Source organism: Thermobia domestica, chromosome 11 (assembly GCF_964235325.1).
Source record: "Thermobia domestica chromosome 11, izTheDome1.hap1.1, whole genome shotgun sequence".
Classification (NCBI taxonomy): Eukaryota; Metazoa; Arthropoda; class Insecta; order Zygentoma; family Lepismatidae; genus Thermobia; species Thermobia domestica.
In genome coordinates this window covers 144,816,527-144,960,705 of record NC_137464.1, presented here as the reverse complement: position 1 = coordinate 144,960,705, position 144,179 = coordinate 144,816,527, and the positions used below count along the sequence as shown (strand labels likewise).

General features: G+C 35.9%; 1 protein-coding gene across 1 annotated transcript; it reads right to left on the bottom strand.

The window, feature by feature from the left end:
* Positions 1-61,128: 61,128 nt before the first annotated feature.
* LOC145664471 (nudC domain-containing protein 3) lies at positions 61,129-120,957 on the bottom strand. The gene is made up of 6 exons (XM_081731171.1): positions 120,801-120,957; positions 104,492-104,632; positions 88,302-88,517; positions 87,403-87,691; positions 73,711-73,899; positions 61,129-61,811 (listed from the first exon to the last, which is right to left on the bottom strand). Exons 1-6 carry the CDS (start codon positions 120,893-120,895, stop codon positions 61,692-61,694), a joined length of 1,050 nt encoding a protein of 349 aa, XP_081587297.1. The 5' UTR covers positions 120,896-120,957; the 3' UTR covers positions 61,129-61,691.
* Between the last annotated feature and the right edge of the window lie 23,222 nt (positions 120,958-144,179).

Genomic DNA, 144,179 nt, shown 5'->3' with positions numbered 1-144,179 from the left:
AACCAGTTTCTCTTCCTCTTCTTAACACTGTCTAAAAGTGTTCTTTTCTTCCCCACCATTTCTAACACCCACTCATTTGTTTTCCGCCCGACCAAACTAATTCTTTCCATTCTTCTCCACACCTTCATTTCGAAGGCTTCTAGTCGTTTTTCATCACTTTTACGTAATGTCCACGTTTCCGCCTCATACAGTACAACTCCACACGAAGCATTTTATGAGTCTTTTTCTCAACTCTCTATTCAAGGTCCCACAAAACAGACTTTTCTTCCTCCTAAAGGCTTCTTTCGCCGTTTCTATCCTTGCTTTTATTTCAAGTTCGCACTTCATGTCATTACCAAGAATACTACCCAGATATCGAAAACTATTCACTTGTTCTATTTGCTCCCCTCCCACTTTTATATTTGACACAGACCTCTTCGTTCCAACTACCATGGTCCATGGCTTTTGTCTTTCTAACATTTATTTTCATCCCATATTCTTCAAAGCCCATCCTCAGGTTTTCTAACATTTTATTGATTTCCTTTTCAGATTCTGCAACAAGCACCATATCGTCTGCAAATCTTATGCATCTAATCATTCTACCTCCTACCGAAATGCCGTCATCAGCATGTAAACTCTTTTTCACTATCTCGTCTAGATAGACATTAAATAATGTTGACGGGAGGCAGCATCCTTGTCGAACTCCCCTTCCAATTGCACTCTTTTCCGTCAGTTCTTTCCCTATCCTAACACCTACTTGTTGGTTCATGTGTAAGTTTCTTATGAGTCTTCGATCTTTCCATTCCAACCCTATCTTCTTTAGAACTCCCAGCAACAATTGCCAATTCACGCGGTCAAAAGCCTTTTTTAGATCAATAAATAACACATACACCCCTTTTCCTTTTTCTATAAATCTTCCACCGATCGCTCTTAATAATCCAATAGCATATCTTGTGCCCTTACCTCTTCTGAACCCGAACTGCTCCTCCTCAACTTCTTCATTTGTTCTTCCATATAACCTTCTGTTCAGTATTCGGAGCAAAATTTTAGCTGTATGAAATATGAGACTAATAGTTCTATAATCCTCACATTTCTTTGGGTTCGATTTCTTAGCCATCGATATCATGATCGTCTTCAGGAAGTCTTTTGGCCACACCCTTGTTTCATGTATTTCATTGCATAGTCGGAACATTACTTTCTTTTCCGTGTCTCTTATATTTTTAATGAATTCGATTGAAATATTATCTGTCCCGGTTGCCTTTCCATTCCTTATCTCGGATATAGCCTTTTCAAACTCATCCCGAAAAATACTAAATCCTTTATCACCCTCGCTTACTTTATTTTCTACTTCAATATTTGGGCTACATGGTCTATCCCTATTCTCATATAAGTCTTCAACGTATTCTTTCCATCTTCCTATGATCTCATTTCTCTCGCTGACTACCTTCCTATTCTTACCAATATCATTGCCATCGCAATACCCCCTTGTTTCATCAATATCATCGCCATCGCAATACCCTCTTGTTTCCTCCTAAATGCCATAGATTTCACCTCCTTATTCATTTCCTCATATTTCCCAATTCTTTCTAATTCTTCTATGTCCTCGCATTTTCTTTTGTAAAACTCTTTCCTCGCTCTGTCTGTTTCTCTCCGCCGTAACTCATTATTTAACTTTCTGTACATCTTTCTGCCCTCTTCTGTATCAACTTGTTCCCACGTCTTCCTTTTCCTCATTTTGTGCAACATCTGTTCTGTAACCCATGGTTTCTTAGCCGTTTTGTGTTCGCGATAACCTACTGCTTCATTTGCAGCCTGCTGTAAGCAAAGTTCAATGTGTTCCCACCGTGCGTTATTATCTGCGCCTGTTCTTTCCTCGTTTGAATATTTTTCTTCAAGTTTTTCAACGAAAAGATTTCTTATTTCCTCGTTTTTCAACTTTTCAATATTTAACACTTTGTTACCTACTTTTCTTCTGTCTACATTTTTCACTTCAATATCTACTTCGGACAGCACAAGATTATGATCAGAGTAAATATCAGCAGCGGGAAGGGTCTTCGCGTTCTTTAAGCTATGTCCTGAATCATAACATAGTATATTTGATATTTTCCACCGTCTATTGGTGATTCCCATGTATATCTTCTTCTCTTGTGCTGATTGAACCAAGTGTTCCTAATTACTAGTGAATTGTGTCTACAGAAATTCACTAGTCCCTCTCCCCTTTCATTTCTTTCGCCTAAACCATATTTGCCTACGATACTACCTTCCTATTTTTCTCCCACAACTGCATTGAAATCTTCCATTACAATTACGCATGCACCCTTTTCTCCCTATCTATAATTTCGTCTATTTTCTCGTAATTTTCCTCTACTTCTTCCGTTGCATTCGAAGTCGTCGGTGCATATATCTGTATCGCCACTAGATATTAAGAAAGGAAAATGAAATTAAATAATATCATAAAGTAAACAACAGTTATAAAACTGCACACAGTACTAGTTAAGTAACGATTATTCAAAAAATGATACTTTCCTGTTATTCTTGAAACTGTAAATAAATAAATACAATTTTTATACTTGGTGTCAGTTTCCTACACTTAAGAACACAAATTATACGTTATTCTTCCACAAAAAGTACGCCACAATAAATGTTTCCTGTTTTTTTAATGCATGAGTTTGTAATGTATAAGAATTAGATTTTAGACAAGTTAACGTAAAGTTATCTAAGTAAAAATTATATTCATTTATTTTTCTAAATTTTAAAATGTGTTTTAACTGCACCAACAATCACACCAGCACTTCAAATTTTGGAATGTCAAATGTTATGTTATTACATAAAATGTGTTTAAGTTACCTTTCGAAAATATTATTTCATCTTTGCTGACTGAGAATAAAATAATTTATGTATTTTCTTTACCAAAGACAGTAATGAATAAAAAAAATAAATAAAAAAAGATGAAGATAGTTATATGGATTGTATAGAATATAGTGTAACAGCACCTTATATTACAGTTGGCTTGGTAGCCGGGCGTGCTAAGTCATGTTTCTTTAACACTTATTTTCTAAAGTTAAAATATCATTTTTTTCTGGTTCAAATCCCACTGCGTTCTACGTTGTATTTTTTTTTTCTCACACGACCTAATTGTATAAGTTAGTATTCATTTTCAATATCTATATCATGTAATTATGCTTTTATTTAGGAGGAATATTAAAAATTTGCCTATATTTTGAGATCTCACTGAGTCTGCTGTGAGACATCAAACATCTAAGCAATGAAGCAGAATTTATTATTTGAATCTTTCAAGTCTTTTGATCTGAGTCATTATCTTCTTTAAAACAATTCTTTTGTTATATAATGAGAGATATGGTCCCGGAAGCCGTCGTTCGATTCTTGTGAATGTCACAATATATATATATATATATATATATATATATATATATATATATATATATATATATATATATATATATACATTCAAGATTTGAACTCTCGTAACCTCAAGCTTCTTTGAAGCATTTCGTAAAACTTGTTTGGTTCATTAAAGTAGGTGCAATAGCAGAAGTCCTTTACCCTGCACATTTCTACATCTTATTCCTTGTCCGGATATTTTTCCCTTACTTGCTACTTTTACACAATACACATCTTGTCTTATGTCAGCTATACTTTGTTATGTTGCTTTGTTGAGTCAATATTTTGATATCGACTAACATGCCAGACAATGCTTTCTACAGAGTGAAGTTATTTATATCCGCAAACATAAACTTTATTTTATTTTGGAAATCCTTATTTTCTACTTTATCAGCCGTATTGGTAAGTTCACGTTGGACGATGTCACCTCATGTGAGGTCGATTAAGGGTAACGCTTGTGATACTGAACTTTGGAGGTTTATGTGCTAAACCTTCTAGAAGTTTCGATTTACGTCATGACAACGTGATTATGGGTGTTCCGTAACATTTGAAGTTTGCTACTTTTCATGGAGAAGAGAAGAAAGGGGGTTGGTTTTTGTAAAACCAGCCTTTGAATAAAACCACGAACACCGAGTTTGTCGAGGAAGTGTGCATAAGATTTTGACGAAGAAACTTCGTTGGACGACAGGTCATGGAACTACCTCAATACTTGAAGGTATTGTAATCAGCTGACATATTGAAGGGACTTTACATTACAAACCATTACATTTTACAGACCAAAGATGTTATTTTACCTACCCAAATTCTGCTGCATCTTTTAAAATATGTATTTTGTGTATTTCATTTATAATTACAATATTAGCTCTGTTAAAGCTACATCCCGAATTTAGTATTCATGTATTTTCATGAAAGAACTATACAATTTAATTATTCATGTTTCCAGCTTTTCATAAAGCTGCTGGTTGAGACAACATCCCCAATCTGTTGGGCAACAATTTTCTTACATTTTCTAAGTTGCCTTCAGTGCTTTGCCGACACTATTCACAGTGACTTGAACATGGCGGAATTGATGCTGTGTGTCTTTTTCTTTCTCTGTAGTACCTTGCAGCTCTACGTAATTGAATTTTAGCAGAAATTGGTCTTGTGGTTTGGTGTAAAATAATTTTAATATACTGTATTTAATTTGTGCATATAATTAGTATATTTTGTATGTTGCGTCATTTTGCGGAAGGCTATAACATTAGTGATAAATTAGATATAACTGAATGTTTTGAGCTAATTGCCTCCTCTTTATTATTTGCTTTATTTGGGACTCATTACAAAGTAAAATTACACTGATTTTGCTAGAATACGTATTTTTGTAGAAACTATTTGGCCTAACTTGGTAAATATTTGCTCTTCTATTAGCAAGTCAATTGTTTTATTTTCTACCGACGCTAATAGATGGTGCTAGTATCAACGTCTATAGACTTAACTGCCATGCGGAAAGAATCGATGTAACTTTTTGATGGTAGATTAACTGTATGCTCCGTTATCTGCAATGCAATGCGATATTTGCTTTATTTTGACCTGGAGAAGACTATGTATGTATGTATGTATGTAAACTTTCACCTCAATAAACGTTTACATAGAAATTTAAACGTTTAATAGTTAAGTCTGTTCTGAAACTCGTAGATAGAGGGGAAAGCTCTATAATGCATTTAATTAAGTACTGATACCACGAGACGAGGCAATCGTATAATTTTCGGAACGATAAGTAATGTGAAAATTGATTATAAAATTTCCTAAATTACTGCTTTTGAGAAATAGAATTTACTGGAAAGCTTTCTTTATGTACCAATGAGCATACAGAAAATAATTACGAAACCTTTGCAAACAAAAATGAAAAATAGAGATGAGTTTTAAGCATATGTAGTAGTTTTTCCTCATACAAAAAACAATTATGATAGTAAAAGAAAAAAGAAGTTTTGTGGACGGGGCTCAAAAGGCCTTCACTCACATATGTTAATTGATTTCACGTTCTCGTGATAACTAACTGTGCTACCGACTTTTTACAGGTTATACCGACTGTCTGTTTACTACAGGACATGATTTTTATTATGATCGTGTTTCAATTCAGTTGTTTTGGTAGATAATTTTCAGTCTTCTTCATTTATATGGAATCTGCATGTTATATCTGAATTTCTTATATTTGCATGGATATAAAAAATGTTAGAAATGTTTTGATTAAATGTTTTGTTTTTGTATAAAACCCACATTGTTCTCACTGTCAGCGACGTAGAGATTTCAGTTCTCAGTTCTACATTGAACTACAGAATTCCCTCCCAGTCTAGAAAAATACCCTTTTCAACAGAATTGGTAATTTTCGTGTTTTCGGCCTAATTAAGGTTTTTTGTTCCTAATTTCTTTATTTTAAAATGATATTGAATACAAACATTGAAAACATGTTTGTCATTAATTTTTCCTGCTGAGGAAATCTTCCAAAATTTCGAACATATAGAGAAAACGGAAATATTTTCATGAATCGTCAGATTAAAGAAATATGTCATTTATTTTTTCAGACTTGTACAACACGTGCAGCTGCACAGGTGGCACAGTTTTTGGGGCCGTAAAATATAGGTATAGTTAGTATAAAAAAGATGTTAATATTATTTATTACTTCGAACATTATGAAAAGCGCATTAGATTACTTTCTAGTATTAAAATAATATGATATTACTAGTGCGCCACTTCACCTTGCGATAGTAAGACCTCTAGACTGAACCGTATAGACTGCAAAAGAGCGCTTATTTCGAAATCGAATACAGTTGGGTGTGCTGTCTCGTTCATTTTAGATTGTGTTGACGTTTCATCATTACACGTTTTTTCTTGCCATAAACGTTAAGACATACGTGTTTGTAACTGTTCACAGTGAAGTTACTTATGTTTGATATAACCTAAAGTATTCAGCTCCAGTATATACTTTCATAGCAATTTATTTTCTTTCTTTTCTCTTTCGTTAAGAAAAAAAAAATATAGTTCACGGCATGGACGGACGATCTAGGTTAAATGGTACTGCATTTCATAAGAGAAGTGAAGAAAAAAGACAGAGGGAGAATAAAGCTTTACAGAAAATGTCTCGACTGCTTTCTATTTTAGTGCTGAAAGCAAGAGTAAATACTGTAAGCATGAAAATGTGATCGAGGATACACTTCCAACAGTAACTGCAACGCAGATGTTCAAAATTTCGGAGTGCTTAAAAAATGTAGGATCTACGCCTCCAGGCACAATCTGCCCCTAATAATAGTCCATTTCAATGGGACAACATTCAGCATGCTCGGAATTATTTGATTAAAGCTAAAGAAAGGAAATGGTAGAAATCAAAATAATGATGATGACTTTATCAGTCTTCGCGGCGTTATACCGATGAAACTCAACGATTTTGCAGAGAGAGAAATTATTCCAGAATATTGTACTGAGTAGTATGGGCCCCACCTGAGCGCGTTTTGGACTTTGACCCCGACCTTTGTGACGTCATAGGTCAAAGGTCAATGACCTTGGCCTGGGGTCAATGACCTAGGGGTACATAGGACCATCCCCTCTAAATTTTGGCAGGGGTACCATGGCCCACCACCTAAATTTTGGCAGGGGTACATAGGACCACCCCCCTTAAATTTTGGAAATTGCCAAATCTAAAAATTTGGTATGGTAGCCTAGGACCATAGTATGTACCTCTATTAGTATTGGGGGTCTATGTCGTTCCCTTTCGTGGGTAAAAAATTGCCAAAAATTCAAATTTCGGGGTTTTTTGACCTAATTTATCCCCTTTTTTGAGGTGTTATTACCTTATATAGTTATATGGGCGTATACAGGGGTTCATTCCCTTTCATAAGACATGGGTATATTAATGCACCCCTTGAAAAATTTGGGAGGGGTACCTTGGCCCACCCCTTAAATTTTGGAAATTGCCCAATTTAAACATTTGGTATAATAGTACTGGACCCTAACATGTATTATGATAAATTTGGGTGGTCCACCTCGTCCCCTTTTAGGGGTACAAAATTGCCAAAATATAAACGTAAGCAATACGTTGTACCACGTGTTTGGTCTTTTGGCCCAATTTATCCTCTTGGATGATGTCCTATTACCTTATATGGTTATATGGTTATGTATAGGGGTCCATTACCTATCATAAGACATAGGTACATTTGTGCACCCCTTTAAAAATTTGGGAGGGGTACCTTGGCCCACCCCTTAAATTTTAGAAATTGTCCAATTTAAACATTTGGTATTATAGTATAGGACACCAATATAGATCACTATAAAATTAGATGGTTCACCTCGTTCCCTTTTAGGGGTACAAAATTGCCAAATTTTAGTACAACCACGTGTTTGATTTTTGGCCCAATTTATCCCCCTTTGATGAGGTCCTATTATCTTATTTAGTTATATGGTCATGTATAGGGGTCCATTATCTATCATAAGACATAGGTACATTGGTGCACTCCTTTAAAATTTTGGGAGGGGTACCTTGGCCTACCCCTTAAATTTTGGAAATTGCCCAATTTAAACATTTGGTATTATAGTATAGGACCTCAATATGTATCATGATAAATTTGGATGGTCCACCTCGTTCCCTTTTAGGGGTACAAAATTGCCAAAATATAAACGTAAGCAATACGTTGTACCACGTGTTTGGTTTTTGGTCCATTTTATCCCCTGGGATGAGATCCTATTACCTTATATGATTACAGGGGTCCATTTCCTATCATAAGACATGGGTATATTGTTGCACCCTTCTTAAAATTTGGCAAGGGGGTCCACTGAAATTGTCCAATTTAAGCATAGTACAGGACCTCAATATGTTTCGGTGGTCCTATTGCCAAATTTTTAGTACAACCACGTGTTCGGTTATTGACTCAATTTATCCTATTTGATAAGGTTATAAGGTATGGACGGGTATCCCCTTTCAATTTGGTAGGACCCTTCGGGTGTAGTACGGTCACGTGATCGATGATTTGTTTTTGATGCGCGACGAGGCCCCTAGTCAATGTTCTCTAGGAATTAGGTGGAAACTTTGCCCAGAGTTCTCGTCTTATATCGCACAGTTCTTTAGGAGAATCTGATAACGTTGTATGTATCATATTGATGGAATGAACAATAAAAACATAGATAAGCATAAATTGTATTTTATTCATTTTTCTGTTTTCTTCTTTTTCTTTCTTGTTACACTAAGGTATTGACAATGTTTGTATATTGAGCTGGGTTTCTTCATTAGACCGCCCCCTCTTCTTGATTGTGATGATTTGTTTCCATGTTTTGCAGCATAGCACCCGTTTGCAAAGCTTCGTATTGTGAATTCTGTAAAAAGAACGAGGAAAAAGATGATTAGTATAGAAATAAATTATGATTAAACAAATACACTTTCAGTGATAAATATGATAAAATTACCTGGAAGGTATATTGCAGCAGTCTACGATCATTAACCGTGGGTACTGTTGTGAACAAGTATTGAATTTCACGCAGAGATTTTCCTTGGGCTTTACAGCACAAATAAAAATAAGCATAATAGCCACATACGGATGAACCAAGACTTTGCATTTGGCTATTATTATATTTATAGTACATACAATGAAGTTTTAAGAATGCAACATGTTGTGGTACATAAGGAGGAAGGCCATAGCTGTGAAAATATTCTCCAACACCGCGATTATCAATATAAATTGCTATCCAATGGCTTTCTAATTTTGTGGATGGATCTGTATTTACAATGATTGCCAGAGGTAGAGAAATCCGTGAGTGCAACTCATCGTTTGCAAATACCCCGGTAAAATGATTTCTGAATAATGGACTAACGTTTAAAGCACTAGCTAATTGTAATGTATTCAACATCGTGAATAGAAATGATACATAACGTATACGTACCTTGTAATTTAAAAGTCCAGGATAATGTTGCGCTGGTGGTCGATCTCTAGGAGTGAGGAAAACTCTCCATACACAATACAGTTTGCAGGTGCTGCTAATTTCTCTTGGAAATGAACTTCCAATCGGATGGCTCCATGCCGTTGTAAAATCCAATAGTGACAATCTCCAGCAGAAGAATCGGGAGTTAGGCCAAATACAAACAGTGTATATCCATTCTTGTAGTCAGCTCTTGAAATTGTATTTCCAGTATTGGTAAAATGTGTGCCAGAGCCTGCAGACTTTTTTCACCTGCAACGATGCATCTAGAATATTGATTTTTGCATTGACACCACTTTCACTGGCCACGAGACAAAAGTTTGGTTTTGCAGGAATAAGTTTCACACGTAATTCCACTCCATGAATTAAAAATTTATCTTGATTAAAAATGTCACAATGAAGGTGTCCAATCATATCGAATTTCATACTTTGTTTTGTCAGTTCATAGCGTTATTGAAATCTTTTGTTCTCCCTGGTGGTTGCGTTCATATGACCAGCCATATCTTGAAACCACATTGCTGTTTGTAAATGTGTATTTTTAGCTCCATCACTATAATTGAGCAGTTTTTCCAGGTGCGAACGATATGGATGATTATGTGACGGAAATGAAATCAGTTTATTGTTCAAGTAGATTTGTACTTCACTAAACATAGCATTTAGAAAATCATTGACAGGCGCAATTGCTTTATCCGTTTCGGTGAAGGAGGAACCATCTGGTTTCACAATTTGTGCTTGGATGTACAATAAGGTTTGTGGCAAATCAATATATTCATCACTGCTACCACTCACTACAAATTCTATTGGTGAATTTTCAGCTATTGAACTAATTGGTTTGTAGCCAATAATACGATTGTCCAGAACACTGGTTTGCGTGGGTAACGTTGAAAATATGTCCAATTCACTTTTTACACATTCACAGGATTGATGATGTAAGAAAGCCATCGTTGAATTAATCAAAAATATCTGGTGACGATGCCAATGATCTCTTCTTCTTCTTATGTGATAATTTACGTCTCTTCGTAGAATTGATGGTGTTGTTGATCGTTCGAAGGTCAACCTCAAACTGAGAGCAGTCATCCCATTTTCGTTTATGATATCCACTTCCCAGCATAGTTTTCAACTTATTTTTAGCTTTTTCTTGTAAATTTGTTTTTATCTCTTGCATACGTTGATGAAAAGATTCTTCCAGCGGTTGATTCGAGATCACATCATTACTCATATTGGCACCTGATTTTAATAATTCTTTTCCCACAGTTTTAGCTCCTTGCTTTACAAGTATGGCTCGCCGACTCAGCAAAAATTTTTATGACGTCATAGGTCAAAGATCATTGACCTTGGCCCGGGGTCAATGACCGAGGGGTACCTAGGACCACCCCCTCTAAACTTTGGCAGGGGTACCATGGCCCACCACCTAAATTTTGGCAGGGGTACATAGGACCACCCCCTTAAATTTTTGAAATTGCCAAATCTACAAATTTGGTATGGTAGCCTAGGACCACAGTATGTACCTTTATCAGTATTGGGGGTCTATGTCGTCCCCTTTCATGGGTAAAAAATTGCCCAAAATTCAAATTTCGGGGGGGGGTTTTGACCTAATTTATCCCCTTTGATGAGGTGTTATTACCTTATATAGTTATATGGGCGTATACAGAGGTTCATTCCCTTTCATAAGACATGGGTGTATTAATGCACTCCTTGAAAAATTTGGGAGGGGTACCTTGGCCCACTCCTTAAATTTTGGAAATTGCCCAATTTAAACATTTGGTATAATAGTATAGAACCCTAGTATGTATCACTATAAATTTGGGTGGTCCACCTCGTTCCCTTTCATGGGTACAAAATAACCAAAGTTTAGTACAACCACGTGTTTGGTCTTTTGACCTAATTTATCGCCTTTGATGAGGTGTTATTATCGTATATAGTTATATGGGCGTATACAGGGGTCCATTAGCTTTCATAAAACATGGGTATATTAATGCACCCCTTGAAAAATTTGGGAGGGGTACCTTGGCCCACCCCTTAAATTTTGGAAATTGCCCAATTTAAACATTTGGTATAATAGTATAGGACCCTAATATATATTACTATAACCTCGTTCCCTTTTAGGGGTACAAAATCGCAAAAATATAAACGTAAGCAATACGTTGTACCACGTGTTTCGTTTTTTACCTAATTTATTCCATTGGATGAGGTCCTATTACCTTATATCGTTATATGGTCATGTATGGGGATTCATTTCCTATCATAAGACATAGGTACATTTGTGCACCCGTTTAAATTTTTTGGGAGGGGTACTTTGGCCCACCCCTTTAATTTTGGAAATTGCCCCTTTTACATGTTTGGTATTATAGTATAGGACCCTAATATAGATTAGTATAAATTTGGGTGGTTCACCTCGTTTCCTTTCCTGGGTACGAAATTGCCAAATTTTAGTACAACCACGTGTTTGGTTTTGGCTCAATTTATCCCCTTGGATGAGGTCCTATTACCTTATATGGTTATATGGTCATGTATATATTGGTCCATTTCCTATTATAAGACATGGGTACATTGATGCAGCCCGGGAGGGGATTCGGTATCATAGTACATGCCTCAACATGTATCATGATAAATTTGGGTGGTCCATCTTGTTCCCTTTCATGGGTAAAAATTGCTAAAATATAAACATAAGCAATATGTTGTACCATGTGTTTGGTTTTGGGCCCAATTTCTCCCTTTTGATGAGGTTCTATTACCTTATATGGTTATATAGTAATGTATATGGGTTCGTTTCCTATCATAAGACATGGGTACATTGACGCAGCCTTTAAAAATTTGGGAGGGGTATCTTGGCTCATCCACTCGGTTTTAGAAATTGTTTAATATAAGCATTTGGTATCATAGTACAGGACTTCAATATGTACCACTATAAATTTGGATGGTCCACATCGTTCCCTTTCATAGGTAAAGAACTACCAAAAATCAAATTTCGGAGGTTATTGACCCCTTTGATAAGTATTTAGCACGTTATATGGGTATGTACAGAGGTTTATTACCTTTATATGTTTATGTTCCCTTTTAAATTTGGGAATTATCAGATAACAAAATTCGGTAAACGTTTTCTAGGACCCATTGTAGATGTTGGTGTTCCTCTTATGACCAAATATTCAAACTTTAAAGGTTATTGACCTATTTTTTGATACGGCTTTATTATTAAATGAGTACAGGATTTATTACTTTTTCATAAGACACAGGTGTATTTGTGTACCAATCTTAAATTTTGGGAGGGGGTACATTTCTTATTGTCATATCAATAATTGGTAATTGTTCTTAAAATTGGATAGTATCTCATTCATTGGGTAAATCATTGTCAAATATGAGTATGATCACGTGATCAGTTATTGACCTATGATGGGATTAGGAGTCCAGGACATTGGTACATTGTAACTTTGTAGGATAATTTGAGAATTGTCAAATGAAATTACGTCATTGGTTTTGCTTATTCCCGTAATATAAACGTAAGCAAGACGTTGTACCACGTGATTGTCCTTGATGAGGTAGTGTACAGGGATTCATTTCTTTTGTTGTGGTACTTCTTAAGTTTGAGTACACACTTCTAGAAAACAGTTGGTTCTACTCAGGTAAACAATTGACGGACATTATTGACCTTATTGAACGTATAATGATATGATTAACTCTAAGACTTAGGTATATCAAGAGAAGTATTCTTTAAATTTGGGAATGGTGATAAACAGAATTTTAACATAAGGCGCGAAACTTGAAACAATACATTGAACTTTAGTCACAGCTCATAGTCTAAGATCATTGGTGGTGATTGATTTGACCTTGAGCTTTAGAAATCTGATAGCTAACCTTATTGAATCTTATGACTCATAGACGAAAGGCAATACATGCTACAACAGTTTGAAATTTAATCATAAGGTGATGTAATCTGACACTAGCAAAGTTATTGTTAATGCAATTTGATTGGCTGATCACTATCTTTCCTGCAATCTGATTGGTTGATCACTATCTTTCGTGCAATCTGATTGGTTGATGATTTTCAAATCTTTGCTGCATTCAGTTTTTAAGTTTTGTTTAACATTTAAAAATCTTGGTTTCGTTCAACATTTTGCACTCACTGATAAATATGATCAAAACCGTTTATTTGTTAATCGAATAGTTAAAAAACCGGATAAAGTTTGACGGTTAACCGTGAAACGTAAAATTTTTAGTTTGAAAATTCTTGCTTTCAAATTTTTGTTTGAATTTATTTTGTTTCAGAATTTTGTTTGAAATTTTTTTGACAACTTTTGTTTCAAAATTTTTTGTTTAAAAATTTTTCATTTGAAATTTTTAAAAATTTTTTCGTTTCAAAATTTTTAGTTTGAAATTTTTGTTTGAAATTTTTCGTTTCCAAATTTTTTGTTTGAAATTTTTTGTTTCAAAATTTTGTTTGAATTTTTTTTCGTTTCAAAATTTTGTTTCAATTTTTTTCGTTTGAAATTTTTTGTTTGAAATTTTTTCCTTTCCAAGTTTTTTCGTTTCAAAATTTTTTTTCAAAATTTGGTTTCAAAGATATTTGTTCGAAATTTTTGTTTGTAAACTTTTTTCGTTTGAAATTATTGTTTGGAAAATTTTGGTTTGACATTTTTTAAGTTTGTGCACTCATTAGTAAAGAACCGGAACTGTTTAGAACAAAAACATTTGACAACATTGTTTTTTCATGATGCAATAGTACACGTCAGAACATGATAATGCAACGTCATCAGTTTTGCATCATATAGAAGTATCGTTCGAGTTAGTATTCATGGCTACTTGTCTGCAGTTTCTAAACACACGTGATGTGATGAAATCATTTACCAAGATTACTGATTTACAACAGAATGTACCTTGTAGAATCTTAGCTAGCCAAAAAATCCCTACAAAGTTTGGATTAAGAATCGTAGTAAAGGTTGAAAATAATATAATTCTACCAGCAAGATATTTACCCATGGAAGCATCAAAACAAAAAGAACTGCTGCGTTTCTTAAATACTGGATCTGTATTTTTATGTTACAAAGGATTCTTGGGTCAAAGTTATCAATTTGAATTTAGTACACAGCCGGTTTCATCAGCAATTGTGATGAAATCATGAATTCAAACGTCAGCACATTCGTTTGACGTCAGACGTAGCTGTATGAATTTGGTTAGTCAGGATGACGTTAGCAACTGTGATGAAACCATGAATTCAAACGTCAGCACATTCCTTTCCAATGACGTCAGCAATAACTATAAACCAGCAAATACAGTGTCATCCCACGAAATCATTTGAGCAAGTGCGTTTCAGCAGGAAAGATGTGTACTTCTAACGATAAAGAAGTCATCTTCGCAAGCTATTATCCAATAAATATATTTCAAACAAAACATGTGATGATTGGTATCAGTGCTAGAACATTTGAACCAGTGATTCGATTGGGCAAAGCAGAACAATTTGGTGTACAACTGACCTGTGAAGAATGGCAAATATTATGTTCACGAATCGACCAAATGAATGATTATTTTCATGATGAGCTAAATGTGACCATAGTCAAATCATTAGGCTCAAATCATGAAGTGGTGTTGCGTACAGTCCTTGAAGAGAAGATGGTGCTGTTACGTAAAAAGAGTACATTGCATGTCCCTCGCAATATGGTGTATCTAACGCAAATGGAATGGAACAAATTCATCAACGTATTCCAGTGTGTTAAACATGCAGTGGAAGTGTGCAACAAAACAAGTATATTCATGAAAAAGTACTATTTTGAAAAATGTATCATGCATATTGTACAACATGTATCTAGATGTTGTGATGGTTGTCAACAACGTTCGTGGTTGCACACCTGTATTGATAAACAGTTTATTTGTGATCAAATAGACATTGAGTTTCCACCAATTGATATTGCAATAGACCTTAAAAGACTTCAACTGGAATTAAAATTATACGCTAAAGACAAATCAGTGCTTAAAGTGAAACGGTATGAGCCGGTTATGCATCCGAAAGTTAGAAAATCGGCCGGTGTGGCATACCAGTAAAAATAACATATTTAAATTGTAATTTGCATGTAGAAAAAAGAAAGATTTTACACAGTAATAAGTACGATGTTAACAATGAGTCAACAAATATGTTTGTACTATCAAAGATTTCGTTGTTGCTGCTTTGAAAAGTTAATAATAGTTCCCTATCACCCTATTCAATGACAGAATTTGTGCTCTTGATTTTTTTTTTCAACATTTGTGAGAGCGATTCCATTCCCCCTCAAACAATTCTAACTACTGTACTGCCCGCCTAAAATGTTTAACCTGAATCCGTCTCTGGTATTGACAGGACTCTTTTTAAAATTCAAAATTATTCTTTAATTTTGTCTGGAGTTCTGTGTTTACAACTATATAAGAAAATTAGTGTTGAACACGAGACGAGACGAGACCAGACCCGAAGAAGTTTTTGGAAAATGGAAATGAAATTGGAAAGAATCATTAAATATTTGATACTAGAGACAAGACGAGATTGCCTACAAAGCCTGGAAAACGAGACCAAAAAACATATGAACATATATGTGTTTTCTTGTTTTAATCCACGTAACGGTCGCGTTGGATCACTATGTTATTGTAAATACGATGTTTAAGTAAAGTACCGTCCGTGCTCTTCCACATTTAGATCGCCGATATGGTCAAGCAATTACGAAAGCATACCGCTTCTGCTTCTTTCCTCACTTCATAATCACTATTGCTCAACAATAAGTTTGAATGCAGAAGTCTAAAGGCTAGTTTAACAATAGAAAGCCTAAGCCTTGCAAGCCATTTACCTTTTACACTTTTATATTTTGATATTCAAAAGTTTTCAAGTTCATTCAGTTTAGAGAAGGGAAATTCAGTTTCTTGCCGGGACTAGAGCCTTTTTATTTCGAGTGTGAACCTTCTGGCGCTGCTGTCAATAGTATGTGCTTTCCCGTACCTCCCTCGAAAGAGGAAAGACAAGTTGATGTAGCCGAGACCATTCATTTGTTGGATGCGGACAGAATTGCTACATTTAATTATTTCACGGGCTTCGCTGTGCACCGACTGGTTAACCATTCTAGGTAATCTACGATCTTCACTCGCCAAAGATCGACTGAATGACAAATTGACGACGCAGCCGAAGAAATTCGCTTCTTTCCCCAAACCAAAGGGAAAGTTTCCTCCATAAGTGGGATGGCGGGGGTGAGATCGAAGTATGTTTCACAAATTTTCCTCTCTGCAGCAAGAATCGTGTAGCTATGAGCGCATTCCCCTTCGCTCCATCTACATCCGCAGAGTACGAACGGCTTGCCAGGTAGGACCAGCTGCCTCTAGAGAAATCGGTTTCTTGGGCGTGAGCGAAGAGTAAAGGAAAGTTATACGAGTAATGACAGCGCATTTCCGGATCCCTGGAGCCTCGTTCCGTAATGGTTTGCGTCAACGCAACTCAATTTTTGTGTTTGACAGTATTTTGCGGGAATTAGCAAACCTTTATAATTACTTGTTTCATTATTTGCATTACGTTGCGAAGACTCTTACAGACTGAGTCTCCTTCATTGGCTAATCGCCTCTTTCAACGTTCTTCATTGCTAGCACAACTCTCATTTACTCTGGTGAGTAGTGTTACAACTTATCCAAAGCATAGGTTTAACTGGAAGGAAACTAGGCTCCCTAGCAGGAACTCATTATTCCAAAGAGGAAAAGTTATTATTATGAATGTACAGGTGTTATGAAGGGTCAGTGGTAGCCAACCAGTATATACGCCCCTGATGAAAGTGGAGCGTAAAACATTTACATATTAGTTCTATATTAGTTCTCTCTCTCTCTCTGTCTCTACATATATATCTATATCTATATCTATCTATCTATCTATATATATATATATATATATATATATATATATATATATATATATATATATATATATATATATATATGGTCTTATTTATTCCATACCGTCACCTCATCTGATATCACTTTAAGCACTGAGACAAACTAGTGCAAGAAGTTCAAAATACATTGTATCGACAATATCCAGATCCTATATTTGGTATGGATGAATGTAATTAACCGGTCCAATGTAATAAAATGATCCATTTCAATAATTTGTGTTTTTTCATTTCAAGTACGGCCCCATGTTCTGACGTGTACTATTGCATCATGAAAAAACAATGTTGTCAAATGTTTTTGTTCTAAACAGTTCCGGTTCTTTACTAATGAGTGCACAAACTTAAAAAATGTCAAACCAAAATTTTCCAAACAATAATTTCAAACAAAAAAGTTTACAAACAAAAATTTCGAACAAATATCTTTGAAACAAAATTTTGAAAAAAATTTCTGAAACGAAAAAAACTTGGAAAGAAAAAAATTTCAAACGAAAAAAAAATCAAAAAATTTTGAAACAAAAAAAATTTCAAATAAAATTTTGAAACAAAAAAATTTCAAACAAAAAATTTTAAACAAAATTTTGAAACGAAAAAATTTTAAATTTCAAACGAAAAATTTTTAAACAAAAAATTTTGAAACAAAAGTCAAAAAAATTTCAAACAAAATTCTGAAACAAAATAAATTCAAACAAAAATTTGAAAGCAAGAATTTTCAAACTAAAAATTTTACGTTTCACGGTTAACCGTCAAACTTTATCCGGTTTTTTAACTATTCGATTAACAAATAAACGGTTTTGATCATATTTATCAGTGAGTGCAAAATGTTGAACGAAACCAAGATTTTTAAATGTTAAACAAAACTTAAAAACTGAATGCAGCAAAGATTTGAAAATCATCAACCAATCAGATTGCACGAAAGATAGTGATCAACCAATCAGATTGCAGGAAAGATAGTGATCAGCCAATCAAATTGCATTAACAATAACTTTGCTAGTGTCAGATTACATCACCTTATGATTAAATTTCAAACTGTTGTAGCATGTATTGCCTTTCGTCTATGAGTCATAAGATTCAATAAGGTTAGCTATCAGATTTCTAAAGCTCAAGGTCAAATCAATCACCACCAATGATCTTAGACTATGAGCTGTGACTAAAGTTCAATGTATTGTTTCAAATTTCGCGCCTTATGTTAAAATTCTGTTTATCACCATTCCCAAATTTAAAGAATACTTCTCTTGATATACCTAAGTCTTAGAGTTAATCATATCATTATATGTTCAATAAGGTCAATAATGTCCGTCAATTGTTTACCTGAGTAGAACCAACTGTTTTCTAGAAGTGTGTACTCAAACTTAAGAAGTACCACAACAAAGGAAATGAATCCCTGTACACTACTTCATCAAGGACAATCACGTGGTACAACGTCTTGCTTACGTTTATATTTGGCGGGAATAATCAAAACCAATGACGTAATTTCATTTGACAATTCTCAAATTATCCTACAAAGTTTCAATGTACCAATGTCCTGGACTCCTAATCCCATCATAGGTCAATAACTGATCACGTGATCATACTCATATTTGACAATGATTTACCCAATGAATGAGATACTATCCAATTTTAAGAACAATTACCAATTATTGATATGACAATAAGAAATGTACCCCCTCCCAAAATTTAAGATTGGTACACAAATACACCTGTGTCTTATGAAAAAGTAATAAATCCTGTACTCATTTAATAATAAAGCCGTATCAAAAAATAGGTCAATAACCTTTAAAGTTTGAATATTTGGTCATAAGAGGAACACCAACATCTACAATGGGTCCTAGAAAACGTTTACCGAATTTTGTTATTTGATAATTCCCAAATTTAAAAGGGAACATAAACATATAAAGGTAATAAACCTCTGTACATACCCATATAACGTGCTAAATACTTATCAAAGGGGTCAATAACCTCCGAAATTTGATTTTTGGTAGTTCTTTACCTATGAAAGGGAACGATGTGGACCATCCAAATTTATAGTGGTACATATTGAAGTCCTGTACTATGATACCAAATGCTTATATTAAACAATTTCTAAAACCGAGTGGATGAGCCAAGATACCCCTCCCAAATTTTTAAAGGCTGCGTCAATGTACCCATGTCTTATGATAGGAAATGAACCCATATACATTACTATATAAACATATAAGGTAATAGAACCTCATCAAAAGGGAGAAATTGGGCCCAAAACCAAACACATGGTACAACATATTGCTTATGTTTATATTTTAGCAATTTTTACCCATGAAAGGGAACAAGATGGACCACCCAAATTTATCATGATACATGTTGAGGCATGTACTATGATACCGAATCCCCTCCCGGGCTGCATCAATGTACCCATGTCTTATAATAGGAAATGGACCAATATATACATGACCATATAACCATATAAGGTAATAGGACCTCATCCAAGGGGATAAATTGAGCCAAAACCAAACACGTGGTTGTACTAAAATTTGGCTATTTCGTACCCAGGAAAGGAAACGAGGTGAACCACCCAAATTTATACTAATCTATATTAGGGTCCTATACTATAATACCAAACATGTAAAAGGGGCAATTTCCAAAATTAAAGGGGTGGGCCAAAGTACCCCTCCCAAAAAATTTAAACGGGTGCACAAATGTACCTATGTCTTATGATAGGAAATGAATCCCCATACATGACCATATAACGATATAAGGTAATAGGACCTCATCCAATGGAATAAATTAGGTAAAAAACGAAACACGTGGTACAACGTATTGCTTACGCTTATATTTTTGCGATTTTGTACCCCTAAAAGGGAACGAGGTTATAGTAATATATATTAGGGTCCTATACTATTATACCAAATGTTTAAATTGGGCAATTTCCAAAATTTAAGGGGTGGGCCAAGGTACCCCTCTCAAATTTTTCAAGGGGTGCATTAATATACCCATGTTTTATGAAAGCTAATGGACCCCTGTATACGCCCATATAACTATATACGATAATAACACCTCATCAAAGGCGATAAATTAGGTCAAAAGACCAAACACGTGGTTGTACTAAACTTTGGTTATTTTGTACCCATGAAAGGGAACGAGGTGGACCACCCAAATTTATAGTGATACATACTAGGGTTCTATACTATTATACCAAATGTTTAAATTGGGCAATTTCCAAAATTTAAGGAGTGGGCCAAGGTACCCCTCCCAAATTTTTCAAGGGGTGCATTAATACACCCATGTCTTATGAAAGGGAATGAACCTCTGTATACGCCCATATAACTATATATGGTAATAACACCTCATCAAAGAGGATAAATTAGGTCAAAACCCCCCCGAAATTTGAATTTTTGGCAATTTTTTACCCATGAAAGGGAACGACATAGACCCCCAATACTGATAGAGGTACTACCATGAGCAAAATAAATGACGCGTCTCTTATTCTGAAGTTTTTGAAAATATCTTCATTTTCTTTATATGTTCGAAATTTCGGAAGGTTTCCCCAGCAGGACAGGTTAATAACAAACCCGTTTTTAATATTTGTGTTAGATATTAGCTTAAAATAAATAAATTAGAAGCAAAAAACATTAAATCGACAGAAATCTCGAGAATTACCAACTCTGCTAAAGTGGGAAATTTTCAAGAACGCGAGAGAATTCTGCAGTTCAACACGAAGCAGCGACATCTATGTCATTGAGAGAGACGTGGATTAGATCTACAAACGAAACTTTTAACGAAACATTTCTAATGTGTCTTATTACATGCATTATCAGCGAACTCCAAATATATGAATCTATGCTAAGTATTAACGTATAGATAGAGCAAATAGTGGAAATTACCTATGGAAAAAGACGAATTCTTAGCACAATCGTAATGAAAAATCGTCTTTACCGTAGAACAGGTTCAGTTCACGTAAGAAAACAAGTAGCTCAGTTAGTTAAAGCAACTAGTCTGTATGCCGTAGGTATTGGGTTCGAACCCCATGCAAGTGCCGTTGTAATTTTTATTACTGTGGTTATTTTATTTATTTTTTATGTGGAAAAAAATCAAATTGTAACATATGTGTAAAACTCATGACGATACCAAAAAAAAATGCCGTTCTCGCACTTCCATTAGTGTCGCTAATTTTTGTTTGCAAACAGTTTCGTAATAATTTCCCCTGTGCTCACTACTCACTACATGCTCACTGGTGCATAACGAATGTTTTCCAGTAAATGCTAATTCTAATTTGGAGAAATTTATAAAGTTTCACAATGTTTTTCGCTTGATAGTCTTCTATCTACTTTTTTGGACACTTTGATAACAGATTTCCCTATTAAATGTTTAATTTCCCCTATATATATTTAATTACAGAAAAGTTTTACATGTATTTGTCTTAAATTGAAATTGTTTTGAGTTTACCACATGAGGTAAGTAGCCCGAAGGAGAACTGAAGTAACTGATATTCTACGTAAAAGCAACCTATTGTAGAATGATTATGCTTCTTAACCTCAGCACATAATCTTTACGTTGGTCAGACAGACAAAAACCCTGTTTTTTCCTATCCTATGACCACTCATCTTAAAGCTCTAGATGTAATGATTCGTGTCACATAATTTCGGCTCTCCAAAGACATTTATTATTATTATTATTATTATTATTCCTGAATATGCCACCCTTACATAATGTAACTTTAGATATCTTGGTTTAAAGTGCTTTCTTTAGTAATAATTTGAGCAACCATGCAACAAAATTTAAAATGTATGAGGGGGCACGAAGTTTTATTTCCCCCCCCCCCCTCTCTCTTTTCAGCACCGTCCCAACAGAAAGTATATAATTTCTGACGAGCAGAGTAGACAAAATGAGTAAGAAATATATATTTAAAGTAACCTTTCCTCCTTCGTGAATGGAATATCACGTAACATTTTTTATTCTACTGAAGACGACCCTAGGCCGTTATGGTTAGGTAACAAAAGAAATACCTAATATATTTATTGCGCCCCTTGACTGTAATATTACCTCTTCTTTATTTGTTCGAGGCCACCCTACATAACCAAGGGTGACAAAAAGAATAGGAAAAGTGTCAAAAGATTACAAAACACTTTATATTTTGTCAGAAACAAGGCAGTGTATACACAGCATTGCTTTCGTTAACAAGTGTTTCACCGTTGAGTCGCTTATAAAATTAGGCAGAATAAAGTTTTCTAGAGGGATTTGTCCAGGATGGTTTTGTGTCGGGCTAATAACGATGAGTATAATTATTTACATCACCGTTAAAGAAATAACAAACTTTCTGAAAGGAACGTACTTAGGAAACATCAGATCCTCCTTCTACTTAATTGCATCTGGCGTTCTGAATGAAAGTTCTTTGGGACTATTAGAAAAATATATATCCCCGTTTCCACGCTGATGGTAGAATTTCTTAACAGCCAAGGACTTTCACGAGTTTTATTTCTCCGTCCAGAGATGGAGTTAGCATCGCAGTCGGTCTTGCCTCCGCTCGCAAAAACGTGTGTGAAAATGTTTGTTGTTTAATTGGATGTTGCCATCTCAATAATGAAAAAGTGTTAAATACAGTCAAATCAGTTGACAAATAATGAACATAAAGAACATAATTATTTTATATATACACAATTCTTTTGTATATTTATACGTGTATGTTTGTGTGTATTGGTAAAATAAGTCATAGTTTTCGTCTAATAATAAGAAAACAGTCTATAACATGTCATGAAATCTCAAACACCCTCCAATCGCCCCTTTTTGTTCCAAGCCTCGTTTAGAAAGGAAAACGCCTGTGGGGGGCGTTAAGCCATTGTTAAGAACCAGTGACCGAAATAATGAAAATATTTTCAAGATTCTCATCATTATTCGGACCCCCTTGAAGTCTCAGAAAAAGGAAAAAAAGTATTGAAAGTTTGTGATAAATGGGAATTTCTTGTTTTATCTTCATTCTTGTATATTTTCAGAATACGAAATACAAGTAAATTAAATAAATACCCGCAGAGAAAAGGAAGAAATGAAATGATTGCTTGTTCTGTATTGCTTGGTATGGAGTATCTGATACGTTTTATTATTATTATTATTATTTCTCTGTGCACGAAAACGCGTACCAATGAGCGCAATATCGCGCTAATACACTTACGTTATTTTTATTTTTGTACGTAACCCTTTAACTTCTTCCTTCTGTTCCCAATATTTATATATTTTCAACCCATCAAGTCTTTTCTTCTGTTACGAAATAAAATACTAAAGTATTTAAAGACAGATTTTGTTCGATTTAGAGATGGAAATTGTACAGTAATTTGGCTGTCCGCAGATGTACATCCAAACCCGATTACCGTACGGAAAGTGCGATAATTTTAAATCTTGAGCTCTTATTCCTCAATATAGTTTTAAAAACTATTACTGTTTGTAATAAAACAGTAATACTACTTTTTAAAGAAGGAAAACGTTCCGTTTAGCTGATTTTGAGAAAACAAGAAAACATTACTCAGCCGAGTAACGAAGTTTAAAATGTCGGGGGAAACCTATTTTATTACGCTTCGCTAACAGATAGATAAAGGGAGTAAGGCATATGTTTACATCTCCCGTGACTGCAATATTACGAGATACATAGCATTATTTATTCTTTTATTCATGTTTATTTATACATTATGTTTGGAGGGTTCATTTCACATATACGGTACAAAGAAAATTTATATAGTAACTACTTTATGTGCAAAAAGATTCTACCGAAGGCGGACCGTAGTCAGTCAGCGCCGACAAAAGAAATAACTAATATACTTATTTTCTTTGTTTGTAATATTGCCTCCTTTTTGTTTTATTGAGGGCTGCAAAATGAATCTTATGTACCTTTGACGCCCCTCAAACTCTATCAGAATTGAGGGAGAGGCACCCCTCTTGGTCTTTCATCTTGTTACACCACTTATCCTGCTGGACAAAATATTTTCTATTTATGTCACTGAATTCTTGTCAGAATCATTTTATTGAATAGTTTATTTCCCAAAAGTATATGCCACACATAGGCGTAAATTGCGCCCCCACAAGCCTTGCGGCCCAGGGGGCACATAACCAAGGGCTATGGGGACTCTGAGGCTTCAAGTTACGCTACTGTTGCCACATATGTTATAACGTTTAAAATATTGTGGAATGTATTTTGCTGAATCTAATATAATATCTTATAAATCAGAAAACAATCTTAACAAATCATGAAACTGTTATTCAAAAGAGTACAGTAATGTTAAATATCCCTATATAAAATTTGTTTATATTATTTATTACGAAAAACCAAATTCAGATATAGTCTTCACCAGAGACGTACGCCGGAATTTATTTCGGGAGGGGTCGAAAGCTTTTGGGCGGGTTCAAATACAATTTGAGGCTAAATTATATTAAGCTTTGTAAATTTGCCCCTAAAATTAGACTAAATTTACAAAAATGTCGGGATATTGGGGGGTCCGGACCCACTCCCTGCGTACGTCCCTTGTCTTCACAATCCTGATGTGATGTGTTGTGAAATTGGTCATCTCAAAATTTTATCTTGTAGAACACATTATGCTCTCCTGGTCTGTAGTTTGAATACATGTATCCATGTATCAAGTTCGGATACATGAGAACTTATTTGATTTGATGGGAATTTAATCACTATACATTAAGCACTTATCCAGGTTTTCTTTTCGCGGGGGGGGGGGGGTGACAAGGGGAAGTCTCGTAAGCACGTAATTCTATTGTTTTAAAATATCAATTTGTTTTCAAAATAATAATAATAATAATATAATGTAACAGTTCTATTCTTGCTTAAACTTTTCCTTACTTTTCATTATAAGAACCAGTTTAGTTTGAATGAACTGTATTGTGGCACAAAGAAAGTCAAACAAATTTTTCCGAGAGATATGTAACTAAGGAAACTGTCTGCGATAGCATATAACAAGAATAACAAGAAAACACTGAGAGTCCTTTGACTCCAACCTCCGTCCAAGTATACCGTAATCCAAGGCATCCCATCTGCATCAACATTACCCTTTTCAATCGCTATTCTTTTCTCTTCTTCGCCTGCTACTTTCATTTGTGACCAGAGAGTTTCATACCAAACCTAAATAAAATACATGGCAATGTAGTGTGCATCTGCGATTATCAAGTGTGATAACAAAGCACACATTTGATGTTGACCCACACGTAAATATGTTTCGGCTCGCGTTCATGAGTATCAGCAAACAAGTAACCGCAACAATCGTCTCCCGCTAATCCTCTAAAATTTTTTGTATGGAAGTGTAAAGCAGGGGTGCTCTCTCTCTCCTATACGTTAGAATACACCGCAAAAAAAAAAAAAAAAAAATGTTTGAATAAGAGAAAGGAGTCAGTTACAGAACAACGATAAAATGTATAAGGTTCGCAGATGAATGTAAAAAGTAATTCTTAGTGTTTTTGTGGACGTACGAAGGAGGAGGTTGGTAAAGGGAAATGAGACCTCATGATTAGATTCTCCGAAATAAAAATCACGAAAGAAAAAACAAATGACACATGTAAAACACATCAAATTTACTTTATAAAACGAAAAATAAAATAATCACGTCTGATTTCGAAAAAAAATAGTAAATCCAAACATTTACGATAAGGTGATCTGGTACCCCTAACAACCTTGAAAGTTGGCCCATTTAAAAAGCATAGCGAAGTTTTTCACTATTTTCTTCTTTATTATTAACGTTACAAACGTCAAAATTTGAACAAACCTAGAGGAGACACATATCTATGCCCTGCCTGTTTTAGATTTTGAAAAAAAAAACAACAACATTAAAACAGCTTCTATGTTTGACTTTAAAAACTTTGCAACGCAGCTGCAACCCTCCCACTCAAATTTTGAGCTGGTACCTGCTTTTGTTGAAATGTCTATTGACTCCTGCGTGAGCCTCTCTGTCTAGTGTATAGCGGTCATCTTTCTGCCTGTCCTTCGAGTCGTGGTTGCTTGAAATGTGAATACCGACGGATAATCACTCTTTGAGTGACAGCAGGAGGGATAGCAGTACAAATATCTGTGCCGTGAAAAGACAACGGAAAGCAAGATATTCCTGCCGACCGAGGAAAAATATCGCACCAACTTTCGGCTTCAGAAACATAAGAAAAGAGAAGAAAGAAGTGCTATTGTCTTTCATATTTCCGTGGTTATTTCTTGCGTTTCTATGTAGCTTTATTTCTATACAGTATTTGAATGTTGAATGAAAGATGATAAATCGAACGGTTGATAGATAGGTAGACAGATAGACGTAAAATTATATATATATATATATATATATATATATATATATATATATATATATATATATATATATATATATATATAGAGAGAGAGAGAGAGAGAGAGAGAGAGAGGCATATAAATGCAGAAAAATATTTTCCAAAAATGATTACAAATTTAAAAAAAATAAATAGCTAGAAAAGATATATAGGACCTAACACATCAAACTGAAGTTCTTGAAAAGTATGTACATTAGTAAAGAAATACCTTCAAACAATGGCGTACTTCAAGAGGTGTTGGTGCAGGTTGTAATCCCTCCTTTCATATTGAAATGAGAAGATTTTAGCTTTCATCTTGAATCAACAACAATCTTCCTGTGTGGAGAAGGGACTTACATATACGTACGACGATACATCACAATGTTTAGAAAAGTAAATGGGTAGAGAATATACACACCCAGGCAGAGGTTCCTATTTTCCCCTCAAGGTTACCATTCTTCCTATTTGCTGTTCTCCCCCCAAATTTACCATTCTTTATTATGACAATTACTTATTTAAAAATGTTATTCATACTAAGTTCTCCTTCATACTTAGTATTCATCAGTGGCGTATTTAGGGGGAGGCTATCGGGCTCAATCCCCCGAAATAAACTTGTTATATTCACAACTTCATTAAAATTTGTCGGCACCCAAAAGGAAAAATATAAGTGCTTATACTCGTATTGTGCATAGCTCTCCCCGAAACAAATTCCTAAATACGCCACTGGTGTTCATAAAATCATCATTGTGGTATAATAAAATTCGATTGTTCCATTTTCAATTGCAAATTATGACCCCTCCTTTAAATAAATCATAGACGCAACCTGTGCCCCAAAGCCTGACTGTGGGCACCCCTGTAATCCAGAGAAGGCTAGGAAATGAAGTTTCTTTGTTTAAAATCTTCCCCAACCCCTAGACACCCCCTAATATCAACCAGAATTTCTTTACACACATCCCTGGGTGTAATTGCTTCCTTTGCGTTTGTGTAAAAATATGTGTCACTATTCTAAATGCTCCTCCTCTTGTGTTTTGAAAACCTCACAAAATAAAATTCCCAGCGTACTTACTGATTAAACGGGAGACTCAGGTAAGACCCCCAATTGCAATAAGTACATTTCCAGGTTTCCCAGAGGCATGGGCGGATCCAGGACCGACTTCTGGGGGGGGGGCGGTGGGTTGTCATACTGCTACTTTTAAGGGCTCCAAACTTTGGGATGGGTTTTATTTATATATAAAAAATAAGAAAGTTTCCTCTTTTGGGGGGCGATCGCCCCGATCGCTTCCCCTGGATCCGCCCCTGCCCAGAGGGAAGTATTGCGTCACACACTACACCACAGATCTTTTAGGTGAGGATTGTTAATTTTATGCAAAGATGGAAGACTATAAAGAATGCATTCCAGTGAAATTAACAATAAACAGAGAGACGGATCACCGAGACTGATTTGGAATCTAAAGATGTGGGGGTTACATCCTTATACGGAGACGGACAGTGTCAGAGGAAGAAGTCTACATCTGTTCTACAAAACACAATACGAAGGGGATATTATTATTATTATTATTATTATTATTATTAGGGGTCTATATTTAAATCCGACCAACGAATATTTCTGGCTGCTCTTAAGCTTTCAAGCATAAGTGGAAAACATTCTTGCGTATTTAATTTTATTCGGTAGGCAGTGGCGGCGGTTGGACGTTAAAAGTGGGGAGGGGCAAGACATGATCTCAATATTTGTATATCAGTGTTAGTTTTACTGATTGTTTCTAACACTTTGTTTGGCGAAAGGTTGTATAACTAATAGGATACTATCTTTTTCAGTTAAAATACCGTACATCGTATTTTATATTTTATTAAGTAAATTGAGAAGAGCAACACAAGTAGGTACTATAACCCTTGGTACTCTTAAACAACGAAGGTGTAAGAAGAGATTTGATTCCTTGCTTATCAACATCTTTAAAAAAATATGTCTGCAAAATTGTGTGATCAGATTACCGGTAGCTATTTAACAACAAATTTGCAAAACAAATAAATAGAAAGGATAATATTAATCATAGTAATAAATAATTAGGCTCGTTTTGAAAAAAGTTATATTGAAACTGGGGTTTAATGAACAACTTTTATTTTTAATTCCACACATGCTCCTAAAAGTACGTTATTACTCTTAGAAAGACAGTAAATACTACAAGTATATGTACAAAATTTAAAGAAGTACTTTTGCAGCTTCCCGAAACATGTTAAAATAAAATTAAAATCTTTCAGTTTTACGTTCCACTGTTATGCCGGCTAGGCTAATGAAGACGGTGATGATGAGAAGTGAATGAAATGGTGGAGGGAAGAAAGTGGGAGGAAACGGGAGAACCCCGAGAAAACCCACGCACACGGTGATTGTCCACCACAAAGTTCACTTGGCTTGAGCAGGGATCGAACCAAGGACCTCACGCACCAGAGATGAACGCTCTACCAACCCACCAAGGCCCTTCCGAAATATGTTCGTTGCATTAGGTGCAGTTTTCACTTTCTTGGAATACAAAACTCAACAATACTTAGAATCACTCCACACTCCAGTTATACAAAATAATCCTAAAACCTAGACTTATGTTGAGTTCACTAAATTTAATTGTATATACACTCGTACACCCCTAAACGCATCACTTCACTCGTATATTACACTGCAAAATAGTGGAAAAGGTACAAGTTGTTTCTTATTACTCTCTTTTTAATCAATATTCCTGAATATTAGAAAGAAGGAAAGACAATTTAGAAACTGTCAATTTTTGTGCAATTAAAGAATAACTTTATGAAAGACTTTTTTCTTTCGTGAAATGTTCTCTCAATTAGTTTCAAAGCGGCTGACTAATATATCGAGCCGAATAACATTGTAAGAAGAAATGAAAGTACGCTGGAATTGCGCTCCAATAGATTAATTTTTGGGCCATTTTCCGTGGCAATCACAACGCAATTCTTGTAGCTTTCTTAACTCTACGGGAAGACAACAAATACATACTCACGCAACAGCAAATATTATATGGCATACTTTTTCTATGAACCAGTAATACATACAATAATTTTACATTTCCAAATGAAACTAGATATATACATTAATGGGTCACTTCAAAAAAGTGGGAGGGGCAACTGCCCCCCTTTGCCCCCCTAATCGCCGCCCATGCCTGTAGGGATGGTATAGAGACTTGTAGGCGGATCCTGAGGGGCGGCTCGCCACCCCCAATGGCACAAGCACCAGTGTTGCAAAAGTTCAAGTCTGTACATAATAACACTAAAGTAACACTAAGTAGCAGTGTTACAACTCACCGCTGCCCCATCCCTCAGGAATCTGTCCTGGATCCGTCCCTGATCGAGACTTACACTGTCATCTCGAGTCGAAAATATGTCATATGGAAAGAAAAGGCATGAAAATTGTCATCTTACAGCCTTTTGCGTCGATTTCCTTATAACTTGGGGGAGGCCCGTCCTAGTGTGCTAATTCACGAGGGGATGCCAGGGATTTCTCCTCTGAGAAATCTTTATCCCCCTGCAAGAGAAAATTTTCATCCCAGACAGGGATAACTTTTCCCCTCTCTTACGTGTGTGATGGCTGGGTGCGTATATAAGTGAAATTCATCTGCCCTGGGAAAAATATTCAATTCGCACACTAACCCGTCCAGTTATCCAAATTTTATATAACGTAGTGAAGAATATTTTTTTGCGAAATAAAGTAATGTTTATTTTGGGAAATAAAGTATTGAGGAATCTACTTACATAGTCGTCAACAGGCCCGCAACTACGGCGAGGGTTAGGGGGCCTGGTTCCTTCCTACATTTTTTTAGCCCCTCAAACCACAATGCATCCGTATGATATTGATACAGAGACCTAGAATTGTTACGATTGCCCCCCTAGCATATTTATGCCCCCCAAACTTCAGTGGCTGGTTGCGGGCCTGGTCAACAAGGTTTTCACAGGTATTACGTAATTTAAACAAATTTGTATAATGCAAAATAAATTTACTACTAAATCATGCTCAATTTTAAAATAAGCCAACATCATTTAGTTACAAGAACATAAAATGTTGCATTAGCCGTTACCCAGCTTTATCAAACTTGGTTCTCTTCTGTTCGAACTCACAATGAAAGTTTGCACAAGATATTTCACACGAATTTGATCTTATACGGGTGTACTTATGCACATGATACCTAGGTATAATCCCACAGCATTCAGGCGCCTTGCGAAATTCATTTATTAGAAAAAAACTAAAATTAGGAAATGCTAGTGTGAACATTACATGGATCTATATTTTCTTCCTTCTGCACTTCCAGGAAAAGGGAGATGCATATATTACACATGAGTATACGGTAATTTATAAAATATTGTATTGTCACCAGACATATGTGAGTGAAAAGTTTAAAAAAAAGTTATAGATCTAGATAGTATAGAAGTGGCCATGTGGACAGGCAACAAAGAACGAAAGTGATTTTTTTAAAAAAAACAGGGCCTAGGAATTTTATCCACATACCATTTCACTTGATCATATTTCCCTCAAAAATTATTCATGTAATTATCTTTCAATTATTTCTGAAAGGGTTTTGACCTCGCTTTCAAAGGGTAAATTTGTCCTAGATTGATTCCAATATTTTTTCTATAATCTTTCCCAAAGATCACAAACTGACATCTGTACTATGTTATTTTGCGGAAATGGTAAGCTGACAAGTGACAACTATCCTTTCCAGGAATTCGCAGAATGAAAAGAAAGAAAAAAAGGAAGAGGGAGATGAGAAAAGGTTTGGGTTGTACCGCTGTTTATTAGTCACCTGATTGGAACAACTTCAGCGAGGCAGAGAACTAAACTTGCCACTCGACTCGAGCGGAAAGGAAAAACTAAGATTTATTCATCACTTTCAGTAAGGTTGAGTCATAGTAGCGAATGAACGTTAGGCTACAATTCGGTTTTCCCCAAATCATTAATCCCTTCATAAACATTGAAGATCTTTTTCCTGTTTTCGTCAAAATACTACAAATTTTCTCACACTAGTGACACTTGTAGTACATTCTTTAACCACATGAACTCATTTTATTTACAGATACTTGATCAAAATGAGATAGTAGATTTTGTCACTCGCTATAGGTTAACATATACAATACATATAATTTTAAACGCACACGCACAATATGATTCTGTCTGATTGGTTTGTGTGCATGTGTCTGGATAAATATAGAACAAAAAAAAAAAAAAAAAGACTATACTTATGGATTCAAGTTTCCCTTCAACGTTAGTGAACATAGTCTTGCTCATGCATGGAATATCTAAAATGCTGAGGAATTCTTCTAGGTGAGAGTAACCACTTCCAATAGATACCGTGGCCCAAACTGCTGACGTATTAACAGTTGACACTTTCGTTTTTGAGTCCAATTTCTCAGTAGAATGGCTAACTTCCCGGTTACATGCTCGACATTTGAAGTACAAATAACTAACAAGTCCTAGTCGCCGTTCTTTTATAAAGTACAATTTACCGCCAGTGCATATTCTTCTATGGTTATCTTGAAGTGTTAATGCCCATTGAAGAAAATGTTCCAAGTTAACAATTCGATAGCCGCTTGGGACGCCATTTCGTATCACATTTCCACGCTCAGTCTCAAATATGAAAGTTTCAGAATCAAAGCTGCAGAGAAGAAACAAGTGAGTATCGTTCCACACTGTGAAACTACGGTAGACTTCCAAACTATACAAATTACATAGTAAAACTGGAAATAGTAGATACCGGAAGTAGTTGATTTCTACCACTTCCGGTTTAAATAGAAGATTGTTGAAGGAGATTGTACCTATTCTTGGAACGATGAATCGATTCTCAGAAACCTCTTGTCAATACCTCTTACCGTTTTTGAGTTATGACAAATACTGTTGAAACCGGAAGTGGCCGATTTTTATAGCTTCCGGTTTAACTTAAGATTGGTGAAGGAGATAGGACATATTCTTAGGATGCTGAATCAATTTCTGAAAACTGCTTGTCGATAACTCTTACAGTTTTGTCAATGAAAATCAATATTGAAACCGGAAGTAGTAATAGTGAATTTCTACCACTTCCGGTTTTAGTGGAAATACAGAAGTCGAAGTGTTTTGTTTCCTTCACACCTTGAATCTATTTCTGAGAACCGTTTGACGCTAGCTATTATCGTTTCTGGGTTATGACTATTACTGGGTTGAAACAGGAAGTGGTAAAAATCGACCACTTCCGGTTTAAGTAGGAGGTTGTTGAAGGAGATGGAATCTGTTTATGGAATGCTGAATCGATTCCCGAAAACCACTTGTCGATAGATTTTTACCGCTTTAATTGTATGACAATAAACTGAAACCGGAAGTAATAGTGAATATGTACCACTTTCGGTTCTAGTAGAAATGCAGAAGTGGAAGTGGTTTGCTTCCTTGAGACCCTGAATCAATTTCCGAAAACCGTTTGTCGATAGCTGTTACGGTACCGTTTTATTAGTTATGAGTTAAAACCGCAAATTGCCGATTTCTACCACTTCTGGTAAGTAGGAGGTTTCTGAAGGAGATGGAATCTATTCTTAGGATGCTGGAACGACCCTTGTCGATAGCTCTTACCGTTTTTGCTGTGATACCTGTTGACAGACAGACAGATAGACAGACGGACGGACACAGCCGTTCTAAAGAACTTCAATTTCTTATGCATAGCATAGAGGCATCATTGTGATACAATGATAGCTACGTGATATATATAGAGACGTGCAGATGAACGGGGGTCTATGGGTTCATACACACCCCTCCCAGAAAATTCTGAGCAAATGAAAAAAATACTCCTATAGAAAAATAAATAGCAAATTCCACATTTTTGAAGTTGGAAAAGTCGGATCTCACTGAGAAATGAATTTTTTCTTCCATCATATCACTTTTGTGATGCAATTATCATCAGAGCTGGTAATTGCGCGTCAAAAGTTTTTTTTTTTTTTTTTTTTTTTTTTTTTTTTTTTTTGCGAATCACGTTTTCGGACGTTCAAAATGCTCGGCAATTACATTTTTTTAGTTTCTACCAGGAACGTAGCCAGAGTTCTGATTTGGGTGGGGGGCATATATACTAAACTAGTAGTATAAATAGCAAACTAGTATTTATATACTAGTTTAAATATTTGGAAGGCAAGTCAAGATTTGGATCCCGTGCTCCCCCTAGCTACATCCTTGGTTTCTACACAACTTTTTTCCGCTAGAAAGTACCCAAGTGAATTAAATAGCTGCATAAATTGCTTGCTATAGTACATGTAAATAAATTTTAGAAAAAAAAAAATCATTCAAGTCATAGCCTACGATGCGGGGGCTTGCGAATATGATTCCCGATGTGAACACTTGGTGGACGTTGAAAAAAAATGGTGGAACAAGACGACTAAAACTATAAACCAGATAAGAGGGTAGAGACGCATGCTAACATGGAGAATACACTCATTTGTAGCTACAATATATGAAATGCACTACTTTTCGTAGTGACTCTGGCGTTTTTACCATGCCTTGAAAGAAAGAAAGCGACCCGCGGCTGAGTCAATACTTAGGAACAATTTTGGCGGAACAAGAATGAGGAAAACCAGTCCGGCAGGAGGGGGAGTAGAAATGACATGCCAATTCCAATGTGAAAACCCTCTGTGCAGCACAAATGAAAAAAAAAAGGTCTTATCAGATCCCATCGTTTGCTTGCTTCTTCTCAATTCTTGGAATTCTAACCCGAAGCTAGTCAGTCACGTGATGTGTAAAGCAGAGATTTCTTGGTTCATCTGCTTGTCCCACCGTAACGTTTGCAAGATAGGATGTACTCATAACTGATAGATGAGACTTATTATTATTATTATTATTATTCAAACTAATGAAATAAGGGGCGGGACAACTTCACACTTACCCGTCCGATTTTGAGATTTTTCTCCTCAAATCGTTAGTTTAGGTTAGTTGCTAAAATTATTATTTTCGAAAGAGTTCTTTTATACTAGAAATAAATTAGGGAGAGGAGGGATAGTGTGAAGTTGTCCACCCATGAACAATATCCATATAGTTATACTGCATTATATAACTAGTTGCTCGTCAGTTTACGCAATTCTGAAGCTGCCTATCTCAGTTTTGCAAAAGTAAACATTTTATTTGACAAATATGTTTGAGGACCAAGTGGCATATAATTATAATCGTACTTCTTCTCTTTAACCAACATCATATTCGTATACATCGCTCTTTGTCATGATATGTATCATCATCATAATTAATTCCACATAATCTCTAGTTCATTAACATTAAATTATTATTATATTGTGCTAAAGATCGAACAAAATGACACGCACAAATTTTATACGTACCATGGAATATTTCAGAACAAAAATGATTCTCACATGTGAATATTATTATATTATTTAATCGTCAACATTATTTATATCTTGCTTACTGTCCGATCCTAATTGACAAATATTATACCTACGTAAACCAAGATTTCGAAGATAGACCCCCCTGGTATGGCTTACGGTTCACGGGTATCCTTGCGAGCCACTGTTCTTAGCACTCTAATTTATTGAAGTAACTTATAGTACACTGGTACCCTTATTTGGTTCGCAGTGAGAGAGTATTAAATGTAGTACAATATTCCGTCCCAGTCTAAATAGTGAGTCAATATATTACAGATTGTATATAGAAACTGGTAGGTACTGAGAACAGATGCTAAACAACGAAAACAAAACATAATTAAAAACCAGAGACAAAAATAATGTAAATATACATTAAATAATAAGTAAAACGAATATAAAGAGTTATCTACTAACATACTCCAGTAACACGAAGCTTACATATATCATATATATATATATATATATATATATATATATATATATATATATATATATATATATAATCATGCTGTCTTGAATCTTCAGCGGTTCCTTGTTCTTGATAACATGGAGAAGAATCATCAACAGAAACAACAATTTCAGTTTTGCGACGTTTAGCGGCGACTCGAGCAGATTTTGAGCGCGTATTTCGTTTTCTGGTTTTTGATAAAGGTCGTTTACGAACCATTATGTATTTGCAGTATATCAGCTCACGCCTGATTGGTAACACCTTCAACTCGTTAGCCACACTGCGAAATAGGTGATAGTAGGACCTTGTAGTTGTAGAACATCCCGTCGAAAATGCGAGTGGCGCTAGCGTACAGATGTTCCTTTTAAAATGTTAACACTTTGCGCATTTATTCTCGAAATACATAAAGTACGTTGGTAATACATGATGAATTATAATATCGAGAGGAAGAAGACATTTCAGTGCTTAGAACGATATATAAATGTTGACGATCGCTGGCCTCTTTCGACAAATATAAGTAATCAAAAAACGGATTTGCGCTGTGGTGTGCAGTTTAGTTGCATTTTTTCATTCCAATATCTAGTTCTTAAGATAATAAAAAACAAATCAAGCTTCAAGAAAAATTTAATACCATTTCATTCTAATCAATAATAATCAGGGAATAACATATTCAAGTTTCGGAACGAAATGTTTATTAATTATTGCACTAAATTGGAACAAATTTTAATTAATTATTAATTAATTATATAAGCGCATATTGATTATATCAACATAAAATTAATCATTACTACTATTAAATATATTGCTATAATGTTATATACTCAGATCATTTCGATAAATTGCGTTCTTTAGTAATTCTGAGTAGAGTGCCAACGCCCTTAAGGGCTTGCATTGAGGGTGCCAGGTAAACATGATTGGGAGCCACTGATATACGATATTGCATTGAGGACGACCCCTTCTGTACACGTCGTTCTTTGTCTAGGCCTTACTGACATGGAATCAAATAAAAAATAATGAAACAAGAAGTATATTATAAACAAAAAACTATTATATATATTTTCTCCACTAAATCTCATCAAATTATATATATAGATATATATAATATTAACAACTTGACTTCGGTGAACATTACATTATTCTTATTATATATTAACGGTGCTAACCTAACACGAAGCCTTATAATAAGGATTTAAAAACAGCTGAAAGACAAATGACAAACATTACAAACAAATAGCATTTGTTTGTATTTTCTGTTGCATCTGATCAGATTTTATACGTATATAATTATTTTACATTACAGTATATTTTTTGAACAACTTGACTTTGATTAACATTACACTATGATCATTATATTTTAGAAGTACCAATCTTGCATAAAGCCTTACAGTAAGATAAAAAGAGTGAAAAAAGACATTACTAACAAAAAGTATTTTTGAGATAAACATATTACATTTATTATATTTGAAAAGTACTTACTTAACATGAATCCTTAGAAAAAAATCTTCATATCTTGTCGATTAAATTGGGTCTAAAAGGGCCAGTGTCACTTGTTGGCAAAAAAAAATGAGATGTTCGTCAAATTTTAACGCCTATAAATGTATATTTTCTTTTGCAAGAAAAGCAAATGTTAATATGAATAGTATATATACTCCAAACTACTTCGTGTTGACATTAGCCCTTTTAGTCCCAAGTCGCAGATATATAAAGTATGTGAACTTACATTGAAAAATTCTGGCTACTTTAATGTTTTGAAATTCTTCCAACTTATATTGGACATAAGTTTATTATCATTTTTGCTTAACATTCCAAATGCCAAATACGATTGACATTTGTCTCAAACTGCTTGAGTGGATTGCAAATTAAAATTGTGAACCAAGCCACGAAGATATTTCTCTAAAGGTCTTTGAGTATACTCCTGTACAATAGTACGTACTCGACTTGCAGTTACTCTGTATTTTTTTCTGCCGGTGATCAATACTTGTCTAGCAACTTCTATTAATTTGATCAACAGAGTGCTCCTTTAACCGTGTATATTCGACGATAACCGTTTACGATAAGATAAAATTCGTTGCGCCATATAATTTTATGATAAAATTACGCGCATCTCTTTACTTTATTTCATAGTTCTATCATATTCACTTTTTAATATTCGGCGACAGTTGCCATCGAAATTCATACAGTTATACGCAAAATAATAATAATAATAATAATAATAATAATAATAATAATAATAATAATAAATAATAATAATAATAATAATAATAATAATAATAATAATAACAGAATTACAATATCAATTACATAAACAATACCTTCGAATAAAGAAAAAAATAACTGTCACGCTGGGATTCGAACCCGAGTCACTGAAATGGCAGTTCTCTGCTTTCACACTTGATACAAAGATAAGAAAATAAACTAGTAGCTATGTTACATAAACATAGCACACACTATTTCTACACGTGTTGATGCAATTCAAAGAATGCGAAAATAATGTCTGCCGGCTTTTCTTCTTTAGAAATTAGAAGTCACGGTGAGGAAGAATTGCAGTAATATAAATCGGGACCAGTTAAAAACAATGAGGTAGCCTCATCTTGAAGAACGCTTCGCGATATTTTCCTCATTGACGAAGGTCTATATCACTTGTTTTTGAGTTAAAGAAGAAAACCTCGAGTAAGTCATTGTGACATTCATAAGGAACACCTCCTTATACGAGTATTAGTACGGGTATTTTGTGTATAGTCTTACATGCAATGCTTTTAACTAGCTAATAGTTTAGGCGGAAGATGAAGTGACGAGGTGGGTAAGTTTTTAACGCATTGAACTTATATTCGGCGGACCCGCGTTCAAATCCCGGTCATTTTCTAACTTTTTCAAATGTTTCAATTTCAATTTCAATACATACTCAGTGTGACAACCAAGATTTTCTCTCCTCCAGAAAGAAAAAAAATATTGGAATGAGGAGAATTGGAGAAGGTCTCTCAATGAAGGCAATCATTTACTAACTTATTTCCAGCAGTTGTTCTAGATTTGATATTTTCGTCTACTTTCAAGCATTTTCTGATTTATGTGTGATCAGTGTTTTTATTTCTTTGAATATACAGTATATAGTGAAATAATACATTACATACACAACAATATTGAGATTAACATATGATGTTCATTGGACAACACACTCTAAACCAGAGAGGTTCATCTCAGAATGGAGAAATGTTTCGTGCGTCATCTACTCACAATTTTACTTGCATAAAGACTGGATTCAGTGCTACCAACTGTTGTCAGTGCCGAGAAAAGTTACGTATAAATTGGGTTGCATCTGTCCAGGCGTTCTATCAACTGCAAATTACCTGGACCCCAAGTTATGGAATTAGAGCACTTGGGGTGGAGAGACTTTTGTTGTTGGGTGTACATAGATTTTCCTAACACGAGTAACACAATCTGCTATTGATCTAAAATATTCCAAGTATTTTTTCCTCTTTCTCTTTCTTTCCTTCTTTCCTTTTATTTCTTACTCCCGAATTTTGCGCCACCTTACTTCGGCAGCCAGGGTCGTTGCCCCGCTCACCCGCACCATGACACGGCACTGATCAATACCTACCTGCAACACTTTTCTCTGTTCACATGAATCGTAACTGGGCTGTTGTAATAACTTTGACTAACACTGTATACAGATATACATGTACGTTCTTTCAACACAAAGCAGGTGGTGTCCACTGAATACTTTTAATCTAATAAAACGCTATATCTCAGGCTTTTTTGATGTGAGGCTCTTTGATCGCGGGGTCCTTTTGACTCGGGGCCCCTTTTGGCTCAGGGCCTTTTTGACTCGCGCCCTTTTGCCGGGGACCCTTTTGACCCGGCATCTTTGGACGCAGGGCCCTTTTGACTCGGGCCCCTATGACCGGGGCCCTTTTGACGCGGGGCCCTTTTGACTCGGGCCCTTATGACCGGGGCCCATTTGACGCGGTGCCGTTTTGACTCGGGCCCTTCTGACGCGGGGCCCTTTTGACTCGGGCCCTTATGACCGGGGCCCTTTTGACGCGGGGCCCTTTTGACCCGGGCCCTTTTGACGCGGGGCCCTTTTGACTTGGGCCATTATGACTGGGGCCCTTTTGACGCGGGGCCCTTTTGACTCGGGCCCTTTTGTCGCGGGGCCCTTTTGACCCGGGCCCTTTTGACGCGGGGCCCTTTTGACGTGGGGCCCTTATGACCGGGGTTCTTTTGACCCGGGCCCTTTTGACGCGGGGCCCTTTTGACGTGGGGCCCTTTTGACTCGGGCCCTTATGACCGGGGCCCTTTTGACGCGGGGCCGTTTTGACTCGGGCCTTTTTGTCCTCGCCCTTTTGTCCGGGCCCTTCTGACGTGACACCAGAAGGAGTACGTAATTGACCACACATACGTAAGGTATTGAAACGAAGAAAAAAATCATACTGCGTTTCTTCTGTCGAATAAGGAAGAATCTTGCATGAAGGCAATTTCAAAACAATATTACGAATGTCCCATACCTTCTGTTCTTCCACATGAGCTCCCGCCGGGAATCGAATATATATATATATATATATATATATATATATATATATATATATATATATATATATATATATATATATATGAATCAAATTGCAGAGGCTTGTTATTTAATTCGATCGCTTACTATTCTCAAGGGTGTAGAAACGGGGGAAAAGAGGGCCTTGACTTTCCAAACTATTTCCAGCCCCGAAATGAGGTTCATCTAGTATATGTTTAGTAAACTTATTTAATAGTTAATGCAAATTAGGAACGTTTATAATAAAATAAGATTTAAAAAAAAGAAAACATCATCAATACAGTTTCTGTACCTAATTACAAGGACACTGATTTCTCTGTAAATTGGGGGGGGGGTGCATTCAGATGCAGAAAGCATATATGATGATTTTAAGACAAATTGCGTTCAAATTATGCCTAATATTGCACATTTACAAATAAAATGAGGGGCCCTGGCTCCCTCAGTCCCCCCAGGATCTCTCACTACTATATTATTGCATAATAATATCTGAGTTGATATTTTTTCGAGTTTTTTCCTTTTAGTATTTTAACCTACATAAACACAAAGTCGGATAAACAGACTGCTAGAAACAGCATTTGTTTTCTTATGAATAGCTTATTGATTTATCTCTTACAATCCGCTTTTCAACTTCAGTACTGTCAAGATCCGTCTTTTGTTAAGGTAGCATCGAGAAAACATAATATGTGTATAGTATACATGGTGAGTTAAAATGCTTTCATATTCTGAAAGAGGTCATTTGTTCTGTTTTTAATGTGTGAAAAGCTTTCCTCCCCCTGAAAGTAATGTTCTCCTAGAACAACCTGTTGGTTACACCCCTGATTATCCTTTAATAAAAGTTGAATTCCATTTCCAAATCGAAGAAAAATCCACTGGAAATTAGACGGGACTCAACGCTCGTTTTACTAATTGTTTTATATGGAAACCTTTCAAAGCGTGTATCATGACAACCAGTTGTCATAAAAAGATGTAGTTTTCACGTATGTGTTCGTAATTCTTTTCTCTACTTCGTAAAGTGAGCAGTTAATGTGCTAATACAATATTTCTAATAAGCGCCTCTGCTATTGTCAAGATTCGCAGTAGCGCGAGAAGTCAGCGTGCAGAACTGCTTGTCGCGAATTGTCAACACCGCTCAAAGCCAATTGGACGCCGCTTAAAGCCAACTCAAGGCCATGCCGCTTCCCATCTGAAATCTGCTGTAATAAATATTCCAAACTATAGGAGGGCTAGAGGAGACAATTGCCCTCCATTGGATTTTCGAAAGATATTCGCTTCTTTGAAATACTCGTACATGTCAAAACATTAAATTTGAGCTCGTTTGTGGCGAAGCGGTTATCTTACGCGCCTTTCGCATGGGAGATCAGGGTTCAGTTCCCGGCGGGAGCTCATGTGGTTCGGATTCCACGTTAATCAATAGGTCCCGTATCATATAGCCTAGCTGCTGAAAGGGACGTGACTTTGTCAAACTTAGTGTAGTTAATAAAGTTATCAATATGCGTCAGTAATAGGTCTTTTCTTTATGTGTGTCAAGGTGTGTATATTTGCAACTTCACATGTATGTCGGCATTTTGCCCTCTCTGGAAAATCCTATGCGTTTCTGTCCACGATTATGTATTTTATGGAAAGTCTATAGACAGATTAGGCCTATTATTAAAATGAGAGGTTATGAAACAATAATGGAACGAGAATATGGGAGGAAGCGGTAGAAAACCCGCATCACACATTCATTTAGCCACTTATGTGTATTACGTCCTTATGCAACACCGAGGTTATGAAGTACAGGGCCTAATATTAATGTGGCCTCCGAACCCCAAGACTCCAACTCGGGCTTGCATTCGGTGCAGTTGCCGGGTACATCACACACAACCCTTATCACAATGCAAGTCTTTCACAATCATATTACCACACCTTCAAGGAAGCTGCATTACAAAACCAAGTACCCGGTCCCAGTATCTTGGAACAGTATTATCACAATAACGCAGTGTTGTCAACAATATTTTGGGTAAGTCTCTATAACTAACAATGAACACTTCCCAAGTGTAACACTTCGATTTTGATCAAATTCGGCAGGTAGATACTACACATGAAATAAACTAATACGTTTTTTTTTTCAATTTTCTGCGGTTTTAAGGGCAAAAGCCACCACCCAACATTTTCAAAGTTGATGCCCGAAAGGCAAGAAGTAGTGGGCAGAAGTGAATGAAATTGTGCATAGATACACTGTAAAAAATAAGGTGTTGAAACAACACAAAATGACTACCACTTTAGCGTGTTATTTGTGTGTTAATTCAGCGCCAAGCACATTGCCTTCCGAGCATATCAGAAATAACTCGTTACTGCCTGAGATAATTTACATTGGTATTTATCATTTAATATGAGCAAAGCTTTGCAAAATATATTTGGCACTTATATCAAGTAACGAATAATATTCTATGTTTTGTGTAATCGGTTACAATAATGTTGTTGTAAACGTGTGAATAGTCTGAGAACAGTTACATAGGAAACAGTTCTGCCATCTTCTGTTCATACGTGCTAAGACACAAGAATAACAGATAAAGAAAATAGATGGAAGCACTGCTATCTGAGTAACTGTTGTCAGATGATTCACAGGTTTACAACAATATTATAGTGACCGAGTACAGAAAACATAGAATGTTATTAGTTACTTGCCATAAATGCGAAATATAGTATGTTTCGCAAAGCTTTGCTCATACCAACCAATAAAAAGCAATGCAAATACTCTCAGTCAGTAAGCAGCTATTTCTGATATGCTCTGAAGGCGATGTGCTTGGTCATAATTTAGCTGTTTCCAGCTTTCTCATTGGAGGCATTGTTTACAGTGTCAAGTCCAGACTGAGGATATTACGAGCTTGTGGACGCAAGTTCGGCAGTTCTCAGTGGCGGGCGAGAGGGTGAGAGAGACAGAGGGTTTCACTCGAGTGGAGACTGCCTTACCGTTAGCTCATAAAGTAGAGAAACGGAAGAGCTACAAGGAAGCATTTGAGTCACCAGTAACTGCTCCAAGATCAGACGAGAATACCAGGACTAACGATGACGGCAACGTAGCATCTATTTCTACATCTCCACCTCACAAAAAACACCACGACGATAACATCAGTATTGCTAGTTCCGAAGACAGCTCCCGACTCATGATAGTAGACGGTATCCTGCAACTATCCCACAAACCTCAACCGGACGTACATAATTTTCTATTACAAAATTTTGATCCAAAACTCCGCAACGCCAAACTGTTACTTCAGCAAATTCTTAAATACCAACCACGCTCAGAAATCTTACAAATTGTCCAATCACAAAACGGTTATATCATAAAGTCACCTCTACCGCATTTTGCCACAACAATCAGAGACAAGCATAGTTTCGAAATCTTCGGCAAGACCGCAAAACTTACGAAACTGCAGGACCAACGTACCAAACTACTACCACCACCAAGACGATCTCCTACGCTATCTGTGGTCATTCGCGGAGTGGGTCCATCATACAGCGACGAAGAAATTGAGGAGGAATTACGTCTAGAAGGGTACGCGTTCAAGAAATGTCTTCGCATCCGTAACAACCAAGGAGCTACTTACATGGTCCGGGTCTTGACCGAATCGCAAGATACTATTGATGATCTCTTGGAACACGGGGCATACATCTACAAGAAACGACACATATTCATATTCATATTCATATTTATTCATATTCATATTTATTTGCCTGTTCATAGCTTACAAATGAGGACAATCCTCAATTAAGCATTACAGTTGTCAGATATGATTTACATTCTCTATATATTATCAGTAAGATAAGTTTCCACAGAGTAATAGCTTTTTTCTAACAATAATTCTAACAGAGTATTTCTGAATATCCGTTTTTCGTTAATGTCCTTATACTTTGTTGGTAATTTGTTATATAATTTTATACAATTCATATACACAGGTTTGCTAAAATTTGCATAATTCTGTTGGATAATGTACATATTACAATTCTGTCTAGTATTGTATGAATGAATCGTATTAGCTAAAGTAAATAAATCCTTGTGCTCGATTACATACATAATTGTGCGATATATATATATATATAAACTAGGCAATGTCAATAATTTATATTTTTTTTAAAAATATTTTTACATGAGGATCGTTCAGGCATACTAAACATTATTCTAATAATTTTTTTCTGTATTCGGAATGTACTAGCACTTAATCTCGAATTCCCCCAAAATATAACACCATAGTTTATTATTGAAAAAACTTTGCTATAATATAAGGACATGACAGCTTCCTTGCACAAACTACCTTGCAACCTACGGAATGCAAAGCAGAGTGAACTGAGTTTAGTATTAATGTATTCAACATGAGTATTCCATGTTAAATCTTCATTAACATATACTCCTAGAAATTTAATAGATGGTGTTTGACATAATTCTACAGTGTCTACAGTTATTGGTGCAAGTTCATTTTTTTTGGCCCGGGAATCGAAATTTGACAATGTTAGTTTTTCCTAAATTCATAGTTAATTTATTTATGTTTAACCAACTAATAATTTTTGTTAGCGTCTTTGTAGTGAGCCTTTCTGCTTCATTTACTGAGTCTCCACTGACAAGAACATTTATGTCATCAGCATACAATGTTGACTTCACACAGCCTAGACTGTTAACCAAATCATTAATATATACAACAAACAAAAGAGGTCCCAATATTGATCCTTGTGGTACTCCTTTTGTTACTTTCATTAAAGATGATTTAAACATTTTTCTTCTGCCATTTACCTCTTTACAGATGCCAACAGTTTGACTACGTTCAGATAAATACGACTTTATCCAATTGTTTGCCACACCTCTGATGCCATAAGAATACAATCCTACCGTCATTCCTTATTTTTTTTCTTTACCCCTCCTAACTATGTATGATACTATCCCATAGACCAGCTACAACTACTTCTATATCTCCCTATTATGCCACCACAATCCTTCCCATAGAGAGCGTAACCTCGAGCGGGTAGCAAAAAAAAAAAAAAAAAAAAAAAAAAAAAAAAAAGTGCTTGGTGTTGAATTGACACACAAGTAACACGCTAAAGTGGTAGTCATTTTGTGTTGTTTCAACGCCTTATTTTTTGCTGTGTGTTATAGACGTAAAATGGAAGAAATGCGTATTTCGTATTTTCCTGAAAAAAAAAAAAAAAACAGTTGTGACACAGGGTCTCTATTGAAATTAACGCCATTCAGGGAATTCTGCAGAGGCCGAAAGAAATTATAGAATGACAATGCCAGGTTCGGGCTATAGGGTGGATGTATTGAAACCTCCTAGTCAAAATCTACCAATTTCTAAACGGGTCGTTAAAGATATATGCGTTCTGACGTTGTCAGCGTGGTATAAGACACCCTTTCCATTGATCAATTTGGCTGTTTGACTTGTTTCATGCAATTTCTCTAATTGTCGACAATACAGATCCCAGTCTATCGTTTTGACCGGCGGCAGCAGCGCATGATGCACTATGGCCTTCTAATCTTATCAAACGCTCAACATAACCTTTAGGACATCACTGTGGACTTTGCCACAGACTGTAGAGCTTCGCTTCGACCACGATCTTTTTCATACATTGTTGTTGTAGCTTACCCAATTTTCATTACTTGTGATCAACTGCTTCAGAAATTGCTCGAATTCACGTATAGAAATTCGATCCAGTTTGCACACCTACTAGTTTCAACTGTCAGCTGTCAAATGCTGTTAGGTCTGATCCGCTGCGATTCATATCCGGAGATTTGGGACACTAACGCCGTCTCATGCGCAAAAGGCTCAATACTTTCTTTAGACTACCTAATATTTGAAAATGTTAACATAAAATTTATTTCGACAAATAACGGCTACGTGTAGAAATTCAAATATTTCGTTACTTGTTTCCAATACTAATACGTATTCAAGAGCAATGTATCTTTCGTGTAAAGAAAGAACATTTCAGCTAGTTTATACCTAAAAATCATTCGACATAGTTGTTTCTTTACACTGTAGGTGTCGAAGTCATTTGGCCCCGCCCTCTCTCAGCAGCACAGGCAGTAGTGCTGCAAAAGCCCAGTGATAGAAGGAAAAAAACTGAGAATCATTCACCACCCCACCACAATCGTCCCCCAGGAATCTGCCTTGTGTTCACCCCTGCTTGAATTGCATTATTATTATTACTTTTAAATAAAATGTTAGAACCAAGAATTGTGTTAATGAACTACTTAGGGAAATGGACTCCTAAAAACATACTAATCCTACTATACATTAACAATAAAATTTATTTATTTTAAATTTATTTCGTCTGGGGTTACTACACCCATCTAACAAGAATTTTCGAGTAGCCACCGCTCTACGTTTAGGAGTAGACACCTCCGAGTCACACCGTTTCTCCGCATGTAACGCCCATGTAGAAAGAAGAGGATTGCATGGCTTATCATGTAAAAACAATACTGGCAGGATTTCACGACATACCAGTGTAAATGACATTATTCTAAGAGCTCTCATTTCAGCAGGCGTTCCATCAGTGAGAGAACCAAATGGATGCAGTCACAATGACGGAAAACGGCCTGACGGAATGACGTTAGTGCCATGGAAAAAAAAAAAGGGAGGGCACTTGTTTGGGATTTCACCTGTGCAGATACTTACGCTTCCCCAAATGTTTCAGATACATCGACTCGAGCAGGACTCGTAGCAGCTCGAAGAGCGGTCGAAAAAAGAAATAAATATATTAGTCTATTGAACAAATATTGGTTTGTTACAATAGCAGTTAAATCCGTGGTGTCCACCTTCTTCATGTTCATGACGCACTTCCCCCCCCTCAATTGTCTATCCGTAGGTGTTCTTCCATGAATAAAAAATCTTTTCGATTAATTTTTACACTCCCTCAAACATATTTATATAGATGTTTAACCCCCCCAAATATTTCAATGACGTAGTTTGCGTCATAGCCCCCCTTTGTGGGCACCCCTGGTTAAATCAAGTAGAAGGGTTTAATTTTATCAATGGAGTTGGCCAACGCATATCGCTAAGATCGGAAGATACCCGAGCAAGAGCATTTCTAATATAACGAATTCTATATAGCCATTCAACGAGGGAACGTGTCAGCTATTTTGGGAACTTTGCCAACCGGAAAAGAATTAGGAGAGATCTTCCTTCTATAGGCAGTTTATGAACTCAAATAATATTATGTGAATTTATAACAAAATACTTTGTTCCTGTGCAGGAAATAACATTTTCTAAATGTTTAGAAAAATAATTTTTGCACTTTATAATTTTAAATTTTCAATATGAAAAAAATCAGGTATTGTTATAAATTACTGTTACATTTTAAATTTATAATATAACTGTTTACCACCAACATTAAGAAATTGTGAAATCATACATTTCAGAAAATAGATGCTTAGACGCAAAAAATATTTTAATTGAATATTAGATATGGATATTAGAAACCAAATGTTCATTGTTCAAAAAATATACTGTTAAAAAGATAATCATTGTTATTCATAGTTTACTTCTTAAAAGTTCAACAAACAGTTATTTTTTTTCTTTAATTTATGTGACCAAAATCAGTGAATTAGTGTACTTTTATATTTCCTCACATTTTTCTAGTGATGTTGAGGCTAAAAACGCTTGTGAAAATGAAAGAATCTCTTGTCTACTGGAACTAGCATTCAATTATATAAATGTGCTAGTTCAGTCTTTCCCACTTGCTGCTCCGTGGACACCTAGGGGTCAGTGGAGCAAATAAAGGGGGTCCGAGGCATTATTTAGATCTCATAATTTATAAAAGATGTAAATAATACTATGGATTCCTGAGTGTATATAATATATTTGTATGCGTAAATAAAGGTTTTGTAATTTAATTATTTTTAACATTGCTACCTACCTTTCAGAGGGAATAACTCTCTGCAAAGGAAGATTTGATGGTTATTTATCTTAATCGTATCTTGCTTAGATCCATGGGCGGCGATTAGGGAGAGGCAGTTTCCCCCCACTTTTTTGAAATTACCCATTAATGTATATAATTTCATTTGGAAATATCAAGTTTTGTATATATTATTGGTTCATAGAATAAAAATGGTACCATAAAATATTTGTCGTTTCATGAGTACGTATTGGTTGTCTTCCCGTGGAATTAAGAAAGCTACAGGAATTGCATTTCAACTGCCACTAAAAATGGCCCAAAAATTAACCTATTGGAGCGCCACAATTCGAGCGTACTTTAATTTCTTCTTGCAAGGGCTCGATATGTTAGTCAGCCGCTCTGGAACTAATTGAGATAACATTTCGCAAGAAAAGAAGTCCTTCACAAGTTATTCTTTAATTGCACAAAAATCAACAGTTCCTAAAATGTATTTTCTTCTTTCTAATAATAAGGAATATTTTGATTTGATTTTTTTCAGTTTAACATCCTGTTCAGCTGCGACGTTATATGAGACGTGGACTTAATGATCAACGTGGAGTCAGAACCACGTGAGCGCCCCCCGGGGAATCGAGCCCGAGTCTCCTACGTCAAAGGCATGTACGCTAACCCCTTAGCCACGAAGGAGCTCAGTAAGGAATATTAATTTTGCAGTGTAATATAGGAGTTTAGGGGTGTACATATACAGTTTTGTATATACAATTAAATTTAGTAAATTCAGCATAATTCTAGGTTTTAGGATTATTTTGTATAACTGAAATGTGAAGTGACTCTACGTATTGCTGAGTTTTGATATATTCCAAGAAAGTGAAAACTGTACTTAATGGCAGCGAACATGTTTCGGGAAGCTGCAAAAGTATTTCTTTAAATGTCGTAGCATATGCTTGTAGTATTCACTGTCATCCTAAGAGTAATAACACATATAGTAGCATGCATGGAATTAAAAATATAAGTTGTTCATTAATTTCCAGTTTCAATATATTTTTTGCAAAACAAGCCTCATTATTCATTACTATAATTATTTGATTAATGTTATCCTTTCTGTTTATTTGTTTTGCAAATTTGTTATTAAATAGACTCCTAATCTGATCACACAATTTTCCAGACAGATATTCATGAGCAAGGAATCAAATCTCTTCTTACACCTTTGTTGTTTAAGAGTACAAAGGGCTAGTATCTACTTGAGTTGCTCTTGTCAATTTACTTAATAAAATATGAAACAAGATATACGGTATTTCAACTGAAAAAGACAGTATCCTAATATTTATACAACCTTTCGTCAAACAAAGTGTTACAAGCAACCAGGAAAACTAACATTGATATCAAATATTTAGATCATGTCTTGCCCCCCCCCACTTTTAACGTCCAACCGCCGCCACTGCTTAGATCCATTTCCCTTTTGACATTTCCAAGCAATCTGTGCTAAGGACATATGAATAACACTAGTTGGCAAGGTTTTTGTAACATAAGGGAAAACATCTGATCTTGAAGGAACTCTGTGCGCTGAATTCGAATATACATTCAGTTTTTCTCCGTCCCATACAGTTTTCCCGCTATAGAGGGATTTTTGGGAAATTCTCTCAAAAATTTCCCTTTTTCGCTTATTTCATAACCCTAGCTCTTGTTCCCTTATGAATAATAACACAAGATTTACAGCAAAGAAACCCTGATTGATACTCAATAAACCCTCCAAGTTTCAGAACAATCGTGTTATTATTTCTAGAGAAATAAAGATATTTGTATTTTTATGCTTTCAGATCTCTTGATTTGGTGGAAAAACAATTTACTTTGTTACCACAAGCACTGACATAAAATAGAATAAAACATATGTATCACAATTTACAATACACAATAATACAAAAAAAATGTCATGAAAAAGCCATTAAAACTACCAGAATGTATGAAACTTTGAGTTACACAAATGTACGCTACTTCCTTCTTTTGTAAGAAGTATTGCATTCTCTAACAAGACCCCAACAATAATCTCCCATCATTGAAGAATCTCATAGTCCGTGGTACCTTTTCTCCATTGACATTATGTCTTGGTGGAATCCTTACCCCTGTTCGTCGCTGACAGCACCTACATTAGCAGGAAAGAAGCTAAGGTGAGAGTGTAAAAAGTGGATTTTTAAAGACATCCTACAACCCAATACTTTGTATTTCTGCAACATATCCTGTACGATTTCACTGCAATTCTCTGCTTTGTTATTGCTCAGAAAGTTGCGCACAACACACTTAAATGCTGTCCAGGTTGCTACCTCAGGACTGTATAACTTCCTGTCAAAGCTATCATCAAGCTTGGGTTTCCTGATCTGGGGACCATCAAACACTCCCGTTGAAATCTTAATATCACTAAGTTTAGGATCCTTATGTCATAAATGCTTGAAAAATTCCCCGGTTGTGTCCATGGCTTTGACAAAGTTCTTCATAAGTCCTAACTTTATATGAAGTGGTGGCAGTAGTATCTTATTAGGATCTAGCTCATGTGGTTCGGATTCCACGTTAATCAGTAGGTCCGCGTCTCATATAGCCTCGCTGCTGAAAGGGACGCTAAACTAAAATCAACTCAACTCTTATTAGGATCTACCAAAGGAGCATATTTGACGTTGCATTCTCCAGGAACGAAATTCCCTCGAGGTACCCAGTCCTTCACTTCATAATGTTTGTCCTCAGCTCGGCTATCCCGCACACATAAAAAGCATTGGTACTTCGCGCAATCGCACTGCAGTCCTAATAAAATACCAACTACCTTGAGATCACAACATATTTGCCAACAATAGTCCTTGTAATGTATGAGATTTAGCAAAGTTGACTTGGTGTCATAGGATTCCTTAATCTTCAGAGTGCGGTAGTGGTATAGAAGGTTTTTGATTTCCATTATGTAAAAAGACAGTTTGTGGTAATGAAGCAAATCGTCTTTCCCCAAATCAAGAGATCTGAAGTATGGTGCAATGAACAATATTCACAGTATACATATAAATATATTTATTTCTCTACAAATAATAACGCGATTATTCTGAAACTTGGAGGGTTTATTGAGTATCCATTAAGGTTTTCTTTGGTTTAATTCTTGTGTAATTATTCGAATAGGGACGAGAGTTAGGATTATGAAGTACGTGAGAAAGGGAACTTACCACAAATCCCTCTGTCACGGGAAAACTGTACGTGATTGAGAAGAACGGAATGCATATTCAAATTCAGCACAAAAAGTTCCTTAAGATGAGGTGTTTTCTCTATTACAAAATAAATAAATAAAAAATAAAATAAAATAAAATTTGTTGACTAGTGTAATCAATTGGCATTTTTTCAGTTGTGATGAATTTCCGAAAGATGCCTACATACTCGTAGTTAATAAATATAAGAATTTCAACTCTGAACCCTGTCCTTTGAACTAAACAGTTATCTTCACATTTTAAAATAATGGAGAAAAAATAACTTATTCTTTACTTGCACAAAATACTACATATAGAGGTAAAGGTAGTATTATGAGCAACCTAGTCATTCATGAATTATGGACAAAAATTTTTCAGGTAGAAAAGAATCACTTAAAAAAAAAAAAAAACATAAAAATAGAATCTTCTTGGTGGAATAACAGAAATTATATATAATTAAAGAAAATGACAATCTTATTGACAGCATTCGGGAAATACAAACATTTAAAGGAATGAAAAGTATAAAGTGTAAATGAAAGTAGAACTCACAACACTTCATAAAATGAAAAACAGCTCTAATTTCTATGACAGTATCTTTTGATAAATTGTATATAATTTTATATAATAAGTGTACGAGTAGTGATGTGAGGTGGAAAATTTTCCGCTATATCTTTCCGGAAAATATTCCTTTCTAAAAAAAAAAAAATATCAGTAATCAAGTAACAATTCCTCAGTAATAATAAAATTGATTGAATTCATGTATAGAAATGTTAAAAAGTGAAAGATCGTTTAAGGAATCTGAAAATTTTCATGGCTCAGACAATTTTCAGTATTATGTAGGAACAAGGGAAACAATTTTTCATGAATCGAAAAATTGTCTCTTCTATGGAAAAATTCAAGAACCTTTTATGAGTTGGAAAATTTTCATCATTTTGAAGCAAAAAGTGAAACATCTTTTTATGAATCGGAAAGCTTTATTGCTCTGTAAAAACAAGTAAAAGGAATTTTCATGGATCGAAAAATTTTCATTACGATGTACAAACAAGTGAAAGAAACTTTTCATAAGCCGGACAGTTTTGGATATTATGTATAGTGACATTAGGTGGAAAATTTTCCACTATATTTAACTGCACATTGAGCTACAAAATTGAGTTTCTGTAGAGGAAAGTTAGTTACCAACAAATTATAATTTTCCAATTAGCTTTCGGGAACCGGAAAATTTCCTAATATTTCAAGTTGGGAAGTAAAAATTTACATAGTGTTTCTCTCTCTCTCTCTCTCTTTCTCTGGGAGCTCCTTCGTTGCTAAGCGGTTAGCATACGCGCCTTTGGCATGGGAGACTCGCTTCGATTCCCGAAGGGTAGTTCGGATTCGACGTTAATTAGTTGGCCCCGTCTCATGTAGCCTCGCTGCTGAAAGGGATGTTAAACTCAAAATTAACTCAATTCAACTGTCTCTCTCTCTGTGGTGTGTGTGTGTGTGTGAAGTGCAGAGAACATACATCGAGTTCATAGAGTACAGATATCCCATTCTATTATTTAAAATTTTAATTTATTAAAAGTGATGAATATTTTCCGATTCATAAAAACATACATCGTTGTTTAGCTGCAAAATTTATTGGTAGTAAATATTGTCTTAAAAAGTTTCAAGAAATGAAAATCTAACGATTCTTCATTTCTTCAAAAATATTTCAAAAACTTCAGTGCGTTCTTTCCTCAGACCATTTTCTGAAAATAAACATTTATTTATTCATATATTCATTCAGAAGAAAAAGTGAAATATAACTAATAAGGAAGCTGTGTAGTTGTTCTTTCAATAAAATAATAAAAGAAACATAAAGAGCTGCACTATTAACGCTGCGTTCTAAAAGCAACAAGTAATTTCATTTTAATTTACAAAATAAAAAAAACTTATTTCTTTTTTTATATATATATATGTACTTGTTCTATCGAATCGTCATTATTTCTAATACATTTTATACATAATAATGGTAGTTTTACAATACAAATATTTGCTCTAAAATGTTGATTATACATAATTCCAGTATTGACATTAATATTTACGAGTGTTAAAAACAATAAAATCAAAGCATTTCTTCTTAATTTTTGTTACAAAAATAATCTTCATAAGGACTTTTATGTAGTTATTTCATTACATAGGCACGCCTATATGTGAAGAAATGGTGGAATTTTCTGCTTTTGAAATAGTTGATAAATTCACAAAGGTTTCTTTTCGATTTCTTGTTACATTTTAAATATTGGAAAGGGAAATTTGTTCTCTATGAACGCGATGTATGTTCCCTGCACTTTACACACACACACACACACACACACACACACAGAGAGAGAGAGAGAGAGAGAGAGAGAGAGAGAAACACTATGTAAACTTTTACTTCCCAACTTGAAATATTAGAAAATTTTCCGGTTCCCGAAAGCTAATTGGAAAATTATAATTTGTTCCTATCTAACTTTCCTATACAGGAATTGAAATTTATAGCTCAATGTGCAGTTAAATATAGTGGAAAATTTTTCACCTAACATCACTGTACATAATATCCAAAATTGTCCGGCTTATGAAAATTTTTTCCACTTGTTTCTACATCGTAATGAAAATTTTCCGATCCATGAAAATTCCTTTTACTTGTTTCTACAGAGCAATAAAACTATCCGTTTCATAAAAAGATGTTTCACTTTTTGCTTCAAACTGATGAAAATTTTTCCAACTCATAAAAGGTTCTTGAATTTTTCCATAGAAGAGACAATTTTTCGATTCATAAAAATTGTTTCACTTGTTCCTACATAGTTCTGAAAATTGTCTGAGCCATGAAAATTTTCAGATTCTTTAAACGATCTTTCACTTTTTAACATTTCTATACATGAATTCAATCAATTTTATGATTACTGAGGAATTGTTACCTGATCACTGATATTTGTTTAGAACGGAAAATATAGAAGAAAATTTTCCACCTCACATCACGGATAAACAATGATGTAAGAATAAGTGGAGTATGTTTTTATGAATCGGAAAATTTTCATCACTGAGTACAAGTTTGGAACATTAGGAAAAAAAAAATACGTACAAGACAAGATTTTTCAAGAATATATCTAAGATGTGAAAAATCGTAAGTGTATATAAGATTCAAACGAAGTTGATGGAGAGGACATAGAATAAACACTGACCACATTTCTAGAAAAGGCGATACAAGTTATTACGAAATATAAAGTAGTGTTTTATCTAAAAGCATGTGTGTTCAGGATAATTGGGTTATTTATTCAGTTACAGGACTAGGACAATGACAACGTGTTTCTGGCGATTCTTAGCCTATATCTCTACGCCACGAGTCCATGGCCACCCGAGGGACCGAAGTATACAATGGAAGTTTAATTCCAAACATCAAGAACAGTCCATGGTGCAAGGTAAGATTGTGATTCCGAATAATGCCCTATGGCAAACATTAGATATTATTACATATGATTTTTAGGCACTTAAAATTTATGAAATATATATGTAACCAAGGGCTCCCATCAGGGGGGGGGAAAGGTGGGGCGTTCGCCCCCCCATTAGAGGAAATTGTGCTTCGGAAGATCGAAAACCCAATAGATATTTTAGAATAGTTACCGCAAAATTTGATACTACATTTGAAATGTCGCTTATACTCCCGCCCCCTTGGAAACCACAACATGGGCGCACTTGTATGTAATTATGCTGTTATATGTGATAAAATAATCACTTAACATGCACTAACAATACAATAAAAGAGAGTATTTTCAAACATACAGCAAAGTTGTGACAGAAGTTTTGTAGGTGAAATACAACATCGAAAATATACTCTACTTTTCAGGATTCCTCTTTAGAATTTATTGCGATATTTACAATTTATATACTCCTCAATTTTTTGATTCAATTTTATCATTAGTTTAGCGTCCCTTTCAGCAGCGAGGCTATATGAGACGTGGATCTACAGCATAACGTGGAATCCGAACATGATCTCCCACCGGGAATCGAACCCGGGTCTCCCAAAGGCACGTACTCTAACCGCTTACCCATGACTATTTTTTTTTTTTAAACACACAAATTATGAAATTAAAACGGGCAAAGTGATATGACTACACGATCTCTAGTTTTACTTCACAATTGTATTTTAGAGTGCATTTACTTTACACGAGTAATACAAGTCTCTTTTCTGTGTTTCCCTTGTAAAGAGTTTTTTTTTTTATTTTATTATTATTATTATTTATTTATTTATTTATTTTTTACGATTTATTTTCTCGTTATTAGTATTCGGTATATCACAAGATACTTCTCTACATTTTCTGGTGTCGGTTTATGACGTTTGTCAGTTAGTCTAAGTTTCTATCCAGAAAATAACCTCTCAACATCAACAGACGTTATTAGACAATATTTATAGAAAGGAGCAAGTTTAGTATCTATGTTTTCTAGCAAGTTGGAATCTCACCCTTGAATGTTTTTTCCCGTAGCTTCAATTGATTTTTATTTGGTGTGTCTGGCAAGAACAATCTCAATTTCTTTCCCACAGAGCGCCCTAATTCACCAGAAACTGATTGGAGCTCGTGTTGAACTTTATCAACAAAGCTAAGCATTCACTAAGCAGCATTCCTCGTATCTCTAGTTTCTGGAAAGAGACTGGTTTTCTTCTGCTACCCTATGAAGTCCATGAGCCAAGCACGAAATATGGATCATTTGGAGATATCAAACTTCCAATGCTGTACCCGCTTTCAGTATTTGATACCAAAACAAGGAATGTTCGTCTCTGTCGCTTGCGGGTCACAAAATTTTGAAAGATTCATTGATAAAACCAGTGGTTCATCCTATCTAGAACTTTCGACGCAATAAGTCGTACCGAGCTCATCTTCAAGAAGGTACGCAACGACCATGTTTCCAACATATCGACTGCAAATGATTGCAGTTTCATCCACGCCCTCAAGTATAACAATTGTCGAATTCCTTTCGAATCTCGTCGATTGCAACATTATAGCATTCGTCGAAGTAGTATTTACGGAGAGTCGATTCTTGCGAAATGTTCTGTTTACAATACAGTATTTTTGTAAAAAACACCTACGAAATTGTGCAATACTTAATTTGTGTCATGGTATGTTCTCAGCTATCATTACATGGCATAAGTCACATACAACTGATTTCCATTATTTGTACGTATTTGTAACGTTAGCAACATTTATTTACTACACGCTTGTCTACTGCATTTGTGTTGGAATGCTAAACCAGTTTGTACTTTAGTTTACACATGCAATTTGTTGTTATATGGTTGATAATATATTATTTTACCATCCGTGACGTAGCTTGTATCATTTTGCATCTACTACTTAAGCAGTAAACTTCTTTAAGATTTACTTTTCGACGTTTCTCACACCCACTCGAACATGCTGTTAAAAACTTATAAAATATGTTGATTGAGCTCTTAAGCACTAATATATGCATTAACCTTTCATATGTGTATTTATATGTATTATAAAACTTCACATTCGTGTTATATTATTGTTGTTACAACCCCTACCAACTTTAACAGAGATGTATATAAGCAAATAAAATATGCATCTGCATAAAAAAATTCAATGTCTAGTTAGTATAAATGATTTCAGACGTAATAGATCAACACAGGAGCAGATATTCTACTTCAGAGAGACATTAGAGAAAAAGTGGAAATATGATGATCGTTTACCAACTATTCATAGATTCTAAGCAGGACTATGATTCAAATAAAAGGTAGAAGTTGTATTTATTTAGGAACGATTTTGAAATTTCTAAGCATAATGTGTAAGATTGGTAAAAGTGTGTTTAGTAAAACTAATCGCCTGGTATCGGGTCGCTCTTCGGGTACCGTTTATTTATGTAACTGCTTTCCGGAGTCTGTCATCTGTGGTCCTGCCAAAGTATGTTACGGATACCTGGACTTACCTGGGAAAGGCGTTGAAGGACATATCCTAAAAGGGATTACAAAATTATCTTTAGAAAATTGCCTACCGGTCTCAATAATGAGATGAGTATTAGGCACCGAGAGGTTAGGATATCTTGTCTCGAAAACCTCACGGACGATCAAACGGTCACTCAGACCACAACGCACACAAACACTATTCATACACGCAGCAAAATCACACAGAATTAAACGGCACCATACTTATTTATTAAAATACTATTTAAAGAAAAAATAACGGATTAGAAAAATAATCACAGCACTTAACATTGCATATGTATAATTATGCATTCCTTTAATAAAATCACACTTTACTTTCTCATTATCCTTTAGCCCTTGGTCACTTTATATATTAGGATTGAAGATTAAGATAATAATTCCACTAGATATACTTTTCTCACACCACTAATGCACTTGGGGGATTAGCACTGGGTAAAAGTCGCCGGAATAATCCCACGAAGTAATATAGTTGCTGCTCCAAACAATCCTCAAATGTTGACGTTAATACTCAGTAGAAATAGGTAGTCTCCAAAGTGGAATGATATTGTTGGAGGGCGCGTTTATAACTTATACGCACAAGGTGTGTAAACCTGGGACTTACTGATTGGGGCTAGCCATGAGTAAGTCCTTAACTGGCTAATAACGTATACCCCTTAGCACAATATTATACTTGATGCCCGACGCGATGTGCGTGGTTGCTGCCTCGAAACATGGAGTAACACTACTCGAACTCAGCGGTTAGAGATACGTCCTGCATTGGAAGAAGAATCAATGTTGGCAGTTCATTCTCAAAAGCACTCAGGTTAAATCACCTGTATGGAAGTGTAAATAGAATGGAAAAAAGAGTTGACGTTAATTTTAGTCCACTGGCCACGACGCACAAAACATTGCGATAACTTGACTGTGGGAACATTTAGATAACGGGCAGCTAAAGCGATGTGGCTGGCGACTCTTTGGTCGCTCCTGCACTTGGTGTGCTACGAATCGCAGTATTTGTATAAATGATTGGAGAATACACTTAATTTAGTTCCAAATGACCATAGAACATAGTTTTTGGGAGAAACACTGAGAAGCTTCGTCGCTCACTGAAATGTTCTCACCACAAAATAACGTTTTAGATATATATATGAAAAAAAAAAAACGAAGAAAGACTTCTTTGTCCTGTTTCATGGGAAGAAAAACAGTTCCCATCGAAGAAAAAACTTATTTGCGTCGCAGAATATAGTATAAATTACAAAAAATCACTGTCTTTACGAAATATACAGAACGTCCACAAAAATATTTCTATAACCTGGTGACGGTTATAAAACAATTAATCAGGTACAAATTAGAAAGAAAGATGTCTGATGCTGTCATAATTAATAACCGTTTGAAAGGTGGACAAACCTTATGCCCATTATTTTTTTATTTCGTTTTCGAACACGAGATTAGGAAAACTAAACGCAGCAACTGAGGACTAGCATTGAACGGTCTCATGTAGTTGCAGCCGATATCGACTATTATGATTGGTTGAAGTTTAGCATCTCTTTTCAGTATCGAGGCTATATGAGTCTTCAAATTGGCTTTCCGGAATCGAATCTCGAACTCCATGCACGCTAGCCACTAGACCAGCAGAGAGGGCATCAACTGTTATCATATGAAGTCAATACATGGAAACATAAATACCTTCCCGGACATATATCATTCAAGGCACCAAGCCAAAACAATAACCACGAAAACAATGGGAGTAATTAGTACTAATAATATAGAGAGGGAAAAGTGTAAATTTTCAGGTGTTGTAATAATAAATAACAAAAATTCAGCAACAAAATTAAGAAAATAGCAGTTTATTTGTTGCAATTTAGTCTCTTTTTAGCACTAAGGCTATATGTGACATGAAATTATCGTTTGAGGTGGAATCCGAACCATCGTAATGCATTCAATGCCCTCCCATCAGAAATCGAACCCAGAACCACGTGGACCAAAGACGAGCACTATCCACTAGACCAGCAACAAGGAAGAAGATGGGAGAACATATTATTCCTCCGTATAGGATCTGTCGTCATCGTAACGGATATTGATGAAATTGAAACTAAATATATAAGCATAATCTTGCCCGTTGCTATATGCTTATAAAAGTTCGACAAACGCACACGGGTGAGCACAGCTTAATGGTTTTCGAAACAATTTTCAGGAAAATATTTGGAGCAAAAATGAACAAAGAAACGAGTGGAGTACCGGGACCGTTAGTGTGGTCCTGTAATCCAGCTCTCTTGAAGGTGAGAGAGTGTAGTGGTATATGGCCTATTACTATAAGGGTTAACCTTAAACGATGGTTGCATACCCATCAGTTACATGGATTCAGTCTTCAATCGTGTCGGAGCCCACGTCAATAGTAGATTTTGTTCTTCATAAATTCGGTTCTGCGTAAGTACTAAATACATAAAAACTTAAACGTACGAATTGAGAAATTACACAATACTGAAATCATTATCGAATATCATACTATTAATAAGAATGAGACACCTAAGATGGACGGAGTAGGTTGCTATTACGGGAAAAACATGTATGTTATGTATATAATTCTTGTTGGGAAGCTTGTGAAAAAGATAACTTTTAACAGAATAACGAGAACGAGGGTAAATGGCTCACTAGATTGGTTTGGTATACAATATAGGATATTTTATGGCGACCTTTTATTCTTGTGGTATGATCCTTCCGGCTTTCTAAGCCATAGAGTTAGTACTACGAGGGTCTCTACGAAAGTTTTGAGATGTGAAATAATTTACATACTTAAAATCAATTGAACATTTACTGTACATTTCCTCAAAGTATTCACCATTACACTGTACACACTTTTGCATCCTTGAAAACCACTTTTGGAAGCAGTGTTGCCAGTCTTTTTCTTCAAGTGTTCAATTTCTTCAGGGCTGCAAAATCTCTTCCCACGCATGCCATCTTTGATCCTGGGGAACAGAAGAAAAACACACGGGACCAGGTCAGGGCTATATGGCGGATGAGTCCTAAGTTTGACCTCCGTAGATTCTAAAAACTGAATTGTCATGTTGGCCGTGTGTGCGGACGCGTTGTCATGATGAATCAAAATCTCACGCAATCCAGTTCTTGGACGCCGTTCCCGAAGCTTCTGGAACACTTTTGTTAGGCAAACAGTGGTGCACCACTGAGCAGTAACAGGCCTTTGTTCTTCAAGTGGAACAGTTGCAACATGGCCAGATTTGGAGAAGAAAGTTGCGACCATCTTCTTCCCCACACTTCGCGGTCGCTTCACTTTCGTGGGTGGATTTTCGTCTGGAAAGATCCAAACTGTAGACTGGCGTATATTTTCAGGGTCAAATTGATAGACCCAAGTCTCATCACCAGTAACAATGTCAGAGACGCGTCGAGAATTGCCTCCATCAAATTTTGCAAGAAATTCTTCACACCATTCCATACGCATGCGCTTCTGGTGTTCAGTCAAAGCGTAAGGCACCCAACGAGATGAAACCTTCCTGAGCCGAAGATGATCATGAAGAATTTTTGTTACTGCTGGCGATCCAATGTTTACTGTAGATTCAATGTCTTTCAAAGTTGTTCGAGGATTTTCTCGAATCATTTGTTCCACAGCGGCAATGTTTTCATCTGACACAGCTGTTGCCGGACGTCCAGCTCTCTCTTCATCTTTAAGCGATGTCCGGCCTCTTCTGAATTCACCAAACCACCGAAAAATTGTAGCACGGGAAGGAGCAAGATCCCCAAATGCCCCCTGCAAACGGTCAAGGCTTTGTGTCTGGTTCAAACCACTTTTGAAATCTTAAACGATCATTGCCCAAAAATGTTCCCCTTTCGAGCTCCATTCTAGACAGCCGAATACTGCTCATATCAACAAACAAGTGAAGGCCATACGGTCACGCCGATAAGCGAGGCGAGTTGAAACTTGCTTCGCTTCTGCGCTCTGGATACCACTACCGAACGCAATTGTTGGAATTCAAATACTGTGCCACAACAATGCGTCTCTCAAAACTTTCGTAGTGACCTTCGTATAGGGAACTCTTGAAAAGTATTCTATGCATGCTTAAGATGTAATAAAACATTGCAGTATACACAACATTTACACACACAATCTCACATTACCCTTTCAAAGGTAAATGTTCATGAACACAACTCGAGACATGGCTTTATTGCTCCCTTTCCTTCTAGTTGCATCCCAAGCAATAATTAAAGTAAAGATTTAGGAGGATGAAAAGTTAGATTATTAAAAATTTTTATGTTCAAGAATATTTTACAAATAATGACACATCTACTTAATAATTTTTTTTATTATTTTGGTTTCGTTTCAGAAATGAACTAGTACGTATTATCATGTCAAAGACTTTCTGAGATCTACAAACACATACGAAAATTTACATACACGAAACATATTGCGAGACAAATATGGTATAATAACAATAATTTTAAAGTAGAACATTTTATATACAATACTGAGCACTAGAACACAAATATTACTCACAGAAAAACGAAGTATAGAAACAATACAAAACTAACAACATATATAAAAGATTGTAACAAATTATAATAAAAAGTTAATATCTAATTAAAGTGCACGGTGTCCTAAAATAAATTGTTTTCAAATTTGTCTAAATGTTCCATACTTAATACCACCGGCAACATAAGACACACTGCCACTCAATTATTCACCATTCAAACTTCACTTTATCACAAAATTGTTATGTTTAAAAAATGTACTAGATATGTTGAATATCAACAAATGTCTTAACTTTCTCATGCGATCTTGCCACATAAGTTGAACACTAACACTTTTTTTTTTTTCTTTTTTGTCATTTTGGACCGTAGTATTTTTAAGTTAACTGTTGCCAAAATTAGACATTCCACTTGAGTAATTGACGATGCTTGGATCATATGGTCGTCCCCTGAATGGAGAACCTTCCTTGTTCCAAGACTCCTTTAGGATCTTTTCTAATTCCTAGAATTAGAAACAAAAAAACATCAGAAACACCTTAACATTAATATAAAATGTATGCTTTTTGATAATATGCTCTGAACAAGTTTCTCTCTCAACATATTAACTTGCGTAACTTGAATAATACGATATTAATTATTTACAGACAGAAAAATGAACTAATTATTGAGAAATATTAACTTCCTGGATAACAAATTATAACCATGTAGGCAGGGAAATATTTTAATGAATGCGAGCTGTGCAACGATAATGATTCCAGTATGATTTTACTAAAAATTGGGATTACGACATATTAAGATTTAATTTATATTCTATCGTTATGACAACCTGACGTACAATTGATATTCTATCTGTTATGACAACCTAACGTCTTGTCTTATGTTTTAAATGAATTACTTTACACATACCATTTAAAAACGATATACATAGAGAAAGGTGAGAAGTAAGTGAGCATGGTTTCATTGCAGTCACTTTATATATCTTTTAATATAAGGTAATTCATAAATCACTTCGGAACTTCAGAAACTGATAGTCCAGCAACCAAAACAGATTTAGGAAAAATCTATTATACTAACAGATTTTTTAATGGAAACTCAACTTTCTCTCTCAAAAAGAGATGAATTCACCAGTAGACCTGCGTTAAGTTTAGTAAAGGCATACTCGGATAGACAAAATAAGAAACTTCTTTTTACTCCTGGTAAGCCTATCCTCATCCTCCTCCTTCCATCCATCACCATCATCATCACTACTACTACTATTACCTGACCAGGAAAGTAGTAATGAATTTGGCTGGGGGCGCTGGTGCTATGTATACCTGTTATTGAGCAAACGCGGTGGACAAGAGAGCGGAGGGTCTCACTGCTGCAGTGTATCTAATGGTTTTTCAAAGTTGAAATTTAGATGTTATAAATAGTCTGATCTGTTTGCGCTTAATAAAGAACGCCATAAATTATATATTTGTTCACCATTCTTGCAGTAATAAAGATGTATTGTGGATAGCATATACACATGGAAACTACCAAAACAAGAACAACATAATACAATCGACAATTCAGTGAGGTTCTACCATGTATTAAGAAGTTTGTATAAAAATCTGTTACTTTTTACTCGATTTCATCATAAAACAAGAGCAACCTGTAAAAGACACAAATGACAACGAAAATGTTCGTCATAGATTAATTAATTAATTAATTTAGAGTTGATAATTTAGAGCAAACTTTTTCAACTTGGGTGTCGTGGCAACCTAGGCTGTCGCGTGCTAGCAAGTGTGTCGAGAGATTTTGTTACAACCTCAGATTTTAAGCAAATGAAGAACTGGTGATAAAACAACCCTAAATATCCTTGAAAATTTTCGTTCATCGCATCAACTGCATGATCGACATGTTGATTGCTACAATTTTAGCATTCAATAACACCACTAGATATCTCTGTTTTTAATGTTGTAAGCAGTGGCGGCGGTTGGACGTTAAAAGTGGGGGGGCAAGACATGATCTTAACAATTGTATATCAATGTTAGATTTCCTGGTTGTTTCTAACAATGGTTGATGAAAGGTTGCATAACTAACAGGATACTATCTTTTTTCACTTAAAATGCCGTATATCTTATTTCTGTTTTATTAAGTAAATTCGTAAGAGCAATACAAGTAGGTACCTAGCCCTTTATACTTTTAAACAACGAAAGTGCAAGAAGAGATTTGATTCCTTGCTCATGAATATCTTACAATTCTGTCTTGAAAATTGTGTGATCAGATTATTTAATAACAAATTTGCAAAACAAATAAATAGAAAGGATAATATTAATCATAGTAATGAATAATGATGCTTGTTTTGCAGAAGTTATATTAAAACTGGGAATTAATGAACAACTTATACTTTTAATTCCACACATGCCATTAAATGAATGTTTTTATTCTTAGAAAATGAAATACAGTAAGTACTGCAAGCATATTCTATGACATTTAAGGAAATTTGCAATTGCAAGATTAACTACTTTGAATTGCAATTAAAACGCAATTCCTGTAGCATTCTTAACTCTACGGGAACACAAATATCCAATACGTACTCACACAACGGCAAATATCATATGGCACTTTTTTTTTTGTATGAACCAGTAACACATACAAAACCTTTACCAGGGTGTCCTCATTCTTGTAAATAAGTGAAAGGTCAGGGAAGTAAAATGTGTCAGGTGAAGTCACGGAAATGGCAGATTGGTCAGGGAAAGTCAGGGAAAAATCGATTTAGGTCTGATGTTCAATTACTGAATAAATGAAATAGGGTTGACTTCTTTACTGTTACGGGATGCAAAATGTAGTGTTCTCTGATATAGTTGTTGAAACTAATTTTCTGCGAAAAACACATCTAACTGCATCCTGGCATATTTGCTCAAAAGGGTAGACGCTGTTCTAGAAGAATTGCATGGTGCCAAGAGGATATCTGAACAAGTGGCTGAGAACGCGAAGAAATATCATCTCCAGCTCACAGTAAAACCTCAGACTGAAGAATTTAAAGAACATTCGAATGAATTCATAGCCAATGATAGAGATTGTGTTGGACTTGATGAGTTTTTTACTTAGTCTTAGGAAATGGGAAGAACTTCGTTGACTTATGGTCAGTTATTAAATTGTGTTTTATCTTCTTTCACGGAAACGCATTTTTTGAAAGTGGTTTCACAATAAATAAAATTCTCATTGTTGACAACTTACAAGAAGAATCTCTGGTGGCTCAACGGATCATATATGATTCTGTGATGAGAATAGGTGGATCATCAGGATTAATAATTACAAGAGGTATGATAAATTCAGTGAGAATTTCAATGAGACAATACCATATGTATCTGGAAAAGAAAAGAGAAATAAATGCTGGAGACGAGAAAAGGAGAGAGAAACGGAAGATTCAGCAACAACTAAAGGAGCTGGAGAAAGAAGAAAAGAAAATTAAATTGCGGAGACAACAAGAAGGATATTCATATCAATGAGAAGAAAACTATGCGAGAAAGGATGAAAACATATTTCTAAATGTGTTGCATTTAACAACTGCCCCTGCAAAAGTGTGTGTCTGTGTGAATTTTTTTAATAATCAGTAAAATCATGTATGAACTGTTTATTACTATAGGCAATATTATAATGCTGTGTAATTGGTATTATAATGTGTAAGCATATAATGTGTATTTTTTTCATATCTTAAGTACTCTGTATACTGCACACTTTCGTTTGTAACTTTACATTTTGTGTAATATGTAGGCCTAATCAATATCGGCCTAATGCATATGTTTGTAAATTTACATTCCTTTGGAAAGAAAATTGAAAAAAGAAAGAAACAGAAGCGGAAGGGAACAAGGCCAACTATGGGGAGTGTGGAGGCTGGAGTTTCTTTCTTTTTTCTATATTTTTAAGTTATTTAGGGGTCAGGGAAATCTGGAACTTTCGTCATGGAAAGTCAGGGAAAAGTCAGATATCTTTTCTCCAAATTGTGTGGACACCCTGTTTACATTTTCAAATGAAATTATATAAATTAGGGCATCTCTTCAAAAAAAAGTGGGGGGGCAACTGCCCCCTCTTGCCCCCCCCCTAATCGCCGCCCATGGTTGTAAGAGTACTAAATTCAGACTGTACAATGCGAAATATCTGAAAATAGGTTTCACATACTGTATCCGTGAAGGATGTCTGTCCTATATTGGAGTGTTTAGTGTGTGGAGAAAAACTAGTGAAAGAGTGCCGTACAGGGGCGCACCAACTGGAACTGCCACCGCGTCCGAGCCCTCTCTAAACGTTGTAACTTTTCAAATAATCTACTTGTGTTTTATTTGCGTCAGGGGCACCCTCATGGGGCATCAACCCCGCCCAGATCCCTTCAATCTTTCGACTCTGGATCTCCCTAGCAATTTTTTTTATGAGTCGGCGCCTGCTGTCATGTAAACTTACGAGGGTGGGCTGGTAAGTTCTCGGCCCGACCCAGAAGGACTTGAGCTGTAGGCATGAAAGTGTGAGGCTATTCAACATAGTCCCCTCGAAGGTCAACACACTTGGCACTTCGATGCTACAACTTCTCCAACCCCTATATATATATATATATATATATATATATATATATATATATATATATATATATATATATATATATATAATTTTAATAATAAAAAACTCAAGGTCTGCAAAAACTGTTCCGCAGCTGTTATCACTTCTTCATCACTGTGAAATTTCTGTTCTTTCAGTGTTGTTTTGAGTTTTGGAAACAGATAATAATCAGAAGGGGCAAGATCTGGCGAGTAAGGTGGGTGGTCAATGCAGTGAAACCCTAGGTCCCTCAGAAAATCCATTTTCTGCCAGCCTTGTGGACGGGAGCATTGTCCTGCAAGAACAAGATACATCGTGCCAACTTTCCCAGGCGCTTTGCTTTAATAGCGTCCTTTACCTTAGCCAGCAGACTGCAGTAATACTCTGCACTTATGGTTTGGCCCTTTGGAAGGTAATCTGAGAGCAAAACACCATTCTTATCCCACAATATTGAGGCAAGCACCTTCCCCGCAGACTTTTGTGCTTTGAATTTTTTGGGCCTTGGAGATCCTGAGTGGCGCCACTCGCATGACTGCTGTTTGGTTTCCGGCTCAAAGTAATGCAACCACGTTTCATCCTGGGTAACAAGCCAATTCAAAAAATCGTCCTTGGAGTTCGCAAAATCACCTGCGATGATCTCACACGTTCGCGTTTCTGATCCGCGTCCAAACATTTCGGAATCCATTTCGTAGAAAACTTGCGCATGTCCAACTGATCATGGATTATTGACCCAACGCGTTCTTTGGATATGCGCACTTTGTCAGCTATCTCCTGAAGCGAAATCCTTCTGTTTCTCAAAATCAGGTCATGAATCTGGTCCACTTTTTACGGAGTTGACACTGACACTGGCCTGCCACACCTGTCACCATCTTCTGTTGAAAATTCACCACGCTTGAAGTTCGCACACCATTTCTTCACAGTGGAGTATGAAGGGCACTGTCCACCCAATGTGTCTAGCATGCAACCATGGATTTCCTTGGGCGACTTCTGTTGCAGGAAGAAGAACTTCATTACATCTCGCAACTCCTCTTTGGTGAATTTCACATCTGGCTCCGCTATGGTTCATTCAATTACCTGTAAAATAAAAACCGTTCATGGTAGAATCGTGAAATTCGGTACTTAAACATATACAAAATCAACATTTCACATGACATCAATTACATCAAGGTAGTACATTCGGAAGGGGGTCGGGCCGAGAACTTATCAGCCGACCCTCGTATGTGTACTAATAAGATGCCACCGTTGATTTAGAGAATTGCGTTATATCCTGCACATGTAAGTTCAAATAAAATTAAGGTTAAGGCTCAATAAGCTTTACTATGATTGCCTTTGTATTTTATTTGTTTGTTTATCGGGTGACGCAATTTTATATCGAGTTTCAGCCACGAGAGAATTCAGATGCGTTTTCACTCGAATAATTTGGAAGTCCTCTCCGCTGGTCTAATGGTAGCCCTCTCCGCAGATCTACTGGCTAGCGCGTGTGTTTTTCATATACATGATCCTGGGTTCGATTTCCAATGAGAGAGCATATGTGGAATTTTAAAATTTACAATCATTGTGTGTTCGTGTTTCTGTCGTATTAAATAATATGAAATGAAGTGGAGAGAAATAAATTAAGTAAAAATAGTGGTAGTTTGGGAAATAAAGTTAAAAGGAATGTTCGGTTAATCGGTTAACTTAAGAAAAAATATGGCCAGCGCGTGCGCCTTTGGTGCACATGGTCTCCGGTTTGATCCCAGCGAGAGCACAAAAATTAATACAATCTTAATTTTCAAGAAGAAGAATTATGAAAATTTACGGCCCTGTGAATCAGGGTTTGAAAAAACCCGGGTATTTTTGAAAAAGCCCAACCTTCCTGGGCCCATATGGGTTTTTCGGGTATTTTCGGGTTTAATTGTTTTTTTCGAAATATTTCAATGTCTTTGGGGTAAAAGTGTCCAAATTTGATTTATATTTCAAGACTGTCATTGTTGCAACTTGCAATAATATTCTGTTCACTACTGTTTTGAAAAAATGGCCGCCATTTTGAAATTTTACATTGAATCGAAGAGAAAATCTACACGGCAAATTTAGAACGTCCTGCTTCTATCCTCAAAATTTAAACTTAAAAGTCCGAAAATCGCACCCTGTAGCGTGGATACCCTCTAGCTGAAAAATGGCCGCCATTTTGAAATTTTACGTTGGATGGCCGCCAAAATATATATAGAGCTAATTTAGTGTGTCTCGTGGTTCTACTCTGAATATTTCTATTCAAAAGACCCAAAATTGTGCCTTGTAATGTGGATACTCGCTATTTTGAAAAACAAAATTGCCGCCATTTTGAAATTTTACGTTGGTATACCGCCAAAATCTATACAGGAAATTTAGTGTGTCTCGTACTTGTACCCTGAAAATTTAAACCTAAAAGACCGAAAGTTGTACCCTGTAATGTGTGTTGGTACAGGCAGGCACACGAACAAGTGTAGATCAAGTCATCCCAGGAGCCTTAGTAACGTTCGCCAAATATGAATACCAAATATATTAATTTAAAACAAAGATATCATTCATGGCAAATATTTTACAGCGTAAAATAAATGGTTTTGGTTTTGAAGTTCACTTTGTGCGTTCAATTACGAGAATTTCCCTAGTACTAGCAAGACGGTTCTTTCCTGAAAATGAATTTAAAACAATTAACAAAGAGATAATTCACATTTTATAAAGTAAGTGTTTCAAACTGCCTTAAATTAAATTAAATATCTTCCAGCTTAAAATAAATAGTTTTACTGTTGAAGTATTCACTTCCGATGCTTTTTGCATTCAATTGTGGGAATTTCCCGAGCACTTCTTTCACGTGTTTTCCCCGAAAATGTAGTTTTCTTTACTGTACATCGACACTTCAACTAGTACGGAAGTTTGAATTCAGCACTTGAAATAGTAGGGTTACATTGTCTTCGGAACTCCGAGCATTAAGATTCTTAAATCTGACAAGAATTTTTACGCTATTGCTGGTGTTGATTCTACAGAATGCTTATTTGAAGAGTAGCAACTAATGACGGAACTAAACTACTGTTGTTGGAAAACAAAATTTTACGTAAGAATACTTGTGTTACCATCAAATGTATGAAATAATACAATGTATTTACATATTTCCTGCTGGTACAGCCACCTATGGCCTTAAACTCGTCAAATGTATGGGGGATAACGTCCCCCGGCGTCACCGAGTCGGCGAGCATACTATTAACGAAAAGTATTTTCTAAAATATAAAATTGCATATTTTACTTCAAGTAGGCTATAAACACAATCCATACATTAATTTGTTCTATACCTATCTCAAGCTAAAGTAAGCTTTTTTATCCGTTCAGTGCATTCAGAACGTTATATAGGTCTAACGTTGAATGTTGTTGTATACTTTAACATGAAAGCACCTAATTCGCCTAGTGATGAGCGCAAAAGTCTTGGTCTTGCAGTTTCTGCAAGAGTCTTGCCTGCAAGACCATGACCAGGAATCCCGATGCAAGACCAAGACCAAGACCATACCTGCAAGACTAAGAGTCTTGCAGAAGTACTCATACTACTTACTTTTTTATATAGATGTAAAAAGGAAGGGAAAAAATCATTACATCTTTCACTTGAATTTTTTGGCTTCAGTAAAAATTTCGCTAGAATGAATGTGTTCCCAGTAGCAATGCTATCCATGTGAGTAGATCTGCTCCTGTAGTATATAGGTCCAGTATGTTTTTCTGAATTGGTTGTTCCCGTTTTCTGTAGTTATTACTAGTTTTCAAACTACACAGGTGTCATTCTAATCAACGCTTGTTGCACACAAAGAAATATATCATTGGTGCTGAATTACGATGCATTCCTGCGTTTAGAAGATGACCGAGAACATAATATGAATTGTTACAACGTATAAGAACTTCAGTGTCTGATTTACTTTGGTCATCATTTGATTCATTTACGGCAGCCCATGATTGGATTTTGGGAAATCATACGAAGAATAGTTGTGTCCATAAGAAGAAGATAAGCAAAAAGTAAACTAAAACATGTTATGGCCACAGCGGGACAGTGGTAGAGCGTTTGCCTCTTGTGTACGGGGTCCCTTGTTCGATCCCAGATTGCGCCATGTGAGCTTTTTTGGTGTACAAACACCGTGCACGTGGGTTTTCTCAAGTTTTTCCCGTTTCATCCTACTTTCTTCATTCCACCATTTTATTAATTTCTCATTACCACCGTCTCCCTTAGCCTCGGTGCATAATCGTGGGACTTTAAACTAGATATATTGTTTCATTTCAAAACACGTTCGTGGTGTTCCTCTTCCAAAACTATAGAGAAATGTAGCATTGAACATCAGTAATTCCGTACAACACAGGTGCCGACTACATGGATATGGCCTTGGCTCAGAGGCTTAAGCATACGTTGAAATTTTTTAATGTGTGCTCATATCGAATTGTGCTTAAGAGTCTTCATCCCGGCGAAATTAAAATACCGCTAATTTTACAGTAATTATGTGATATCTTCAAATAGATAAAAGATAATCGAAATGTGGAACAAGAGCGCCCTAGACAATATTATTTTACATTAGAAACCGTTATCACGACTCATTATCTGCTTTCGATTTCGAGCCATTTTGAAAATCGTCATTTATTTTCGCGTTTCTAAACAGTTGAAAACGGAAAGCCACTAGGTGACTTGTGATAACGGTACCTCAAGCAAAATAATATTGTCTAGGGTGCTCTTGTTCCATATTTCAATTATCTTTTATCTATTTGAAGATATAACATAATTACTGTAAAATTAGCGGTATTTTAATTTCGCCGGGATGAAGACTCTTAATATCGAAATAGCATTTTCATGACATTGACAAAAACTTAGTGCATGTGACCGCAAGTTTGATTTCATGGTCGGATGCTTATACGTTGAATAATTGTTTATCAATATAACTTTTAGACTCCTTAGGTATACGGCCCATCGAGGATTGAGCGATGTAACATTATATAACAATAATTAAACCATATTCACAAGTGAGTGATTTTGTACAATTACCTCAAATAACTTGGAGTTTGATGCCGTTAGTTTGTATTTCTAATATACAGTAGGACAAAAGTATTGATATAAATTGAGTTTACACAAAAGACACAGTTGAGTCGTTTTCAGGTCTCACTCAAATTATTCTAAAATATTAAGAGGTTTGATTAATAATCATTATTATCTTAATTTTCTCTCTCTATTTTTTTGGCCAATATTTCTAAAAATATCATTATCATCATAGCTATTCTGCCATTATTGGCAAGTTACTTGCTGGAACTGAAAAGCTTCAATGTACGGTGGCATTAAGCTAGTCTCTTCGTCAATCTTCGTCAATGTTATTATCTTCCTCCAAATACTGTCTCCTTTACCTCTCCCTCTCTTTCCTTCCACCATACCCTCTAGCACGTCCCTCATAAGACAGTTCCTCCTAGGCCAATGTCCCAACCAGTTCCTCTTCCTCCTCTTAATTACATCTAAAATTCTTCTTTTCTCCTACTTCTACTATTTCTAATACCTTCTCATTCGTTTTCCCTTCAACCCAGTTAATTCTCTCCTTTTTTCTTCATGTCCATGTTTCAAAAGCCTCCATTTTTTTTTTTTCGCTTTTGCGTAATGTCCATGTGACTGGAATCAATAAAACAATTAGAAGTTTGTTCAATACAAAGATTAGATAATCGTGGTTGAAAAGAAAAAATCTGACGCCTTTAGAGTGTAAAAATAATTTTGCAATTCATGGTATTTCAGTAATCTGTTCCGTCTTGATTCTCTTTTATGCATCTCAGGAATAGCCTCCCCAGTTTGGGAACCAGTGGAGTGTTTGATCTGTTAAAAAATATAAAAAGGTTCGAAACGTTGTGATTTGTCTTATAAGTAATGAAGCGTGGGCATCCATTGAAGAAAAGGGTCGTCGCCTATGTTGTACACTGTCATCATACTTACAAGAAGGTAAACTATATTATATTTAGAAACATACGTTGTATTTCCGTTACTATTGGCGCATTATAGAATTTATTACCTCTTATATCCAGAGTATAATTTGACTTTGAAAAGCATAAGATTTGTTAAAAGCGACATGCAAGACTCTTACAAGCAAGACCAAGACCAAGACTGGGTGTGCAAGACCAAGGCCAAGACCACTCCGGTCTTGGCCTTGCATTTGCTCATCACTAAATTCGCTTAAGGAAGTCCAAGAGCTGATAAAAATCACTTTGAATGTGATCACCTTAGTTGTACCAATAATATACTAACAAAAATGTCAAAAACCCAGGTGGGTTTTGGGTTTTTTCAGGTGGGTCCAGCCCGAAAAAAACAGCGGGTTTTTTCGGGCTGGGCCCACTTGGGCAAACCCTGCTGTGAATGCTGACGGAAAATGGAGAATACGGAACAAGGAAATAGAAGAAATTCTAGAAGGACAAGACGTGGTGAAATTCATAAAAGTGCAACGCCTTCGATGGATGGGACATGCCGAATGCATGGACGATGAAAGAATGCCCAAGAAAATCATAAAGGAAAATATATATTCAGTAAAGAAAAGAGGATGACCTAAACTCAGATGGAGTGACAATGTGGTATCAGATCTAGACAGGATGGAAGAAGAAAGCGCAAAAAGACTAGAATGGAGGCGTGTTGTACAGGAGGCCAAAGCCCACCAAGCGCTGTAGAGCTGGATGGTAAGGTAATCATTCACTTTCATTAATCATCTGTCACCTTTTCCTTAAAGAGCATATTCGTGAGATGTTAAACTACAAAAATATGTTTCAATTTTTCGAAGGATGTTAAGTATTGGTGGAAGGGGGAGAAGTGAGGAAGAAATTTTCTCTGCACTTTTTAAAAGATTATCGAATTGTAAAGCTTGATTTCGAGATATAACTTTTAAAATTTTATTAGAGTGCATCTTTCTTTGAGGATTATCGAAATCCAGCACTTTGGTAGAGTTGGAATAAAAACATTTGGTAAAACATTAGTGAATGAGTGGTGGAAGCTTAAGTATCATTGCTTCAGCACACAACAAATTCACAAATGTTAATTATGAGGACATAAATTCCCCCTCGACTCCCTGTGAATTTACCTCTGGTTTTGGCACTCAAGTGGCAAATAATTAATTCTGTTAACTGTTTTAACACAGAGCGTAGTTTTGAAACATGAGATCCTAGAGTTACCACTGTGTTTGTCTTTCTAAAGATAATAACGGTAACACATATTTCTACTGAACATTTTTTTTTAATGGCATTTGTCGTTTGACTTGAAAGAGCTGAGTTTAGCCTGGAAGCACAGGGTGCTCATAGCTTAAACGTGCCATATGTACGGTCTTGTTTAATAAAACCTGCCTCTCCCGCCCTCCCTGAAAACCGCGAGTTCACAGATATCCACAGATAGAATTCAATCAAAGGCAAATAAGCTTTAACAAGTTGTGATGTTTATCTGAAATTAAAGTATTAAAATGTGCTATATACGAATGCAAGAGAATAGGTGCTATTTTCTTCTTTCTTTCTTCCTTTTAAACAATACTGAACTTACATATCTAACATTTGCAACCATCTTCTTTATGAATTGGTATAAGAAAGACCGCGAGTTTCGACCATTTATTTTTTATCACTACTATCTTCGAGCAATGAGATAACACATACCCTACACGTCCTCTTATGTATTCGTCGATCTTTATGATTTTCAACATCTTTGTCAACATTGTTTTCCTACAACCAAAACTACTCTTTAACCATCCATACGTAAAATGAAATATTATACGCGTCATTACTCTATATTCACAATCACGGTACAAAACACTCAGTACCTTTATGAAGTTTTCTAATACTAGAAATTACAATTTAAAAATACTAACCAAATTATCCGACGTAGGGAGTCCTAACCTCTTTCGTTCTTCATTCCACATCAACTCCTGAATTTTCATCTGTTCCTCCTGAGGAAGATCTTCCATAGCCCGCGAAGCATCAATCTGTCGCAGATCAATCTTAGGTTCATTTGTGAATAAAGCATCCCACCAGCGCTCCTGACTCTTCTCTAAATGTATCTTTGAAAACAAAGTTACATTTCAATCACAGCTAAACTATACTGATTAGTAGAAATATATTTATAATTTTATGTGTATTCTTTGATTTATACTTTATTTATTTACTTCAAAAATAAAATAGAATAAAAAAAGAAACTACTTCTCAAATGAGTTTCAAAAACTTTCTCTACAGTAAAAATAGTAAAAATAACCTGATATACAGGGTGTCTCAAAGCAACACGACAACGTTTGGGAGGTGATTCCTGACACTAAGATAAGATAAAAATTATAGAACATCCTGGGTGCACAAATGCTTCCTTTCGGAGTTGTAGGCTGTCGAAAACATGAAATTTAGAGATCCATAGCTCCAAAACTATGGGACCTACCGTAGTCGCGTCAAGACTTCACTTAGGAACTAGTGTGTGCCCTATTCAAATATCCAAGTTTTAGAATCCTAAGGTATTCACGCAACCGTTTTATAGAGGAAGTAGGTTCCACAGTTTTGGAGCTATGGATCTTCAAAGTTCATTTTTTCATGTTTTCGGCAGCCTATAACTCCGAAAGGAAGCATTTGTGCACCCAGACCTGTCTTATCTTGGTGTCAGGAATCACCTCTCCAACGTTGTCGTGTTGTTTTGAAACATCCTGTAGAATTGTAATTAGTATTACGTTTATATGATAAGAAGCAATTACTTAGCAATCTATAGGTCTCGTACTAAATAAATTTTCCGAAAGGGTAGGAAGGTAGGAAACCTCTGAGAATATTTCAACTAGTATAGGAAGTTGTTACTCCCTGCAATTCATGGAAGATCGAAATGAGTTTGAACTAGACGTCACTAATATAAATATAATCTTTATACTTCGCACATTCACTAAAAACACATTCAAACTCCTACAGCAACCAGGGAACTAAGAAAACGTAAAATGAATTTCAGTTACCAAACGAACAAGGATACCTCGATATGTGATTGCGAAGAATAATACCTCTAATAATTGCTTTAATGACATAATCGCTATAATATAGCAGCAACACGTGTACTGCAGTCGTTCAACAGACAGCGAGGAAAAAGTACTGCTATCGTTTAACAGACAAAGAGGATAAAGTAACACGCACATATATTCTTAATTTTATTCCACGGAACTTTATATTGTAACCAGGCATATTGTTTTTCCAATCTATGATAGTAAGTCTGAGGATGATGAGACCATGGAATATTTACATCCAGAGAATCATGTCTAGAGGACATAGGTTCGCAGGAGAAAAAAAAACTAGGTTGATAAAGCATGACAAATATAGAGAAGTATGTTGAAAGGAATCGATGCCATGAATGAATGTGCCAAGACACCAATTGTTATTTGAACAATTACTAATGTTAATGTTCAGATTTGCTCAATCAAATGGTAAATTAAAATCATTAAACATGACTACATCACTTAAGAGAAAGGGTAGCAAGAACATGACTCCAGCAAATATATGGGAGAAATTTTGAGTTTCAATAGTAATATTACGCAAGAGTTTTCTGTTAGATAAAAAGTTTCGCCTCTAGTCATATTTAGTTAGATCACAACCTAATTTGCCTGACAATTTTTATAAATGTACATCATGGCCTTATCACCACGATCATTTTCAGGTTATTACAATATGACACAAATGAAAACTCACTGTTGTGAACACTTTAATTTAACTAACTCTTTGTAAAAATCAGGCAACCATAATTAATACTTCTACTAATATTACTGTATAAACATTTTTATGCAATAAGTTTTTCATCTCTCCTCAAAATAATATAAACCATTACCAACTAATGACCTGTAATGATATAAAAGAATCATTGAGATTCAGAAAGTAGCATTTCTGAATACGTCCAAAGGTTCAAACAATATGTCATTTGAGTCAAAAGCTCCCCCACACTCTTTAAACTCATTTATAGGTGGATATCTTAATATTCTAGCGAAGACACATTACCAATTAGTGAGTCGGGTAGTTGTGAATTGTCTGCGTTGGAGCCATGTTAAAATATAGGGTCACTTGATAGTGTAGAGAGCTTGAACATAGTGTGATAGTGACAGAAAACAGAATGAGACGGGTGAGTCAATAACAGTGCAGGAGGGCGAAACTAAAACAAATAAAGAGAAAAACTTGTATAATACAGGGAAGAAAAAAAATCAAAAATAAATTAACGAACAACAAAAAAATGAATGATAATTAAAAACTTATAAAGGAAAATGGATTTAGTGCAGAGCACAAAGTATGTAAAAAATAATCATTAAAACAAAAAAGAAATTGATACAGATTAAAAAAGAAAAGGACGAAAGAAATACGAAATAGAATGGTTGCAACGAAGAAAGGTCTTAAATCCTTTTCAGTTTTTGGCACACTATGTATTTAAAAATCCTACAGCACACCTTAATAAATAGTTTTTTTAAAATAACTTTACTTTTTTTAAATACTTTCTTTAATACTTTGTATATTTGATCATAAAGGAACATACCTATGGAACTACAACTGCCTATCAAATAGCGAAAAACAACTATTATTACCTGCAGAAAGTATGTAATTAGTATTACAAGCAGGGTTTTTTTTTTTTTTTTTTAAATTTATTATTAGGTTTGGGACTGGAAATGTTTCTTCCATCTTTCTCGATCTTCAGCTTCCTCTTTTAACTCCCAATATTTTATTCTATTTTTCAAATCATGGATCAATTGTGTTCGTCTTATTCCTACAACTCGCATTCCTTCCATCTTCCTTCTATGGAGGTATAAAGTTCACAATTTTTTCGTAAGACGTGTCCAATCCAATTGGCCTTCCTGCGAAGATGCTGGCTAAAAGTGTCCTCTTCTCTCCTATCCGTTTTAAAACATTTTCGTTTGTTACCCTCTCTGTCTATTTTATCTTTTCCATCTTCCCCCAACATTTCGAAGCTCTTTAAATAAATATTTCTTCTCTAACGGTTTATGGATAACATATAGTAAGAAAACTTCAGCTTTAATCTTCCTTACTTAGGAAACCTCAATTTAGGTAAAACATACTACCTTAATATATCTTAATAAGGTTGCTAAGGCTAACATCACTATAAGCATTACGCTCATAGAATCATTATGATGTATTGTTTTCCATAGAATCATTATAATGTATTATTATGATATGTTATTTTCCATCTAACACCTCCTTTATTTAAATACTCAAAATACTGACACAACCACAAATCCTAATTGACTATCAAAAGCTCAAAGCATAGATCATACCATTCTCAAACATCATATTATATAATTCTTTGAATCTCCACTTGTTTATTCTATTTTAATACAACACGAGATATCTGACTAACTAAATGTTGACTGGACCATCTACTTACAAGATATGTATCACCGTTTAAAGCACTTCTGGCCAATGCACAAACACCAGACTTACCATTCCTCAACATTACCTTTGTGAAACATATAAACGATAATCTTTACTATAAAGTTTGCATTATATTCCGTAATGTCCTAACTTTCTCCTGGCACACTACTGGATCTGTCGCGACGCATGGTTTGTAAGTGGCTTAAGTACGGTATTACAGGCGGTTCAGATCAAGGGAAGGATGAATAGGACGGAAATAGAAACTGACAACTGACTAAAGTTGGCTGTGTTCTGTTGTTGAAGGTATAAGGTTGTCCCGAGTCTTTGGTTATTTTTTGGGTTAGGGAAGTTTGGGTAGTTAACCTATATCGGCAACGTAAGTTGTAGAAGGAAAAACTGGAAAGTTGTTTCGTAATGATACGCTTTTGCAAGTGAGTTCCAGACTCAAAAAGGGAAGTAAGAAGTCAATAAAGGGAAGGATGCGGTTCATTTTGCGGATATCTGAATGGAAACGGAAAAGTCAAAATTCTATTGCAGCAGCTACATATCTAACAATCGTGCAAAGGTAGATTATTAGTGTGAATGAATAAATAAAAGAAAAAGGAATAGAAGAAAAAAATAAGCAGTGTACAAAAAATCTAAAATAGACGTCTCAGTAGTTTCGAAAAATTCAGCTTCTAGACAGGGATATGAACAACTTCTATGATATTTTATGTTCGCATTTTGTATTCATTAAATGGTCAAACTGACAAGTGAGGTAACAATCGAACCATTTAAAATGAATTTTTGAAGATGATAACACTTGGGTAGACCTGGGTTTTTAACATTTTACTTTGATCGAAATGTATATCACAAAAAACGAGAACCTACAAATATGCCTTTCGAATGTTTTCCATAAACGTTTCTTCAGAAAACAGACATTTTAACTAGTAAAATACATATTCAACTAGTAAAATTTGTACAAAAAAAAATGCTTAATGGACCTTTTAAAAATATACTTTTTCTTAAAAAAAAGAAAGAAAGAGGGAGAAAAAGAGAGAGAAATGTCTTTGAGGCGAGCTGAGTCCTTTTGTAAAAATAGAATATTATTGTAGCTGGGAAACTGAGTAACTTCTTTACGTCAAAGTAGAATATTATCGTAGCTGGGAAATTGAGTAACTTCTTTAGGCCAAGTTTGTTCCATACAAACGATAAAAACTGCTGCCTGTTTTGTTTATGCAAAAAAGATCGTGTGCTTTGAAGGTACGTATATACCCTAAGGGAAAACTACTAGCAGACGATCCAACACGAATGCCTATTTGCATAGTCTAGGATGTTAAACTGAAGGATTTCCTATTCACATAGTCTACAGGTCACGCATTCGTAAACTATGGAGCATCGTAATCAATTGGTGAGAAAGTTACTACTCTCGTTGAATACGGCGGTATGAGTCTGACCCAACCTGTCCAATAGTTCGGTGTTACCTGGTGGAAGTACATTTTTTGTTTTTACTAACAAGTAACATATAGTATATATATTTTTAAAAAATCATTCTTATTTGTAATTTTGTATGTAATATATTAGCAATGACGACATTCTAACGAGCAAGGAGAGTACCCACGTGGCAATGTTGTTTAGAAGAAAGATTGAAATCCACACTATCAACAAAGTAAATAAATAATATAAAGAAAGAAACAAAAAAGAAAAATAAGAAAGGCAAGTAGATAAACTGCCAATAAAAAGTAAAGGAAATGAATAAAAAATTCACAAAATAATGAAACTAATAAACATAAAATAGTGAGAACAAGATTCGCAAATTTTTGAATAAAAATTCACTTTACAAATTATGTCCAAATTCTCATTCCTTATCATTAGTTAACCTAAAATACACCTATTGCAGTAATTTTACGACAACAGTGTTGCCAGGGGCCGCGTTTCTGTCAAAAACCACCCACTTTATGAACTTGCATTAAATAGCCTTTTTATATGGCAACACTGCATCAACCTTGTCACATTTTCGCACCAATGGATAAATGTTGATGCATACTGTACATATACACAGGTATTCACTCACAGGAAACAAGTTTTCTGCAACTGAATATTGATTTTCTTCATTTTGCACATTTTTTTATTTTACACTTATGGTAATTTCTTTCGTTACTACACAAAAACATTACAAGTTCCAGCATTGGTCTAGTCATGATCTCGAAAATATCTACATAGAACATGCTTACATTTGTTTCAAGTATCAGGTGTTTATCATTCTTAGATCAAAAGATATACGCAATCAAACTTTGGGTTACACAACTTTATGGACATACTGAATATACAGGGTGGCCCAAAAGTAGGTATACAGTCCCGTACTGATCAATTCGATGGGTATACGGACAAAGGTGATATGTCCATGCCGTAATTTTTGCAGGTGGCAACATTCAATGCATCTCACAAATCAGAGGTTCATGCAAAACTTTGTTTTTATTAATGGAATATTTACTGGAGATTCTATTGTTTTTATGTAATGTGCACCAATTCCAAAAATACTTCGGGTATTATCCACATCAGCCAAAACCTGACTTTCGAAGAAAAATGGACATATCACCTTTGTGCAGATACCCATCGAATTCATTGCTTTTTATACCATTTCTTATTGTTATCCATCAGGTAGACTTAGTTTCTTTATTATTTGTTCTTAATGCCTTTTTACTTGTATCTTAAGCTCGGAAGAGCCGAAGCAAATAAAATTATAAACTAGAATGTTATACTTGATCAATGCAGGAATGTATACCTACTTTTGGGCTACCCTGTATATATATATATATATATAGTTCGTTCAATAATGATTGGCACTCCCCCCTATAACTGGTACCAAGTAGCAGTTTGAAATGTTTGTTGATGTATGCAATAAGATAAACTATCAACCCCCACTAAATGGTTTTGTTTCTTTCCGTAGGTAGCACATTGTAGCAGCAGTTGTTCCAACTTGCCAGGACGCTGGTGGACAGCGAAAAGACAGCATGGAAGCAGACACACATGGTGGACAGTGTGGATTCTCGGGAGGGAAGGAGTGAATACTTCAGACATCCACAACAGATTATTAGCCGTATGTGGGGACACAGCACCAAGTCGCAGATCCGTGTTTCGTTGGGTATCCGAATTTAAAGAAGGCAAAGACAGAGCTGCAAAAAACAAAAGCACTGGGCGTCCTGCAACTGCACGCAGACCAAGCAATGCCGCGCGAGTGAGTGATTTGATAATGGAGCACAGGAGAATCACGTTTGATGAACTAGAGAAAGAAACAGGTCTATTACGGGGTTCCCTCTACACTCATTCATTTGTGTTTGAAGTTGCACAAGGTGTGTGCATAATGGGTGCCTCATGACCTCACCACTGCACAGAAACAAAAGCGTGTGGAGATTTGCCAGCAGTTGATGCAACAGTACAGTGAAAATCCGACCGAGTTCTTTGAGCGTCTGATCACCGTCGACGAAACTTGGTTCCTCTACGAGACTCCAGAAAAGAAACGCCAGTCCATGGAATGGAGGAATACTGGAAGCCCTCGTCTCAAGAAGGCACGGATGGGACTATTCGAGCGGAAACAAATGGCGACCGTTTTCTGGGATCACGAAGGGATACTGCTGGTGGAATGGCTCCCTCCCAATACGTCCATCGACAGTGAGAGCTAATGCAGTTCACTGCATAGACTCCGCCGACGCATCCAACAACGCCGACAAGCAAAATGGGGAAGTGGCGTTCTTCTCCAACACGACAATGCACGGCCACATGTCAGTCGCCAGATAATTGCCACAGTGCATGAACTAGAGTTTAGTGTACTGCCGCATCCTCCATATTCGCCGGATCTAGCTCCTAGCGACTATGTTTTATTCGACACAATGAAAGAGGGCATGAGAGGAAGTAAAAGTTCAATACAAATGATGAACTCTACGCATTTGTTCGCCAGTGGCAGAGAGAGACCCCTCAAAGAATGGATTGCTACACAAATAAGGAAGCTTCCAGAACGGTGGCAAAGGTGCATAGACATTGCCGGGGAATATATACAAACAAAATTGCAACTCTCTCTCGTGTATATCTTTGTGTTCAAAGCAATTAGCCGTACCTGTTCTTTGCAAGAAAAGAATATTTATGCAAAATATTTGATATTATAACTGAACTTCTTTCTTTTCCCTTAGGATGCGTGTTTGAATTTTTAAAATGAAATTATAAAACTCAGCTTAGCCTAACTGCTAACTACTTTCCAAAATTAATTTGTAAAAATTCAGACGTTTCCCGTGATAGTGAGAGAGACAACATCGATATATTTTTTACATATTAAGAAAAAATTATAGAAATTGCCCCCTTCTTCCTTCCTCCTTAGAAGCGGAGTTTTAGGAAACACTCGAGTTTATATTTCAAGTTTCAACTTCTTAACATGAGAGCTCGTAAGATACTCTGAACCCCCTCTCCCCCTTAGGATACGCATTTTAATGAGAATGACATGTTAAATATCCCAGTTCAATGTATGTGCACTGTGGCCGCACAAATTCTTCAGCACAGTCCTTATTCTGCTCGTCGCTATTCAACCGCTTTACATGTAACCCCTACAATCACTCGCTGCATCTTATATGAAGATTTCATGTTCCATCTCTTTAAAATCAAATACAGCAATAATTTCTTCCTTGAAATTTGAATCAACAGAGTAAATTTTGCAAAAAATTGTTACGAATGATTTAAAAAACATAAAATAAAAGAAGAAAACGCCCCGATTTTTATAGTGTGAGGTCGGTGGCTGAGAAACAACATACTTTAAATAGCTCCACAGGAAAAAAAAATGCATGGTGATAAATCAAGTACCCATTCAATGTCTTCAAAACGAGAGATGATATGATGCGAAAACATTCATCCGATGAGTGAAATCGAATTTCATGCTGTGTGGGCTAATTAGGTTAGATTACTTCACTTGTCGCGGAATCAAGATATATCATAAGAAAGATTTTAATGTATTCTACAGGGGCTTAAAGGCTGGGGTAGTAATGTCAAAACTCAGTATCACACGAATCCCTGAGTTGAGAGATAAAACTCGGCAGAGACTCTTCATTAGAAACAAGGGAATACTTGTTTCACCATGTTCGAAAATTCGCTTCCATTCGAAAAGGGAAAATGGGTATTGTATCTAAATTTCTCTTGATTAAATAAACTCTTAATTAAAAATAAGGAAATACGTGTTTCAGTGTTTCTAAAAATTCCATTCCTAAAGGTGGAAAGGAGATAATATCCTATATAAAGTTTCCTTTCTTTATTCAGAAAATGCGTAATCTAAGGATGCTGAAGTTGAAGGTGTGAGACTCGTATATAAACTTTCAATTAAAAGTAAGGGAATATATGTTTCAGTTTTCGGAAATATCCCTCCTAAGGAAGAAAAAGAGAAAATTTCTAAAATATTCAAATTTCTCCTTTATTCTGAGTGTCCAATATTGGGATTTGCTTAAGTTAGTGGTGCGCTCTTTGATACACAACCTGCTCATTGAAAATGCGTGATTCAGCATTTTCGAAAATTCGAAATCTGGAGAGGAATAAGGAGAACAACTTCTATAATATTCAGATTTTCAGTTTTATATTTATTACAATACTTGCTGTAGGCAGAACAACACTTCTGTCAGTATTGATATAATTCAGTGACAATTTATTTTCCTACACAATGATTCCCCCTGCGCGAAATACTTAAGAATTACTTTTTAGGATGAAGATCTTTTCATATTGCTTTCTAAGAGTAAGCGTTAGACTGTGCTGTATTGAAGTTTCGCGTCCCTTTCAACACCGAAGTTATATGGAACTTGAATCTACCGCTTAAAATAGAATCCAAACCACATGAGCTCCCGCCGGGAATCGAACATGAATTTCTCGCACCGAAGTAAACATTACAAAAAAGAGGAGCTGATTTTCTTTAATACATATGTTTTAATGTACTATATTACATAGCTATGATATATTTACGTATTGACAGGATTCGAAACCATGTCAAAGTAAACATTGGTGCACGAATCCGTTACGTTATTCACTAGGACAAGAGTGCAAAGGTATTAATCTCTTTCGTTTGTTTCTGTTACTGTTCTGTTGATGGTGTACTTTCCACAAGCTTGAATCTGGTATCATGTAGTATGCTAGTTTTTGATTTTTATCTTCTTTTCTGTTACATTTTGATCGTTTTCTACATGTCATTTGAATATTTACTTGGAGACAATGTTCAAATGATCTATTTCTATTAGAGAATATGCATGTTGCTCTGTAACACAATAAAAGGAAAATCGATTTCCGTTGTAATCAGAATCGAGGAATTTAAGGATCTAGGTTCAACTCTGGAAGGCACTCTCGGTTTTCGTGACCAGAAATGTACGCAGAAGACAGTCTGTGTTTGTGATCAGAAGTGTACACAGAAGTTCATCAATTTTCGGCAAGTGATAATCCATCATTATGATAATGCGCTAGGGTCTTTTTGTTTTCTTCAAAGCTTTCTTTAGAATATCTAAGGTGATTCCGCTTTCTCTTGGTACTTCTTTGCTCTATGTTCTTTATAGCACGTAAACCTTTGCTTGCAAGGTTTTTCTTGTTCTTCTTAAGTTTTTATTACTTCATGTCCATCACTAGAAGATAACTTGCTATAGATTGTTTAATCTCCTTCCACATTTTTTCGCTCTTTGTTTATTTGTGTACGTGTGTTCATTGACTATGAAAAAGCGTTCTATTTGGTAAGAACTATGTTCCTAAAGCAAATGGTGTCAAAGGAGGTTATATCAAACGTACAGAGAACTTTTATAATCAAGCCAGTGCGAATACTTTTTTTTTTTTTTTTTTTTTTTAAACTGCATAGTGAAGGAGCGCGACTAAGTGACAGTATTTTTCCGAAGTTTTTACAACTGTCACTGGATATTTAACTGCACTGAATTGTACTCAGCTAAAGCGAGTATCTTTTCTCGAGGATCATGGAGGCTTAACACATGTGAAATCTTTGTTTTACGTTCTACAGTTGTGCCGGTTAGGCTAGAGACGATGATGATGAGAAATGAACGAAATGGTGGAATTAAGAAATGGGAGAAAACGGAAGAACTCCGAGAAAACCCACGCATATGGTGTCTGTCGAACACAAAGTTCACTGAGCATGAGGAACCACATGTACCAGAGGTGAACGCTCTACCATTGAGCCACCGCAGCACGGCTTAACACATATTATGCAATAAGTTCTTCATGTGCTTATAACTTCAGTATCAGTATACATTTTAATTCTATACAAAATAAGGATCTTACGTAGCAACGTACTAATTAAAAAAAAAAAAAAAAAAAAAAAAAAAAAAATTATGTGAGGGTACAACAAAATTATTCATTTCCTCTTAAAATTATGTTATGTGTAAAGTGCATTTACACAAATATTACCTATTTCAAATTAGATACTTTTATTTCACAGATATGGGCCAGTATTAATATCTCCTTGGTATTACTCTTGACTTGTTCTTTAGCCTCTTTTAGACAACTATTATTGAGTCCATGCGCAGTTCATTGTTACCAAATCAAGTGTCCATATACATGTATGATTTTTTAATTTGCAGTTTTTCATAAATGAACAAAACTTGTATAAGGAAATTTAAGAGTAATAAAAAATATGGAATCTGTACTTTTATAAATAGTTACTTCTGTGAACTTTTCTGTTATGTATTTGAATGAATAATATTATATGTTACAAGAATAAACTATTCTTGTTAATGAAATTGCTAACAATGATATCCCATTCCTTGTCTAAATTCCATTGGTAGTATGTTTTGGATCCTTTGTCCTAGTTAAAAAGCTTGATAAACGTTCCTTTCAATAATTGATATCGAACGGTGTAAAACTCTGATATCCAGCACTTCATATTTAGTTTGTAGCTTGGCAATCCAAAAATAGTTTCTCTATCTTCTCGTGACTCCTTTAAGTGTTCTTTCAACTAGTATTAATATGCTTCTTAGTCATACCGATATAATCATCCTGGCATGAAAATGATCTCATAAATGCCACTTGACGAGTTTTCATCAACGAAATAGCATTTGCATTTGTCCACACATCTTTCCAAATTATTAAGTGGTTTCAGAGTGACTTTTATGTTATGTTTAATTGCAATTTTTCATAATCTGTAGTACGGCCGCTACGTCTCTGGCTCTGACAGTTCTGCACGTGGACAAAACAATGTTGCCAATTTGTCGTGGGTTTAACCACACACACTAACAATAAACAGAAAAAGCTAGCAAATACAATCGAAATGAATTGCTTAATGAATTTTCGTGGATTCCTCGAAACTTTTTCACTATTCTTAACAGGACACCCAAACACACAAAAAGAAAAGAAGAAAACACAAAGTCGCAATAACCGAACACACTCTCGAAGTACTTTTCACTCAACTATGCGCAAACAAAGCGAAGAACACGGAGCAACAACAACGTCTGGTTTCCATGCCAACGCGGCGACAGCTCGATCACTTATTGTGAATTATGTGTGTGTGTCAGTGTCGTACTAAACCTCGCTTTTTTTTTTTCGCATAGCTGTCAGAGCCAGCGATACAGCGGCCGTAGTATAAAGAATAGGTTTGAGAATAACGGAAAAATAATACGTTTACCTACTTGGTTGTCCTCTTTCTTAGAAAAATTTTCCCTCTTTTAAACTTTCAACAATATTATACTTCTTTCGCTGTCAACTTTCAATTGCAACTCTAAACTTACCATTAATAAGACCTAAATTGGTAATATAATCAATTTCTTCATTTAAATCAGCCAGTAAAGTCACTAATATATACGTTCTAGTGAACATGTTAATCGAAATATTCGCCTTAACTTTTTTTTTTTTTTTTTTTAATGTCCTGACTTTTTATGCACATAGTATTTACTAAAGATACAGTTCTATAAATTTTTGACTGAAATTTGTTGTGCGGTGTACAAGCAGTAAGATCTAGGAAATTAACAGAATTACTTCCTTCCGATTCCAGCGTAAATTTAATTTTAAAATTTATTTGTTCTAGTTAATCCAAAAGAAAACGCATATCGTCAGTATACTGAAAATATTCGATATACTTGAATTCTGGATTCTCCAAAATACAGGGTTCAAAGATACTTATTCCTATATTGAGAATATTGGGAACAGTAGGCTTCTCATGGTTAACATGTCTTTGCCAAAACACTCGTCTTCGAATTTGTTAACAGTTTATTGCTGTAATACGTTTATTACTCCGACTTCTCTGCTTAATACAAACTTCGCTGTAAATACAAAACATAAAAGTTCTCAGAAATAACCATTTATAATATATTATAAATTCTCTATTTTTTTATTACTCCGAAATTTCCTTGTACTAGTTTTGTTAATTTATAGAAAAAGTGTAAACTGAAACACTCACTTATATGTATGAACACTTGATTTGATAACAATGAACTGCGCATGGGCTCCATAATAGTTGTGTACAGGAGATGTAGATTACCATGCAAGAATAATACCAAGGAGATTAATACTGGCATCTGTATGTAAAATAAAAATATCTAATTTGATATGGGTCATATTTGTGTAAGTGCATTATACACAACATAATTTTAAGGAGAAGGAATATTAACGAAATGGAGGAAACATTGTGTACCACGGAAAGGAATAGTTTTGCTAAGTCACACACACACACACACGTTTACTGATACTGAAATTATAAGAACGTGAAGAATTTATTGCATAAGCCTCCATGATTGTCAGAAAAAGGATACTCGCTAATGTATCCGAAATACTAGAAAGTATTTCAGTTTCCAGGAATACAATTAGATGAATACTAATGTTTATCTTGAAATATTTATTCAATATGCTCTATCAACCAATGTATTCAGCTACCTCATTGCAATTCAGAAGTCAGAACATACCTTGACATTTCTAGTTTCCTAGAGGTAAATACCCTGCTATGATGATATTTTATGTATATTAATAGTATAAAATTGTACTATATACTAATAAGAATATTGTGCTTAGTGGTTACAGTCCAATTTAACATATTCTAACCGTGGACGTTCGTTTTAAGGTATAAGGTAAATGCAATAATAATTTAACATTTCACTTAATCATTAAAAGAACCACTTAAAGACGATTTCTAATATTCCAGAAGGTATATTAAAAGGAATATTCAGGAATATTCAACGTGTACAAAATGTTAAAATCACCTGAACATGCTTTCCCGGAAGAAGACTCCACACAGATTCCTCTCGATTTGTCCTATAGCATAGTTCTCCTTCAACTAACACTTGCTTATCATCATTCTTCTTCACAGATACACACAAACGATTTGATTCAATCTGTACATGTAAATCTCTAGCTTTCGTAACGGTCTCTGGAACTGTTACTTGTATGTCCAAATCGGCAATAGTTTGTGACCAACGGTATCCGTCTCTCACTGCGCCATTGTAACTGTCACCTGTACTTTGAAAAGCTGTTTGGTCGTTTGTTTTAATGCTGAAACACGATTAAATATGAAATCTATTTAAAAACTATTCATAATGCAGACTACAAAGAAAAATCTTCGTACAAATTATTATTACATACCTTGCATGTATTTTCAGTAGCTTGATCAACAATGTTAAACGTTTAACAATTCTGCATACTTCTCACGAAACATACAGTAATGTTTACCAACATGGGGCCACCTTTGTTTGTTTCCAAGAATATTTATGCATTCCATTTTTCAGTTACTGGTACAATAATTTACTTTGTGTGAGCATGCTCTTTAATACTACAGAAAATATCATTACGTTACTTGAAAATCTATAAGAAAGTTGATTAATGGTTTAATTTTAAACAAAGCTGCACTAACGAGCAAACCAACGAGCAAACAGAACATTTCTCTATGTACAACTTAAGCGTGTAATTGGATTTTGTACATTTCACTACTTAAACACATGTTAAATTCATTTTTGAAGCATTAAATAAATATATGTAGCTTCGCAGTTCTCCTTTTCAACACCTATCATACATTAGAAAACAAAATTGATTTACACTCATATAATTACGACGTTCACATCAGATTAAGTTATTTAATCTACATTAATAAGAGAATTACACCTACCTGTTATTTTTCAATTTCTTTTCACTATTTGAATTATCTTCGGGTGCAACGTTATTCGTCATTTCTTTCTGATCGTCAGAACCCAGTGTCGCGGACATTCTATCTGTTAACGTCGTCATAGGTGCTGAAGATAAAGTATCACCCTGCCCTGTAGTTTCTGAGTTATCTATCTCTATTTCTTCAATTGCGGCTGGTACAGATTCGTCTCCGAGATACCTAAGAAGAGTAATTTTGTATTAAATAATCTTCAACATGGAATATATAAAGTAAATTCACTATTTCAGACACATTTAATTATTAAATTCGGGTGACATATGTTTTAAGACAACGACGCAGTAACGCAAGCACAATTTTTCTTAATATCACGAGGAATATTTATGTAAGAAGTGTGTCGAAAAGCAGTTACCAATTGACATTGATAAAGGAAAAAAAAATATAATAAAAGTTACGATAAGCAGAACAACATCCAGTAATTTCTACACTATAACTAATAATTGAATAAGAGTTTCCCAATGGCTACATGGTTAGAGTATGTGGATTTGGCGCAGGAGGTCTGGGTTCCATTCCCAGTGGGAGTCGGATTCCAAGTTAAGCTGCAGGTTCATGTCTCATATAGGCTTGCTGCTCAAAGGAACGCTAAACTCAAATCCAACCAACCAATCAAATCATAGCTAAATAGCTAAATAAGAAATTAAATAAATACTTCATCTCTCACGAATAAACGAAATTCCTACAGTCAGCAGTGATTCCAGTTACCTCAGGGAGACTTCCAATACATGAGAGTGAAAAGTAATACTGCAAAAATCCTCGTAATCCGCACTGAACATGATCGGAGTTACGGTCCCGGAAAGGGGGCGAGGGGAGGGACGAAGAAATTTCGTAGCTTCGGTGGAGCGGAGAGGATACTGATTTTTTCCCGAGTCATTTCCTGAAATCATCACTACTCATGAATTTTCTAAAAACAGCCCAGACCAAGGAGGACAGTGGGATGATAAATGTGGCTAAATTAATGAAGAATGTCCTAATTTTTGTACAGAGGAAATAGTATTTTTTGCTACAAGATTCACACTACCATTTTGTATGCATTTTGTTCTAAAAGAAGAAAATATGTATATTTCGTGTTATATATTACATTTCCCAAAAACCAGGGTTGGCAAAAAACATGGTTTTTATTGAAAAAACCAAAAACCAGGTTTTTTTGGTTTAAATAATATACTCTATGTATTTATATTAGATATGGACAGAAATTAGCTTGTTTCGCCTTGGTGTTATTATGCAACAACAAGGTTATGCTGGAAGGGGTCACATAAGCTTAAAGAGGAATCCAAACCGTTTCTCGGCTTACATCCAAAATAAATTGTCCATTTGGACACGAAACCGGGACTAATTGGTTACAAATGCGATTGCCGACTCACTCACGAAGGACTCCTGATAAAAATACGTTGTACTGATCTTTACATAGGCCTACTTGTTAATATAATTGTCAAGAGTCATTTCAGAAGGACAAAAAGATAAACAGTTACACAAGTAAAAACATTATACAGAATTATATACAAATCGGGAAACTCCCGCCTTAGCCATTGGGAAAATCCTGATTACTTTAAATGTATTTGTATGCAAAATTTTAAGGTCAACGTATCATAATCACTACGCTAAAACTGAGGTATTAAATTACAAACTTGGTATGTAGATATCATTCATCATTCAATAAAATAAAAACCAAGTCAAATCCAACCTGATATTGGAAGCTACGTAGGCAGTTGATAAATTTTGCCAATTTCTATCAATATATTTAAAAAACCTTGGCTTCTTTATAAAACAACAGGCATTCATTCAATAGAAATATATGATTTGGTTTAATTTCGTATGTTAGGCTTAACATCCTTATGAAATACCAAGGTTATCACGGAGAAGACTTTCGCTTAGAGGGACACTTTGAATCGCTACTTGGTTTACACTTGAGAGATGGGCTGTGGTTCGACCGAGAATTGAACACGGGGCCCTTTGATTAAAAGATGAAAAGTAGATAAACGTAATGCGGATGGTTTGATATGTGGAAACATCACCATGAAGTTCACACAATTTAAAGCATTTTTCGTTCTTTTTTTTGGGGGGGAGGGGGGGTTAAACCAGTTTTTTCTTTTCTTTTTTTTTTTTTTTTTTTTTAACCAGCTGGTTTAAACCAGCCAACCCTGCCAAAAACTACTGTTGGGATGTTATAGAAGCAAAGAAAAACAACTGTTTTAAAATGTTCCCATAAATACATTATTTTAGACAATATAGCATTGCCATTTTTTTTTTCATATCTCCAGAACGGTTTGAGATATCAAATTGCTGTAAATGGCATTGTGATCTTTACACCTATTCAAAACCATCTATGTAACTGGACGTGATACGTATATAAGCACTTTTTCGAAATAAACCATTTGAAGAACGTTAAATTTTTCAATCCCTTGTAACTTTGTTTCTACTTTTTCGAAATGCGTTATATTATTCGACACTAAGGTAATTTTGTTATATATTGCCTCGCCTGTCTCACTTACTTGTATCATTATTGTTGTAGAAACCTACTAAATTTGATTTTTTTCGACATTTGTGATACTGTATAATTCTTATTTGCTACACTGTGATATTGTAAGTTTTCATTTGACATGTAAATTTGAAATGTGTAATAACTCGATGTAGTTCTTTTGAAAAACGTAATTAAATGTTGGGTTGGCAACACTGTTAACCTAGTGGTATCGCAGAGTATGTCAAACAATGGGCCGTATAAATAAAAGTGAGCAAGTGCTTAAAACTCACAAATTCGGAGCAAATGCTAAATTTTGTAAAAAATAAAAATAATTCTACTCAAGCTACTCGTACGTGTCCTTGGCTGGTGAGCAACTGCTCTAGATTTGGTATAAATAAAACCGAGGAAATGCTCATGTTTTGGAGCAAGTGCTTAGGACTTTTTGAGGTTCCTCAGTACCTTGTTCAGCTTATTCAACGAAAGTTGTTAAAAGCGAAATGACCGAGTTTATGGTAATTCCCAAACGGAGATGTAAAGAATATAAACTGCGAAGGAACTCAGGTGTTCTTAACTATAAAGCATTGTACAGATTTAAGAACGAAAATGTTAAATGGCTTGCAAAACATTTCCTTCCCGAATTAACTGAAAGACGAGGTGGTACTCTGACGAATTATGAAAAAATGATTTTTTTTTTATTTTATTTTTTTTTTTTTTTAAGGTACGTAGGAGATTCTGGTTTTCAGATGCGTGTTGCAGAAGGTACTGGCGTTACTCAGCCTACCATGTCAAATGTCTTCTAGGAAGTTGCACACGCAACTAAGCACAAAGCAAAATTATAGATACACTTTCCTACAACAACTTCTGCTCTTCAGGAAGCTAAGAATGAATGGTCCCAACGGTATATATTCCCGGATGTTATTGGTGCAGTAGATTGCACACATGTAGTAATAAAGAAGCCGAAAGTCCATGGGGATGAATATATAAAACGAAAATGGTTTGCAAGTATTAATGTGCACGCCACCTGTGATGCAAGAGAAAGAATTAGTAGCGGTTGACATCAGATTTTTGCTTCAATCTCGTTTTCGTATTGTTAATCTTTTTGAAAATTTGACTCTGTAAATAGAATTTTAAATTCCTCTTCTAGTTAACTTTTTATATTAGCCACCACTGCAATATTTTTTCTCCGTTTACTTCCTGGAAGACGAGCTTTTGTTAGGATATCTTTATTTGCAAACAACAATTCCACGAATCGCTTCTCAAAATAGTGACTTTCCTCAACCATATTTGAAAGGATTTTTAATTAAAAATGACGTACTTTGTTTTCGACCCCATATAAGCTACAAATGTTCCAAAGTATTCCTGAGACTTAGTAATGTAGTATCTGTTTCTCATTCAAGTGGTTAAATATCTTTAAAAAAATAGTTTTATGTATAAATGCCTTTATATATTGCTAAATATTTTGGAATTTTTATTTCAAAAACGGCTTTATTTGTAAATATTTTTGAATGTTTGAAATTAAAAACTTTTCTTCCCTCTATTGTCAAAAGCAGACAAGGCAGTAAGTTTAATGAGCACTTACTACTTGTCACGCAGCATTTGCTCAACGAGTAGAGGAAAGTTTTATTTATACCAAAACAAAGAGCAGGTGCTCGATACTCATCTTGCTCATGAGCAAATACTCAGAAGTAAGTGCTCGTTTTAATTTATACGACCCAATGTTTCCTTGCCAATGTAATTGTATGTTACAAAATTTCAACTTTTTTTTTGTCTATTAGTTTAAAAGTTACAAAGACGTATCAAGATAACTGCCCCCCCCCTTCTCTCTCTCTCTCTCTCTCTCTCTCTCTATATATATATATATATATATATATATACTGACACACACAAAGTCAAATTTAGGGCAGTACATGCATGGCGTCATCAGTATCTCCGTAATTGTAGACGCTATTTACTTTGAGTTCGGATCCTGCCTATGAATGTGAGAATATTATAAAACATATTAAGATTATGCATTATAGTTAGAACTATATATCTTATCTTATCTTAATCTTAATCTAATCTTATCTTAATCATCAGTATCTTAACTATATTATAACTTCTTCTCTATATCTATGACTTTTCCAGAACGGAACTCATTTTGCATTTTCTGTCTTGCATGCCTTTTCTGTGTATTCTACATAACATGGCACAATTTGCAAATTCATCGGCGAATACTGTAGCGTTCATTCGCTTTTAATAAATAGCTTGTGCATGGAACACAAAAATTCATCGTCACAGAAACCTCTCTATTGTATGATACTGTTGAAAGTCATTATTTTGGATTTTAAACCTTCTTTCTACAAACTTGTTTAATGTTACCTTCTCTATTTTTTAGTCTACCCAAAGGTCTCCTCTTACAAACTTCATGTATGCTACTTTATTAATGGCGGAAACTGTTACAAAGCTCGGACAAAGTAGCTGAATACAATAAATGCAACGACAAAACAAATAATCCTTCCATCCGTAGCTTCTGGCTTGCGAATTACGAACAGAGGGCTCTTCGGTTTTCTATAGTATGAATAGTTACTCAATTTTGATATTATTTTAAAATAAATTTGTTTTCTACTACTAAGGGGAGGTTTGGGCGTCTGCGCTCCATATAAGACATTTGCAAAATTCAGTTTTGTGGTGGGGGGAAAGCAAGATAATATAAATGTTATTTCACGTCATATTTTAAAAGTAGTTGAACTTTTTTGGCTGCAATATCTTGAAATAGCATTAATTCAATAGAAAATAATGAAACCTTTGCAACTTTTAAACTATTTCCTAAAGAAGAAATCTAATTAAATTTAATATTTTTTTCTTTAATAATTAATGTCAATACTACAATATACAGTGAAGCCACAATTATCTGAGTCCCGACTAATCAAGTTCCAGGTTAACCGAGATGTCCTGAAAAAGGATTAGGAATGAGATTTCTGAGCTTTCGGCATCTAAGGCCATATTAATCCGTCACATGAGGGATGACGTTCCTCGGTAATCATATTGCTCGGGGAATTGGGGAGAAAGAAAGGAACTAAGCGGCCTGGGACCATTGTCTTAAGTACCATCCTGGCATATGCCTGGTGTAAATGAGGAAAACCCAGGAAAAATCTTACTTAAGATGGCTGGCCTGAAAAAGTTACACCTTTGCACCAGGAATCGATCCTGGAACCAGTCGCACCAAAGGTGACAGCGTTAGCGACTACGCTATGTGAGATCATTTTTTAAAAAAACGAAAAGAAATGCTGGAGTGAAGAGATCGCATTATAGTGTACGAGCAGAAGCTGAGGCAACGTGGCAATTGGTATTAATTAGCAAATCTAAGCAAAAAAGGTTAAAAAAATCGAGAAGGTATAACGCCCGACTCCAGGACCAACAGCATTTAAGCTCTAACACGCACGGCTCTCGGGGCCGCTCTCGCTATCGTATTCGAGAAATCAAGTCATTTATTCTCTACTTTTTTCTCTCCCTTACTCGTATGTCCCCGTGCATAGTAATGGGAATAGTTTCGCCACCATGTATGCTGCTGTCAACAATTATCTTCGAAACTTCAGGACATTTTTATAGTAATTTTGACTGTGTGTCTTTTTACTTTCTTAATTTTCTGTGCTTTATTTATTATTATTATTATTTTCTTTTCAACTTACACTAGAGTGATTGAACGTGTTATGCAGCAATTAATATATATATATAGGCTTTTGTACCTCACGCCTTTAGTACTGTATGTACAGTATTATCATTCATTTTGCAGAAAGTCCGTAATATCATTCAGGTCGTCCACATTAGCTCAGTTAATCGCGGTTATACTGTACTTGAAATTAATATTGCTTATGATAGTATAGCGAAAGAACAGCTGACCGTTTAAAATTAACCTCTTTCTTTCTAACTTTTAAAATTGGAATTGCGTTTAGCATCCCGTTAAGCAGCAAAACTAGAGACGTGAACCTAGATTCGAATAACATGAGCTCCACCCAGAGCCGGCGCTATCAGTTTTGCCGCCCCGGGTGGTACTTTCACATGTCGCCTCTTTAATCCGTAAACCTTATTTTGACAGAAGACGTTCAAGTGTCACGAAAAAGTAAGATGGCTCATTTACAAACATGTATGAAATAGAAAAGTAAACAAAAAATTGAACTAACTCTCTCGAATAATTACGTAATATTTAAACGACTCCATACATTACACAATATTGCTCAATTTTGCTGTATATCTGTCATGTACAGCATCGCATATAGAAAAAATGTTTTAGTCACGACAAAGAATTTTAATTTTTAATTTATTCTATACCAAAAGGCGTTTTCCAACAGAGTAGGAGTATGAAGATAATATAGTGAATCATATATTACGGCAAAACTTAGTGATTAGCCTAGACCTTATAATGTACTAAAACACAATAGAGATACACAAATTTAACATACCTTAATTGAAAGAAATTTTTTTGCTTTGATACAAGCAAATTCCTGTATCACATTTACGTAGTCCAATGTTTCAGCCAATTCGTGTTCTATTGATATCATCGCTAGGCCACTTATGGGGCGTTTACACTTAGTCGATTTGCGTTCGATTCAGTTGAATTGACGCCACTTTCAACTTAATCGACCGTGTAAACAGGACTTCAACTTAATCGCTTGTTGATCGAAAGCGACTAATCGACTAGCAACTGAATTGAAAGACGTTCTATTTTCTGTGGTCGATTCTATTTTCTTCTGCTATAACACCGCAAATTGTACCAATTACTTTTTGCTTGGACATCTTTAAAATTGCCAGTCAATTTCGAATCGACCAGAGGAGAGCGAGTCGACAAGCAGCATTCAATTTCGGTTGAAACAATTGAACACATTTATCGATCTGATTCGGCCTAGTTGCTTCGATTTAGTCGCAAATGCAGCGAGTCGATTTAGCCGTGCGACTAAATCGACCAAGTGTAAACGCCCCATTAAGCGTGTTTCAGACATGGAAGAATGTAGATAGTTTTTAATAAGCTTAAGTTTCGAAGAAACTTCTTTCTCCACTTGCCACTGTTGCCGATAAGAGTAACAAAATTCTACGCAACATTGACATTGGGAGCAAAGCCATGTTCCTTAATTAATTTTAAAGTCTCTTTTGGTGAACTTTTAGGCTTAATTATAACGGGTAACACTTTCAGTTCGAATTTCAAATCACTGGGGTTAATATCTTTCGATTCTTCGTGTGTTAAAATGCTGGCAAGTTTAGTACACTTTTCAGACAAAAGTTCAGGTGGCAAATCGATATATTACTTATATATCGTATTACTTATATATCTTTAAGATTACTTATATCGTAAAGAAAATCGAAATACGTGCTGCGATATTTAAGTTGCTCAAACCATTCTCTTTAAAACTAACACAATCACGTCTAGAACTTTGTAATAAAAATCGACCTTGTTATCTTGTTTGTGAATCTTCAATAGCTTCATCCTTCGACTCGTAATGGAACAGTCTCCTCTTCTTTCGACTACGAGCTTGCACTACATTACCTATCCATGGTTCATCCATATCTAATGCTGATTGCCAACTCCATCGTATCAACTAAGCAAGATTGAAACTTTGCATCATTTCTGCTAATCTCAAAGTACCCATATATTTTTTCAAGAAACCCGACTGCGTCCAACATATCGTACATCCAGTGGAAGAGTGTTACAACTCAAAAAATGGAAATTTTGAGTTATCATCGCTTAAAAGAGAATATATATAGACAAGCGACCTCTACCTGGTGGTATTTTCGCATAAACGTAACTAAACAAATTAACCCCTAGATGGAAGAGATACCAGTGTTCTAAGAAGCGATTTTGATAGAATAACAAAATTTAAAAGTCATTGTCCCACAAATGTGTATTTTTGACTTATAAAGTCTTCCGCCGGGTGTGCGATATGAGAATCAATGCTTTGGAGCCTTGTGCTTACTATGTATGTGGAATAAAAAGTCATGCCAGATAACGAATGAGCAAAGGAGAGTAAAGGCAAGCAGCTGGTTTGCTATACACAGAGCACTGTTGACGACCATTCTATCTGTTCTATTATCGTTACTTATTTGAAGTAAGTCATCACAAACCTCCGCTTTTGATATCTAAATGGAGTAAGAGCGTCAATTCGGCTCTCCCACTTTGTGGTGATTAATGGTTTTAAAGTGAAACTGCTAATGCTTCTTTAGTATGGCCCAACGTCGAACTAACGCAGAAAAAAAAATGAACTTTTTTAGCTATTAAAAAAAACGAAAAAAAAACGACGTATTGAGATGCTGTGGCTGCATCGTTAACGACAAGATTTAGTGAATGACTACTGCAAGGAACATAGAAGGCACGGGAATTTATTTCTAAAGTTCTTTTTCTGAATACCTGAATGTTTGCCTTTCGTATTGGAAGCACTGTCATATCCTTGGACTCTTCTGGCTTCAATATGAATGTTCATTTCCTTTAGCTGTTTAATTATTACTTCTGTCAGTCCCAGACTAGTGGTGTCTGTTACCGGTACAAAACCAAGAAAATGTTTGCTAATTTTTACAAGGCATTCTCCATTGCTCTTCGGGCCGATCGCCTTTCCTTGAAGATCGGCCTTTCTTCTCCTCCAGCAGAGGGCTTCGAGGTTCACTTTTGTCAACCCTCGGAATTTCCTTCTTTACGGGCGGCCAAGTGTATGTTTAAAAAGGAGCCGTTAGTTCTTGCTTGTGTGTGTGCGCGTCTCTATGATGTGAGAGTGTGGTCCTCAAGTGTGAGAGAGACGCGACAAGTGTTTGTTCCTTGTGAGTGTTTTTACATCTTTCGAGTGAAAAATTATCTATCTAAAACATAAAGGAACTTGCGAACAATTCAAAATTGAGAATAGCTGACAATAGAGCATATCGTTTTACATATTCAACTTGTATTCTTTCTTTAGCTGTATAATTTTGCTTCTATTATTAACTAAAGCTTTAAAATGACAAATTGTTGTTTGTTGAGAAGCTTATACATGGTTCTCCTTTAATGCCGGATGAAGCAAAAACTGCAGTTTTGGTGAACTTTTGTGAGTGTTTGTTTTCCTTAGTGTGAGTGACATTCAAAAGCAATGGAGAACTTAAACATCAAAAAAGTACTTTGAAAGCAAAAATTACACGACAGGAAAAGGCAGTGAGCCTGCTGTCTCAGAACAATGCGAACGCCATATTGGTTCATAACGGGAAAGTCAACGAACTACAACAAGACTGTTCTCAACTTTTGAACGAAATAGCTGCAGTTTCCAATGATGAAGAGTTTATCAAAGAAGAAGAAGAAGAAGAAGAAGAGCTCGCAGAAATGGAAAGTAGACTTGTAGCCCTAAGTGTGTCCCTAATGGATTTGCAAGCAACGACACAATCCCCTCCCAATAGTGAAGCTCAAGCGTGTACTGAAATAAAATTACCGAAATTACAGTTGCCAACTTTTAGCGGGAACTTATTCGAGTTTCTATCATTTAAGGACTTGTTTACTGCATTGGTGCACAACAACGAGAAGCTCTCGGGAGCTCAAAAGCTGCAGTACTTGAAAACAAGTTTATAAGGTGAACCCGCGCAACTAATCTAGGCTATGCAAATTACTGAAACTAATTATCAGGAAGCGTGGAACATTCTGAACTCTCGCTATCAAAACAAGCGCGAAATCGTGAACTCGATTTTAAAGCGATTAATCACGCAACCGGTCATTCACCAAGAATCGGCTACCGCACTGCGGAAATTAATAGATACGACGGTCAAGTGTACGCGTTGGAGCATTGGGACGCTATTCTCGTGTACCATACTACCGAAAAACTCGATAATGAGTCGCGTCGACAGTGGGAAATAGCGCAAAAATCAAATGAGCAACACTCATTTTAAAGATTTAACGGACTTCTTAGATCATTGCGCGCGCGCGCTCGCAGTCTCCAATGGCAGCAGAGGGAAGGCTATGCCATCGAGTGTAGAATGAAGCAACGGGAAAAGAAACAAGCAGTGACGCATCATACGGTGACCCAAACTGAACAAAGCTCCTGTGAGTTATGTGATTCTAAACACTCTCTCCATAAGTGCCCTGTTCTCAAAAACGCTCTGTAGCAGATCGTGTGTCGTTTGTGAAGAGTAAAGAGCTATGCTTTAATTGTTTACGCGGATACCACACATTACTCCACTGTGATTGCAGTAAGACTCAAAGCGCGTCGGTTTTATCTGATGGAGAACAAAATGTTTCTTCACATGTTGCAGCCGAGAGAAACGATGTTTGGCGCCCATTTCGTGCAATGCTCAATTCCGCTTCCAAAACGTGATTTGTCATGGAAAATTGTGTGCAGAGGCTAGGACTAGCAAAACATAGGACAAAAATAGGATTTCCGGAACAACGGGTGCAGGTGTAGGCACCTTTCGTGCAGTGACGGATTTAGAATTCCAAACAGTAGGTGACGACAGCGAAACTTTCAGCACCAGGGCAGTGGTTGCGCCCAAGGTTACATCTACTCTACCTACGGCACCGGTTCCTGACCCAAGCTTGTGGAATCACTTAAGCGATATCAAACTCGCAGATCCAACGTTCAATGTGGTGGGCCCTGTGGACATACTGCTAGGTGGAGACGTGTTCCCTTTATTATTGTGTAGTGGAAAACGAGTGGGACCCATTGGGTCGCCCGTAGCGATAGAAACTGCCCTCGGTTGGATCGTCGCAGGGAGCATCTCTTCCACTGGACGTAGTGTTACCGTTACATCACACTATGTAGCTTGTGAGGTTGAAACCAGTCTGCAGAGGTTTTGGGAAATAGAAGTACTTCCGCCCCAGAAAGATCTCACACAAGAGGAGAAAAAGTGTGAGCAACATTTCAAAGATACACACTACCGGGACGAACACGGAAGATTCACGGTAAGTTTACTCTTCAAGGATACTACAAAGACTCTTGGTGCATCTAGAGACATTGCTGTTAGGAGACTTTTGCAAAGCGAACGCAAGCTTGCAGTCACCCGCCATCCAAGAACAATATTGGGATTTTATGCGGGAAACCCGTTGTGCGATAATTTTGCACAGTATTTTTGATGCATGAGAAGGAAACTTAACGTTCTGTGTTCTTCGCATTTCCGTGCGACTTTTCTATAAAACGATCTTAAGGAGCAGAGGAGCAAAATAGAACACCATATGAGCGCTTCAAGTTAGGAAAATGAAACTTGACGTATAAGCTCACCATTAGAAACAAGCGGATCCTTATCCCAGCCTTTCTGAAAAATCTGCAACTAAGGGATGAAGAGGTAACTTGTATAATTTTTTTCGCAACACTGAACACTTCTAATGGGTCATTTCTATTTTCGAATTTCCTTTTCTTTTCTTCATTTTGAAAGTGCCGAATGTGAAAATTCGTTTAAGATAGAGATGTGAAATTCGGTAAATAAACTTTTAATTAAAAATGCTGAAATAAATGTTTCAGTGTTTACAAAATTCCTCTTCTACTGGTGGAAAGGAGGTCATTTCTATAACATTCAAATTTCCCTTTTTCCATTCAGACAATGCCAAATCTAAGAATACTCACGTTGGAGGCGTGAAATTCGGTATATAAACTCTTAATTAAAAGTGAGGAAATACATGTTTCAGAGTTCTCGGAAACTCCATTCCTAAGAAAAAGGGGAAATTTTTAAAATATTTAAATTTCTCTTCTTTTATTCAGTAAGTGCCCAAAATCGGGATTTGTTTAAGTTCAATGAGAGTTCTCGGTACATTATCTGTTCCTTAAAAATACAGTGCATTTTCAAAAATTCCTTATCTGAAGGGGAAAAGGAGGAACAATTTCTACATATTCAAATTTCAGGATTTATATTTACTACAACTTATTCTTCCCGTACGTAGAACGGACACTTCTCTTAGTATTGATATAATTAAGCAACCATTTGTTTTCTTTCACAATGCTTATCCCTGCACGAAATATTAACGAATTAGTATCCAGGATGAATATCTTTCCATATTGCCTTCTATTTAATTATAAACATTAAAATGTAGTGTACTGGAGTTTACCGTCCCTTTCAACATCGAGGTTATATAAGACCTGGACCTACTGCTTAACAAGGTACCCGAACCATATCAGCTTCCGTCAGGAATTGAACATTGATCTCCCACGCCGGAATAAACGTTAGAGACAAGAGAAGAAGTTGTAATTTGGTTTAATATATACGTTCTAATGTGCTATATTATATAGCTGTGATATTTTATTAAGTTCTTAATTCAAACATAAATGCTCATTGTCACTAAAATAAAGCTTTACAAAATAAAGAAAGAAAAAAAGAAAGAAAACAGCTTTGAATTGGAACCCATCTTAAAATGAATATTGGTACGTAAATCCACTGCATTATTCACTATAAAAAGAGCACTCGCCTATTAGTCCCCCCCGTTTGTTTCTATTACTCTTGTATTGACAGTGTAAACTCCAGAGACTAGAAACTGGTACCATTAATTGGTAGTTTTGACTTTTATCCTTTTTTTTTTTTTTTTTTTTTTTTTCATCATTCATTTACTATCTCCTGCATGGCACTTTAATATTTACTTGCGGGCAATGTCCAAGTGGTTTACTTCTATTAGAAAATACGCATCTTACCCTGTAATAGAATGAAGGGAAAATAGATTTCCCTCGTAAGCAGACCCGAGGGATGTAAGAATCTTTGTTTAACTTCTTGGACTTAAGACTCTGAAAGGCAGTCTAAGTTTTTGTGACCACAAGTGTACATATTGATATTTTATTAGGATTATGTAGTGAGATTTACAAGATTGTGTTGTTAGTAAGTGTCCGTCCATTACTCCGTACGATAACTTAAAGGACATGAAATTTTTAATTCTGTTTTCTGCAGTAGATAGCTAGAGCAATCCTCGGCTAAGTTCTTTAATGGGGCCAATGGATTTACTTATTGACGGACAACTGCGACTTGAATAGTGGTTATCTAGAATCCATATCCCATACATGTACGCGCAGTTTTGAATTCTCTTTCTCATAATAGATAACTAGAGCGATTAACTGGCTCAGTTCGTTAATGAAGTCAATAAGTTAATATTTAAACAGGTAACGATAACTTTAACGGAAACTATTCACATCCGATACATATATTTCGAGTGATTCTTTCTACTGTCTTTAAAAGATCACGCATGATTTTTTTTTTTTTTTCTTTGTGAACGAAGAATACCGTTGAACTATGTTATAGTGTTCCAAGTAATCTTTTCTATGTTACCAGTACACAATATCATTATCAGAAAATGTGGCAATTATATTAAAAAGAATTGTACGTTATATCGATGCTGTTATCAATCATTATGAGAAACATCGACTCCTGAATCATTCTGGGAAGATAACTGCGCGGAGCAACTACAACTTCCCCTTGTGGTGTGAATATAGTGTGGAATGTGAATAAGTGAAAACATCAGAAGTACGATATACTAAGAGGGCATTATAAACAAAAGTGGTAATAGTATATACAGGGTGAACCAGTTGGAAACCATCTAACTCTTTAAATACAATACTTATGTTAGCACTTTTTCGAAATAAAGCCTATGTAAAAAAAAAAAAAAAAAAAAAATATTCTTGTGACTTCTTATTTGTCCGAAATGCATCATATCATAGTCATAGTATCTGACCTAAGTTGCTTTAGATTTGCGCCGCCTCGTTCATCTCTATTCCTTTATTACTATTTTAGAGCCCTCCGAAATTTGAATATTTGTGATACTGTAGCATCTTTAGTTGGCCGAAATTTGGATATTTGTGATACTCTAACATCTTTAGTTGGCAACATTGAATAAAAGTGTGATATATTAATGTTTCGTTTTACATGTAATTTGAAATATATAATAACCTGACGTAATGTCATTTGAAAAAAAAACTTTATGAGATAGCAACACTGTTAACCTGGTGATATTCAGACAAATCGAAGAATACTCAAATTGTAGTATTTTCCATAAGTAGAAGCTTTGCTTTATATATACTTAAACATAAACAAACTATTTGCTGAAAACAATATATTCACATAAAAAACTACATACGTGTTAGTTGGCGAAACTGTAACACGTATGTAGTTTTTTTTTATGTGAATATATTGTTTTGCTCAGCAAATAGTTTGTTTCTGTTCAAGTTGTAGGTATGAAATTCGGTATATAAACTTTTAATTACCAGCAAGGTATACCTAATTACTTCATAAATGCTGTCAGAGGTTTGAAAATGAAACATAGACACACTGTTTACGATATGCTCATATTCCTTTGCAACGTAATACATCCAAGTGTGGAGCATAAAGAGAACCAATTAGCTTTCAAAATGTTCATCCTAAGCCTGAAAGCAGGCCCGGAGTCTGGCGAGCCACTGTCAATGGAATTACGAACAGCGTCGACGAAGAAGTAACGGGCTGCCTTGACCAGGGCACGCTACAGGGAGTCCATACTATGATGTCTATTCTTGCAAGCCATTGATTGGAGCACTGACTACAGTTAGTAGTCGAGTGGATTCTCATCCGGGGTACTGGAGGGCCAGTCGGATGTGGAGATGAAGTCTGGGACGTTGTCCCGTAGCCGTGCCTTGTGTTGACCGTGCTTTGTGCGAGGGAGCATAATCCTGTTGGATCGCCCATTGTTGGTTGGGGAACATGGTGCTACTGAGTGGTTTTACAATGGGCTTCAACACTGTGGTTTGGTACAAGGTAGCCGATGTCTTCACCTCTTGTTCAAAAAATGGAGCCGTGTTGTGCCGTTGAAACTCACACTCCACCACACCATGGCTGATGCTGGGACCTTTACACTCTACAAACATGTTCAACAGCTTCCACTGATGATTATTTTGAGCATTACAAGACTGTTAAACAAAGAACAGCTTCTAGTCGGAAAAGAGAATCGTCCTGTGACCATTCCCTGCGTAACACGTAAGGAGACGTTTGGCTTTCACCACTCTCTGCTGGCATCAGTCAGGAAGTGATTTGTACGTTGTTTGTAGGCTCTGAGTCCCAAGTCCTGATCGAGCACTCGTAACATGATTGGTCTCGAAATGACCATCTCTCGGATATCAATGATATCACCATCCATCTTAGGAATATCACTGATTGAGTCCTAACGGGATTTTGCCGAATCCTTGCAGCTAAGGCTTTAACTCTCTGTGGTGTCCTCGCTGTATGCACCACTGACACTTCCCGTTTCACTGTAATGTTGGATAGTGTAGTAGACAAATCATTCACTGATTTGAAGGTGTTACAGGTTAGTGAAGATTCGTGGTAGTGGCATGCTCATTTTGTGTAATGCTATGACTGCAACATGATTCTCGCACTCGCTCCACTTCATCGTTACACATTCCCACTGCCACGAGTCTCACCGTGGAATGAACAGCTCAGGGGCCCATTTCGCCCACGATATCCAAATGACAGCATTCACTCATACCCAGTATTGTCAAACAGTGGTCAAAATCTCTGATAATTTATGAAACAACTAGGTATTCGAGGGGGAGAAATATTCAAAGCAAAAACTTTGTTATGAAACTTGGAAGAAGGAAAGATATAATACTTTGGACTTTAAATGCACGATTTCGATATGAATTACTTTCATACGCAAGGTTCACATTTGATACATTATTACAAAAAATGCTTAGTCTTACAATTTTTTGTTATGTGTATCAGTCAGAAGTTTCAAAGTGATTGATTTCCTTACGCTTAACACTCTCACCTCTTCTTACGATTATATTCTTCAGATTGTCTTGCGTATTTTTCCCATTTTTGGTGAACCCTTACTAGAAGCTTCTCAGTCACTCCAGATGGGAATCCCACTTTTTCACTCGGATCATTCTGTATGCAATAGAAATCAGTGCTGTAATAGAAAAAAAAAAAAAATCACTCAACAACTTGTACACTATGTAGGTAAAAGTTTTGCATCAACCGAATGTCTAGTATTTTTCTCTGAAAACTTTGCAATAAAGGAAAGTTGATACTGTTCGTGAATAATAATACTTCAAGAAAGTGTAATTCACTTCCTAGATTTGTGAACTAATTTCTGTAAAAACGCTTTAAAAAATTATGTAATATAGCTGTTCTCATTCTCTCTCTCTCTCTCTTTCTTTCTTTCTTTCTTTCTTTCTCTCTCTCTCTCTCTCTCTCTCTCTCTCTCTCTCTATATATATATATATATATATATATATATATATATATATATATGCCAATATGATGCTGGATCTTATATTCCTCAGTTGCTAATCTTTCCCTTTTTCCTATTTTTTTCTTTTCCTTGTTTGATAAACAGTCAGCGGAAATGCTTATTTAATATATTTATTTCAAATACACTCATGAAAAAGATGTCAAGGGGTCATTGAAACACAGCGTCAATTTGCTGTCAACATTTGGGCGCTTCAGTTAGTATAATTTCAATTTTTGCTTATTCATAGCTTACTTTTGCATACAATTCATATGCACAGAGTCATAGCATAAAAATAGGCATTTTGCAGTACAATGAAACGTAATAATTTGAAGGTATTTAATGGTCGTAATTTGTGTATTATTTCATGCGTTAACAGTGTGAAGATTTCACAAGATAAACAACGATGGCGCGACCCAAAAGAGCCAAAGAGTTGAGTGATTTCGAATGTTGTCGGATAATGGGACAATGCGACCCCGGTGCAAGTCAAAGATTAGTTTCCCGAAACTTTCAGATTCCACTGTCCACTACCAATCAAGTTATTTCCAGTTGAAAAGACATCAAAGAGAAAGTGTAAGTCTACGTTCTGGCCGGCCAGGCCCAACACAACGCCAGTTGAGGGCTATCAAAAGGTGTGTAGAACAAAATCGCAAGTGCAAGACTGTAGACATGGCAGGACACTGAAAATGAGCCATATTACAGCTGTTAGATATCTGAATCAACTAAGTTATCGTGGGCTGCAAGACGTAAATCTTTGCTTACCACAGCCAATATTGTTAAGCGTAAACAGTGGGCACGATGTTAACTTTTGGAGCCAGAGAATTTCTCCTGATGAGTCCATATTTTTACAATTTTCATCTAGCGAGTGCACATGGATTTGCAGACAACCCCTTGAAGAAATCTTGGACCGATCAAACATGGAAGGCTTCCACCGATGGTGTGGAGAATCATTTGAGTTCTGAACGTTCCGAGTTGCTGGAATGTGTTGGCATGGTTACTAGCGCCACATACAATGATATTAATAATAATCCGGGATTGCTGTCACGTCCATTAACTATTTTCTAATTGTTTCCTACTATCACACAGTTAATTAATGACTACATTCTTCTCTTATCCTATCCATGTCTGATTATTTTCTTACTATTCTTTTTCCTTAACAACACATTCTTAATCCATTCCTTTGACAGAACTTAGATTTTTCCCTCTCACTATTTTGTATTTCGTATCCACATGGTCCCACTATTCTTTTCACTCCTGTTCTTTGCCTTCCAACTTACATGTTTAGGTCACCCAGTATCGTCTAGCCTCGTCTTTTTCCATATCTCTTTCCAGTCATTCTAAGTAGTTATCAGGATTGTAAACGCTCACTTCTGAAGCGAGCTTAGCTCAGCTCAAACTCATGGTTTTTAAGAGGAGCGCAATCAGCTCACGCTAAATTTTTATTTGTGCTAGCTCAACTTGACGCTCAACATAAGGAAAATTACAAATAAAAGTGTCCAATGATTTAATAATTAAAAATATTTATAATAGTGGATATTGAGAATTACCCAGCATACAAATTGATGTTTTACGGTAAAATATATTACTCTACCAAGAAAGCATAAGTAAGAAGAAATATTTAAAGCTGGGTTGTCACTTTACAAGAATCTTGTCGCTGTCATTAAAAAATCAAATCTTGTAACCCAGGGCCGGTTCTAGACATTTAAGTATAAGCAAAAATATTTAGACACCCCAACCTAAATCATAATAAAGAATTGAAAGTTGTAATGGACAAAAAATTCTTCAAATAATTTTTACAATTGCAAATTTCTTCAATATCTTTAATCTCGCTCTGAATATTAACGAAAAATGACGAAATTGTAACTAATTGACTGTGAATGAATACTGAACAAAGTTCCAGTTTTAAGCATTTTTTATTAAATAAACACAAGACATAACTAAGATTTATTTTGAAAGCACAACTGAAACATAATAAAACTCATGAGCTTCAAGTCTAACATTAACACAGATTTGATTTTGACAAAGAGGTATGCTCTTATGCTTTATTAAAAGCATATTTACATAGTATTTTCTAGTGTTGCGATTATAGTAATGAGCTTAATTTCTCGTTTTCTTTGTTACTGAAAAGTTCATGTTATAAAGACACTTTTCTGGCTTTCAATTTTGCAAAATCTCTTATTATTGCATCCGAATCCATTTCATTGAGTATGTAATTTTTAATGGGCATCCAATTTAGTCCATTTAATCGTTCTTGAGATATAGTTGATCTCAATTTATTAATTTTAGCTGAACTTGCTTAATACACAAGACATGACGAAAGTGTGTGCCTTAATCGATATTTAATTTGTCTTCGATACAGTGGCGGAACTTCAAAATCACTCCCCCGCAAAAATTCTTTTCAGGACGCCTTAGAGCTATAAAGCAATTCAGTCCTTTCATGTCTCTTTCCAACATAGACATTGGAAATCAGGCAATGAGTAACACAATGTAAACACAAGCAGTGACACACCCAATTTCGTATCTGAAGATTTTTCGGAGTAGCCTACAAAATGCCAATAATTTTGTGTCTTTGCCCCCTGAAATTGTGAAAATTTTCTTAAAAGTTAGAAGTTCTGGGGAATCCAGATTTTCGGATCACCTTCGTCGGCGCATCCCCAAACATCTGTAATTAATAATCAAAACTGTAATTTGCATTAGGACTGTTACCAAATGTTTAAAAATATCGCTCCATCTAAATTTGATACGAGAGAATGGATTGATAACACAACCACACACACAAATAAAAGTTCTGTGTACCGAACCCCAGGTTATGGATCCGATGTATTTTGTTACAAAGAATCCAAATTTCGAAACCCCAGGAAGATTGATCATGTCAATGTTTTGTTATGCGCGAAAAAATTGAGCGATTTTGGATAGGGAAGATTTGCATAGATTTTTTTTTTTTTTTAATGCGGCTGTATAATGATTGTTACACTGTTACAACACAACAAGCATATGTATACGCTGCTGTGATTGATAGTGAAAGTTATGAAAAATAAATGTGTTACTTATAATCCTAATGACATTTCGATTACAGTTTCAATTTCGATTGCAGTACCGTTTTGAGTTGCTTACGCATATACTGCATGAAAACTAATTGTATGTAAACAAATTTTGAAATTCGTTAAATTAAATTTAACCCACCTTTAATTCACCTGGTGCCTCCCGCAGGATTCAAGATCCGGCCCTGTTGTAACCCGATCTTTCTATTTATTGTTTATACATTACAACTTTCTGAAAGCAAGAAAGATATTTCCACCCATGCAGCACTGTACTCTAGTGCACAAACAGTGAACCTCCTCATTAAAAACGTGTATTTTGGAGCGCTTCCCCTCTTCGTCCAAAAGAATCCATCGTTTCGGAAGCGGCGAAACTGTTCTTTTTCTTTATGTCTAAGACATTAGCAAAATATGTTTCTTCTTTTCAGCTATGTGGTCAAAATTCAAATCTGACTTTTTTACTTCTTCATTTCCCATGTGTGCATTATATGCTTCAGAATTTCAATAAATGAATTGGGCACAACCATAATATTCGAAATCATTATAAGATTCTGCCATCATTTATCATTTGCAGGTAACTAGCTGCAAACTGAAACCCTTAATGGTACTCACCTAAGCTCTTTACTATCATTATTAGAAATACCACAAAGCAGATCAGAAATAAGTTAATAAAAATATATACAGTGAAACCTCTGAATAACGGACACCAATGGAACATGAATTTTTGTCCGTTATTGAGAGGTTATAGAATCTTAATTTCTCACGACAGTAATTGTGTGCTGTAATATACAGTAAATACATTGTGTATGAAAGTAAATACGTAAAGTTCAATATGAAAATACTCTATTTAGTACGTATTTGAATTACTGGGAGGGATGAAGGAGAAATTCATTTCTGTTAAATAATATTATTGCTGGGGGATGTGTTAATATATTCGTATACCGGTACTGCAAAAGATAATGCATGCATGTTAATTTTCTTAAGTACATGTCATCACCCTGTAAGTGTTTCTAATTTATTTCAAATTCTCAGAACCTTCTCAAAAGATGCGTTAGGAACCAACTAATCGGCTAAACTCTTTTGGGTATACTCTACAAGGCTAATAAAACTCATTAGCAAGTGTCCTCTGAGAATCCTCAGTATGGTTACGGAAGAAACATGTGTGTGTGTGTTTGCGTTTGTGTACTGGCGCGGTATCTTCGTTGGCGGAATCGATGCAAACCATATGAGAGTGCATATGTTTATTAACCCAGCCCCAATCGCAAAGATTCTCTTACAGAAAGTGAAAAAGGAAGCCGGGAAAACTCCAACCCAGACTTGTTCCAGTATCATAAGTAAAAGAAAAATGTTGCTTTCCAAGAAAGAAAGAAAAAAAGAGAGGAAACATTGCTCGTTGAAAATGTTATTGTAAAACAAACAAACAAGTTATCTATGAAACTGTTTTGTTATTGATATCTATGAAATTGTCGGGAAAGGTGCAAGGCCCACAGGCAAAAGGACTAAATTTGTTAGGGAAAGGGAGATAGTTCGAATAGAATTCTTGGCCATACGACTGACCGTGCATGAGTGTTAGTGCTTATTGAAGGTTTTCTAGGATTTCCACCAGAAAGCAGTTTATTGCGGGCAGAAAAAAAAAAAAGAATTTCAAGTTCAGCTTGAAGCTGTTCTGTTTGAAGGTTCACCAGGTCTAGATTCATGATAGATACGCTTGTGAGGAATAATATATCGCAAAACCGAGAATAATTCCTGTCCGTTACGAAGAGGTTATTGAAACGTCTCGGGGCGAAAAGGGCTGTCCGCGTCCGTATCTGAGAAAGTGTTCGTAAAAGGGAGGGTTTTGTTCCATAAGGAAATATATAGTTTTGCCGAAAAAAAAAAAAGTATCCGTATTATAGAGGTGTCCGTTAAGGGAGGTTTCACTGTATAGCAGGGTTGGCTGGTTTAAACCAAGGTGGTTTAAACCAGCTGGTTTTTTCAAGAAAACCAACTGGTTTAAACCAAAAAGCAAAAAATGTTCGTAAAAGTGTGTGTTCGTAAAATCTTGATGGACACACATTTGTGGGTTATCACGTTTCACTCCCGTATATTATTCGTATTATATTCAGACCTAAATTCCCCATTTATTACTCAAAGAGATTATACTACAAAAGCATTTTTTTTTGGTATAAGTTCATGAATGTTTCTTATGTAATTTTTTAATTGTTTATTATTATTATTATTATTATGCAGTTGCATACTATTGAAAAAATACATCGAAATGCCGTACTTTGGGGGGGGGGGGGGTATACAAACCGCACGAGAGGCATTTATTGAAATCAGAAGTATCTGTGATATCTATTTATGTATAAATGGGTCAAAGTGGACTCAAATAATTCGTATCTTTATTCACTTTTCGTACTGATACGCCAATTAAGTCGTTGTATTTCTTTAACTTGGACTAATAAAAGTCATAGTGAACTAACTTGGACTAAATTAGTTCTTCTGTACTCTGCGGTATTTTGAAATTGTCCGTACGTAAATCTGTATAATGATTTCACTTGTTCAACTATTTATCCTTTTATCCTTCTGAAATGACTCTTGACAATTATATTAACAAGTATGTAAAGATCAGTACAACGTATTTTTATCAGGAGTCCTTCGTGAGTGAGTCGACAGACGTATCGCAGTTGTGGCCAATTAGTCCCGATTTCGAGTCCAAATGAAGGAAAATTTCCCTCGGATGTAAGCCAAGAAGCGGTTGGATTCCGCTTTAAGCGTTATGTAATCCCTTCCAACATAACCCCGTTGTTGCATAATAACAATAAGGCGAAACAAAGTTATTTCTGTCCATATGTGATATAAATACATAGAGCAAATTATTTAAACCAAAAAAACGTGGTTTAAACCAAAAAAACCGGGTTTAAACCAAAAAAACCTGGTTTTTTGGTTTTTTTAAATAAAAACCATGGTTTTTGCCAACCCTGCTGTATAGCGTTATTTAAAATCTCAATATGACAATAAATATTAATTTTTGAAGTCTTTGATACGGAGATTATTTTCGCAACACAAGTTTACAGCTTACAACAATGCTTCCATTTTTCTTCGTTTCCTTAAACGTGAAGTTTTTATTATAAACAAGCCAAGATATTTCTTCTTTCTTTTCATCACACATAATAATCATGTTTCTGCACAAACGTGACACAAACACATCAATTTCTTGATAAATTCTATCTAAACGAGATTCCAAAATGTACTCATGTCGCCTTGAGGAACTATTTCTAGCGCTATTCTTCCTGACCGTGTGTCACATGTTTAATGACACTATTAGAATATCAAGTCAAGACAAGAATAAACTTACATATGGCCGATTACAATATTCTGCGAAAGTAATAATAATCGGAATTGAGCGTGAATTTGAGCGTAGTTTCGGCTCAAACTCACCTATATTTCGAGTTAAACTCAACTCAACGCTCACATTTTCAAAACGAGTTAGCTCATGATAAAACTCACGTAAAACGAGCGCGCTCTAGTGAGCTAGCTCAACTGAGCGCGCTCATTTACAACCTTGGTAGTTATCCATGTTTTCTGCTAAGCAACTTGTTCGCGGGGCATAGGTCAGAATGAAATTGCCCCTTTATTTGTTCATTTTAACTTGCTATCTTAAAAATTCTGTCACTCACACACTTCACTTTTACGTTTCTTGTCCATTCTTTGCTCAGCATCACACCTACCCCAATTTCTTCTGCCTCCGTTCCCCGCACCATATTGGCTTGTATCTTCTTACTCCCTTTCTTTTCTACATCGTCTTCCTCAGTTCCAGCAATTTCAGTCATCTTTCTCCCATGCAATCTATCAGCTCTTCCATTTTTCGTATTATCAACAATATTATGTTATAAAGAACATCCACAACATATTATGCTATTTTCTGCTGCATAGGGTTCTCAGTTCGATTTCAGCTTGCGCCAAGTGGACTCTATGGTGAATAAACACTGTGCGTGTGTGTTTCTTCAGGATTCTCCCGTTTCCTCTCACCACTATCTTAATTTCATCAAGTCATTCATTAAAATCATCACCGTCTCTCTCAGCCTCGGTGCTTAATTGCAAGACGTTAAACTAAACTAAACTGAACTAAAATAAAATGCAAAAATTAAAAATTGCAAGCTTTTTAGATTTCTTATCAACTGAAAATAATTGCATATAAAATTTTAGAAATTCTCAACTTTACCGATTGCCATATTCAAATGCGTCATTTACTAGTTTATATTGAGCACACGCGTTACTATTTAAGCAATTAATGTGCTTGGCTAAATTTCCACAGCAATGAGTAGAGACTAGTATTATTAAGAATGTCCACTATATGAAATTTAATTTTACTTAGAGACCCACTAAAGATAACACTCGGACCACGTGTGAGCACGGAAGTGTGTTTGTTGAATGTGAGTCAAATTTTAAATTGAAAGTCTCTCTCACTCTATTCTAGAAGGGTTAAGAGTTTGGTATCAGGTCGCTTCCTTGTGTGTGTTTGATAATCGCTGACTGACTAAACTTTACTTTTGCTTTTATTTTATTCAACATCAAGGTTATGAAGGACGGAACCTCCTCCGACTTATGGGGGCTTTGAACCAGACCAGAAATTCAATCTGGTGCCATTTGAAGGGCCATAAAAAATCGTGCAAAATCACCTCACACTGAAAGGTCCTCTTTCCCATCACCTATTTTACCCCTGATAGTAAGCTGGACTTCAAACAGGTCCCTGGTACGAGCACGATAATCGTGTGAAACGTTAAGATACATTAAGACTATGGTTCTGACGCTATCCTGCAGCAATAGCTGTAGGACACCGCGAAATGTAATTCAATGTTTAGAGTTTTAGGAAAATTTCAGAACTCTATTCTATATCTGGGGGGTTGTGGAAATTTTGACACACTAAAGGTGCCGTGAATCTAAAAGATTTCGGAACCGTTATCTTAGTTTTCCATTACAGCTCTTATTTGAGAATAATTTATATACACTTGATAAATCCAATTAACCTAGAGGCAAAAGTAGGGGCACAGAGGCTTAGTCGAAGTCTGGTGCAAGTGGTCATTATTTTGATTACAGGTATCTGACTGCATAATGGACATCGTTTGCTACCGCCTGCAGAACACAACAGCGTGACATTTATGGCTTTTTACTTTTCTATAAAGTCCCGACTTAGTCACAAAATTAATTATTTAACTAACCAACATATTTTTCGCTAAAAATATACGCGTAACTTTTGCAAATTAAAGGAGAAAACGAAAGGTGTTCGGTCTGACTAATGAACCTGGCACTGGATAACAAATAGTAAAACCAAACTGTTCGATTGAAAAACGGATGGCTGGTAACACTATTTGTAAGTCATTTGTAACACTATTTGTAACAGTCAGGTTAGCGTCACATTTAGCTACGAGCAGGGTTGGCAAAAACCATGTTTTTTATTGAAAATAATAAAAAAACAACAAAAAAAAACAACGTTTTTTTGGTTTAAATAATTTGTTCCATGTATTTATATCACATATGGACAGAAACAAATTTGTTTAGCCTTGGTGTTAATATGCAACGACCGGGTTATGCTAAAAGGGCTCACATAAACTCAAAGCGGAATCGAAACCGCTTCTCGGCTTACATCCGAGAGAAATTGTCCATTTGAACTCGAAACCGGGACTAATTGGCCACAAATGCGATACGTCTGCTGACTTACTCACTAAGGACTCCCGATAAAAATACGTTGTACTATCTTTACACACTTGTTAATATAATTTCAGAAGGACAAAAAGATAAACAATTGCAGAAGTGAAACCATTATACAAAATTACATATGGACAATTTCAAAGTACTGCAGAGTACAGAAGAACTAATTTAGTCCAAGTTAGTTTACTACGACTTTTATTGATCTAAGTTAAAGAAATACGACTTACTTTGCATATTAGTAAGAAAAGTGAATAAAGATACGAATTATTTGAGTCCACTTTGGCTCTGACCCATTTATACATAAATATATACCAAAGATATTTCTGATTTCAATAAATGCCTCTCGTGGGGTTTGTATGAACCCTCTCTCAAATAACAATAATAACAAACTATAAAAAAATCACAAAAGAAACATTCATAAACTTATATATATATATATATATATATATATATATACGCAACGAAAGTGTATATATGAACGCAAGTTGCTTTTAGAGTATTATCTCTTTGAGTAATGAATGGGGATTTCAGATCTGAATATAATACGAATAATATACGGGAGTGAAACTGATAACTCACAAATGTGTATTTAACAAGATTTTACGAACATTTTTTGTTTTTTGGTTTAAACCAGTTTTTTTCTTCTTCTTTTCTTTTCTTTTAAACAGCTTGTTTAAAACACCTTTGTTTAAACCAGTTAACCCTGGCTAAGAGGCTACAGGAGAGTTGAGTTGAGTTGATTTTGAGTTTAACGTCCCGTTCAGCAGCAAGGCTATATGAGACGTGGACCTACTGATTAACGTGGAATCCGAACCACATGAGCTCCCGCCGGGAATCGAACCCGGGTCTCCCACGCCAAAGGCACGTACGCTAACCGCTTAGCCACGGAGGAGCTCATACAGGAGAGTTGAACCTACAGCATAATATGGGAACCGAATCATATGATCTCCTGCCAGGAATCAACGCCGTGTCTTCTGCATACGATAACAGCTTAGCCGCGAGGGAGCTGAGAGAAAGAACCATGAAGACAAACACGGTATGGAAAAGAACTTGTTGCATCACAGAGAAGACATAGAAAAGCATACAACGAAGTAAACCTGAGTGCATTCCTATTAATGTCTGCATATCAGGAAAAAAATGAACAATTAATCAACTGCCATATATTTATTTGGCTTTACCTCCAATAACAATTTCAGAAAATTTCCTGAAATGGTGCGCCGTAAACTGTAACAGCTTCCAGGTCTTGAAAATTATGAGATTTTGTATGTGGAATGACATACAAAATCAGATACATAAGAATCTTTTATACGATAAGTAATTATTTAAAATTTCCAAACTGATTTTATGAAAGCAAACTTGTACTGTATCAAGGTGTGCCAATGTTGTTTGCTACATGTGCTGTTCTGAAATCTCTTCGTTGGTCTCTATTCGTACAAGTAGTCTTCTGCGTTATCTTTCGCCCAGTTAAATTGACAAGTCTGTGATTTTACATGCGAATTATATATATTAGCAATTTTCTCCGATATCTGGATTTTATTCGAAATTCGGATGTTGTCCAATCCGGATTCCAGGTATTAAAAAAATACGGATTTGGCCAAAATTAGATTAAAGAAAAAAACAATGTGTACAAGAGAAATCATTCCATGTTACGAAAAGGTAAATGAAGTGTGAGAAATCTGTGATTATAGTGATAACAAAAATCAGTGTGTGCAATCTGGGGGTGGGAAATATGTGACAGAATAATACGTAAGGTGTAGGAATACACAAATTGAAGTTTGGCCGTTTTGAGGTATGGCGGGATCCTGTATCGGGTGCGATAATTCAATTCTGAAGTGAAGGTAAGGAAAGGCATAAATAAAGAAGCAAACCTAACCTAACCTGACGTATCCTAATACAACCTAACTAAAAGTAACCTTAGTTTTAAAAAAAAGTACTGAAAATTTTAAAGGAAGTAACAATTTTTGGTAATAAATTCTGGCCCCCATCTGTCCGACATATGTCCTTTTCTTCTTATTATTGAACGAAAGCCACCACTATGAAATTACTCATTCTTGAATAGTGCTAACTTAACCTTCCTTTTCGGGCTAGAGTGCACTTAATGCCGAACAAGTGATTTTGTCACAGGTTGTGGCATTGGAGAAATGGATTCACTGTTATTTGTAACAGGTACGGAATCGGTGTTTTAGCGGTTGGTAGCATTGATGTTGCCTCCTGTGCTGTGGCTGGTTAGTTGTGTTAAGTCGCTGATTGGTTGTTATGTATTCGTGACTGATGTTCGAATGTTGTACGGTTGAACATGTGTGTTGCATTGGTGAAGTGTGATGTTAAGTCAGTTTGGATGTCGTTTTGTTGTTCTGATATTCTCAAGCGAGTTTCGGTCATTATTATTATTATTATTATTGTTAAAATATGTTTGTGATACTGAAGTGAATTCCTATCGTTTCGCAATATTGTATGAATTGATTAACATTGAGAAGAATTTTTGTCATATTTTTTGTTTGTAATGTTACTAATTATGATTTCATTATCAACGAGTGTTCTGGAATTTCTTCGAAACTTAGTAAGATTGGATTGGTTGTGTTTCTGTAGAGAGTTGTATCTTGAAACAATCGTTAGAAATTCTAGTGACCTTGTCGGAGGTGCTGGAATAACAGTTGAGGTGGACGAGAGTTTGTTCGGTAGACGCAAATTTAATGTGGGTCGAATGCGCCGTAGTGAGGAGTGGATAGTTTGCTGCTGGTTGTTCCGGGTGCTGCTAGCTGGTTGGTGAAATTCTTTTCATTCTTTTTTCATGCTGGATTGATTTATAGTTATGTCCCTTTCACATTATCCGGCGATTTGCCGGATCCGGTTCCGGCGAATTGCCGGACGAGGTAGAAAGACATTGCAAGCAATGAAGCTCTTCACATAAGTGCGGCGGTTGCCGGACATTCATCCGGCGAGCAAAAACAGCCGGATCTCCCTGCTAGAATCCGGCGCGGCAAATCGCCGTGTATAGCCAAGCGGGACATTACAAGCAATGAAGCTCTTCACATATACGCGGCAAACTACCGGATGGGTGTTGGGGGAGGAAGAAAGTGTTGCCAGGAAAGAGCAGAAAGTGGCTGCTATAATATGGGAGCGTCTGGTTTTGTGTGTTATGTGGAGTGTGTTTGTGTATGTGGTTATGTTCTAGCCCAGTACATCTGGAGTAATTAACCAAACCTATATATACAATATATGGGGAAAGATGACATGTAAAATTAATTGAAAACAACCAATACTACCGAAGTGTCGAAATCAATATAAATTATCATTTTTCTATGTAATAGAAGATTGGGAGATGTCCGTGTAGCACTGGACAAATGACCTTCTATAAATTTGTGGTGACCCAAAATTGAAATATACACTATCAAATATTTCAGCAATACAGTCTTTTGCTATATATTTATGTACTATTTTGCTACGCAAAGCAAGAGAGAATTCATGATGTGATATTTGATAAATATACCGTACTTTATATATTTCATAATTATCTGGCTGCAATTTCTTGAATAGTCCTCTGAATTCAGAGACTAGAGCAGTGCTTTAAAGAGACTTGAGTCAATAGTCGGAACTCTTAAAACAAAAGAATAAACTCGAAATAGTATAATAATAATAATAATAATAATAATAATAATAATAATAATCTAATATACGGTAAATAAAATAAAGAATTTATGTGTCTGTCTTTGTGCGGCCTAGGGACCATACGAGTGGACTGAAAGTTACCAAAATTTGGTCACGGGTACCTTGGTCCAGGCTCCAGATCAAACCGATGCGTTTTTTTTTTTTAAATTCGAACCACGAGGTCTCAGGGGGACGTTTACCAGGACATGTAAAAGTAGTATAAAATGACCGATATTAGTGTCAAATCCATAGTTTTCGCGGTCGCTGAGATCAATGGTAACACTACCATTAGCGATGACTTCAGCCACCATTTGTATGCGGGCCGGGGATCACCAGAGGGAGGAGGGGGGAGGAATTTCGAGACATGTAAAAATAATCGAAAATGACCGATATTGATGTCAAATCCATAGCTTTCGGGGTCACTGAGCTCAATGGTGAAACTCAAGATAGCGTTTACTTTCACATTTAGTCCCCATCAGCTAAGGAACTTGGACCAGGAGATCACCGAGACATGTAAAAATAATCCACAATGACCGATATTAGTGTGAAATTCACAGTTTTCGCGGTCTGAGATAAATGGTGATACTTTCATTAGCGATGATTTTCAAATTCAGCCACCATTGTATGCGGGCCGGGAGTCACCGGGCTGGAGAATTGCGAGACATGTAAAAATAATCGAAAATGACCGATAGGCTATTAGTGTCAAATCAATAGTTTTCGCTGTCGCTGAGATGAATGGTGATTCCCCCAAGGCGTTGACTTCCAAATACAGCCCTTGTCGACTAGGAGCCAGAGGCGTTGTTCTTTCAAAATTGGAACCAGAGGATCACAGAGGCGTTTACTTTCTATGTAAAAGTAGTAGAAAATGACAGATGTTAGTGTCACATTCATAGTTTTTGCGGTATCGGCTGAAGACCAGAGGCGATTTTTTCACAATTCGAACCAGGGAGGGGCCTTAGGGGGCGTTTACCGGGACATGTAAAAGTAGTAGAAAATGAGCAATATTGGTGTCGAATTCATATTTATCGAGGTCGCTCAGATGTATATTGATACTTCCGATAGTGTTTACGTTCAAATTCAGCCCCCATCGGCCTTCCCAATGAAAACACGTACGTTGTTGGATATACATTCACACAAAATGTATCTAATTTTAGAAATGTTTCTTAATTCTTCTCTCATTGTTCAGTTTGTTTACATTGATATTTTATCTGATCCGTGCGAAGAATGGGCATAACAGCTAGTAATAACAATAATAATACCTACAGACCAGTCTTGGGGTCAGTGGCTGAATGTTGGCTTGAGATTCTCGGATAGACCTCAAGCGGTATATCCCGAGAGAACTTTAGCCTGGTTTTCTCAGTCACAACAGTTGAATGCCGGAACGGTATTTTAAATATCCAGAACCGGGCCGCTATTTTGCCCAAGTTTATCAATTGTGGAAACAGTATAGAAAAATATCTTCCAAAATACCGCTTCTCTAATAAAAAGTGCACATCTTTTCTGTATGTGACATGTTCTCTCATTCGTTAACAAATAGGCCCGTATTCACGGGAGGCTAGGAGGGCCAGGCCCCCTAAAAGTTTCACGGTAGGCTTGCAAATGAACTATAATATGGTGATGAAGTATACTATGATTGGGTCGGGCTCCCCCTCGTATGTTGTAGTGAAATCTTTTAACATGTTTTTTCTTCAATATCTTATGACTACACGAAATTGACTCAGATCCTTTCTTCAACCATCTATTCAATTACATTAAATTTAACGTTATCTATGTGTATAAAAAATACAAATTATCTTACCTTAATGTTACAGCCAACATTTCTGGAGGTTGAATACAGTTCCTAAATTTTGAATTCTGCCTCTGCAGCTGGGTCCGTACGCGATCCAACAACTCATCAAAAGATGCGATAGACATACGAAAGCAATTAAAGAATTTTCCTTTGTCTTCCCTTAATTGTGGAAACAGTATAGAAAAATCTCCTTCAAGATACCGCTTCTCTAAAAAAAGGGTGAACCCATGTGTCTCTGACGTTTTTATTTTCTGCCTGTGTCTTAACAAGGCGAGTAGAAAACACATATTGCGTCTGTCCATTACAACCACTACAACACGACAAACGTCACTGAGTTTTGTTTCTTCAGTTGCACAGCAACCCTGCTCGTATATTTTTCATCCACGGCAAAACGCCGGATAATATGAAAGCGGCCGAAACCGGATCCGGCAAATCACCGGATAATGTGAAAGAGGCCTTAGTGGTGACTATTAATTTATTTTTATTTATTTATTTATTTTTTTGCAATAATTTTTTTCCTTATTACGTTAGATTTATAGTAGTGATTTTATTATCTATTGTTGTTTGGGTGTTATCTTTTGATCCTTGAGCGGGGGGGTTTAGGGGGGGGGGCGATCGTCCCCCATTTAAATCTCAAAATTGATTGTTACCGCATCACCTGAATTGATTTCTCGGAATAGTTTAGCGTCAGTTCCCAAGGCCATTTCCATTATTCGTAGCAATTGAAGAGTTAATTTTTGGTGAGTATGGTAGATCATTGGTTAGCAATCATAATCTATTGTCGCTGTTGTGATACACCTTAATTTGCTGGTGCGAAGTTAGATTACGATTGCTTATTAGGTGGTCTGCAAAACTTGTCCAGAATTTATTTTTCGATTGCTTCGATTGATGGGATCATTTTTGGGAACTGATCTCTGAACTGTTCCAAGGAATCAGTTCTGATCAATGTTCGGCATAAAGTGCATCCTTACCCTTTTTCCTATTCCTCAGAATCATTCAGCTACTGACTGGAAAATAATAAATTATTAATTGTAAAATAATCTACTTGACTGACATTTGTAGAGGTAAAAAATGATTAATGTAAGAAATTACAGAAACGCATTTTTTTCACAATATGCCGATATCACAGACATGGCATACGCACCGCCAATAACACGCCTGATCAGAAAATAAGGCTAGAAATTAGGATATTCTCTACGTTAAAGAAAGTTATGTAAGTCTGTCTAGTAGCTCCAATATTGTTATCTACATGCTTCAATCTGTGAAGATTTCGGCAAGGTTCTAGAATACAGACCCCCCTTCCCATTTAGCTGTAATAAAGACAGAAAGCAACGTGCCCTGCGGGGCTCTAAGCCGCCTTCACTCGCTAACGCTCGCTCGGAAATATTGCGAATTAAACTTCAAAACAGGAAAGAACCAACCTAGCTACTAATCTGTATGGGGGGGATCTGTGTTCTAGAACCTTCCCGATCTTGGACCAAATCTAATCTTTTTTCACAAACGTGATTGTTTCTGAAAGCACTTTTTCTACTCTAGAACTACTGGATTTGTATACGTATTCGATTCTGAAACATGCCAGGCTCCATCAATTCTTTTATTTATATTTTATCCACCAAAGTTTCAATACACTTAAATCATAACAATACTTTTCAGTTACTATAAAAGTGCATATGAGTCATACCATCTACATAGAAAGCCAAATACAGAATCCAAAAATGTCAAAATATCTCCCTGTTCTTTTAACACACTCATAAACACACTATCATACTTCTCCATAATTTCGTTACTTGAAAATATATAAACAAAAGCACTTCGTGAAATCAATGTTCTCTGCAGTGTTGCCAGGCCGATCAGTTAGAAAAGATAAAAAAAAAAGAAGAAAACAGTAGACACATAAAGTGGCGGATTTTGATTGCAAATCCAGAGGGGAGAAAAAGCCATTCTTAAGGGGATAGTGGTCAAACAAGCAGTCCAGAATTAATTACTTTCATTTCAAAATAAACAATACGTACAAAACATAAATTTTAATTTTAATTACTTCAAAACATGTTTCATAAAGAAATTTTTTTCCGATGATTAGGTAATATTTTAGATGTAGGACCCTCATGCCCCCTTTATATCAATAATGTTTGATACATATGTGTGTGAAGCAAGACGTAGTGAAAGAGCAAAGTGGGGTGGGAAAATGTCTTATCATGCATCTAGCGATAGTATAGCTATGTGATACATTCGCAGGTGATCGTGACGCAGGGGCGGATCCAGGACTGACTTCTGAAGGGGGGGGGCGCTGAGTTGTCATACTCGTACTTTTAAGGGCTCCAAACTTTGGGATGGGTTTTATTTATATATATAAAATAAGAAAGTTTCCTCTTCTGGGGGAGCGATCGACCCGATCGACCCCCCTGGATCCGCACCTGTCGTGACATAAAACTACTTTCCGCTAACGGTCGTGGAGAGGTGATCTAAGCTACTCTTCCAACCCAAGTCCCAATCTAAAACAACACATACTCGTAAATCTTACAGTAAGTCATAAAGATCGCCAATCATCCTGCATATACAAGATGACATATAATTGTATAGCTGGCGCGCGCTACCTCGCCAGCTCTTTAAGTTGGTCATGTAAAATGTACAGAAAAGTTTGAGCAAGTCTTTAATTTGCCCATTTGATGTCGAGAACAGAACCCAACCAACCCCTGCAGGGCTTCTAACCCAGGGGTGCCCACAAGGGGGGCTATGACGCAAACTGCGTCATTGAAATATTTTTTGGGGGGTAAAAATTATACAAATATGTTTGAGGGTGTGTAAAAATTAATCGAAAAGATTTCTTTTCATGGAAGAACACCTATGGATAGACAATTGGGGGGGGGTGTCATGGACATAAGGGGGGGCACCACTGTAACCCGTTCCTACTACTACTCCTACTAGGAGTTTATATACCAGACTTCTTACTTCCAACTTAAACGAATATCCACATAAAGTTTTTCTGTATAAATAAAGGGAAATTTGAATATAATAGAAATTGTTCCCTTTCCTCATTAGAAATGAAAATGTCGAAACATGTATTTTCTTGTTTTTAATTAAGAGTTTAAATACCGAGTACCACACCTCTCACTGAGTAAATCCTCACATTTGGCAGTTTCACAGTAAAGAAATTTGTAGGATAGAAATTGCCCCCTTTCCCTACTTAAGAACGGAATTTTCGAAGAATGCTGAAAGAGATGTTCAGTTATTTTTAATGGAAAGCTCATATACCAAGTTTTGTCTTACTAATGTGAGACACTTCATTGTTGGAAAATAAGATTTGAACCTTCTTAAATCTCGCTTAATTTTTAAAGAATCCTTTCTTAATCACTTGCTTTCATGACAAGGAACTTTCCTGTTGAAATTTTGTTTCAGCTACGTGTAATACTTTATATTGATGAGGGCTTCGGTGGCTCAGTGGTAGTGTATTCACTTTTGGTGCATGGGGTCCCTGGTTCGATCCCAGCTCGCGCCGAGTTAACTTTGTGGTGGACAAACACCATGTGCGTGGGTTTCCCCAGGGTTTTCCTGTTTCCTCCCAATTTCTTCATTCCAGCATTTCATTCATTTCTTATCATCACCGTCTTGTTTAGCCTAACCGGCATAATCGTGGAACGTAAAACTCAAAGATTTCACTTCATTTCAATACTTTGTGTTGATAAGTGAGTCGTTTTTGTATAGTAGTATAGATATAAAAGGAAAATCTAAACCGTGTCAACACATTACAATAATTACGAACTTCCCAAATGCAACACCCCAATTTGAGCGTCTCCAATTTCGGCGGCAACCAGATTTAGTGATATTTTCGTTACCAGATTTAGTAACTTTTTTTTTTCTTATTCGACACAGTCTAGACTACAAAATTTACATTTAAAAAAAATATACTCTCTGCTATATTTTATTTGAGTTCAAAATTAATTATTTGACCATACCGGGTCAATATCCTGTGTAATGTTTGCTATATTAAATAATTCTTTTTATATGGTTAAACAGTCTAGACTCTATGTAATTTGTGCTACGTTAAATACGGTTTAAAATATGTATTTGTAGTCTTTACTAAAAAAGAACTAAATTATGTAATCTCTCCTATTGTGACAATTACGCTCAAACACACAATTAATTGTTCATATATTCAAATTAAAACATATTTATATATAAATTCAATTTATTTTAAAAGTCAAGGAAAATTTTATTTTGTTTCATTTCGCAGCCAAGCGAACCTCTTTCATTTGTCCCAGGTAAAGAAGTTTCTCTGCTTTTCAAAAAATAAATAAATAAATAAATAAAAATAAAATAAAAAATAAAATAAAAAATAAGACGGCAATCGCACTAATAGACCACCCACCTTTCTACCTCGCAAGTCAACGGTAATGGAATTGCTATTGTTACTCCAGCCACACTGTCGCACTACCTAAGTACCTCGATTTCGCAAATATCACGTCACAGACACACAGGAACCAAAATTTTTTATCTATAATCTTCGCAAGTGCTTATGAAACTCTTTAACATCACGTACTAACTTAAAAGAGACGCTAGGAATCCTAGCCAAGCTATCTACCGATTTTTGGGAAATGGTGTCACGAACTTCAAGCGGCGAATCAGAATCCGAAATTCAAAATTCACAAAGAGAAGAATGAAGCGTCTATTTAAAAAAAAGCTGGGAGAACGCCTACACGGAAGAGAGGTACTCTAAATCGACTCTTCATCGCACAAACATCACTAACACGCGACTCATAAGGATACATCAACTCATATATATATATATATATATATATATATATATATATATATATATATATATATATATATATATATATATATATATATATATATATAGATAGATAGATAGATAGATAGATAGATAGATAGATAGATATAGATATAGATAGATAGATAGATAGATTTAAGTGTTTAACCTCGTAATAATGGCAAGCTAAAGACCCTACTAGCAGCCAGCTACTCAAACCACGCGTTATCCACAGCAACTTAGTCATTACAAAATTATTTATGTAAATATTTAAAACGGTAACATAGTGATATTATTATCATCTTACGGTGACGCTACGTTTATTGTGATTTGAAGTAAGTGAGTCAGTGATCGATCTATATACGTTGATTTCCTACATTCAGTGAAAAGAGCATTAGGAAAAGTAGTGTGATGGTGGCGGATATACAAACTGTGCTTGTTTGTTGAAATTTACGTGCAGATGGATAAACAGTTGATAAGTGACGCATCGTTGCATTCCAACAACATGGAGATGGAGAGGGACAGAGACACGAGACAGGTGCCCTGCCACAGGAAGACCCAGACGCTCCAGACGAACGAGGACCTCTTCTCCGGCAGTTGAATCCAGAAGACAGCGGGAGAGGCTACCGCGGGGTCTGAGAAGGGACATTAGGAACCATTGTGACTGTCAATTAAGTACAGTGCAGTTTTCTTCTGAAGTGTGGAAATATAAGAGGGAGGACTTATTGGGGTAGGACAAAGTATTCTGTTATTTTCTTTATTGAGAAGGACAGAGGCCAATATTTCCGTGATTCGTGATCTCCATACTCACATTTTCCTAGAAACTTCGGGACATTGTTTATCCATACGGACCTATCCGTAAACATTAAGAATACTTTTTTATTTTTTAAAAAGAAGTAAACAAATAGCCTAATGCCTTGGTTGCATTTCCAAAATTAATTCACTGGTATAGGAACCATTAGTTTCATTCTTGAATAGGTACCATGAATTTTTGATTATTTTACTAGTGAAATTCGTATACCTTGATTTGATCTTCAATCATGCATTTATTTGTAATCGTCATGTGTCAATATTTAGATCCTTGAAGCTGTCATTATAATCATTTATATGCAATCCAATATTTATTTATGTCAAGTATGGATTATTTCTGTTTTAAACATAAATCGCGTTTAAGATGTGCGCATGTAATATAATTTCTGTCTTGAGTAAACCATGATTTAACGTCAAAGTCTAGTTGTTCAAATTTTAACATTTGTATAGGTTGTGTTAGGGAAATATGTGTCAGAGCTGTAAACAGGCTTAATACCATTTTATTGTAACTTGTCAATTTTTATTATAGTCATTCTTAAAAGAAACAATTGATATAAAGCTTTCAAAGTCGGGCTATGTTGAGTAAGTTTCAGACAAATAAGTGTAAATATTCTTATCCCGTAATATCGTAAGAGTCTCATAAATGAGGTAATTAACTTAAGATACTCGAGTAAATCCCTTCGGAGGTACCTATCTGAGCAACGAACGCAGATGGGGTCCATAGCTATGGAGAAAGGTTTATTCGCAAAAGAAAGAATCAGTGAGAAAATCACAAAGTGTCGACGATATAATTATTTTGATCAATTGGCCAAGCTATAATAATCGTAGTACTATATATTTCTGTGTAGTGTATTTGAATATGAAATATTTGTGTAGTTAGTGTTGTGTAACGATTTTTATTTTGAATTGTATTATTTTCCAACTGATATGTGTACAAATTTATGTCTTCTTTATGCAAATATTTTAATATTGAAAACTCACTAGAGTTCATTAGAAACAGTGCACTAAATTTTCTCAAAAGCATACTATCGCTTCTAAACTATTTCTCCAGTAAGTCTTGCAAGCAACGTAAGCCATTAATTCTTTCATTCCGCAATCCGATTATTAAGCTTATTTCCATTTCTTTTCTTGCTAAAAAGAGGTAATAACTGTGGCTGAATTACTTAACAGTTGTCTATGTCTAGGGGGAAAACAACCAATCATTTTGTTAATTAATATTCAGTTTAATAGAATTTTTTTTGTATAACTACGTCATGGTAATTATAAAGTTTAGAATATTGTCAGTTTAGTTGAGCAGAAATAGATTGTTGCTAAATTTTACAGTCAAGATTGAATAACTTGAATATTACGTTGTACAGTGAAGAATGTGTTAAGAAAAATCTTATTATTTGGTCAAAACAGTCAAAAGTCTGATTCATTTTCAGTGAAGTCAATTAATTCATTTTTTTCTGTAATCCAAATTAACTTTCTTGTTGATTTTTTGTAGATATAACCTTATTTCTCGTTAAATTTATTAAAAGTATATTTGACGTTAGAACCAAAGCATTTATGTAGTTATCATTTCAAAGATATACCTATTTCTTTAACCGGTATTAGCATACCTAGAAGTTATTTCCAATTACCCTGAACTGAAAAAGTTGAAGCACGGTTATATTGACGATCAGAAATTTTTATCTAAATTAACTCATTTTTTTTAACTTTAAATTAAACTTTCCTTGTTTGTTGCTTTTGAACTATTTTTGCTATCTCCACACACTTCGGTGACAGAGTGATAGTCAGTGTAGCCAACTGAACAAGCCATTAGCGAAAAAGCTTTCTTTCAGCTTTGCAGGTTGTGAGATTTTTGCTCCGCATGTTTAAATCACTTAACTATTAACTACGCACCTGTTTCCCTAGCGCCTTGGAGACACCGTTATGAGGAAAACAGGATCGATTAGACTTAGGTTATCTTTCGTTGTACATGTCATTTTTTTTAAATTCAAAACCATCTTAGCAAAACTGTATTTTTACCTTGGAGAACTTAAGTTCGAGCCCCGTGGAGTCAACTTCAATTCTCCAAACTCTCATTCATTTTTTTTATTTTATTTGGGTAATAGGCAGATGAGTTACCGCTCATCAATACCATTCACTTTTCAAGTACAAGGTCAGGTATTCATTTTTCTAAAGCATATTAGGCTCATCCGTGAGTGCCTTAATTATTCATTCTAGTTCAGATTAAATATGCAAATTAGAGATAAGGAATCGAATTCCGAAAACAATACGTTTCACATTCCTCGTCGCCCGAATACGTAAGATCTGCTTATTCGTAATATCACACAGTAATTCTATTTGGCAGCCCGAGCAGAAACTTTCCTTTCATTGTTAATAATTTTCAATCAATGCAAAACTTAGCGCCCGAGACAAGAACATTATCATTACAAAACTTAGCTTCCAATACAAGGACCCCAATCGTTACACTATGTTAAATAGGGCTGCGAAAATATGCCCTAACGGTATATATTCCGATGACATCACTTTCATCGTATGTAGTACTCAATGCTGTGACGTAGAAGTAAACAAAAAGTTACTAAATCTAGTTACCAAAAAATCACTAAATCTGGACGCCACCGAAACTGCGGTCGCTCAAATTATTTTCGTACCTATTTGATTGACATAAAAAGGTACAAAATTCTTTGCTTTTTCACAGTGGTCTAAATGTATTCCTTTGTTTATTTAAATAGTACTGTACAAAATGGTATAAAATTCACAGCTAGTTAAAATGGCATTTCTCATTGGTACAAAATTGAATAGATCACTCAAATTTATCTCTTCTTTTATTGGAGTAGTACAGCACTACCTAGTACAAATTTATTCCTTCATTTATTTGAGTAGTACAAAATGATATAAAATTCTGAGCCAGTTAAAATGGCATTTCTCGTTGGTAAAAAATTAAATAAGTCACTCAATTTATCCATTCGTTTGTTTAAATAGTACAAAATGGTATAAAATACTCAGCTAGTTAAAATGGCATTTGTTGAGTTGAGTTGATTTTAGTTTAGCGTCCCTTTCAGCAGCGAGGCTATATGAGACGTGGACCTACTGATTAACGTGGAATCCGAACCACATGAGCTCCCGCCAGGAATCGAACCCGGGTCTCCCACGCCAAAGGCGCGTACGCTAACCGCTTAGCCACGGAGGAGCTCTAAAATGGCATTTGTATACTTTTTCCTGTTTGGTACAGAAGTGGAAACAGCACCTCAACATGAGGCTACGTTTAAGAGTTATTCGGGTTTAAATATTTGACCTTTGACCTAGATGGTCAGTACTTTTGGAACATGTAGTAGTTGATGACCTGTTACTAAATGCGGAAACAGCATCTCAATATGAGGCTACGTTTAAGAGTTATTCGGGTTTAAGTATTTGACCTTTCACCTCGATGGTCAGTACTTTTGGGACATGTAGTATTTAATGACCTGTTACTAAATGCGGAAACAGCACCTTAATATGTTGCATCGTTTACGATTTATTCGGGTTTAAATTTTTGACTTTGGCTTCGATATTCAGTACTTTTGGGACATGCAGTACTAGATGAATGCTTATGTTACATAGGTGTTGATAGAAGGGAGCGAGTGCATTCCTGCTTTTGGTTTATATTCTCTGCTGTAATAAATAGGGGTTGTAATCTGTGCTATGTTAAATAGTGGTTTAAAAAATAGGTCATACTCTTTTATACATAGAGGGTTGAAAAATAGCTGTTCGTAGTCTCTATGTAATTTCTCTTATGTTAAAATAAGGGTTGAAAAAAGTAGTCATAAAAGAACGAGTACACTCCTAAAAATGTTATAAAAACAGTTTACTATACCTGGTCAAATCTCTGCTATGTTAAATAGGGTTGGAAAATATACTTATAGTCTAATGCTATGTAGCCATTTTTGTGTATTATTTACTATGTTATATAAGGGTTGCGGTATGCCATAGATGTGTTTATAGTCTTTGCTATGTTACATAGGAGTGCTGCTAAAATATGCGTTCGTAGTATCTGTGTTCACAGTGTTATGTATTCTATGCTATGATACATACGGGTTGATAATAGGGAACGAGTACACCCCCATTACTCTCTGTTATGTTAGTAGTGTTTGCTATGTTACATAGGATGCTGTTAAAATATGCGTTCGTAGTCTCTGTGTTCGTTGTCTTACGTAATTTTTGCTATGTTAAAATAGGGGTGGAAAATAAGTCGAACTCTTTTATTAGGTCTGCTACGTGTTCGTAGTCTTATGTAAGTTGTGCTATGTTATATAGGTGTTGGAAAATGTGTTCATAGCTCTGCTATATTCGTAGTCTCTGTGTAATATCTGATTGGAATATGTGTTCATTGTATTAAGTAATTTCTGTTATGTTAAAATAGGGGTTGAAAAATGTACTCATAAAAGAGAACGAATACACCCCATTATTGTCTGTTATCTTAGTAGCCTTTGCTATGTTATATAGGAGTGCTGCTAAAATATGCGTTCGTATCTATGTGCTCATAGTCTTATGTAATTTCTGCTATGTTAAAATAGAGGTGGAAAAAGTTTCTCATAAAAGAGAACGAATGCACCCCATTATTGTCTGGTATGCTAGTAGCCTTTGCTATGTTAAATAGAGTTGGAAAATGGGCTCATAGTCTTATGTAATTTCTGCTATGTTAAAATAGGGGGTCATAAAAGGGAACTAGTACATCCCTAAAATGGAGTCTTAAAAGGGAACGAATACACTCCTAATAAGTAGTCATAAAAGAGAACGAGTTTTAGGGGTGTTCGATTTTCCATGGTTGGATGGTACGTGGGTCATGGCGTATCGTGCGACCCTGCGAAATCGAGTACAAGCTCTCAGGGATTACTGCGAAAAAACGCAAAAATATCAGATACTGATCCAGATCGGGAATTTTTCAACTACTTATTTTGATGCCTATGGTAACGAAAAAGAGTTTAGAAAGATTAAGGATACACTATACAGGATGCTAAGAAATAATTTGAACAAACTTCAGGAGCTGATTCCCGATACCGAAACCAGAACAAAAAGGTTCTCTGGAACTTTGGTCAGTGAGGTATAGTTTCAGCAATATAAGGTGTCCAAACCCTGGGAAAATGAAACTCAAAGGGCTGTAATTCAAAAACAAAGCAACGTAGAGAGTGCGGTTTAGAACATGACACTCGAAGTCATATCTGCTCGATTGAAAAAATATATGTCTCAAACCTCCGCAAGATTGTGTGCGAGGGATTCCCCAAAGGAGGTAGAGATTACTTGCCAACTTCGGTACAAAAAGATGAACTAACAGAATACTTGGCCCAGATAACGCTTTACTGTGCAAAGGCGAAGAAGAAAAATTTTGTGGTTTCATGGTATTCAGAAGTATCTTCTACACATTGCTCATTGGACTATCTACGTAGAACTCAAGAAGAGGCAGATACGAAGAATAATTCTCAATTCTGTCGACGCGGAAAAAAGAAGGTAGACAATTTTTTCTACTTTTGCACAAGATACAGATATTTTGGTTTTCAACATACGAAGATATCCTTAACTTCCAATGCTGTCATGTTTTTTGTCCAATCAAAAGTCATAATTTCAATTAGAGCATTTCAATGCTCTATGTGCATTAAAAGCTTCTGCACATCCAACACTACATTAGCTTTCTGGATTGATAGCACAGGCATTTTGTCAAGGAAATGAAAGATTTCATATTGGAAAGTTTTCTGTTCTGCATCAAACGATATGGTATAAACCCTTTGTTCACTAGGCAATCACGATTTTATTTCTGATGAAATGATGATACCTCAAGAAAAATTCATTTGCCAACTCTACCAACTAAAATAAAATATTTACAATCTTAAAGATTTGTGATGGTATACTAATGTGTTTTCGAAGAAATAGACAAGCTGGGAAAAGTTGCACCAACAAAGTGTTCATTTATGCCTACCATGAAGAGAGTTAATTATCACCTTATGATTTGGAATCATGAGTATAATTCCCAACCAACAATTCCATCTGCAATTGGACATGGATGGACTGCAGAAAATGACAATTCCAGTTACATGTGAAATGGCATGCGCTATAGATTACATTCTTCATTTGGTGAAATGTTTTTGCTCAAGAAACAAATCCGCCCCACCACGTAGATGCTCTTCACATACATTGCTGTGCACTGAAATGTGTGAGTGTGGAGCTAGTGAGGAATTTTATGAAAACTTGTCACATAATAATCTAATAGAATAAGAGTTTGACTCGGAAATTGGTGAAGATGAGAGATCTAGAGATAGCCTGCAAAGTCATAATCAATCATATTCATGTAACTGATTTCATACATATACTTGTACTGTTTATTACTGTAACTCATTTTAGAAATAATATTACAACCCCGTTCAAAATAACTATCCGATTTTTTAAAAAAAATACAATATGGAACTTTTCAAAGGAAATTTATTTACCTTGCAAATAAGGTATTAAGAGAAAAGAACCAGCTCATAAAGTAATGTATATTTGGCTATCAAGCAGAGTTGAGTTGAATTTGAGTTTTACGTCCCGTTCAGCAGCGAGACTATATGAGACGTGGACCTACTGATTAACGTGGAATCCGAATCACATGAGCTCCCGTCGGGAATCGAACCCGGGTCTCCCACGCCAAAGGGGCTATCAAGCAGAAGTGAATGTAGAAGGTGAGAACTGGGGGAGCCAGTCACAATCCAGACTATGGTAGGCATATCACGAGTTTGCTATAACTTCCAAAACTATATAAATAATGGCTTAAATTATTTTTGTCAATGAAAAAAGTGGGGGGCTCAACCCCATGGCCTGGGCTAGATGCGCTACTGCTATCAAGATCACTGCCATTGACCGAGATTTCATCACACAAAACCCTTACACATCATATCTCAAGTATTTTTTCTGCAATTTCCTTTCATTATAACCCATGATATAACCCCATATTTAATAAATAACTGTTCAATAATTCATCAATTATTAAATAACTCCTGTACATTTAGTTTCAGAGGAAATACTTACATATCATGTTATTGGAAATTGATTTTCTTTTAAAATAAGCTATGGAAAAAATTGGTCCATAAACAACGGAGATAATGATTGTTTCTTCAATCGAGTTGTCCGCCATTTTAGTGACGTCATCATATCTACATACCATGCACCACTGAGTGACATTATTGAAATTATTTACCAGAGGCCTTCTCTAAATAAAAAAATCACCCCCTCATCTTATCTTCACGAAAGCTGCCACGGGATGACATATTTAGAACTAAAATTTTATTCTCATAAAATTTTAGTTCTAAAATTTTAGACCGCCATTTTGATAACATAATTAACATATTATATGTCATATCTCCGTGATTTATGGATCGATTTTCTTCGTTAATAGCTCATTTTCAAGATCATGAAATTTCTAATTTAAACTATTACATAAGTATTTTCTCCGCGCCAGAAGTCAACGCGGCAGTCGCCTGTGTTTATTTACTGTTTCCGAGCAATTTCTGGACAGGGCGTTGACATGTGATAAAAAAGTGTGTCCTATACGAAGCTCCACGGCGCCGTCATCATTGGTTAGCATCCCATGAACCGATTTCAAAACAGCAGAAGCCAGCACTGTACCAGAAGAAGGTCCTTCTGTGTGTTTGGTGCATCGTGCATCGGGAACAGCTACCAGCTGGTCAGAGTATCAATGCAACTGTGTACTGTCAGCAGTTGAGCTGAGCTCAACAAATACCCAAAACTATGGAGCCATCACTTCTGAATTGCAAATGGGTCCTCGTTTACGGGACAACGCTAAGTCCCACGTGGCTAGGATGACTCAGGACACCATTTTCCGCCTTGGATGGGAAACAATATTGCAACCACTATATTCCCCGGGTATTGCACCGTCCGATTATCATCTGTTCCATTCTTTGGACAATCACCTTAGAGGACGCCAGTTCAAATCCCTAGTAAAAGTCCAAAATGCACCTCATACTTTCTTCGTTTCACGGCCCACCAAGTTCTACTGCGATGGTGACATATCGATGTTCGAAGGTGGTGGGTGAAAAAGCAACAAAACTTTTCTTCGTTACCTTTATATTTAAAATTAAGATCTTGTATACAGAACCCATCTACACAAGATTGATTTTCTTTGAAATTTCACTTAATTTCTTTATGGTTTCGTGACAAAAATATTTATTTATTATTCGTGACCAAAAAAAAAAAAAAAAAGAAAAGAAATATTACACAGTAGAAATAAAACAGAGCGAACGAAATCCAAATTGAATAAAAGCCTTGTTTCTCACCAAATTTTCGATCCTCTATGTCTTTTAAAACACTTGTTAAAGCATATAAAATATACTGTACTTACAAATCAGTTTAGTATCTTTGTTTTATGCCTGTATTTGTAGTATCTTGTTAAAACGTTTGTCTTCAAACTGTCAAATATAAATCGCAGTAAATTGTGTAATCTGCTGTCACAAAAAAAGTATCAAATTTTTCGATCGGTATAAGGAAGAGATACTATACTATTTTAAGATCGGTATGGAAAAACAATATTTCTCCATACTATTTTACCTTGTCAATAAACTTTGTTACTTTTAAATGAATGAAGCGAGATAGTTTTACTATGATGTTTTAAAAGCTGGTCATTTGGGGGGGGGCCAGTAAACCATTTGGGGGGCCTGGCCTCGATGCCCCCCCTTGGCTACACCCCTGCCCTGGTTGCTATCTTTGTTTTTCCTTATAGAGTATTCCAGGACAAAGTTTAATAATAATAGCAACAACGCATCTCCTATTTATAGGCCATTCTCCACGTAAAAGTTCGTGGACAAAAATTTTCCTACTTGGATTTTGCTTTGGGATTCATTTAAACATACCTCTGGTGCTTGAAGTCCTGTGTTCAAACCCTGCTCCCTCCCAGTGAACTTTGTAGTGGACAAAGACCGTGTGCGTGCGTTTCCTCGGGGTTCTCCCGTTTCCTCTCGCTTTCTTCATTCCACCATTTCATTCATTTCTCATTCCTGTCTCCTTTAGCCTAGCTGGCATAACCGTGGAACATAAAACTCAAAAATTTCATTTCATTTTCATTTAAACGTACCTTAACCCTTTCACAGAGGAAGTCGACTTTTGTCGACAGAAACAAAATTTCCTTAACATGCGAATGTCGACTATAGTCGACGTGTTAAAATTTGTTTGTCCGTATCTTTGCTTTGTCGAGAGTAGTCGCCAAAGTTGTACCGTTCATTTTTTTGTGTGTTCTATTGTTTTCGATAAACAATAGAAATCACACAGAAAACCTTTGGCGACTACAATCGACAAAACCAAGATACAGACAAATTTTAACACGTCGACTATAATCGACATTCGCAGGTTAAGGAAATTTTTTTCCGTCGCCTTCCACAGTGAAAGGGTTAATTAATGCAATTAGTTTTTGCGGTATTCCAAAATTCTGTAAGAATGTTGAACAACGTTTCTTTCCTAACCGAGTAATAAGCCTTTCTAAAATAAATAAATATATAGTTGATATCCGGAGTATCGTATTTCCACTTTATTTCGAGCATTTGTCGAGTGGTAAATATTTAGTCGATAGTTAATCGATTTCGTCTAAATCTACACTGATAATCTCCAGTAATTTCATCTTCGTATTTGGTCAATCTTGCTAATAGAATGTTTGAAAGGATTTTATAGGATGTTGACAAAAGAGAAATGCCTCGATAATTGTAACAGTTAGTTTTGCCGCCTTTCTTGTGATTGTAACATTTCTTTCCTCTCTTGTGGCAATTCTTCATTGTTCCAGATAAGGAGAATGAGTTTGTTTATCTTGTGCCACAATTTTTCGCCTCCAGCTAAAATTAAATCAGTTGGAATTTCGTCTACTCCCTGAGATTTGTGTTTCTTTAATTTCTTTTTAACGATTTCTACTTCTATTCGGTTAGGGTTTGGAAAATAGGGTTCTGCGACGTGTATTTCCCTTTCTCCACGCATATTAGTTTTGGGCTATGTGTTTAGCAAATCGTGAAAGAAATTGATTAAAACTTCATTCTTGGCAAAGGCCTCCTCTAACCCGTAACGGGCCCTTGCGCTTATTCACTTTCATCTGTTGTCTCATGCGTACACCGATAAGTCAAAACATATGTCTCCTTTACTTTTTATGTTTACATAAAAAGATTTATTCTAGAATGTAGACAAAGAAAAAGTAATTGATTTGATAGCCTCTTCAAGTGAAGAACAGCGTAAAAACTGTGAAAGTAACTGAAGTAACTTCTCGATTACGTCTGATTGTCTCAGTATTATTGTAACCATTTTTGTGATCTGTTTTGTATTGCATATGTATTTAATACAGAAAATTTGATTTTGTCACTGATCATGTTTTGCAAGTGACGTATCAAGTTTATATATATATATACGAGGGGTATTCAATAAGTAAAGAGACAAATTGCTATAGCTCAATAAAGATTTATTTCAATCTTTCAAAACTAAGGCTATTTTTCAATATAATCACATAATCACCCTTTACAGTTATGCATTTGTCCCATCTTTCTTGCAGCTTCCTAATTCTCTTGGCGAAGAAATCTTTCGATTTACCCCGAAGCCACCTTTGCACCGCTGCCTTAACTTCCTCATTGTTAGCAAATCTTTTTCCACGTAGGGCGTCTTTGAGTGGTGCAAACAGGTAAAAATCAGATGGGGCGAGGTCTGGGCTGTAGGCAGGATGAGGTAAGACCTCCCAACCCATTTCTTGAAGCTTATCTCGGGACAGCTGGGCTGTATGAGGGCGGGCGTTATCGTGCTGAAGAATGACTCCTTTTGACAAGAGTCCACGGCGTTTGCTCCTGATGGCTGGTTTAACTTTGTGTTCTAGCATCTCAGAATAGTATAGGCTATTGATAGTTCGCTGATCTTCAAGGAATAATAGATTGGACCCTGTGAGTCCCAAAAGATGGTCAGCAGCACTTTACCAGCGGAAGGTTGAACCTTGAATTTTTTGCGAACTGGAGAGCTAGTGTGTTTCCACTCCATACTCTGCCTTTTGGTCTCATGGTCGTAGTGATGGATCCAGGCCCTGTCGCAAGTCCTTCAAAAAAAGCGTCTCCTTCAATCAAACTTCGTTGCGTTAAGGCTTGACAAATGGAAAGCCTTGATTGTTTATGAGCGTCAGTAAGCTGTCTGGGAACCCATCTGGCACACGTTTTTCTGTACTTTAAAATGTTCCTAATGACATTGTGAACAGTTCCAACACTTACTTGAACTTCCTCAGCTACCATTTCAACAGTAATTCTTCTGTTATCACGAATAAGTCCGTCAATCCTCGATTCCAACGAAGAACCAGAAACTTCCACTGGACGTCCACATCGGGGTTCATCACCTACACTTGTTCGGCCACTTTTAAACCGATCAACCCATTTGTACACATTCGCACGGTTCATACAACTGTTACCGTACTGCCTCAACATTCGAGAAAAATTTCACTTGGTTTTACACCTTCTTCGACTAAAAACCTAATGACTGAGCTCTGTTCTTCTAAGGTGCAATCTTCTAGAGGACTTGCCATGGTGAATTGATATTTTTGAAGTTATGTTGACATAAAATTACGAAACAGCAGATCAGAGCATATCCCAAGGTTGCCAGCTAACACCCCTGAAACAAAAAAAAAAAAATGATTAGTGTTAAAAATATAGACTTTGTCTCTTTACTTATTGAATGATCCTCGTATATATATATATGTATGTATGTATGTATGTATACAGAGCGCAAAACTTCAAAGTCAGACGCACTCGGCCTTTGGATTAACAAAGAGATTGCATCAGAGCATAAAATTTCAAAACCAAACAATTAGATTCAGAATAATCAATTTTGAATTGGACAATTGATATACATGATAAAAAAGTATCTTACCAATATCTTACCTTAAGACTTCACGTTTGTGTAACGCTCTACCTTCGGAATGAAGTACCTGTTGTCGATTGCAGTTTTCATATGAAAGTACTTAAGGTTAGTGTAAAGGGGCATGTTTTGCCGATAGATGTCACTACAGTCTTCGTATCTATCTCAGGTATTTTTTTTAACCTTTCACGAAAATTTACAAGTTCTCTTACAAATTTCAACTTAGAGACTCCAAATTTTTAGAGAAGGAACTTTATAACCTATTAAAGGGAACAATCCGTGCCGATTTTTTATTTATAATTTTCTTCATTGTTGAAACAGTTCCATTGTTAAACGTTTGAATATCCATTTCAACGATCAAGCCATTTCAACAATGAAGAAAATTCTAAGTGAAAAATCGGCACGGATTATTGCCTTCCATAGATTATGAAGTTCCTTTTCTATATATATATATATATATATATATATATATATATATATATATATATATATAAAAGAGAACGCACAAATCCTTTGTTCCCTCATCACGCTAATACGGCTGAACCAATTTCTTTCATTTTTGGGGGGTTATTAGGATTTGGACCCTAGATGGTTTTTATCATATCACTTTAATTTTTAATTACCAGTGTCTTGAGATAATTGACCATTCAAGTGTCCATAACGTACAAATCCTTTGTTAGTTCATCATAGGTAAAAATAAACGTATTTATATGCAACCCGCATGACCGTGTCACTCGGCGGGTTAACATAAATGACAGGCGATATAATGTTAACATTTACTGCAATCTACTATGGTTTTTATCATATCACTTGAAAGCGAAAAAGTAAAAATTATCTAAGTAACAAAGTTTATTGCGTTCCGGGGTGACCGCAGCGAAGCGGGGCGGGTTAACATAAATGACAGGCGATATAATGTTAACATTTACTGCAATCTTCTATGGTTTTTATCATATCACTTGAAAGCGAAAAAGTAAAAATTATCTAAGTAACAACGTTTATTGCGTTCCGGGGTGACCGCAGCGAAGCGGGGTGAACGCTGCTAGTATATATATATATATATATATATATATATATATATATATATATATATATAAAGAAGTCTGCAGTTTGAAACTTGTAAGAGAAATCCTGAATTTTCGTAAAAGGTAAAAAATACATAGGAGAGATACAAAGACTGTAGTGCCATCTATCGGCAAAACTTGTCCCTTTAAACCAACCTTAAGTGAAGAGCCATTGACGGAAATTGTCAACAAATCATCCAGTGTGTCAGTCTTCAGTGAATTCCTGTAGACAGTCTTAACTCTATTAAGACTGCCGAAGCCTCTCTCACATGAAGCAGTACTCACAGGTAAAACTACACAAAATGTGACAATTGAAAGCAAATTTGGGAATCTCATAATGAAGTTTTTGATTGAGGGTGGGAAAGTAGAGACGAACGTGATGAAGACTTCACTTTCCATGTCCGTTGTAAAGACTTCACATTCCGTGTTTTATCTCACTCAGTGACTATTACTAAACTCTGGTGGCCAGCTCTAAATATCTTGTTGCCAATGGCGACCTGGCGACCAAAAATTTTGCGCTATATATATATGGGGGCCCTTTAGGGACCTGCGCCAAGGGCCCTCAACTTGGCCAGTCCAGCACTGCATCAATCAAACAAACATATGTATCTGCTTCTTCCGAATTCGAACAGTGTTCTACCTGAACGATGTACTCTGATTTTTGTTTGTTGAAATATTGTATTACATTTCACATAAGTAAATTCTCACGTTAAGCAGGTTTGCATATTCAGATTCCTAATTATGAAAACATTTACGATCACTCCAACCACAATCATTTCACGAATTCAACCTGTTTTACATGAGTGATTAGGACGTAAAATCGAATGTGATTTTTTTTTCGAAACTCACTTTTATATATTGCAAGAGCTGTAACGTCCAAATATTAGCCGCAAACTCATAGTAGTATGGGAATAAACGAAAGTGAGTGTGGATCAGTAAACTGCTTTACACAAAAGCCAAAGTCAAAAGATGATCTGTGAATACATATGAAATGGTAGAGTGGTTTGGGTCAATAGTGTATCAATCGCATGTTTGTGCGTTCACACCCAGTAGGCACATTCCGAGGCTGAGAACATTTCTTTAAGTAACTTTTTGGAAACATCTCTAGTTTCAAATTCGATTAGAACGGAACATGATACGAATTGCAAATCTAAAATCCATAGCTGAAAAATAGTATGTTCATTATTCCATTATTACCCCCGATTTGTAACGAAAAATTACTTATATACAGTGGTGATTTCAGAAAATTATTCTTGACGGATTCTTCAATATGCGAGTGGAAGGCATACTGCTAAAACACTGGTAGTCCACATTGAACACGATCGAGGATATGGTCCTGAAGGCGTAAATTTTTTAACTCAAGAGGGATCTCAAATTCTCTCGCAGATTACTAATGAAATCACCACTGTTTAAAAGGTTTCGTAAAAAATATAATATTACATTTGTATCTTGTTCTATATTTGAAAATTATAAAATGATAACTTATAGAGAATTATAATAAAAACATAAAGAATTATGATAGTAATTATGTAAAACTTATCCTGCAAGTTACCGGATTAAAACTAAAATTTTTTTTTCGGACCGCACTTAAAAGTAAGTCCTCTCTATATAATCCTGACTGTAAAGTCATGTTTAATTCCAATTAATTAATCAATATCTATAGGAATATACTTTTATTTTACTATTTTACTATTCAGTATTATATACACTTCATTTCCAAAATAAAAATCTCGCAAATGTATATTGGACCAGTGCAGATTCGCAAATAAATCATCATTTATCATATATATTGGTCTCTAATCGAAATTCTATTTAATCAAATTTGACGGAAACACAAACAGAAACGTCGAGAACAAGTAAAACGAGAGAAAAAAGTATTGTACTCCGCGGGGACTCGAACTAAGCTTGAATGGTGTTTTACGATCAATAGCCGAACGCCTTACATCACTGTTTTTTCCTTTTCTTAACTTCCTTATCTACTTCTAACTAGTATCTACTTAATTTTACTCGCTTTTAACTTATTTAGCTCGCTTTACTAGTAACCTAGGACGACAGGGACACGAACACAGTTAAAATTCCAAAGGCTCTCCCGCCGGGAATCGAACCAGAGACCCCGTGCACTAAAGGTTCACGTGTTAGACACTAGGCCAACGGAGAGGTCAGACAACTCGACTAGACAACAACTTGGGATTACAGAAAAGGCTCCGAATAGCATTTCTTCTACAGAATAACTGTATTTTCTATTATCTGAAATTTAAGCCTAATTTTCCTTTATGGAATATATCTATTGAATTTTGTTGTGAACACGTTATTCGTAACTTTGACGAATGATGTATGTTGTTGATATAGGTTCTATTATACATCATTTCATAAATATTATAGAAAGTATCAAGGTTATTTATGATCTTTCATGGAAATTGACTGGTGCAAGCGTAGTAGACAGAGTCCAATTGGAATGCGAGGAAGGAAATACTAACGGATTATTAGAATATCCCGCTCGCAAGCAATCGTTTCCCCAACCGGGGACCACGTATTATCCTCGTGGGGAAGCGTGAAGGATTTACGAAGTTCCTTCGTTTCCTCATTTTTCTTGAATGATTATATACAATATCCATTCACATTAGGGTGAAGCGTTTTGCACTTCTGTTGGAAATTCGATGACGGCTAGTGTGGAAAAGGTGCCACTAGTGGCGCCGACCTTACTGATTTTTAAAATTTTCTTTTGGACAACCCCTTACCCTAACCCAACGGACTTAATGGTTTTTAAGTGTTTTGTTAGGCAACACGCACAACACCAATGAGAGAAAAGCTACTTGTGGTCGGTTCTAGAGTTACCTGATGGCTATAATCCAATTATTTTATTAAAAGAAACTGGTAGGAATGCCAGTAAATAATTTTAAAATGTTTATGAATCAAAGTACAGCCATATTAGCTCACGTTTTGGAATTATTGTACACATTTTGTTTGGAATGCCACGTTAACGATGATTATAGGCATAGCCCTTGATATAACACGATTTTCTTTGTGCAACTCTTCGCTTATTTTGCTCTGTACGCAAAATAACCCAGAACTCACCACGAGTTCCGCCAACCCACCCACCCAGTAGGCAAACGTTGACATTTGACCTTAGATCACGTAGTTCTTTTAGCATTCTAAGCGGGACATTCTTGTTCTAGACTTCAATTGGCTCTGACGTAGACATCTCTTGCGTTCTGGCCGCACATTTTCGACGCTGCCTCGGACACCAGCTTCACTGTGAGTTCCACAGCTTGACTATGGCAAGTGAATGTTGTTGTTAAAGTAGCTGAAGTTCGGATGTTTTCTTCAAGCTGCTGATCTGTTAGGTTTCGTGTGATCGGTGGCTCTGTTAGACATTTAGGTCAATTAATCATGTCGTAGTAATTTTCAGCTGTAAAGTTTAATTTCGGAACAATGAAGGCACGTGGGTGGCTTGATCTGGGAGTCTTCTGGCTGCAGCACTTTTTTGTCCTTCTCCAGCCTAACGTTCGAATATGCGGATTTTCATCTGCTGTCATCGCTATCAGCAGGTTTTCATGATGAGCGTAGTATCCGTTTGTTTGTAGAACAGAATGAACTGTGTTGTAGATTTTCTGGCAGAAAACGTGATAGTTTAATTATGATAAACAGATGCATGGCGCCCATTTAGCACGAAGGATTTCGCCGTATTGAAAACCAGACGGGAGCGTATACTTTAGCAATGTACTGGCAAAGTAGACACAAACTTGAACTAGGTTTATCAGTACTAATGTAGTGGCGAAGCATCCTACAGGCCAATGTAAGTCATCGTGAATGTGATAATGGTCCTGGTTTTCTGTTTGCTAGATCGGTAGTACACATTCCTGTAGCAACAGCCTTACAAATTTCAAAGAGATAATTCTGGTCGCTGCTTAAACCATCTGATTTTTCCATTTCAGACACCCATTGAACGGGAATGGGTGTAAAGGGGACGATCGGTAAACGTTCACAATCCTTTAATTTCTTTCCGATGGGGCCGGAAAATTGTTGGATCCGGTCGTCCCATCATCCAATTTGGTAACCAGGTGTCGAAATGGCAACTTGTTGGTATAAAGAGGGCAAATGAGATGCTGCAGTTCCTTTCCTAGGGATCTTTGTATATGACTTATCACGCCGTTATCCCATCCTGTGTTCGTGGCTTCACCATGGCTGCCGACTGCCTCAAGACTTGACATGTCGTACTGGTTCTTCTCTAAAAGCTCCAATATAGAGTCGGCAATATCCTTGCCAGTGTCTGACGTAGCTGTGGCATGACCCAAGTATTTTGAACCGGGCTCCGATAGAACTGTGATATGCTTTTCTGTAACCTCTAGTCTTTGTAGTTTGCCGTTAATTTTTTCTTGCACAAGAGTTGCATCATTTTTCCATCGAAGTGGATACTTGTAATCGCCCGTTCTAGGTGAGCCTTTTCTTACTGGATCTTTTCACCCAGTTTATCTTTTCCTCTTCGTACCTTAGATCTGTCAACAACAAGATTTTTGTCCTCTGGCGTTATGAGTCTCGCGTCCTGAAGTACGACAGAAGCGATCAAAGCAACCTGTCTATCTGAAGTTCCAGTTCTAAACGCTGCCTAGGCTGTATTTTGAAGACAGATGCGCTTTAGGCTGTTTCCTTCTTAGTCGCGCATCGCAGTCAGATCCCGACGTGCTTCCCGATTCAACAGCTTCGCTGGATTTCCCTGACGATGCCAGTATATTTGACCTGTGCCTATGCCTAATCTCACTAGTTGATGGACTTGCTTCAACGCTTCCAGCGTCTTTCCTGGTTGTCTGCCCCTTAAATCTGCTCACTTTACGGGAAAACATTTTTGACAGAGATTTGCTTGTTCGGACGTCAATGTTACCAATGCTCACTTTCCGTGATGTTCTCTGGTCCAAAGGAAACTTGAATTCTCGTTGTGGAATCTTGCGTGTTCTCTCACGGTTACAATCTTCGACGGTTTTCCATTTGCAAGACGCAATATCAAAAAGAGACATTTCCGCGTGTGCAAGAAAACCTGCACGAAGTGTTGCTTCTTGTCCTTGTCGACTGAAATATTTTTCCTTGGTGCGACACTTATTATAAAATGTTTTCAGCATGTCAAAAACTCTTTTCTCAAACCAGAGGAATGCTTGCTTTACGCCAAATGTGTACAATTCTTTGTCCAACTAGTTTACAAATGTCAGTCACTGGTAATTTAGTTACACTTTCGTCACCACTCAAACCACTTCGAAACCAATGATAATGTCGCATAACGTCAGCGCACGTGGGTAACTGCACTTCACTCATTTCACTTGGAGTGTCAAATAAGCCTCGTTTCACTTTCCCGCATTGGTCTGGTTTGAGGGTTTTTCTTCATCTTGCTATCCATTGCTTCCGAACTTGGAAACAAAAGTATACAAAATGTCTCTGAATCGTATCGCACTAAGAAGACTGCAACTTTAGGTACAATGCACAAACTCTCTGTCTTAACAGAAACAGTAGCGAACTAAAGCCGTTAAAGCTTAAGCTGCAATAAACTGGCCTGTTGGATTGGTTGGCCGAAGTACGCAATATTTATACCACCGCCGAACTTCGAGCGAGAATATTCCAGAAACTTCGGTGTAGGTTCTGGAGCCAACGAGGCGAGCGGGAGGTGCGCGAATCTTCTGGACGGAGCCGGACGTTGCGACAACGCTCGAAGAGCATGGCCAAAGTAAGTTGTGTAGCCTGCCGCTAGATGGCATTTGCTGTCGGCGTTCATAACAAGCGAAGAGTTGCCAAAAGCAAATCGTCTTATATCAAAACCTATGCCTATAATCATCGTTAACGTGGCATTTCAAACTAAATCTGGACATTAATTCCAATAACTGAGCTTATATGGCTGTACTTTGACTCATAAACATTTTAAAATTATTTACTGGCATTGCTACAATTTTCTTTTAATAAAAATAATTGGATTACAGTCATCAGGTAACTCTAGAACCGACCACAAGTAGCTTTTCTCTCATTGGTGTTGTACGTGTTGCCTAACCAAACACTTAAAAACCTTTAAGTCCGTTGGGTTAGGGTAAGGGGTTGTCCAAAATAATCAAAAAATTCAGTAAGGTCGGTGCCATTAATGGCATCTTTTCCGCACTAGCCGTCATCGAATTTCCAAAAAAATAAAGTGCAAAACGCTCCACCTAATTTACATCTTCTACACGTTTGGAAGTGAGAAATCGTAGTATAAATTAATCGTCATCCACACAAAGTAATTTTACTTTTTCAAGGTTAAACACCGAAATGCTTTTTTTAAAATAAAGTATAAAAGTTTCAATGGGAGGGTTTACAACCCCCATTTCGATATGCCACTGCCTAATCTCTAACTTTCAAGTTAGAATCGAAAAATAGAGACATGTGACCTTTTAAATGATTTTTGGTTTATTATATATTTTCAGAAATAAAATATCCACAATTACAAAGAGAGTAAATGTAAAGTAGTTTATTGTAAAGCTTTGCACTTTCATTTTCCCTCTTTCTTCCATACTAAGCCTGAAAAATGTAATAATAAGAGGTCAAG

What these genes read in the sequence shown, in the direction of transcription:
- LOC145664471 (XM_081731171.1), bottom strand. Translation starts at nt 120,895, where the DNA reads ATGGAGAAGTATGATAGTGTGTTTATGAGTGTGTTAAAAGAACAGGGA. An exon ending in AAGAAATTGAAAAATAACAG is followed by an intron (nt 87,692 to 88,301) that starts GTAGGTGTAATT and finishes ATCGTGTTTCAG; the next exon opens with CATTAAAACAAACGACCAAA. An exon ending in TCCCTACGTCGGATAATTTG is followed by an intron (nt 61,812 to 73,710) that starts GTTAGTATTTTT and finishes TTCTAATTCTAG; the next exon opens with GAATTAGAAAAGATCCTAAA.